We start from the raw sequence: 144,179 nt of genomic DNA, 5'->3' as shown, positions 1-144,179 counted from the left end.
AAGACAAGTATCATATGTTTTTACTCTTATGTGGAATTTGAGAAACGTAATAGAAGACCATGGGGGAAGGGAAGGGGAAAAATAGTTTCAAACAGAGGGAGACAAACCATAAGAGACTCTTATATACAGAGAACAAACTGAGGATTTATGATGGGGGCTCGGGAGAGGGTAGAATGGATGATGGGCATTGAGGAGGGCACTTGTTGGGATGAGCACTGGGTGTTGTAAGAAAGGATGAATCATGGGAATCTACTCCCGAAGCCAAGAGCACACTGTATACATTGTATGTAAGCTAACTTGACAATAAATTATATTATAAAAAAAAGAAAAAGAAACAATTAACCTGCACTTACCTTTGAAAACCTTCATGGCTGGTGTCAGGAAGACAAAAGAGAAGAAGGTTATTGTGTAGGATGACTTTCACTATCGCTAGCAGAATCACTGCTATCTTTTGGCTCAATGGAATCTTTTTCTGCATGGGGGCCATTGTGTACACTTGCATGGATGTTGACTACAGTAAACTAGTAATAAATTATTGTCATATACTGTATTTAATGTAACTGGCAATAAGGCAGCAGAGGAAAGGGTCTATATCTGCAGGCAGCCTGACCTAGAATGAAGCACAGTATTCCTAAGGTTACTCTTGTATGGAAAAGCAAAGGACTGTCCATAGGTGCTTTGAAGTGACAAAAAATACACTAGTGCCAGTTGTGGGCACCTTCCAATGTTCTGAAAAATCACTGATTTCTGCCAAGCACTGTGGCCAGAGACTGAGCATGTGAGAATGGGAGACAATCATCCACAATCCTGCAGTGAATGAGCGAGTGAGAGGAGAGGAGAGGAGAGGAGAGGAGAGGAGAGGAGAGGAGAGGAGAGGAGAGGAGAGGAGAGGAGAGGAGAGAAAAACCACTGGATCAGTTGTGATCATGTGACATTCAGCATCACATATTACTCATATTGCAAAACATTGTTTATCGAGTTAAAATTTATTACAAATGTTTGCTCATCTTGTGGGACACTCATAGAAGAAGTTATTCACAGTTCAAGGCTTTACTGTAATTAGAAATAATTTGATTCAAGTTAGCCATAGGGTAAAAGGAAAGCATTAGCAGTACAATCTCTAAAAATGCAGAGTAACAGAAACCTTCAGGAGAAACATGAAGTGCAAGGCACTTCAAGATGGTCCTTAGAAGATCGAAAAGGGAGAGAACAATCTGAAAGCAGAGTCAAGATACAGTATTTTGCCATAAGTATTTTACTTTTTTGTCAAGAGCTACATTTCATCATAAATATTTTTCTTTGGAGAAGATCCTTGCTATATAATATGCTGTATTTTCAATATCCTGAAATTCCAATATAAATTTTTCTCAGGACCTAATACACGAAGGATACCATGAAGTACTGAAATGCCAATAAAAAGCTGAAGAAATCTTAACTCTGTTTTGTGATAGCATTCTCACAATTAAAGAAAAAAAATAGCAGTCACTCCCTAACCCTCTGAAACATTTACAGTTGACTCATTTCTATATTGGCTCTCCTACTTTGTCACAATATAGTCCTTAGGGAACTTAATGGTCCTGGTAATCTATACATAATAGTTCACTATATTGAAAGCATGTAGTGATAAGACCTGTGAGCAGAAAGTGACATAAAACAAGGGTAAGAGATAATCCCTAACATTTCAGGGATCAGGCAAATCATTCAGGTTTCAAGGGTTCGAATACTCTGGGACATGCTATATAATCCCCTCATGGACATACAAGACATGTAATTTTGCTTTGTACTTCTTACAACTGATAAAGACACACACTGCTTGCAGGCTCAATGTATATTGGAGGCAGCATAAAGTTGCTTTGTAGACACTACTTTGGTACAATTTTAGCTTGACTCACACAGGATTTCCAGTTTTCAATAAATTCTTGTACTAAGTCCAGTTTTGAGTGCAAGCTTCCCTGCTACTCAGACTATATAAACCAGGAAAAGCAGAAAGAGAGGTATGGATGATACATAAGAACATTTTGGGGATGCCTGGGTAGCTCAGTTAAGCATCTGACTTCAGCTCAGGTCATGATCTTGTAACTTGTGGGTTTGAGCCCTGCATCAGGCTCTGTGCTGACAGCTCAGAACCTGGAGCCTGCTTCACACTCTGTGTCTCCCTCTCTCTTTGTCTCTCTCTTTGCTCATACTCTGTCTCTCTCTCTCAAAAATAAATATTAAAAAAATAAAAAAAAGAACATTCGGTAAATCTTTTGGTAAAGTCACTTAGAAGAATGACAATACTAACCCCTAGGATCCTAGAAAAGAAGCCCTGCATCCTGCAGCAGAGAACTACACACTGACTGAAAAGCAAATCCTAGCATGCTACAGGACCTTATCAGAGACTGAGTTCCTAACCACGGGTTCTCAAGTGACTATGACACTAACACTGCTCATCACGAACAAGTATTAACAAGTCACTATTTCTAGCTGTCAAGGCAGCAAGCCATCATGTATTGTAACCAGTACATCTGGGAACGGGCTGAAATAGGTATAAAAGCATAAATAATCAGCACCATGAAATAGTCCAGAATTCTATATTACCTATTTCTGTTTCATCAATGCCTTTACTTCAGATCAATGTTATGGCTTTATAGAAGGGTTTCTATAAGTAGTTTGACTCTATCTTGATGCAAGCCAAAAAAATGGACTACTGTGGCATTCTAGCCCACTCAGATGACTCTAACGGAAACTGCTGAGGGAAAATTCTGTTCCTGGGAAGAGCCAGAAACATTTCATTCAATTATCAAATTTGGGATGGAGAATTGGTCCTAAGTAAAAATAAATATGAATTCCTGGACAGTGAAAAATAGTTTTGCTTGTTTGTTTAGGGGTTTTGAAAGATCAAAATTGGAAAATGTGGGAGAGAAAAATGAGGACAGATCTATGGGAGTAAGCACAAAGTGTGTGGATTTCTGCATTTCATATCAATGCCCATCTGCGACCAAAACCATGGAATCCCTTTTATCAAGGTTAGTTCCCAATACCTGATCAGCAGAAAGGACTGATCCAGAAAACCTGTTAAGGTGTCATTCCTCAGTAAGACCACATCCATTTAGTGGCAAGTCAACTACATTACACCCCTTCCTCCAAGCAGGGCATAGTGATTTGTCCTTATTGGGACTGACTCTTACTCCAGATATAGGTTTTCCTTCTCTGCCTGGGATCCCTCATCTAGGACATTATCCTAGGAGTATGCTTTCATTAGCTTCTTAAACAGATAAAATAAAAAATGATAAATATTTTCTTAAAAATAAATATTTTTTGAAAGAAGTTACTTTATATTATATTTAGATTTGATTTAGAGACACTAATTCTTTGTCAACACTGATTCTCTCTAATCAATAAAAGACCCATGCCTCCCTATATCTTTTATTCCTTTCATATTTTCACTGTTTTAAAATTTTCATCATGTGAGACCTGTGAATTTATGATTAAATTTTTCCAGATACTTTATATTTTATCTTTTGTTTCTGCTCTGAGTGGAAACTGTCCTTCATTGTATTTTATTTGCAATTTTATAAAGTTCTTCTCATTAGGGGCATTTGGTTGGCTAAGTCAGGAGAGCATGCAACTCTCAATCTCGAGGTCATGAGTTCAAGCCCTACATTGGGCATGGAGCCTACTTAAAGTTTTGCTCATTAAAATGCATTTTTAAAATTATTTTGAAAATCATACTTTTACCAAATATTCAAGATATAAATGTATAGAAAGTAAAACTTTAAAATATTTCCTAAACTTACTATTATGTGTATAGTAAATATATTTTGCCAGAGCTTATACTTTTAAAAATATTTACATTAGTAATTCACGTTAACTCCCTTTTATACATTTCTTTACCCATATCATTTTCTTTCCAGTCTAGAATTTGTATTACTAAGACATTTTAAAACTTTTTTTATAAGTTTGTCCATATTTTTGTTTTGGTTTATAAAAATGTACACAAAATTATTTTATCAATATCTGTTTTCTTTTGACATGTTTTATAATCTCACACATATTCAGATACAAAAAGTTAATATACAAAAATAATTGTAATAATTGAATATATTCCATTACATCAAAAAATTATATTGCTTCACTCTCAAATTCATAGATATGTAAGTTTTTTCCAGTATCACCTCTTTCAATCAATGCTGCAATACCACTGTTCATGCATCACTAGGTATGTGAACATTTTACTAGGGTTTACACACACACACACACACACACACACACACACACACAGTGCCTATGTGCTAAGTGATAGGGAAACTTATTTTCAATTTCCTTCTTTAAAGAGGACCACTTGAAACACATCTACATTGCAACTTTTGGAAATCTAGAAAACTTAATATGTAAAATATAGTTGGAAGGACTGGTGACATAGTTTTAGGGAGAAAGAAAAGATTTGTCATGGAAAAGAAATGACATCACCTTCAAATATCTGAAAAACCATCATGTTGAAGTGAGAATATTTTGTTCTATTAAACTACTAATGGTAGAACCACTTGTGCACTTTAACAATAGATGGAACTGTCTTGGGAAGTAGGGAGCTCCTTATGATTAGAGGAAATAACCCTGATTTATTTTATTCTGAGAGAGGGAGAGTGAGCGAGCATTGGGAAGAGAGGCAGAGAGAGAGAATCTTAAGCAGGTTCCATGCTCAGTGTGGAGTCTGACGTGGGGCTTGATCCCACAACCTGGAATCATGACCTGACTGAAATCAAGAGTTGGATTCTCCACTGGCTGAGACACCCAGGCACCCCAAAACTGATTATTTTAACAGAAAGTTCATGGTTGAAAAACCAGTTGCTGGCTGGTTGTCGGTGAAAATCTAATAATATTTTGCTTTCCTAGGTACCAAATAGTTGGTTAAAACAAAACACACCTTTTTTTCTTTTCCCTTTCAGGAAAGGTAATTTTGTAAAACATAATTACTCCCACTGCAGGGTGACAACAGATTTCTAACGAGTAATTTCTCACTTCCCCAGTGAAATGAGTTTCCTAGAATGAGGAAGAAGGCTTTATATCACCTTAACTTAGGAGACTGTAATTGTATGGTCCAGGAGCAGAGGAGGAGCCTCACTACCTCAGGGCACAGCCTGAAGGACTTGCTTCTGCTCAGCTTAGTGCAGAGACCAAGTTAAAATGCCTCAAGAATATATTGCACATATTTTCTGTATGAAGACTCAGAAGAAAGTGGGAAGCTAAGAAACTAACTGTGGGACACAAAATTTGGAGAAAATAAGGAAGAACTAAAGGACTGGGAGAAATCATTAAAGTGTAAATACTTCACATGCATTTGATCATTGTGTTTAGACTAACTGATTTGTAAATTGTCTTCTAGATGCAAAATCAACAACTGGAAGATAGCAAAGGAAAGGTTATTGTGGTCTCAAACTGGAAACTCTACCTAGAAGAGGGAAATGTCTGCTCTCCACTTCTTTGTTAATTTCCCTCTGCATTGGCTTAAAGTAGCTCTGATTAACAGGGTCAGCATCTGATAAACAAAGGGAAGTATGCCATAACCATTATCTGTCCTTTCTCTGATCCTCTCATGCTTTCTATTCAGAGAATATTTAGCCATTTGTTAAGCAATTATTTATTGACCAAAGGAATAGATATACAAAGTAGGTAAGTAAGGGTTAACCCTTATTGCTTTTTGCTGCTAGGCTTACAGGTAATCAACTATTATAAGACAAAATAATGAAAAGAAAAATTTTGCATGTTTAACAGTTTTATAGTTCTACTGAGATACTTTTAGATGAGTACTGATGCAACATCATTTTCTAATTTTTTTTAATGTTTGTTAATTTTTTAGGGAGATAGGGTGCTAATGAGGTAAGGGCAAAGAGAGAGGGAGACACAGAATCTGAAGCAGCCTCCAGACTCTGAGCTGTCAGCACAGACCCCAATGCAGGGCTTGAACTCAGGAACTGCAGGGTCATGACCTAAGCTCAAGTGGCACACTCAATCGACTGAGCTACCCAGGTGCCCCTGATATAATATCATTTTCTATATATCAAACTTTGTATTACATCAGGAATGGGGAATTCTCTGTTTATTTTGTGATCTGAAAACATTTTATCTCTGAAGTATACTAGCAACGAAAAAGTGAATGACTCATTAATGGAGAAGATTCTGGGTGTTCTGTGCATAGTACAAGGAATTCTGGGTGACTTGTATAAACTTCACATTTCCATATTATAACTCTGCACTTAAGAATTTTATAGATGGGAGCGCCTGGGTGGCTGAGTCGGTTGGGCGTCTGACTTCGGTCAGGTCATGATCTCACCGTCTGTAAGTTTGGGCCCCACATCGGGCTCTGTGCTGACAGCTCAGAGCCTGGAGCCTGCTTGAGATTCTGTGGGTCCCTCTCTCTCTCTGCCCCTCCCCCACTCACGCTCTGTCTCTGTCTCTGAAAAGTAAATAAAAAACCTTAAAAAATTTTTAAAAAAGACTTTTATAGATGAAAAAAGCCTTGGAAATAGTCTAGTTCTATCTTCTAAGGTCAGTCACACAACTAGTAAGTGGTGTATATTATTTACCTTTTCTTTTTTAAAATATTTTTTTATGTTTTATTTTGAGAGAGAGAGAGAGAGAAAGAGAGAGCACAAGCAGGGGGAGGCAGACAGAGAGGGAGAGAGAGAATTACAAACAGGCTCCACACTGTCAGCATAGAGCCTGATGTGGGGCTCGAACCCACAAACTGTAAGATCATGAACTGAGCCACTCAGGTGCCCTATTATTTATCTTTTCTAATGAGGATCTACCTTAAGTATCAAGAAGAAAATGAGGTATAACACTGAACCTGGTTTACTCCACTTGGATTAAGAAAATCAGTAAATTAGAGTAGAAAGGATTTTCTAGTTGGTTCCTGTATTTTGGAATTTTGGTATTCGTCTGTTCTTGAGTAATTTAAGTTTTGGCATTCTTCTTAAAACTAGATATCGTAATTCAACTGCAAAGATGGAAACCTGCGAAAGGGTAGGATTTAGTGCTTTAGCAACCGTAATGAAAACTTGTAACAGTTTAAACATTTTTAAATTGATATGTTTACCTGTATAATTATGCTTTTAAAGTTTTAAATATTTATTATATTAGATATATATATCATGGGAAAATGCAGAGTACCAAGCTTCAATCAATATAATGACAAATAAATGTCCACTGTGTGCTGTTGGGTACATAGGACTAAAGCCAAAAATGATTCCTGAACCACTGGAGGTTATGCAAGATTTTCTTCTGGCTACATGGTGTCCAAAAAAACCCCAAGAAACCAAAAAAAAAAAAAAAACCCACAAAAACAAAAACAAAACAAAAACCAAAAAACAAAAAAACCAAAACCCATCCAAGAGGCATTTACATACTAAACTTTACTCTTTTGAAAATCCATCATGCACTCAAAATGCACCATGTATAGTTATATGGAATATTTGAAAAAGGATGGTTTCTGAAAGTTGTCACAAATTTTGCTGAATCCAGGTATGTAAGATGTGTTTAGGAAAAGACAAAAAGCAGGGTCAGAATAAATTGAAAACATACTAGTGGTTCATGCAAAATCGATCTGTGACAGAAGGTAGACTTTGATAAACTATTGTTAAAAGGATGAAAGAAACATTTTAAATCTTTACAGAAACTTTCAGAGTATAAACAGTGCCTCTTCTTTCCATAAATAATATGGCAAACTGCTTTCATTAAGCTTCTGAAAACACTGTCAAGCAATGTTTTGATGTTTATGACTCTCAATTTCAAGCACACTAATCTAGTCCACTTAGCCTTTCTTTCAGGGCTAATTGCATCCACGCTTTGCTCCTGAGGTACCATTCCCACCTTCATTTTTGTTGTTCCTTAGCATACCCTCCTCCAGCCAGGCCATTCAACAGATGGCTTCATGAATATGTCTTTCATACTTTTACCTTTAAATCTTTCTTCCTGTTATTCCTTTTGTATGAAACAGACTTCTTCAGTTTTCGCTGCCAAATTCCAAATTTTTAAGAGGTTTTAGCTTAAATTTTATCTATTTCATGACAGCTTATCTCACCATTCTGGCATAATTTCTTTCATCTTACACTAATATTTGTTATATTATTGTACCATTTGCATTTGTTTGTTTTAGACTTAATATTTTTATTTTTTAATATGTGTATCTTATCTACCAAATCATGATAGGATCCACAACGTACCTTTTTTTTTTTCATACTTTACTTTCCAGAGCCATCACAGATGTTAAATATTAGTCAACTGATTATTAATAGTTTCATTAAACTAAATTGACTTTTAATTGAAATCTTATATTTTTTTGTGTATATACTAGATATAATGCAACAACTGTTATATTTTTCTGATTTTCTTTTACTTAGGTAACAGGAGAGTGGCTATATGGCTCACACAAATGAATCAGTGGTATCTGAGTTTGTGCTTCTGGGACTGTCTAACTCTTGGGAACTTCAGCTTTTCTTTTTTGCCATCTTCTCTTTAGTGTATGTGACATCAGTGCTGGGCAACATCATGATTATTGTCATAATTTCCTCTGACTCACATTTGAACTCTCCTATGTACTTCCTACTCAGCAACCTTTCTTTTATTGATATCTGCCAATCTAATTTTGCCACCCCCAAGATGCTTGTGGACTTCCTTGTTGAGCATAAGACTATCTCCTTTGAGGGCTGCATGGCCCAGATATTCCTTCTTCACAGTTTTGTTGGGAGTGAGATGATGTTGCTTGTAGCTATGGCATATGACAGATTTATAGCCATCTGTAAGCCCCTATATTATAGCACAATTATGAATCGGAGACTATGTATAATTTTCGTATTTATTTCCTGGGCTGTGGGTATTCTTCATTCTGTGAGTCACTTGGCTTTTACAGTGGATTTGCCATTCTGTGGCCCCAATGAGGTAGATAGCTTCTTTTGTGACCTTCCCCTAGTGATAGAGCTGGCTTGTATGGATACTTATGAAATGGAAATTATGACCCTAACTAACAGTGGCCTGATATCATTGGGCTGTTTTCTGGCTTTAATTATTTCCTACACCATCATTTTGATCACTGTTCGTCGCCGGTCCTCCAGTGGGTCATCCAAGGCACTTTCTACATTAACTGCTCACATCACAGTGGTGATTCTTTTCTTTGGGCCTTGCATTTACTTCTATATATGGCCTTTTAGCAGACTTTCTGTGGATAAGTTCCTTTCTGTGTTCTACACTGTTTGCACGCCCCTGTTGAATCCCATCATCTACTCTCTAAGGAATGAAGATGTTAAATCAGCCATGCGAAAGCTGAGAAACCGTCATGTGAACTCCTGGAAAAACTAGGGATGACCATGAAGGAATATAATCCTGAGTGGGAATGAAGAGACTCTACTGGATCACAGCATCATGCCAATTATCTTTGCTAATGATATGGGTTACTGAATTATGGAATTGGAGTTCTGTACTAAATGCAAGGGTATTGCATAAAATCAGTTCCTGGTTTAATATTGAATATAATTTTAACCCATTTGCCATTGCTTATGATTCTAAAGTATAAATTATCTTGAAAATATTTGGTAATCCTTTTAAATATTTATAAACTTAGAGACTCTAATCTACATAAAATGCTACTCATGTTACTAAACTTATGATTCTCTTCAACCCTAACACATGACATTTTTATAGCTTGCAAACTCAAAGTACAGTTTCTGTTGAATGCTTATTGCTTTCACATCATTGTAAAGTAAAAAAAAAAATTGATAGGTCAAATCATCATAAGTTAGGGACTGTCTGTATATTCATTTTCCAAGTTTACTTATTTTTAAGTAGAATAAATTGATTATAATGAATTCTTCATTATTCACAGAAAAGGTTTAAGAATTCCATATGTACTTAAAATATGCCAATGCACAAAGTGACAAAATTATTTGATGACCAACTCTGAAATCTATCCTTTCCTATTTCTTAGAAAGCAGAAATGAAAATGTGAGATTCATGCTCATCACATAGTAAAGTTAAAAAAAATCTATTATTATTGTTTCATTTGCTAGCCAAAGATTTTCTTATATACCTCCCCCTGTGATTTGCATTATGAAAAAGGCCTTGTAACAGAAAGATTAAATGTATTCTAACAATGAAAAAAAAAACAGCCATTTAACAGAAAACAGAAGGCTTGCAACTGTCATCATTCTGGATTCAGTATTTTAATTATAAGACATTAAAGTTAGTGGCTATATGCATAGAAATTAACTCTGCATGCTACATCCTAGTACAAGCTGTTTTTTAGATATAGACACATAACCTTTTAGAACCATATTAATACTTATTAGCTAAGGTTTCTTAGAACTTCAGACTTACTGGTTCATTTGTCCAATGTCAAACATGATAATGATCTTTTAAACTTCACTACTTTTTATATATTTTTATACATTGCCAAAAACTTTTAAAATATGCAATAAATATTAATGCAGTAATTACATTGTTGATAGCATTTTTTTTCCTTTTAACTCTGCCTTGCTGATGAAAATGGAAGTATACTAATTAAGATCTCAGAAGGAAACAGAAAACACATTTGGCAGATATTTTGAATATAAGGAACAACTATTCCTACAAGTCCTGGCAGAATTAAATGGCATATAGGGGGACCATCAGCAGGAACTTTTGCCACCCTTATCCTGAAGGACAAGACAAGGGAATGGAAACCAGTAAGAGTTGAAGGCATAAAGGGTACCACAGGATCAGAGCAGTAAAAGATGTAACTCCTGCCAGAATTTTAGTGATGTGGCAGAGAAGTAGAAGTGGTATCAAACCACCCCCAAATTTATTAACTTAAAGCAACAAGAATTTGGTTGTAAGTCCATTCTGTTCCATTGATCTACCTGTCTGTTTTTGAGCCAGTACCACATTGTCTTGATCACTTTAGCTTTGAAATATAACTTGAAGTCTGGAATTGTGAGGCCTCCAGCTTTGCTTTTCTTTCTCAAGATTGCTTTGGCTATTTGGGGTCTTTTGTGGTTCCAGACAAATTTTAGGATTGTTTAAACTCTGTGAAAAATTCTGTTGGTATTTTGAGAGAGATTGCATTAAATGTGTAGAATGTTTTGGTCAACTTATCTCTGACAAAGCAGGAAAGAATATTCAATGGAAAAAAAGACAGTCCCTTCAACAAATGATGCTGGAAAAACTGGACAGTACCATAGGATTTCACTCATGTGGAATGTAAGAAACAAAATAAATGAATATAGAGGGGGGAAAAAAGGAGAGAGGCAAACCATAAAAGGGACTCTTAACTGTGGAGAACAAACTGAGGGTTACAGGAGGGGAGCTGCATGGTGGGATAATTTAAATGGGTCATGAGTATTAAGAAGAACATTTGACATTTTAGCAATATTTATTCTTCCAATCCATGAGCACAGAATGTTTTCCAATTTCTTTGTATCTTCAATTTCTTTCATAAGCTTTCTATAGTTTTTAGCATACAGATCTTTTAGATCTTTGGTTAGGTTTATTCCTAGGTATTTTATGCTTCTTGGTGCAATTGTGAATGGGATCAGTTTGTCTTTCTGTTGCTTCATTATTAGTGTGTAAGAATGCAACTGATTTCTGTACATTGATTTTGTATCCTGCGACTTTGCTGAGTTCATATATCAGTTCTAGCAGACTTTTGGTGGAGTCTATCGGGTTTTCCATGTATAATATCATGTCTGCAAAAAGTGAAAGCTTGACTTAATCTTTGCCAATTTTGATGCCTTTGATTTCCTTTTGTTGTTTGATTGCTAATGCTAGGATCCAACACTATGCTAAACAACAGCGGTGAGAGTGGACATCCCTGTCGTGTTCCTAATCTCAGGGGGAAAGCTCTCAGTTTTTCCCCATTGAGGATGATATGAGCTGTGGGCTTTTCATAAATGGCTTTTATGATGTTAAGTATGTTCCTTCTATCCTGACTTTCTCGAGGGTTTTTATTAAGAAAGGGTGCTGAATTTTGTCAAAGGCTTTTTCTGCAACGATTGACAGGATCATATGGTTCTTATCTTTTATTAATGTGATGTATCACATTGATTGATTTGTGAATACTGACCAGCTCTGCAGGTCAGGAATGAATCCCACTTGATCATGGTGAATAATTCTCTTTATATGCTGTTGAATTCGATTTGCTAGTATCTTATTGAGAATTTTTGCATCCATATTCATCAGGGATATTGGCCTGTAGTTCTCTTTTTTTACTGGGTCTCTGTCTGGTTTAGGAATCAAAGTAATGCTGGCTTCATAGAATGAGTCTGGAAGTTTCCTTCCCTTTCTATTTTTTGGAACAGCTTGAGAAGGATTGGTATTATCTCTGCTTTAAATGTCTGGTAGAATTCCCCAGGGAAGCCATCTGGTCCTGGACTCTTCTTTGTTGGGAGATTTTTGATAACCGATTCAATTTCTTCGCTGGTTATGGGTCTGTTCAGGTTTTCTATTTCTTTCTGTTTGAGTTTTGGAAGTGTGTGGGTGCTTAGGAATTTGTCCATTTCTTCTAGGTTGTCCAGTGTGTTGGCATATAATTTTTCATAGTATTCCCATAATTGCTTGTATTTCTGACTGGTTGGTTGTAATAATTCCATTTTCATTCATGATTTTATCTATTTGGGTCATCTCCCTTTTCTTTTTGAGAAGCCTGGCTAGAGGTTTATCAATTTTGTTTGTTTTTTCAAAAAACCAACTCTTGGTTTCATTGATATGCTCTACTGTTTTTTTAGATTCTATATTGTTTATTTCTGCTCTGATCTTTATTATTTCTCTTCTTCTGCTGGGTTTGGGGTGTCTTTGTTGTTCTGCTTCTATTTCCTTTAGGTGTGCTGTTAGATTTTGTATTTGGGATTTTTCTTGTTTCTTGAGATAGGCCTGGATTGCAATGTATTTTCCTCTCAGGACTGCCTTCGCTGCATCCCAAAGTGTTTGGATTGTTGTATTTTCATTTTCATTTGTTTCCCTGTATTTTTAAATTTATTCTCTAATTGCTTGGTTGACCAATTGATTCTTTAGTAGCATATTCCTTAACCTCCATGTTTTTGGAGGTCTTCCAGACTTTTTTCCTGTGGTTCATTTCAAGTTTCATAGCATTGGTCTGAAAGTGTGCATGGTATGATCTCAATTCTTGCATACTTATGAAGGGCTGTTTTGTGACCCAGTATGTGATCTATCTTGGACAATATTCAATGTGCACTCGAGAAGAAAGTATATTCTGTTGCTTTGGGATGCAGAATTCTAAATATCTCTCTCAAGTCCACCTGATCCAATGTATCATTCAGGGCCCTTGTGTCCTTATTGATTCTGTGTCTAGATGATCTATCCATTGTTGTAAGTGGAATATTAAAGTCCCCTGCAATTACCACATTCTTAGCAATGATGTTGCTTATATTTGTAATTAACTGCAATCTCCACATTCAATGCAATCCCAATCAAAATTCCACCAGCATTCTTCTCGAAGCTAGAACAAGCAATCCTAAAATTTGTATGGAACCACAAAAGACCCCAAATAGCCAAAGTAATATTGAAGAAGAAGACCAAAGCAGGAGGCATCACAATCCCAGACTTTAGCCTCTACTACAAAGCTGTAATCATCAAGACAGCATGGTAATAGCACAAACACAGACACATAGACCAATGGAATAGAATAGAAACCCCAGAACTAGACCCACAAATGTATGGCCAACTAATCTGTGACAAAGCAGGAAAGAACATCCAATGGAAAAAAGACAGTCTCTTTAACAAATGGTGCTGGGAGAACTGGACAGCAACATGCAGAAGAATGAAACTAGACCACTTTCTGACACCAAACACAAAAATAAACTCAAAATGGATAAAGGACCTGAATGTGAGACAGGAAACCATCAAAACCCTAGAGGAGAAAGCAGGAAAAAACATCTCTGACCTCAGCCGTGGCAATTTCTTACTTGACACGGCTCCAAAGGCAAGGGAATTAAAAGCAAAAATGAACTATTGGGACCTCATAAAGATAAAAAGTTTCTGCACTGCAAAGGAAACAATCAACAAAACTAAAAGGCAACTCACTGAATGTGAAAAGATATTTGCAAATGACATATTGAACAAAGTGCTTGTATCCAAAATCTATAAAGAACTCACCAAACTCCACACCCAAAAAAAAACCAAATAATCCAGTGAAGAAAGGGGCAGAAGACATGAATAGATACTTCTCTGAAGAAGACATCCAGATGGCCAACAGGCACATGAAAAGATGCTCAACGTCACTCCTCATCAAGGAAATACAAATCAAAACCACACTGAGATACCACCTCATGCCAGTCAGAGTGGCTAAAATGAACAAATCAGGAGACTATAGATGCTGGAGAGGATGTGGAGAAAAGGGAACTCTCTCTTGTTTGGTGGGAATGCAAACTAGTGTAGCTTCTCTGGAAAACAGTGTGGAGGTTCCTCAGAAATTAAAAATAGATCTACCCTATGACCCAGCAGTAGGACTGCTAGGAATTTACCCAAGAGATACAGGAGTGCTGATGCATAGGGGCACTTGTACTCCAATGTTTATAGCAGCACTTTCAAAAATAGCCAAATTATGGAAAGAGCCTAAATGTCCATCAACTGATGAATGGATAAAGAAATTGTGGTTTATAGACACAATGGAATACTACTTGGCAGTGAGAAAGAATGAAATCTGTCCTTTTGTAGCAATGTCGATGGAACTGGAGAGTGTTATGCTAAGTGAAATAAATCATACAGAGAAAGACAGATACCATATGTTTTCACTCTTATGTGGATCCTGAGAAACTTAACAGAAGACCATGGGGGAGGGGAAGGGGAAAAATTACAGAGTGGGAAGGAGGCAAACCATAAGAGACTCTTGGACACTGAGAATAAACTGAGGGTTGATGGGGGTGGGAGAGAGGGGAAAGTGGGTGATGGGCATTGAGGAGGGCACAAATTGGAATGAACACTGGGTGTTGTATGGAAACCAATTTGGCAATAAATTTCATATTTAAAAAAATGAGAGCATTTGTTTTGATGAGCACTAGGTGTTGTATATAGGGATTAATCACTAAATCCTACAACAGAAACTATATTATACTGTATGTTAAGTGACTGGAATTTAAATAAAAACTTGAAAGAAAAAAATTCTTTTTTAGTATAAGTATTATTGTGTCTCTGCTGAACCTTATGTATACCTGATTGTAGTATATTATAATTATTGGCTCATAAAACAAACAAACACAAGTACTTAATAAATAAATAAAACAACATGCATTTTATATTTAATCACAAACCCATTGGGTTCTTTTTCTGGTCTGGGCCAACAAGTCTGATCTCTGCTATACTGCCTGGTTAGTCTGGAAACTGGAAGATTAACAATGACCTCACTCACATAGTTGGTGGCTGGCAAGTTGGCCATTGGAGCTTGCTATTAGCCAAGGCACCTCAATTTTCTCCATGTGGCCTCTCATTTGTGGTTAGCTGAAGCTGCTTAAATCAGTCCTTGAGAGCTGATTATTAAGGTGGGGGATAACCTGTTGGTGGCTTGAAATCGACCATGGTATGAGTATTTAGATCACAGACACAAGGAAACACTACAAGTCAGGGCCCTCCTGTGCCCTAACCCAGCTGCACCTAGAACCAATTCTTAAATATTTACCAGCACACTATTGCTTCTTATGCCTTAGAAGACCAGCTTGCACTCATTCACATCGTGGCCTCAAGATTTTAATGGAGACAAGAAAGGGCAGCTGCAATGCAAAATACTTTTGTGCTTTCTATTATCCTTTTGGACAGAACTAGACATACGACCGAGTCCAGAGTTGGAATATAATAGTACTCAGCAAAAAAAGGAAGCAACTATTGATTTATAAATGAATCTCAAAAGCATTATGTCGGGTAAAAAAAAAAATCCAGTATAAAGAGGAAACATATGATCCCATTCATGTGACAGTCTCAAAACAACAAAGCTTTGTAGCATTTCATAAAAATAAGTAACCATTTCAAGGCCAACTACATATTCAATTATTCACTGAAACAATACTATCATTTCAGCATATACCACTGCTCAGTTCTGTGCCAGGTATAATACTTATCTGAGAGACTCAGAAGTAAGCCAACAGTCTTGGGGTATAGAGGTGAGAAGGAAAAACAAACACCAACATGTAAACAAATGTAAATAAAATAAATTGTAATGAGTGTTATGAAGGGAGCAAATAATGTGAGATACAAAAATTAAAAATTGGGAGTATGACAGAGGGAAGGGTGTGCAGATAAAGCTGTTCAGTGAAATGATCTTCCTCTCCTCCCTTCTCCTCTCCTCTCCCTTTCAATTTTTATTTAAATATTAATTAATCGACATAGAGTACAATACTGGTTTCAGGAGAATTCAGTGATTCATCACATATAACTTGCAGTGCTCATCACAACAAGTACTCTCTTTAATACCCATCACCAGTTTAGCCCATCCCCCACCTCCCTCCATCAACCCTCAGTTTGTTCTCTAACATTAAGAGTCTCTTGTGGTTTATTTCCCTCTCTTTTTTTCCATCCTTCCCATCTGTTTGGTTTCTTAAATTCCAAATGAGTGAAATCATGGTGTCTTTCTCTGATTGACTTATTCTTTTAGCATAATGCATTCTAGCTCCATCCACATCCTTGCAAATGGCAAGATTTCATTCTTTTTGATGGGTGATTAATATTCCATCATATATATGCCTCACTCCTTCTTTTTATTTTATTTTATTTTATTTTATTTTTTTATTTTATTTTTTATTTTTTTTTTATGAAATTTATTGACAAATTGGTTTCCATACAACACCCAGTGCTCATCCCAAAAGGTGCCCTCCTCAATACCCATCACCCACCCTCCCCTCCCTCCCACCCCCCATCAACCCTCAGTTTGTTCTCAGTTTTTAACAGTCTCTTATGCTTTGGCTCTCTCCCACTCTAACCTCTTTTTTTTTTTTTCCTTCCCCTCCCCCATGGGTTCCTGTTAAGTTTCTCAGGATCCACATAAGAGTGAAACCATATGGTATCTGTCTTTCTCTGTATGGCTTATTTCACTTAGCATTACACTCTCCAGTTCCATCCACGTTGCTACAAAGGGCCATATTTCATTTTTTCTCATTGCCACATAGTATTCCATTGTGTATATAAACCACAATTTCTTTATCCATTCATCAGTTGATGGACATTTAGGCTCTTTCCATAATTTGGCTATTGTTGAGAGTGCTGCTATGAACATTGGGGTACAAGTGCCCCTATGCATCAGTACTCCTGTATCCCTTGGATAAATTCCTAGCAGTGCTATTGCTGGGTCATAGGGTAGGTCTATTTTTAATTTTCTGAGGAACCTCCACACTGCTTTCCAGAGCGGCTGCACCAATTTGCATTCCCACCAACAGTGCAAGAGGGTTCCCGTTTCTCCACATCCTCTCCAGCATCTATAGTCTCCTGATTTGTTCATTTTGGCCACTCTGACTGGCTGCCTCACTCCTTCTTTATCCATTCATTAATCCATGCATATTTGGGATCTTTCCATAGATTGGCTATTTTTGATAATGCTGCTATAAACATTGGGGTGCATGTATCCTTTTGGATCTGTATTTTTGTATCCTTTGGGTAAATACCTACTAGTGCAATTGCTGAATCACAGGGTAGTTCTATTTGTAGTTTATTTGAGGAACCTCCATACTGTTCTCCAGAGTGGCTGTACCAGTTTGCATTCCCACCAACAATGCAAAAGTGTTCCCCCTTTCTCCACATTCTCACCAATACCTGTTGCTTCTTATGTTGTTAATTTTTGCCATTCTGCAGGTGTGAGGTGGTTTCTCATAGGGGTTTTGATTTGTATTTCCTTGACGATGAGTGATGCTGAACATTTTTCATGTATCTGTTAGCCATCTGGATGTCTTCTTTGGAAAAGCGTCTATTCATGTCTTCTGCCCATTTCTTCTTCTTCTTCTTCTTTTTTTTTTTTTTTGCAGGGGTGGGTGTTGAGATTGATAAGTTCTATATAGATTTTGGATACTAACCCTTTATAGGATATGTCATTTCCAAACATTGTCTCCCATTCCATTGACTGCTTTTAGTTTTGTTGCTTGCTTCTTTTGCAGTGCAGAAGTTTTTATCTTGATGAAGTCCCATTAGTTCATTTTTGCTTTTGTTTCCCTTGCCTCCAGTGATTTGTCTAGTAAGAAGTTGCTATGGCTGAGGTCAAAGAAGTTGCTGCCTGTGTTCTTCTCTAGGACTTTGATGGTTTCTTATTTCACATTTAGGTCTTTCATCCATTTTGGATTTATTTTTATGAGTGGTATAAGAAAATGGTTCAATATTATTCTCCTGCATGTTGCTGTCCAGCTTTCCCAACACCATTTGTTGAAGAGACTGACAAAAGAACTAAAATCTAGTGAAGCTGAAATCAAAATTGCTATAACCAAGATGCAAACCCAGTGGATGCCATAAAAATGAGGATTGACAAAGCAAAGGAAAGAATTAATGATACAGAAAATAACATTTTGGCTGAGTACCTGGGTGGCTCAGTAGACTGATCATCTGACTCTTGATTTCATCTCATGGGTAGTGAGATCAAGCCCCATGTCAGGGTCCATGTTGGCAGCATGAAGCCTGCTTGGGATCTCTTTCTCCCTCTTTCTCTGCCTCTCCCCACTTGTTCTCTCTCTTAAAAATAAATAAACTTAAAAAAAGAAAACTATGGAAAATAAGGAATCTGAAAAGAAAAAGGAAAGAAAGGTAAAGGATTACAAAGGTAGACTTAGGGATCTCAGTGACTTATTAAGACATAATAAAATTTGTATCATAGGAATCCCAGAAGATGAAGAGAGAGAAAAAGGGGCAGAAACTTTACTTAAACAAATTACAGCTGAAAACTTCCCTAATCTGGGGAAGAACCCAGACATTAAAATCCAAGGAGCACAGAGGACTCCCATTATAGTCAACAAAGTTGACCATCGCTAAGGCATATCATAGTCAAATTTATAAAATACACAGACAAGGAAAGAATCCTGAAAGCAGCAAGGGAAAGAAGTCCTTAACCTAAAAGGGAAGACAGGTCAGGTTTGCAGCAGATCTGTGCACAGAAACGTGGCAGGTCAGAAATGGGTGGCAGGATATATTCAATGTGCTGAATCGGAAAAATATGCAGCTAAGAATTCGTTATGCAGCAAGGCTGTCATTCAGAATAGAAGGAGAGAGGAAGATTTTCCCAAACAAAAACTAAAGGATTTTGTGACCACTAAACCATCCCTGCAAGAAATTTTAAGGCAACTCTTTGAGTGGAGAAATAAAAGACTAAAAGCAACAAAGACAGAATGGAGGAGAGAACATCACCAGACACACCAACTCTACAGGTGACACAGCGGCAGTAAACTCATAACTTTCAATAATTGCTGTGAATGTAAATAGACTAAATTCTCCAATCAAAAGACATAGGTTATCAGAATGGATAAAAAACAAAATCCACCTATATGCTGCCTATAAGAGACTAATTTTAGACCTAAAGACACCTGCAGATTGAAAGTAAAGGGACATAAAAATACCTATTATGCTCATGGATGCCAAAAGAAAGCTGGAGTAGCTATACTCACAACAGACAAACTAGATTTTAAACCAAAGACTATAATAAGAGATTACGAATGTCATCATACTATAATTAAGGGGTCTATCCATCAAGAAAAGCTAACAATTATAAATACCTATGCCCCCAAATTGGAGGAACCCAAATATATAAATCAGTTAATAATAAACATAAAGAAACCTAGGCAATAATAGTAGGGGACTTTAACATCCCTCTTACAGCAATGGACAGATCAACTAAACAGAAAATCAATAAGGAAACAATGGCTTTGAATGACACACTTAACAGATAAATTGAGAACATCTCATCCTAAATCAGCAGCATACACATTCTTTGCAAGTGCACATGGAACCTTCTTCTGAATAGATAACATACTGTGTCACAAATCAGCCCTCAACAAGAACAAAAAGATCAGGATCATACCATGCATATTTTCAGACCACAACGTTATGAAACCTGAAGTCAACCACAAGGAAAAATTTGGAAAGCCCTCAAATATACAAAGCTTAACATCCTACTAAACATCCTACTAAAGAATGAATGGGTTAACCAGGAAATTAAAGAATAAACAAAAAAAAAATACATGGAAGCAAATGAAAATGAAAACACGACAGTCCAAAACTTTTGGAATGCAGCAAAGGAAGTCCGCAGAGGGAAGTATATTGCATTACAAGCCTGATTGGAAAACATCAATGGTACAAGGTAGAAACCATTAGAAGGCCTTTGAGACACTTAACGGGAAAGGTAACAAAGGTTTAGCCATGGAGTTAAGAGGGAAGTAAGATAAATCAGGAATATTTGGGGGGAAGGCAAAGCAGGGTTGAAAAGGAATTGAAGAAAAGGAAGGAGCTAAGTTTCTGACCATAATCACAGGAAAGAGAAATGCCATTAGCTGGGATGAGGCAGAGTAAAGGACAAACAGTTTTGGAAACAGAAGAACTGAAGTATCTGTGAAATATTAAAGGGAATATGCCAAGAACGTATGTGGTCTATTAGCTAAGAACTAAGAGAAGTTGGGGCTCCTCCATTAGACTTGCCAAATTTTTGGAGAAGTTCCTCTGTGTCTCAACATTAAGTAGGTTCTCTCTGTAACCTGCTCTTCTCTGTAGACCTTTTTAGCCCCTCTATTGCTCTGAAATATCTTTCCACAATGTTAAAAAGCAAGCTATGTGTACATAAGCAGTTCAGTCCATGTATGCCCAAATAAGCTTTCTTTCTGATTCTAATGTATTGCCAGGTGTTGAGCAATGACAAGTGAAAAAGTTGGAGGGTTTTTTTGGTAGCATATTGTGTAGTATGGAGTTTAAAAACTTAATCATAAATATTTCCATGAAAAGAAAGAAGTGAAGAATTAGAAAAAACAAAATTCCAATTCTCTTAGCCCCATTGTCAGATTTCATTTTTTCTGATTAGATTTCCTTCAGGTTCTGAGCATAAGACCTAGTGCTTATGGGCACAGTCACTCTAAACAATGGAAAAGAAATCACATGAAGGGAAACTGATTATTAAATGAGAGTAAATGTAGCTGTTGTAAGCTTCTGGGTCACTAAATTTCCCCCTTGTGATATATGCCACATTTGTAATTATAGACAATTTAAAAATTCTTACCATCTAGTTTTTGGGTAAACCAACTGAAATTGTGTTAATAACTCCCACAGCAAGATGACTTCACTTCATACAGGAAGTTCGTTAATTGGCTACTGCAATCCATGGTACTGGTTATCTAAGATATATAGCATGTACTATGGTATTTAAATACTTGTTTTATGGGCTTTTGTGACTCAGTCTTTAAAAAGAAAAGTTTGATGATTTATCTTCTTCAACCTGTTATTACTCTCCTGGTATTTTTCTCAAAATTGGTATGTGGAAATTAATCACATCAGGCAAAAAATTAAATATAAAGGTTATCACTTGGAGGGTTAAAGGGATTCTAGGTTAAAGTTATTACTAGAATTAAGATGACTTGGATTTCTTGAGCATGAGAATTTGGAGCTTGTTGATGAGATTCTAAAATCTGAAACAAAGTATCAGACTATGTCTGGTTATTGTCACTGCTAACACAGGTGACAGATTGAGACACCCAGGAAGAAGTAAGCATACTGGTATATAATTTTCAAAGTACAGAGATAATGATAGAGAATAGAATGGGGCACAAAACTGTCATTTTAATAACCAGGTAGACTTCCCCTGATAGATTCTTAGTTATCAGGTAATATATATAATTAAGTAAGTAATATATTAGTAATATAGTAATATATGTAGTGGTTAAATATGTGTTTTTTGGGTACAGAATTCCTACTGACTAGCACTATGCCCTGATGACACTAATTGTACTGCTAAGATTTAGCTGTATAGTTAGGATTATAATAGTACTTCTTTTGTGCCATTGTTGTAAGAATAAATGAGATAATGGATGAAGTGTTTAGCACAGTGCTTTGTCTGAAGTTGACTAAGAAAATGCTGGCTGTTATGATTAGCAGAAGTTCTTTCTTTCCAGTGTTTTACCAATATAGAATACTATAATTTGATCTTTCTTTCTTATTAAGGACCTTTTCCAAATTCTATTCTTTTGCAGTCTCTTGTATCATACATATTTATGTAATTATTAGTCATGTATCAGTGTAAGGCAACTAAATTGAGTCCTTAATATCCAAAAGCCTTTCTCCAATTTATATACACAGGGACAAGAAGCAAATTTCCTTATATAAATATGGTTCTTTACTGTGAGGCTATCTTCTTTCTCTTCCATGTCTTCCATTGACTCTTTTCATTGATTCTTTTCTCTCTAGAACCATCACAAAAAAAAATTATTGTGTTTATGAATCTGAGCCAAAAAACCTAGAGCTTCACCCAAAGAAACTTCAACAATTTGACCTCCTGTTTGTAAACTTCCGTTTTTCTGTTTAACTGGAATACTTTTAAACTTCTGGCTCAGAAAAATAAATTTCTGAGTCCAAAAATTACCACATATAAATTTCACATTTCTTTTTAAATGGAAGTCTGGTTTTGCTTTCAGTGTATTTTCATCTTAGGTAGAAATTTCCAATTGGTTAGTTTCCAAAGTCAGGAACCAAGAAAGATTATTTCTAGGATAGCCTGATGTCCAAGACAGGGCACTATTTAACTCTGTATTCTAAATATGAAATAAATATCATAATGAAACATTAAAAAGTTCCTTTCTCTTTTTCACAAGGATAGCTAGCTTGGTTTACCCTATTTTCACTTATAGGTTAGAGCTTAATAACTCTAAAGGCTAGCGGTGTCTGGGTGGCTCAGTTGGCTAAGCGTCTGACATCGGCTCAGGTCATGATCTCGCAGTTCCTGAGTTTGAGCCCTGCATCAGGTTCTGGGCTGACAGCCAGGAGCCTGGAGCCTGCTTCAGATTCTGTGTCTCCCTCTCTCTCTGCCCTTCCCCCACTCGCACTCTGTCTCTCTCTCTGTCTCTCTCTCTGTCTCAAAAATAAACATAAAAAAAATTAAGAAAAAAAAAGAACTCTAAAGAGTAGAAGTAACTGCAAATGAATACAGACATCTGTAAAGAACACTACCTGGCTCTTTTTAAGTATCTCCTTTTTGTCAAACTTTCATTTCATTGTTATAATAAATTATATAAATTTATTAATGAAAAATTATTTCATTCTAATATTTTATTTTAATCTTATTTTTCATTTTTTAAAATCTCGTAGATTGTTAATCTGCTCAGAAGCAGATATTTTCACATTCAGATTGACTTTACCTGAGTAGAGGTAAAATTTTATTATCTGATTTTTAAACACAATAGTATGCTCACTCAACTAATATTTATCACTTCATAGTTTGCACACCTCTTTCAAATGTATGCTGTAACAAACACAAAGTTCAGAGAATTGCAGTGATTACATGAAGATAAGTATCCTCTCTGTTTTGATTATCATTATATCTGCAGGCCTACAGAGTGCTTGGCATATAATCATAGTAGGTGCTCAATAAGCTGGAACAAATGGATAAACACTAATAAAAAGAGTTAGTAGTGAAGCCAGGAATTGAACTCAGATTTTCTGATCTCAAACTTGTGCTATGTATATTATGGCATACTGTGGAAATTTTCACTATCTGCCCTTCTATGAAGACTGACTGACTACACAAGTGTGAATAAGAATATGATTATCTCAATATGGAAAAAAAATCATTTTAGAATGGTTTTAGAGAAATTCTGCCTGTAATTCTAGAACTAAATGAAGTCACTTCAATAAAACTAACTGTAGACAAAGAGGAATGGTTTAAGATCAGAAAACTTTGGTTAATAGATTTATCACTTGGCAAACTGTCTTCAGGCCTTGTACACACAGAGCTATAATACAAAAAGAGGTTTCAAAAGGCATAAGATTCTATGAGGTATTATTAAAAAAGTAATTAGTAATTTTTATATTTTTAAATGGCCTCAATACGTGAAAGTCATGTCATGAATAAATAAATCATCTCAACTAGTTGTCACCGAGTGTTAATATAGATACACAGGGAACTCTTCCCAGATTCTGAGATCTGACCATAAGCTTCATTTCAAAGGATTCCTTCTGGAAATCACAAATTATTTCATTTTAATTTTGAATGAAAAAATTGGCACATTCGAATGAAAATAAATTGCCATTCAAATCTGTTTATAGGTGTGTATGTATGGAAATGAAAACTTGGAAATAAATTTTTATTATGTCCATATTTCATTCTAGAAAATAAAAAGGAGAGTTTTAAATACAGGTCCTTATTGTAAAGACTGAATTTATAGTTCCTGAAAACTGTGGACATATTTAAGCCTATGAGGTAGAATACTATTCAGAAAAGATAATTATACATTTGTTAATTCCATAATAAGGTAAAAGTCAAATTCTCATTCATTTAATTTCTAACAGATCTGCTAAAATTATAGTATGTTTCCCAAGAGAAAGCTTTTTTCACATGAATAAGTTATTGCCCAAGCTTGCTATTATGCCCTTTGTGTCAAGGCTTGCTCTTAATTTCCCGGTATGGGAGAAAATGTAACCCTTCTAGTGATGGCTTTGTCTGATCACCTGGTCAGTCCATATGCCTTTGCTCTGATTTTTTCCCATAAACCTAGTCACAAACTGACATAAATATATATTTTATTTATTTTTAATCACCTCTGCCAGCCCAGCCACCACCTTTAGAATGTAGGCTACATGCAGGTCAAACACTTCTGTTTTCTTTTTCTTTCATTGCTTTGTCTCCAGAATCTATAAAGTGTATGTTATAGAGCAGTAATCTAGAATATTTGTTGGATGAATTAATTACACCAATTATGATATTCAGTAGGCTTTGGAAAATACTTTTGTTATTGTGATAAGTTCATGAGAGAAACATGCTAATTAAAATTACATTCAGTCTCATCTTTGATGAGCAGACTAAATAGTATTACATTCAATTGTTATAAAAGGGAAATCACTGAAAAAAGTAAATAGTGTAATTGTGATATTAAAAGACTATTTTTTTTGCTTGTTTATTCATTTGTTTTGTTTTTCTCAGTTGGACTTATTTCACGTAGCATAATACCCTCTGGGTCCATGCACGTTGCCACAAATGGCAAGACGTCATCCTATTTTATGGCTGAGTGATATTCCATTAGGTGTGTGTGTGTTTAATATATATATGTATACCTTCCTTATACATTCGTTTATGTTTCTTTTTTCAGTTCTACATATAAGTGAAATCATATGGCATTCACCTTTCAAATCTTATTGACTTATTTTACTTAGAATTATACCTTTTAGATACATCCATGTTGTTGCAAATGTCCACATCTTGTACTTCTTATGGCTAAATAATATTCACTGTGTGTATATGTGTATGTATGCATATCATCTTTGTCAATTCTTCTACTGATGGATATATTTTTTAATTGAAATCTTATTTCTTTAGTTCCCAGTGAGATTGCACATCTCTTAAAATGGCCATCGGCTATTTGTTGTACTCCTTCTGTGATGCTTGCTTGTATCCATTTCCCATCTTTCTAAAAGAATAATTTTTCATTTAAAAAATGTGTGCTTCTCAGGTTCTGGGAAGATACGTTTTCACTGCTTAATAGTATAATTAACTGCTATAAAACTTAATTGTTTTAATATAGAAAAGTGAATGCAATCTGTTGCTCACACTAATTTAGTTTGTCACAATTTCTCTAACTCTCGTTTTAACCGCAGATATTTCAAATACATGGCCACATCTCACTCCATTTCTCTGATATCATTTACCAAATTAACTGGGCTGATTTCCATCTCTTTACATTTGGCCTAAATTTTCTCTCCCTTCAAGATTCTGTATAAAAGGCATCAGGCTCACTTTCTGCTATTCAAAATCTGAATGTGTAAGTATAGCATATGTATCTTTAAAAGTATTATAGGGACCTTGAACTCTTCCTCAAAAACACGTCAGAATCCAGAGGCAAATACTCAACACCTTCCGTCCTCCATACTGACTTCATGTTACATAAATATTTTCTTTTTCTCCTTCTCTCCCTCTCTCTTTCCCTCTCGTGACAACCCATAAATGCAAAAAGTAAAGTACAATTCTTATAATTATGTAAATAATCACAGGGAAAATATCAATTCCTAACAGTAATGTGAATAATTATTTTCCTATAGCCTCACCGTATTATTTTTATAATTATTAGAATTGAAACATCTACTTGCAATATGGTAAAGGGCTTATTATTATCCATTTTTAATTATTTTTCTTTCCTATAGATAACTTCAGCAGCCCAGAGTCAGTTAATGGATGGAGCAATAAATCAGTGGTTACTGAATTCATTTTGTTGGGCCTGTCTAGCTCTCAAGATATTCAACTCTTCCTCTTCTTTTTCTTCTCTGTGTTTTATGGAGCTGCGGTTTTGGGAAACATCCTTATCATCCTCACAGTAATTACAGACTCTCGCTTACATTCCCCAATGTATTTTCTTCTTAGCAATCTCTCCTTTATTGATGTGTGTCAGGCTACATTTGCCACTCCCAAGATGATTGCAGATTTCCTCAATGAACACAAGACCATCACCTTCCAGGGATGCATGTCACAAATCTTTTTCTTGCATGTTTTTGGGGGTAGTGAGATGGTGCTTCTTGTTGCCATGGCCTATGATAGATATATTGCTATTTGCAAACCTCTGCACTACATTACCGTCATGAGCCGAAGGGTGTGCACTATTCTGGTGGGAGTCTCCTGGACCATTGGTATTGTGCATTCAGCCAGCCACCTGGCATTCACAGTCAATCTTCCTTTCTGTGGACCCAATAAGGTAGACAATTTCTTTTGTGATCTTCCCCTTGTGATCAAGCTTGCCTGCTTAGAAACATATGTTTTAGAGATCCTCGTGCTAACCAACAGTGGCCTGCTCTCTCTTATCTGCTTCCTCCTTTTGCTCATTTCTTATACTATCATCCTTGCTACTGTCCATCAGCAAGCCTCTGGTGGGACATCCAAGGCACTTTCCACCCTGTCTGCCCACATCACTGTTGTGGTTTTGTTCTTTGGCCCATTAATCTTCATTTATATTTGGCCTTTTGAAAGCTTCCCAATTGATAAATTTATTTCTGTGTTTTTTACTGTCTTCACTCCTGTCCTTAACCCCATGGTTTACACATTGAGGAATAAAGATGTAAAGGAAGCCATGAAAAAGCTACGGAACCGACATGTGGGTTCTAAGCAAGTCTTTTAGACAATTGTGAGGTAGTAACACAAATCCTTAATTATTGTCCTTTGTAATGCACATAGGTGATTTTATTGTTGTGTTTCTATCACAATTAGTCTTTCACTATTATAGAACCTATCTCTAGTTATCTGAAGTTGTAAATGAAGTGCAGAATCTCATATTATACCAGTTTCAATATTCTGTGGCTCATCTCATCTTCCCTGAAACAATCAATAACATATATTGAAATTCCTAAGTAGTTTTTTCCTCCTTATATAGGCATTGTTTAAAAAAGCATCCTGTAGCATTTTGAAATCACCTCCGTTTTAAAGCAGATTTGTTAACACATCTGACTTGATTGGGGTAGCATTCTTTGAGTTAAAAACAGAATATGCTTTGACATGACAGGCTATATTAAGACTCCGAGGGCACCTTTTGGGATGAACACTGGGTGTTGTATGGAAACCAATTTGACAATAAATTTCAAAAACAAAAAGTCTCCTCTACTTTTATCAGTATATTTTATCAATATTTCACCTATTAACTTGGCCCCTATAAATAGCTGCAAATATCCCACAATCACAAAGAAGCCACTGACAATTATAAATCATGTTTTTATAATAATTAACATTTTGCTAAATTTTAAATACCTAAAATACTACAGTGTCAATTATAGTACTGAGTTTTGCTACTTTGGCTTTGAAACAAACAGCACATCAATAAATATCACCAAGTTCATAGTTCAAATTATAGGAGTACTCTTATACCTTCTGGGAGAAATGTTCTAGCACCTAAATATACAGACTATCATACCACTGGTAATAAACCTACCATCAGCTGAAAAAGACTGCAGGGTATTTGAATAGTGAGTTTGTTCATTAATACTAATTCAGAGTGAATATTTCAAAGTAGTAACAGTAAGAATATATATTAGTGATTACAAAATATATCCCATACTTATTTTTCTCAAATTTTAAGTGAAACTTAAGAAGAATACTACTAAATCATGGAAAGAATAGGAGAAGGAATGTGAACATGATGGATTCAGTCCCTTATTAGTCACAGAATCATCATTCCATCACCAAATCCATGCCAAGAGGAGTTTATTCCATTTATGCCAGCTTTAAGTTCAGATTTGTGGTTTCTGAACCGAAGATATGGCTGTGTTTTTGTTTTTACTACTTAGGATAGTTTGTGAGTCCCTAAGACAATCATTTTCTGTTTCTTACCAAATGTGTCAGTCTGCTAGAAGTTTAACATGCAAGCACATACAGCAAGTGTCATAAGGAGAATGCAAGTACCCAGAGCATTGATTTCTAGGTAACTTCTACTGTTTCATATAAACAAGGTATTTCAGAGTGATGTAATAAGAAGCCAGTGGAAAACTAAATTGTCCACACTTAAGTGTCAGATTTTTATGAGTCCTTGTATTCTGTAGCACTCTGATCTTGTTTTCATATTTGGTTTTTCATGTTTGAGATTACTTCATTGGATGTTACATGAATAAACTAACACTGATTAAAAACAGGCTGTATGAATAATATTAAAATGAGCGATCACAGGTATTACAAAAGAGGCAAAAGTCATAATCCCATGTTCAACGAAGGCTTTCAAACCAATCAAGATAGCTATAAAAATGTTCATTATTGGTTAGGTAATAATGACAAGTAGGATATAATAGATAATAGAAAACAGATACAGAATTAATAATCTCAATGTGGTAATGCTCAGTTTTGTTTAACTTGAAGCAACCTCATGCAATTTTTTACATTAATTTATGCCAGGTATTGTGGATGAATAAAGAAGATTAATGAATATGTCAAGTATCATGGAAATGACTGAATACAAATGAAGCAGATAATCATTAAAGTTTTAAATGAAAAAGGCTTATTCTGTACAAGGATGGCAGAATGGTACAGCTAGAAAGGGCATTTAGCTGGGCCAGCCACCAAAACACCTTATAGTTGGCATTAACTTAATGAATCATCCCAGTTCAATTTTTGGCCTACACACTTACAGACCCACAAATTATAACTTTTTAATAATTGTAAGAAAATTGGATAAATTTGTCAAATAGTATTTTTTAAATTTTTTAATGTTTATTTTGAGAGAGAGAGAGAGACAGCGAGCACATGGGGGAAGGGCAGAGAGCGAGGGAGACAGAATCTGAAGCAGGCTCCAAGTTCTGAGCTGTCATGACAGCATGGAGCCCAATGCGGGGCTCAAACTCATGGACTGCGATATCATGACCTGAGTTGAAGTCAGATGTTAACCACGTGATCCACCCAGGTGTCCCTCAAATGGTATTGAAAATTAATTGTCAAATCAAATAGAGCATTATGATTGAAATAGAAACCAAATTATTAGTAAGTGGTATTGGTGAATCTATGCTAAAATTTAGCTTTGGTTACTTGACTGACATGTGGAAGATGATCAGGCTCTGGTAGCCTGGCAGGGAAACACCCACTTGAACAATGCTGGGGTGGGTACTGTTTGCTTTGTCTCAGTGACTCCTCTTCCTATCTATCCATACATTCAGGGCTATATACTATCCTTCTGGAGGTGTGTTAATGCTTCTCACCAGTTTAAAATTAAGACACACTGGTCGAGGAATTATTCTAACCAAGAGTTGGCATATGCTCTCCTATCCATAATGTGTGCTTATAGAAATCAGCTTTCAGATGACAACCTTATTTAATTATTTACAAAAGTTATGAGTCAAATATAATAAGCAGCAAATCTAAAGAAAAATATACAAATAGTAAAAATAGAAAAATATTCAATTTAACAGGTAATGAAATGTTAATTAAAATAAGAGAGATGTGTCATGCCCCCTATTAGATTGATACAGGATAAAAAAAAGAATAATACTGAATAGGACTGAAAATTTGGAACTGTGGAAGTTCTATTTGGTCAAAATTTACTGAACAGTTTTTAGAAAGCAATTTAGTGTATTTATCAAAATGTGTTTGCATTCATGACCCAGTAATTTTATTTCTGGGGATCTTCTCTCTTGTTCTGAAGCACAAAATTAGATATGCATAATGTTGGGCAGCATGGACTCTAGGAAGTATAGTCCCCATTAAGAACTGGTTAAAGCAAGTCATAAATAAGATAATCTGTAACTTTTTTTATGCAAAAGAGTGCTCTCTGAAAATAGAGACTGCTACTTGTACTATTTATTGGGAGAACATTCCTCCACTCATTTAATGAAGCCACAATAACCTGGATTCCAATTTTACAAGTATCATATCATATAATAAGGATAGTTTTTAGTCCAATATCACTCAAAAAACAAAGTTATAAGGAGGAATGTGGGGAGATGGTGGAGTAAGAAGATCCTACGCTCACTTCCTCCAGGCCACAGATACATTTAGGTAACAGCCACATCTATGTAACTAACCCAGTAAATGAACTGAAGACTGCTAGAACAGACACTCCACAGTTAATCACAGAGAGGAAGTCACATCTAAAAATGGAAGGAAGGGAAGAGCCCTGGTTAGGAACCAAATTAACCAGTGACACTAACCACAAGAGGGAGGGACACCATAAGCATGGAGAAGGGAGAGGAACAGACCCAACACCAAACACTCCAGACATTGGGGACCTGCACTGGGAAGACTAGTCCCCCTACATTTGGCTTTGAAAACCAGAGGCCGAATTCTGCAAGTTATTACAATTAGTAGGCACTTAACACCAGAAACTTTAAAGTGGGCCCTGTTCTGAGAGAGACAGAGGGTGATAGGAAACTGAGTGCTTGTCCTTAAAGACCCAGTATAACAAACAACCCCTCCAAGATACAGCATAGAAGCAGCAGTTTGAAAAGCACCTGGGATATAGGGGAAGGTGATTTATTTACTAATCTCAGAAAATGTGCTGGAGGGGTAGGGATCATTAGAAGACTTCTCCAAGAACAGAAGAACTAAAGGGTGCCATTTATCTCCCCCTTCCCCCAAGCCTAGATACCCAGACACCCTCTGAGACCAGAAAAAACACTCCCCATGAAGCTTGCCACCATGTTCCTTGCCCTTGTTTTTTTTTGCTGATTCACGTCATCCAACCCACCCAAAGGAGCCTCTGCAAAGTGACTCAGGCCAGTCCTCATACTTCAAGCATTGGCACATACACTGCTAATGATGAGCACTAAACCCTCATTTTCTCCTATAAGTGACCCTTCAAATCTACCCACTAAGCAGGAATCCATCCAAAGTGGAAACTTATGGCTCTTTGACTGGCCAATACCACTCCAAAGTGACTCATGCTCTGGGAAGAGGCAAAGATAACCACATACATCAGTTTGACTATAGCCCCAACAGTGGGCTGGGAGCAGATATCTAATATGACTGCCGGTGTCATCCACCAACAAAAACCTCTCAGGTAGCAGCATAAGGAGATAGCTCTATAGTTAGGGTCACTGCAACCTCAACAGACAGAATGGGGGTAGACATCTGTCCTGACTGCAGGCCCTATCTACCAATGAAAGCCTCTCAGGGGTAACATAGGTAGAGTGCCCTGAAGTTCAGTGCTGCCACAGTTCCAGCAAATGGGCTGAGATAAGTCACTTGGTGTGACTCAACTACAAGCCCAACACAGCCTCAGACTGGCCCCTTGATAGTACAGGAATGAAACCTAGGCCACAACAGGCAAACTGGGCCACTGCAGCCAATAGGACTGAGGCTCAACCACAACAGTAAGGCACACACAACATACACAGGAGACAAATATGAAACACCAGGTTCTGATACACAGGGCACTGTACTAGAGGGAACCATTGGACTTCTACACAAGGCCACTATGTTAAAAATTAGGAGATGTAGCTGATTTCCCTAATACATTGAAACAGACACAGAGAGTGAGACAAAATGAGAAGTGAGAAGACAGAGGAAGATGTCCAAAATGAAAGACAAAGACAAAATTACAGCAATAGAGCTAAATGAAACAGAGATAAACAATATGCCTGATAGTAAATTCAAACTAATGATCATAAAGATACTTATTAGACTTGGGAAAAAAAGTAGAGGATCTCAGTGAGACCTTCAACACATATACAAATGTGTGTATATGTATGTTTATGTATATATACACATACATATAAAAGAACCAGCCAGAGATAAAGAACTTAATAACTGAAATTAAAAAGGCACTAGAGGGAATAAACAGTAAACTAGAGGAAGTAGAAGAATGGATCAGTGAGCTAGAGGACAGAGTAATGGCAAGCAACCAAGCTGAACAGAAAAAGGAAACAAGAATAGTAAAAAAAAAAAAAAAAAAAAAAAAAAAAAATGATGTTAGGAAAACTCAGTGATGTCATCAAGCATAATAATCTTCACATTATAGAGATCCCAGAAGGAGATGAGAGACACAGGGGGCATAAAATTTATTTGAATAGCTGAAAACTTCCTTAATCTAGAGAAGGAAAATAGACATCCACCAAAGAGGTACAGAGAGCCCCCCCAACAAAATCAACCTAAAGAGGTCCACATCAAGACACATAATACTTAAAACAGCAAGAAGTACTGATAAAAAGAGAAGTTTAAAAGCAGCAAAATAAAAGAAAACAGTTATATATAAGGGAAATCCCATAAAGCTATCAGCTTATTTTTCAGCAGAAACCTTGAAGATTCAAAGAGCTGTAAAGAAAAAACCTGCAACCAAGAATATTCTATCCAGCAAGGCTATCACTCAGAATAGGAGAGATGGAGTTTCCCAGACAAACATAAGTTAAAGGAGTTCAGCAGCCTTATGAGAAACATTAAATGGAATTCTATGAGAGGAAAGGAAAGGCCATTAATTTGAGTAAGAATATGAGGAAAAGAAAATAATTTCACAGGTATAAACAAAATAAAAGTGGTACATTAATTACTAAAAACTAGTACAGGGGTTGCAGCAGAAGAGGTATAAAAGGTACATACCTATCAACAGTAACTTGGAATGTAATGGAATAAATGCTCCAATGAAAAGGCAACTGAAGAGCTAAAAAAGCAAAATCTATATATATATGCGGCCTACAAAAGATTCATATCCAACTTAAAGACATATACACACAGAAAGTGAAGGGATGGAAAAACACTTATGCAAATGGAGCCAAAAAAATGGGATAGCAAAATTTATACTGAACAAAGTATACTAAAACAAACACTGTAAAAAGAGACAAAGAAGAACACTACATAATCATAAAGGGAACAATCCAACAAGAAGACATAATTGTAAATATTTATGCACTAAACATGGAGACACCCAAATACAAAAAGCAACAAGTAACAAATTTTAAGGAGGAAATCAATAGTAATACAATAATAGCAGGGCACTTTAACACCCCACTTACATCTATGGATAGATCATCCAGGCAGAAAATCAATAAGGAAGCAGTGGGCTTTGAATGACACATTGGACCAAATGGATCTAATAGATATATTCAGAACATTCCATCCAAAAAGAGTGAAACACATATTCTTTTCAGATGCACATAATACATTCTCCAGAACAGATCACATAGCAGGCCACAAAACAAGTCTCAAAAAATGCAAAACAACTGAAATCATATGCATGTTTTCTGACAACAACCTTTGAAACTAGAAATCAACCACAAGAAAAAATCTGGAAAGAATACAAATACACAAAGGTTAAATAACATGATACTAAACAATGAAGAGTCAACCAAAAAATCAAAGAGGATATCAAAAAATACATAGAGACAAATCAAAATTAAAGCACAATGGTCCAAAATCTTTGGAATGCAGTAAAAGCTGTTCTAAAAGGGAAGATTAGAGCAATAAAAGCCTACATCAAGAAGAAAAATCTCAAATAAACAACTTAACCATACATCTAGAGGAGTTAGAAAAAGAAGAAAAAAGCCCAAAGACAGTAGAAGGAAGCAAGTAATAAAGATTAAAGCAGAAATAAATGAAATAGATATTAAAAACAATAGCAACATCAGAACTGCTCAGTGAAACCAAGAGTTGGTTCTCTAAAGAGATAAACAAAATTGGCAAATTGTTAGCCAGACTTATTCTGAAGAAAGACAGAGGCAGAGAGAGAGGGAGGGAGAGAGAGGGAGAACCTACATAAATAAAATCAGAAGTGACAGAGGAGAAATAATATTCAACACCACACACATATAAAGGATTATAAAAGAATATTATGAAAAAAATTATATGACAACAAACTGGTACAATCCAGAAAAAGCAAGTAAATTCCTAGAAACATATAACCTCTCAAAACTGAGTCAGGAAGAAATACAAATTTTGAACAGACCAATTACTAACAATGAAATTGAATCAGTAAATAAAAAACTACCAACAATCAAAAGTCCAGAACCAGAGGAATACAGAGGTGAATTCTACCACATATTTAAAGAGAAGTTAATAACTACTCTCAAGATATTCCAAAAAATAGAAGAGAAAGGAAACCTTCCAAATTCATTCTATGAGGTCAGAATTACCCTGGTACCCAAATCAGATAAAGTCCTCCCACCAGAAAAACAACTAAAGACCTGTATCTTTTATGAACTTATATGCAGAAATTCTCCATAAAATATTAACAAACCAAATGCAATGATATATTAAAAAAATCATTCAACACAATCAAGTGGGGTTTATTAAAATATTAACAACCAAAAATAAAATATTAACAAACCAAATGCAATGATATATTAAAAAAATCATTCAACACAATCAAGTGGGGTTTATTCCTGGGACACAAGGGTGGTTCAATATTCATAAATCAATCAACAAAAGGATAAAAACTGTATGATCCTTTCAACAGATGCAGAAAAAAAAGCATTTGACAAAGTGCAACATCCATTCATTATAAAAACACTCAACAAAGTAGTGTTAGAGGAAACATACCTCGACATCATAAAGGCCATATACAAAAAACTAAAAACAAAAAACAAAAAACAAAACAAAGCTAATATCATCCTTAATGGGGAAAAACTGAGAGCTTTTCTTCTATAGTCAGGAACAAGACAGGGATGTCCGCTATCACTGCTTTTATTCAACATGTTACAGAAAGTCCTAGCCACAGTAAGCAGACAAGAAAAAGAAATATAAGGCACCCAAATTGGCAAGGATGGAGTAAAACTTTCACTATTTGCAGACGAACTGATAATTATATAAGGAAAACATGAATGACTCTACCAAGAAACTACTAAAACTGAGAAATAAATTCAGTAATGTTCAAGGATACAAAATCAACGTATGGAAATTTGTTGCATTCCTATATATTAATAATGAAACAACAGAAAGTGAAATTAAGAAAACAACCCCATTTACAAGTACACCAAAACCAATAAAATATCTAGGAATAAACTTAACCAAAGAGGTGAAAGACATGTACTCTGAAAGCTATAAAACAGTGATGAAAAAAATTGAAGACAACACAAAGAAATGGAAAGACATTCTGTGCTCATGGATTAGAAGAACAAATATTGTTAAAATGTCTATAATACCCAAAGCAATTTACACACTTAATGCAATTCCTATCAAAATATCACCAGCATTTTTCAGAGCTAGAACAAACAATCCTAAAATTTCTATGGAGCCACAAACAACCCCAAATAGCCAAAGCAATCTTGAAAAAGAAGAATGAAACTGGCAGTCTCATGAGCCCAGATTTCAAGATATATTACAAAGCTGTAGTAATCAAAACAATACGGAACTGGCAGAGAGGGAGGGAGGGAGGGAGGGAGGGAGGGAGGGAGAGAGAGAGAGAGAGAGACACCAATATAACAAAATATAGGGCCTGGAAATAAACTCACACTTATAAGGTCAATTAATCTTTGACAAAGGAGAAGAAGGTGCAATGGGAAAAAGACAGGCTCTTCAATAAATAGTATTGGGGAAAACTGAACAGCTACAAGCAAAAGAATGAAGCTGGACCACTTTCTTAAACCGTATACAAAAATACTGAACAGGAGAAGATATTTGCAAATGATATATCTGATAAGGGGTTGATATTGAAGATATAAAGAACTTGGAGGCAGAGAAAATGGTGAAGACCCTAGGCTCAGCTTGGCCTATGAACACAATCAGATGACTATCAAATCATTCTAAATACACCACAAATCAACCCGAAGACTGACAGAACAAACTCCACAACTGAAAGGAGAAAAGAAGCCACATGAAAGAAAAGATAGGGAGTGTAGACGCTTGGTTTGGGGAAGAAATGGGTCACAGTTGCTGTGGAGGGGAGCCCTGGTTGCTGAGAAAGGTGAGAAAGGAGTACAGAGAGGAAAGTACAAGGAGAACATTTTTCCAAAGCCTTTGGCTGTAAAATGAGAGGGGCTGAAATTTAGTGAGTTCTTGCAACCAGCAGGGCTTGAGGACTGGAGATTTAAAGGTCTGTGGGCTTGGTTGGGAAGAGCCCTGAAGGTACTTCCCTAATCCTGGACAGAAGGCAGGGAAATGACCCAGGGGCAAATGGTGTGAAAAAGGGGATCTGAAGAACACCTGGGGCACACAGGGAGAGATTATTTGCTCTTATTGGAGTGCATCCCTGAGAGGCAGCATGCATGGAGACAGCTCTCTGGGGCCAAAGGAGCTTGCAGGCACCATTTTCCTCCCCTGCCCCTCAGCTGAAACAGCAGAGCCACCTGCAAAGGGCAGCTCAGACCCATAACTGACTGCCTAGCCTGCTTGTACCAAGTCTTATGCCCCTGCACTCTGTCAAAAATTCTCTTTTCAGTGAAGTTTATTTAACTCCCAGTGTGGCAGGGCCCTCTGCCAGAACAGCACAGGCCCCTTCCCAATCACGTGTCTCTAAAGACTGGAATTTTAAGTCAGCAGGCTGGGCTGTGATAGAGTCCAGAAGGCATGTGTTGCTCCTGGAGAGAAAACAGGAAAACAATCTAGGGGCCAACAGTGTGGAAACCACAAAATGAAGAGCACCTCAGGCACATAGAAAGGAGATTATTTGCTCTTGTCAGAGAGTGTCCCTGAAAGGCAGCATTTACAGGAGACACCTCTCTGGGAACAAAGGAACTGTCCAGTGTCATTTCGCCTCCTCTGCCTCTCGGCGTAAACAGAGCCAGCTGCAGTAAGCAGCACAAAGCCCATACTGGTCTCCTAACCTGTGTACTTCAGGTCCCACACCCTCGCACTCTAGCAGTACTGCCCTTCTTGGTCAAGCTTGCCTCAGTGTCAGTGCAGCAGGTCCCTTCCCCATAGGACGAGCAGAAACCTCTGCCCATACCATGTCTTCTGACTAGAGAGTTCTGCAGGGCTTCAGTTCTAGTGGAAGTAGCATCAGGCCAGAGCAGACCAGAGCACACCTACCTAAAACTCGACACATTCTGAAAAAAAACAAACATTGCTCACAGCAGGCAAGGAATGCCTCTGCAGACTACTGTCCTGAAGGACAGAGAAGCCAAGATAGAGACACTCACTAAAGCACCAGGACCTGGACACTATATGACCTCTTCTTGATAAGCCCATTACTCTCAGGAGCAGGAAATATAATGGGCTTGTCTAACACAGAGAAGAAGTCAGAGACTTGGACAAAATGCCAAGTGGGAGGAATTCATCCCAGATGTAAAAACAAGATAAGGTGACAGCCAGAAACCTAGGCGAAACAGATACAAGTAACATGCCTGATGGAGAATTTAAAGCAATAATCCTAAGGATACTCACTGGGATTGAGAAAAGGATGGAAGACTTCAGGGAAGGTCTTACTGCAGAAGTAAAAGAGTTAAAAACCAATCAGTCAGAAATGAAAAATGCAATAAATGAGACTGGAAACAGACAATGCAATGAACACAAGCCTGGAAGAAGCAGAGGAACAAATAAATGGTATTTCTATAGAAGATAAAACAACGCAAAGCAATGAAGCTAAACAAAATAAAGAAGAATTATGGAACTTGAAAATAGGGAATTCAGTGACTCCATGAAACAAAATAGCATTCATATTATAGGAGTCCCAGAGTAAAAAAAAAGAGAGAAAAGGGGAAGAAAATTTACTGAGGAAATAATACCTGAAAGCTTCCCTAATCTGGGGAAGGAAACAGACATCCAATTCCAGAAGGCACAGAGAACTTCTATTAAAAATCAACCAAAGCAGGTCAACACCAAGACATACTGTAATTAAATTTGCAAAATATAGTGATAGCAAAAAAATTTGAAAAGCAGCAAGAAAAAAGAAGTCCCTAAGTCACAAGGGAAGACCCATAAGGCTAGAGATTTTTCAACAGAAACTTGGCAAGCCAGAGGGAGTGGCATGACATATTCAAAGTAGTGAATGGGAAAAATCTGCAGCCAAGAATAATCTATCTAACAAGGTTATCATTCAGATAAAACGAGAGATAGTTTCCCAAACAAAAACTAAAGGAGTTCATGACCACTAAACCAGCCCTACAAGAAATATTAAAGGCAACTCTCTGAGTGGAAGGAAGAGACCAAAAGTGGTAAAGACCAGAAAACAAACAAACAAACCCAACAAAACAAAAAACAGAGAACATCTTCAGAAACAATGGCAGAACAGGTAATAAAATGGCACTAAATACATATCTTTCAATAATTTCTCTGAATGTAAATGGACTAAATTATTTCAAGAAAATACACAAGGCGTCAGAGTGGATATAAAAACAACACCCATCTATATGCTGCCTATAAAAGCCTCATTTTATTTATTTTTATTTTTATTTTTTTTTAATTTTTTTTTCAACGTTTATTTATTTTTTGAGACAGAGAGAGACAGAGCATGAACGGGGGAGGGGCAGAGAGAGAGGGAGACACAGAATCCGAAACAGGCTCCAGGCTCGGAGCCATCAGCCCAGAGCCCGACGCGGGGCTCGAACTCACGGACCGCGAGATCGTGACCTGGCTGAAGTCGGACACTTATCCGACTGCGCCACCCAGGCGCCCCTAAAAGCCTCATTTTAGACCTAAAGATACCTGAAGATTGAAAGTGAGGGGACGGAGAAACATTTATCATGCAAAATAAAGCCAGAGAAACAATACTTATATCAGAGAAACTAGACTTCTTTAAAAAGTTTTTTGAATGTTTATTTATTTTTGAAGGAGAGAGAGAAAGAACATGAGCAGGGGAGGAGCAGAGAGAAAGGGAGACACAGAATCCAAAGTGGGCTCAGGTTCAGAGCTCTCAGCACAGAGCCTGAAGCAGGGCTTGAACTCACAAACCATGAAATTATGACCTGAGCCAAAGTTGGACACTTAACCAACTGAACCACCCAGGCACCCCCAGATTTTTTTTAAGTTTATTTATTTATTTTGAGAGAGAGAGAGAGAGAGAGAGAGCGAGCGCACAAGTGTGGGAGGGGCAGAGATGGAGAGAGAGAATGCCAAGCAGGATCTGTGCTGTTAGCACAGTACCCGATGTGGGGTTTGATCCCACAAACCATAATAACATGACTTGAGCTAAGTTCAAGAGTCATACTTTTAACTGACTGAAACACCCAAATATATAAAACAATTAATAACAAACATAAAGGAACTCAGTGATAATAATACAATAATAGTAGGGAATTTTAACATCACACTTCCATCAACTGAAAGATCATGTAAGCAGATAATCAACAAGGAAACAATGGATATGAATGACTCACTGGACCAGATGGACTTAATGGACATATTCAGAAGATTCTATCCTAAAGCAACAGAATACACATTCTTTTAAGTGCATATGGGACACTCTCCACCATAGTACAAATACTAGTTCACAAATCAAATCTGAATTAGTACAAAAAGCCTGAGATCATACCATGCATATTTTCAGTCCATAATGCTATGAAACTTGAATTCAACCATAAGAAAAAAATTGGAAAGACCACAAATACATGGGGGTTAAAAAACATGTTACTAAACAGTGAATGGTTCAACAAGGAAATCAAAGAAATTAAAAAAACAAACAAACACGAACACAACTGGAAATGAAAACACAATGGTCCAGAGAAAACCGCCAGAGGATTAGCAGAACGGAGTCGCCGGAGCCAAGCGCAGACGAGAGGCCCACGGAAGAGGGGCCCCTCCTGAAGTGGATCACCTAAGGAGAAGCGAGCTAAGCCTGCCCCTCCTGCCCCTGTGCACCTTGCCGACCCACCCCAGCTAATACGCCAGATCCCCAGCATCACAAGCCTGGCAGTGTGCAAGTAGCCCAGACAGGCCACGCCACCCCACAGTGAATCCCGCCCCTAGGAGAGGGGAAGAGAAGGCACACACCAGTCTGACTGTGGCCCCAGCGGTAGGCTGGGAGCAGACATCAGGTCTGACTGCGGCCCCACCCACCAACTCCAATTATACACCACAGCACAGGGGAAGTGCCCTGCAGGTCCTCACCACACCAGGGACTATCCAAAATGACCAAGCGGAAGAATTCCCCTCAGAAGAATCTCCAGGAAATAACAACAGCTAATGAGCTGATCAAAAAGGATTTAAATAATATAACAGAAAGTGAATTTAGAATAATAGTCATAAAATTAATCGCTGGGCTGGAAAACAGTATACAGGACAGCAGAGAATCTCTTGCTACAGAGATCAAGGGACTAAGGAACAGTCACGAGGAGCTGGAAAACGCTTTAAACGAAATGCATAACAAAATGGAAACCACCAAGGCTCGGATGGAAGAGGCAGAGGAGAGAATAGGTGAACTAGAAGATAAAGTTATGGAAAAAGAGGAAGCTGAGAAAAAGAGAGATTAAAAAATCCAGGAGTATGAGGGGAAAATTAGAGAACTAAGTGATACACTAAAAAGAAATAATATATGCATAATTGGTATCCCAGAGGAGGAAGAGAGAGGGAAAGGTGCTGAAGGGGTACTTGAAGAAATAATAGCTGAGAACTTCCCTGAACTGGGGAAGGAAAAAGGCATTGAAATCCAAGAGGCACAGAGAACTCCCTTCAGACGTAACTTGAATCGCTCTTCTGCACGACATATCATAGTGAAACTGGCAAAATACAAGGATAAAGAGAAAATTCTGAAAGCAGCAAGGGGTAAACGTGCCCTCACATATAAAGGGAGACCTATAAGACTCGGGACTGATCTCTCTTTTGAAACTTGGCAGGCCAGAAAGAATTGGCACGAGATTTTCAGTGTGCTAGACAGAAAAAATATGCAGCCGAGAATCCTTTATCCAGCAAGTCTGTCATTTAGAATAGAAGGAGAGATAAAGGTCTTCCCAAACAAACAAAAACTGAAGGAATTTGTCACCACTAAACCAGCCCTACAAGAGATCCTAAGGGGGACCCTGTGAGACAAAGTACCAGAGACATCACTACAAGCATAAAACATACAGACATCACAATGACTCTAAACCCGTATCTTTCTATAATAGCACTGAATGTAAATGGATTAAATGCGCCCACCAAAAGACATAGGGTATCAGAATGGATAAAAAAACAAGACCCATCTATTTGCTGTCTACAAGAGACTCATTTTAGACCTGAGGACACCTTTAGATTGAGAGTGAGGGGATGGAGAACTATTTATCACGCTACTGGAAGCCAAAAGAAAGCTGGAGTAGCCATACTTATATCAGACAAACTAGACTTTAAATTAAAGGCTGTAACAAGAGATGAAGAAGGACATTATATAATAGTTACAGGGTCTATCCATCAGGAAGAGCTAACAATTATAAATGTCTATGCGCCGAATACCGGAGCCCCCAAATATATAAAACAATTACTCATAAACAGAAGCAACCTTACTGAGAAGAATGTGGTAATTGCAGGGGACTTTAACACCCCACTTACAGAAATGGATAGATCATCTAGACACACGGTCAATAAAGAAACAAGGGCCCTGAATGATATATTGGATCAGATGGACTTGACAGATCTATTTAGAACTCTGCATCCCAAAGCAACAGAATATACTTTCTTCTCGAGTGCACATGGAACATTCTCCAAGATAGATCATATACTGGGTCACAAAACAGCCCTTCATAAGTTTACAGAATTGAAATTATACCATGCATACTTTCAGACCACAATGCTATGAAGCTTGAAATCAACCACAGGAAAAAGTCTGGAAAACCTCCAAAAGCATGGAGGTTAAAGAACACCCTACGAACGAATGAGTGGGTCAACCAGGCAATAAGAGAAGAAATTAAACAATATATGGAAACAAATGAAAATGAAAATACAACAATCCAAACGCTTTGGGATGCAGCGAAGGCAGTCCTGAGAAGAAAATACATTGCAATCCAGGCCTATCTCAAGAAACAAGAAAAATCCCAAATACAAAATCTAACAGCACACCTAAAGGAAATAGAAGCAGAACAGCAAAGGCAGCCTAAACCCAGCAGAAGAAGAGAAATAATAAAGATCAGAGCAGAAATAAACAATATAGAATCTAAAAAAACTGTAGAGCAGATCAACGAAACCAAGAGTTGGTTTTTTGAAAAAATAAACAAAATTGACAAACCTCTAGCCAGGCTTCTCAAAAAGAAAAGGGAGATGACCCAAATAGATAAAATCATGAATGAAAATGGAATTATTACAACCAATCCCTCAGAGATACAAACAATTATCAGGGAATACTATGAAAAATTATATGCCAACAAATTGGACAACCTGGAAGAAATGGACAAATTCCTGAACACCCACACTCTTCCAAAACTCAATCAGGAGGAAATAGAAAGCTTGAACAGACCCATAACCAGCAAAGAAATTGAATCGGTTATCAAAAATCTCCCAACAAATAAGAGTCCAGGACCAGATGGCTTCCCAGGGGAGTTCTACCAGACGTTTAAAGCAGAGATAATACCTATCCTTCTCAAGCTATTCCAAGAAATAGAAAGGGAAGGAAAACTTCCAGACTCATTCTATGAAGCCAGTATTACTTTGATTCCTAAACCAGACAGAGACCCAGTAAAAAAAGAGAACTACAGGCCAATATCCCTGATGAATATGGATGCAAAAATTCTCAATAAGATACTAGCAAATCAAATTCAACGGCATATAAAAAGAATTATTCACCATGATCAAGTGGGATTCATTCCTGGGATGCAGGGCTGGTTCAACATTCGCAAACCAATCAACGTGATACATCACATTAACAAAAAAAAAGAGAAGAACCATATGATCCTGTCAATCGATGCAGAAAAGGCCTTTGACAAAATCCAGCACCCTTTCTTAATAAAAACCCTTGAGAAAGTCGGGATAGAAGGACATACTTAAAGATCATAAAAGCCATTTATGAAAAGCCCACAGCTAACATCATCCTCAATGGGGAAAAACTGAGAGCTTTCTCCCTGAGATCAGGAACACGACAGGGATGCCCACTCTCACCGCTGTTGTTTAACATAGTGCTGGAAGTTCTAGCATCAGCAATCAGACAACAAAAGGAAATCAAAGGCATCAAAATTGGCAAAGATGAAGCCAAGCTTTCACTTTTTGCAGATGACATGATATTATACATGGAAAATCCGATAGACTCCACCAAAAGTCTGCTAGAACTGATACATGAATTCAGCAAAGTTGCAGGATACAAAATCAATGTACAGAAATCAGTTGCATTCTTATACACTAACAATGAAGCAACAGAAAGACAAATAAAGAAACTGATCCCATTCACAACTGCACCAAGAAGCATAAAATACCTAGGAATAAATCTAACCAAAGATGTAAAGGATCTGTATGCTGAAAACTACAGAAAGCTTATGAAGGTAATTGAAGAAGATTTAAAGAAATGGAAAGACATTCCCTGCTCATGGATTGGAAAAATAAATATTGTCAAAATGTCAATTCTACCCAAAGCTATCTACACATTCAATGCAATCCCAATCAAAATTGCACCAGCATTCTTCTCGAAACTAGAACAAGCAATCCTAAAATTCATCTGGAACCACAAAAGGCCCCGAATAGCCAAAGGAATTTTGAAGAAGAAGACCAAAGCAGGAGGCATCACAATCCCAGACTTTAGCCTCTACTACAAAGCTGTAATCATCAAGACAGCATGGTATTGGCACAAAAACAGACACATAGACCAATGGAATAGAATAGAAACCCCAGAACTAGACCCACAAACGTATGGCCAACTCATCTTTGACAAAGCAGGAAAGAGCATCCAATGGAAAAAAGACAGTCTCTCTAACAAATGGTGCTGGGAGAACTGGACAGCAACATGCAGAAGGTTGAAACTAGACCACTTTCTCACACCATTCACAAAAATAAACTCAAAATGGATAAAGGACCTGTATGTGAGACAGGAAACCATCAAAACGCTAGAGGAGAAAGCAGGAAAAGACCTCTCTGACCTCAGCCATAGCAATCTCTTACTCGACACATCCCCAAAGGCAAGGGAATTAAAAGCAAAAGTGAACTACTGGGACCTTATGAAGATAAAAAGCTTCTGCACAGCAAAGGAAACAACCAACAAAACTAAAAGGCAACCAACGGAATGGGAAAAGATATTTGCAAGTGACATATCGGACAAAGGGCTAGTATCCAAAATCTATAAAGAGCTCACCAAACTCCACACCCAAAAAACAAATAACCCAGTGAAGAAATGGGCAGAGGACATGAATAGACACTTCTCTAAAGACATCCGGATGGCCAACAGGCACATGAAAAGATGTTCAGCATCGCTCCTTATCAGGGAAATACAAATCAAAACCACACTCAGGTATCACCTCACGCCAGTCAGAGTGGCCAAAATGAACCAATCAGGAGACTATAGATGCTGGAGAGGATGTGGAGAAACGGGAACCCTCTTGCACTGTTGGTGGGAATGCAAATTGGTGCAGCCGCTCTGGAAAGCAGTGTGGAGGTTCCTCAGAAAATTAAAAATAGACCTACCCTATGACCCAGCAATAGCACTGCTAGGAATTTACCCAAGGGATACAGGAGTACTGATGCATAGGGGCACTTGTACCCCAATGTTCATAGCAGCACTCTCAACAATAGCCAAATTATGGAAAGAGCCTAAATGTCCATCAACTGATGAATGGATAAAGAAATTGTGGTTTATATACACAATGGAATACTACGTGGCAATGAGAAAAAATGAAATATGGCCTTTTGTAGCAACGTGGATGGAACTGGAGAGTGTCATGCTAAGTGAAATAAGCCATACAGAGAAAGACAGATACCATATGGTTTCACTCTTATGTGGATCCTGGGAAACTTAACAGGAACCCATGGGGGAGGGGAAGGAACAAAAAAAAAGAGGTTAGAGTGGGAGAGAGCCAAAGCATAAGAGACTGTTAAAAACTGAGAACAAACTGATGGTTGATGGGGGGTGGGAGGGAGGGGAGGGTGGGTGATGGGTATTGAAGAGGGCACCTTTTGGGATGAGCACTGGGTGTTGTATGGAAACCAATTTGTCAATAAATTTCATATATAAAATTTAAAAAAAAATAAATAAAAAAATAAAAAAATAAAACACAATGGTCCAAAACCTTTAGGATGCAGCAAAAGGGGTCCTAAGAAGGAATTATTTAACAATACAAACCTACCTCAGAAAGCAAGAAAATTCCAAAAAACAGCTTAATCTTACACCTAAAAGAGGTAGAAATAGAACAAATGAAGCCTAAAGCTAGCAGAAGGAGGGAAATAATAAAGATTACAGCAGAAATAAATTACATAGAAACTAAAAAAAAAACAATGAGACCAATGAAATCAGGAGATGGTTCTTTGAAAAGAAATTATTAAAAGTGATAAACACCTAGTCAGATTTGTCAAAAAAAGAAAGGACCCAAATAAATAAAATCACAAATGAAAGATGAGAAATCACAGCCAACACCACAGAAATACAAACAACTATAAGAAAATATGATGGAAAGCTATATGCCAACAAATTGGACAACCTGGAAGAAATGGCATGGCTACTCTGCCTTTCTTTTCTTTTTTAATTTTTTCCAACATTTATTTATTTTTGAGAGAACGAGACAGAGTAGGAGTGGGAAGGGAGCAGAGAGAGGGAGGCACAGAATCCAAAGTAGGTTCCAGGCTCCAAGCTGTCAACACAGAGCCCGACGTGGGGCTCGAACCCACAAACCATGAGATCATGACCTGAGCCAAAGTCAGACATTTAACCGACTGAGCCACCCAGGCGCCCCTACTCTGCCTTTCTTTTGAAGTCCATTACCATGACAGAGTTTCTCTATCCTGTCACTTTCTATATGTGGATGTATTTAGGTTTAAAGTGAGTCTCCTGTAGGCATCATATAGATGGGTCTTGGGTTTTTTTATCCATTCTGATACCCATTGTCTTTTGATTAGATGGTTTAGTCCATTTGCATTCAGGGTGATTACTGGAAAATACATTAGTGCCATTGTGTTACCTGTAGAGTTGGTGTGTCTGGTGATGTTCTCTAGTCCTTTGTAGTCTTTGCTGCTTTGGGTCTTTTTTTTCCCTCACCACTCAAAGGGTCCCCCTTAATATTTCTTGCAGGGCTGGTTTAGTAGTCATGAATTCTTTTAGTTTTTGTTTGTCTGGGAAACTCTTTATCTCTCCTTCTATTCTGAATGACAGCCTTGCTGCATAAAGAATTCTTGGCTGCATATTCTTCCCATTCAGCATGTTGAATATATCTTGCCACTACTGGCCTGCCAAGTTTCTGTGGACAGATCTGCTGTGAACCTGATCTGTCTTCCTGTGTATGTTAAGGACTTTTTTCCTTTGCTGCTTTCAGGATTTGTTCCTTGTCTGTGTATTTTGTGAATTTAACTATGATATGTGTTGATGATGGCCAGCTTTTGTTGAATTTAATGGGAGTTCTATGTGCTTGTTGGATTTTGATGTCTGTGTCCTTCCTCAGATTAGGGGAATTTTTAGCTATAGTTTGTTCACATAAACCTGCCCCTTCTCTCTCTTCATCTTCTGGTATTCCTATAAGGATGTTATTTTTTTTCATATGTTGCTGAGTTCCTTAAATCTACCTTAATTTTCAGTTATCTTTATCTTCTTTTCAGCTTATTTTCAATAATTTTATCTTCTAGGTCACTGATTTTTCTCCTCTGCTTCATCATTCCTTTTTTTTTTTTTTTTTTAATGGCATCCATTTGGGTTTGCATCTTGGTTACAACATTTTTAATTTCAGCCTAACTAGATTTTAGGTCTTTTATCTCTGCAATAAAGGATTCTCTAGTGTCTTCTTTTTTGTTTTTTTAAAACCCAGATAGAATTCTTATAATTGCTATTTTAAAATCTGGTTCAGACATCTTATTTATAAATGTATTGATTAAATCCCTGGCCATTTTTTTTCTCCTTTCTCTTCCCTCCTTTGGGATGAATTCCTCATTTTTGTCATTTTGGAGGAGAAAATAACAAAATAAAAATTAAAAATAAAAAAAATCAAATAAGGAAGCTGGATCCTAGTTGTGTTTTGGTCTGCTTGTTAAGAGAAATAAAAGAGAAAAGAAATTTAATAAAAAAAAAAATAAGGGTGCCTGGGCAGCTTAGCTGATTAAGTGTCTGAGTCTTGATCTTGGCTCAGATCATGATCTCACAGTTCGTGGGATCAAGCTCTGTGTCAGGCTCTGCTACAATAGCATGGAGCCTGCTTGGGATTCTCTCTCACTGTATCGCTGCCCCTCCCCCACTTGCACTCTCTTAGTGTCTCAAAATAAATAAACTTTTAAAAAATTTTAAAAATAGAAAAAATTTTGCTCTGTATCCACAAAACCCCAACAAAAGAGCAAAATAGCAGCAACAAACAAACAAATGAAGAAAGAAAGTAAAAACCCAAATGAAGCTAGATTCTATTTCCCCTAGACCTGGAGTTTTGTAGCACTCTATGATCAGTTGCCTTAGTGCATGGAGGGAATTTTTGATGGTCTTTTGGGGGAGGAGCATGCAGCTCTGATTCTCAGGCTTACTTGCCCTAGTGGAGATGTGCCTGAAGGGCACAGGGGGCTGGGCTTGTTTTAATGGCTCAGTTCTTCACTTGGTGGTACTGTTTATCTCACTGGGGTCATCAGTGTTGATCGCCTAATGGTTAAAATGGCTTCACCTTCCTCTCTAGTCTCTAATGCAGGAAGTTCTTGCCCTCACAGATGCACATACACTTCCTGTATCTCTGGTTTATGTCAGCCACCAACCCCTCACCCACCACCTCCCCCTGCCCTGCCCCATATGTGCCTGAGCTGTCTGCTAGGGTGTTATCTCAGGCATGGCTGTGTTTCAAAACCCAATACTTCAGAGACCTCCCATGGCTCAGATCTATGTTGATCCTCTGGAGGAGGGTCTCCCTGCATTGTGGCCAGTACTGGCTTGTCCCAGTAAATGTTTGCACAATCGCACAGTGGCAGCACCTCAGTTTATGGTAAATTGCAATACATAGCTGGCACCAGCATTTGCTACCCTCAGTCAGCATCTTTGTTCCTAAACCAGTGACTGGAGCAGCTATATGGTGTCTGCCAGTCTTTTGCCTAAGGAGAGGCCAAATCACCTCCACTGAATGTACTCTAAGCAGGGGAACTGCTTCTTCTCAGGAGATCCAGGGGATCCTCAGACCACACTGCCCACTCCTAGGGCTCTGCCCTTTTTCCTTCCCAGAGCACTGCCAGGCACTGAGCTTGGAAACTTTAGACTGTGCTCTGTTTATAAAAAACTGTTGATATTGAAACCCTCTACTTTTTTTGCCATCAATGGTTTTGGAGAATAGTTTTCTTGTGCAGTCCCCTGAGTGTGCTTTCACTCTTCCTCTTTTTTTTTTTTCCTCTCTAGTCATTTTCAGTGGGAATGCTTTTCTTGCATGAACACAAGGCACTGCTCGATGTCCCTGCTCTCTTTCTCCTCTCCATGAAAAGGGCTCCTATCCCTCGCTGGCACCACGGCTCTTCTGTCCCCAATTCACCTCTTTTCACTGTGTATCTGCCACATTCTCTCCCTCAAATTATGTAGATTGTTCTGTTAATCCTCACTCAGATCAATTTCTTAGGTGTTCAAAATGGTTTGATATAGATCTAGTTGTGTTTGAGGGATGAAACAAGCCCAGGGTCCCTTACTACTCTGTCATCTTAACTCCAAAAGTAAATTTGGTTAAGAAAATTTATTTTAGTTATTTTCTAAAAAATGATACATTTAACAAATATTTTGAATAAAAAGTTTAAATATAAAAAGGAATACTATTTATATTGTCAAATGTTACAATATAGATTAATAAAATGGAAAATAAAGGTTATAGAATAATTTTAAAAAATAAAATAGAATGAAGAATGGAAATGAAATGAGATACTGTGGGAAAAAACCCAACAGAGAGCAGGAAAAGTGGGAAAAGGAGCAAAAATAGGTAAAATAGAAAAAACAATAGCAAGATGGTAGATGTAGAACAATTTAAATTATTAAATTACCTGTAAGTGATCTAAGGACTCTACTAAAAGTCCGATATTGACAGAATGAAGGAGGAAGACCCAACTTTTTGCTGTCTATAAGGAATCAACTTTAAAGACATAGACAGCTTCAAAGTAAACAAATGTATGAAAGATAATGCAAACAGTAATTAATAAGTGAACTGAGGCAGTTATTACATCAATATTTGATTCTGAAGACTTTGGGTCAATGAATATTACCAAGACTACAGATATTAGGACAGACAGATATGTCCTAATGTTAAAGAGCTCAATACATCAAGAAGATGTAACAATCCTAATCTATTTGTGCCAATATCCAAGCTTTATAATTTATGGAGGCAAACATTTCTTGTTACCAAGTTAGATTTCCCAACTGATTGAAAAACTATACACACATAAACCTGCACGTGAATGTTTCCAGAAATGTAAATATTATTCATCATCACCAAAACACACAAAAAATAAGATGCCTTCTAATAGATAAATGGAAAAATGAGCTGAGGCACATACATACAATGGAATACTATACCATAATATAAAAGAATGATTTTCTAATGCATTCAACAAAATAGACAAATCTTAAATGCATATCACTAAATGAAAGAAAATAGTTGAAAAGGCTACATACTGTATACACTAAACATATGATGCTCTGGAAAAGGAACATTTATAGACCCAGAGAACATGTTAATGGTTGCTAGGGGTTTTTGGAAGGGGTATGTGATCAAATACCAGGGGACCTTCTTGTGGTGATAAACTGTATAGTTCATCTGGAGTTTTGGGTATTAATTGAGACTCATAAGTGTTCAAAGTCTTGATTCCAGTATTTTTACCTTCAAGAACTTGTCCTGAGATGCAATTAGGATTTTTCAAGATGACTTTTATATAAGTTATATTAAATCACACTTCCATTTGGGTCATCTGGGTGGCTCAGTCGGTTGAGTGTTCAACTCTTGGTTTCAGCTCAAGTCATGATCTTGTAGTTCATGAGTTCAAGTCCTGTGTTGGGCTCAGTCGGATGAGTGTTCAACTCTTGGTTTCAGCTCAAGTCATGATCTTGTAGTTCATGAGTTCAAGTCCTGTGTTGGGCTCTGCACCAGCAGTGTAGAGCCTGCTTGAGATTCTCTCTCATTCCCTCTCTTTCAGCCCCTCTCCTGCCTGCATGTGCTCTTTCTCTCTCTCACAAAATGAATAAACTTTAAATCCATGAATCAATCAATCACACTTATTGTCAACTGGGAAAAAATACTTTATATTTTCTACAATGTAGGAATAATTATTTTATTTATAAATTGGAACATAATGCAACCATTTAAAATCAAGTTTACCAGTTATATATAACAACGAGCTAAAATGTTCATGATTCATGTTCAGAGAAAATAAGTATTAAAAAAAACTATATAAACAGTATGATCCCATATACAATAAACTTTGGAATTAAATATAGGAATATGAAAGAAGTAGACATCATCTATCATATTGATGATTTAAGCCTCATATTTCAGAATATAATGATCACATAAGCAGAGTTGGAATTTATTGTGAAAGAAAACAAGTTAATTTTGCAGATATTAAATTTGTGGTACATACTAAATCTTAGAATTAGAGGTGGTTTACTCTTAGGCTTTTTCTTATAAAGATGTAAAGTTATTTCAATGTATTAAATCTCCCAGCAGGACATCCTAAGGAGAAAAGAAAATCCAAAAAACAGATTTTTAGAGGTTATATACATGAAAAGAGTAGTGGAAAGAACAGGTATCCAGGAAGGGTACTGGAAGTTCTGGTCAAAGAGACATTTAGGAGTACTCTAAATTCATGTATATGGGAAGAGATGAACCTTCAGCTTGGCTCTAATCATAAATTTAAAATGTTCCAACCTGTGGAAAATGAATCAAGGTAGAGCAGGAAAGGTGTTAGACAAATGATTAGAAGATATGTCTCCAAACTGGGCAGTACAATCTCGGTCAAATAACTAACTCCTCAATAATTCATTCAACCCATCTAGCTCATTTCTAGTGTTCATGTTAGCATCAAGATTCTATGTGAGAGTAAGAAGAAAACTCTTTCTTTATTCTTTTATATTGTCCTTGAATATAAACTAACTTCATGGAAAGAGAAAATCAGAGCTTAACTCAACAGCATTTTTTTCTAAAAATTTCAACTAAAAAAATTCAAATTTTTGTGAGATTACTTTAATCTCACAAGGGGATTTAAGTCCCTTCACTTACTTCTTCCTAATCTGTAGGATGTAGTGTTTATACTGTAAAACAGCTCTCGGTGCTCTACCCTAGAATGCTTGCTCTGGAAACCAAGCATGTGGCTCTTCTAGAACTATTAAAATACCAAGACCTTGCACTGCTATGTACCATGCAAAGGCACAAATATCTTTTCATCAATTTTTGAGACTCCTGGAAGCCCTTGTTCTAAAGTTCTCCTGAATCAGAAAGGAATAACCAATAAAATTATTCATTGCTTTTCTTTCCACCATGTTACATTTTCTCCAACAGGACAAAGTATTTCCAGCAGTCCTGCAACTTTCTCCATTTCTCCATTTGCAAAATTCTCAAGGTGATGCAGTGTAACTCTTGTGTGCAAACAAATTCTCTTAAGTAATTAGTCCTAATGAAGGTGATTTCTATTATTACATCTCTCTTCTGGGTCTCTTGATCACTGCAATCCAGTGACATTAAATTGCTAGTTAGCTTCTAACTATTTTGATGGCTTTTCTTATATCTATGTGCTGAGGATACTTCAAAGTATAAATGATAGAGATTAAAGTATGGAAAGACATGGGTTCCTTACATTCACACCCCATCCAGTGGATCCTGAAGAATGTTGTTTTCCCAGTTGGTGCAATATAAGGATAAGAAGAGCACTGTTGTTCGGTAGCCTCCTAATTCCAGTCACAACAGAGAACAGAGAAAACTAGCCCTCACCCTTTCAATTAATCTTTGGATATTCTATGTCCACTTTGCCTATTAACTGTCCACATATCCTAACTCTGAGTAGTGACTGATGGCCATATCACTTTCCTGAAACCAGAATGGGTTTACCCTTTTAATTTAACATACTTTTATTTCAACACAACCGTTTGTAATTTTATCATTGAATTAGCTTTTGGAGGGGTGCCATGCTTTCAAAACCCAGAGAATTAGAGAATATTAGAATTATGAGGGAGATTTTTTCCCTCCTTTTTTGAAGAGAAATGGAGCACCGTGAAGGGTAGGTGATTTGCCTCAAGTCGTGAAGTTACTCACTGAGAGTTAAAATTTGAACACTTTCTATAACTCAGGTTAATATTTCTCTTATAGTCTACAGTATCTTTGGACATAATCTATAAATTTGGACTTTAGGCTATTTGAAATATTATAATTTAGAATGTTCTTTGTTAATTCATGACTAGAACATACAAATATAAGTAACATGAAAATTAAAATATCCTGCTTGATATATATCCTACTTGTGAAAAAAAAAGGAGGAGAGCCCATATGTGATTACTATCTTTTAAAACATTATTAATACTATGGTAAATCCATTATATTGCTATTATACAAAATGTTTGATTCAATTACTTCATGATCATTTATAACACATCCCTGAGAAACAGGGAAAAAACTTATCTACACTTTTTTTTTTTTAATTTTTTTTTTCAATGTTTATTTTTGGGACAGAGAGAGACAGAGCATGAACGGGGGAGGGGCAGAGTGAGAGGGAGACACAGAATCGGAAACAGGCTCCAGGCTCCAGGCTCCGAGCCATCAGCCCAGAGCCTGATGCGGGGCTCGAACTCACGGACCGCGAGATCGTGACCTGGCTGAAGTCGGACGCTTAACCGACTGCGCCACCCAGGCGCCCCAAAACTTATCTACACTTTGAATGAAGGAGAATTAAGACAAAGGGAAGAAAAAGCCTAAATATTCCCTAAACATGGTTTTGATAAAATGATGCAATATTTCCACTACCTCTGTTTACAGACCCCAAATCATATAATAAATACTGTATCGTAAGTGATACTTTGTAAAAATATTCTTGCTGATATTTAAAAGAAAACTTAAATGAAATGTTGTAGATTAAGTTGTTGAAACTTCCATTTATGAACAATGTTTAAATCTCTGAAGAATTTCATCCATACTTATGGACCTGATGTGCTTAAGTTGAAAAAAAAAAGCATTTTCCTAGTATATGTGGGTAAATATTCTATACTTGAAGTGCAATGGAGACTAAGAAATAATACTTTTCATGTGATTTTTAGTTACATATAATTGGTATTGATTTCTACAGGTCTCTATTTGTAATCATCTAGTGTACTGTACTGAAAATGTAAGCAAGATAGCTAAAGTTAGGTTAAATTATTTGCAAAACTGTGAACCAGAAGATTTTGTTTTAGCCTTTCTTCCTTTTTGTCTACTTCTTTGCCTCTTAGATTCCTGACTGCTCCAAGTACTCTTCCAGCTACTCTGGACATAAATTCAAATACTACTGCATCTAGCCCTCTCTCACTTCTTTGAAGACAGTCTATCCTGGCTACGGACATCCTGAGTCTATTTCCTTCTTATTTAAAATGAAACTTTATGATTCATTTCTTCAGAGCCAGGTATACTTTCTTAGGATATATGGAAGTAACAATTAAATTCTTACCAACCATTACTGACTATAAATTACAGGCTATATCCACACTTCCCATTTCATCTTAGGTAAGTGAAAGCACTTTGTCAGTATCTTTACAAACACCACGCACCAGCATTTGTCTCCACAGTGACTGTTATATCTCTGAGCTGGATTTAGAGAGGGAGGGGAAAGGGAGTAATAATGCTGGAGAGCTTGTGAAAGATGTATTTTTATCCGAGAAAACTTGCTGGCCTCTGTAAACAATACTCCTACTTACTTCACTTAATCCACCAGTCATATTATCCAAGATGGAAGTAGTAGGAAAAGATTTATTTGACAGAATTTCAGAAAGGAGGGACTTGAGGGTCACCCAGTACAACCTAGCACACCTAGTACAACTCTGTATGCATGTATTAATTTACTTTCAAATAGTACAAGAAATGAAAGATCGGTCTTTACAGTAACACATCTACTAATTAGAAACTCAATCTTGGATGAATCAATCTTGGATGAATGCTATCTTTGAGTATGTAAAATTATCAGAAAATACTTAGTCTGATCTGAAACAATACATTATTAAGAATATTTACGTATTTTTAGTCATTACAATTGATTGAAGATTTCTCCATACACTTGTTCAGAGTATTTTTAAATTGAGAAATTGATAAAAACTACTCTTGCAAACATTTGATAGCCACATGAAGTTGTAATTTCTCAAGATTGTTGAACATTCTCAGAAGAGCCATCCAATAAAATGGAAAAGCTCAATTAGATGTTGTCAACTATATCTGCAACTGATAAAAAACTTACACACTCATGCTCATATATAATTGGTATTTATGACACAGTCCATTGATTACTTTACTGTGAATATTTATTGAACGCAAAATATATGGCAAGCGTTGTGATAACTTTTGAGGAAGAAATAGGCACCTTTCTCAAAAAATTGAGTTTGATGTTAATTCTTGCTCATAAGTTTCTATTTCAGTAGGAAAAAGTCCTACTTCATATTTTAAGCAACTATTTGAAAGTTAAAAAACTTTTCACATAATGCCCTTGGTTGTCACCTTGTGCACTTAAACCAAGTCGATCCATTTTTAAGAGCATATTTATTGCTTTACAAAATGTCTTTGCTGGTGTAAGGTGTACCTACCTGCTTTTTTCCCAGCTGGATTTTCTGCTCCCTTCCACTACGATATCAATTCTATGAAATCAGAAATGTTTGTTGTGCATGTCAATATATTTTAATGCTTAAACACTGCATGGTGCATACATGATGTGGGGCCATGTAGCAAATGCTCAAGAAAGAATTCTTTAGACTTTTTTGGTGCAAAAGGTGTTTTTATTAAAGGACAGACAGGACCAGTGGGCACAAAGAGCTTCATGGTGATTGTGAGGAGCAATTAATTATATATTTTTAAGTTGGGGGAAAGAGAAAAAAAAGAAAAAAAAAGATTTATCATTTGTGTAATTAAGAAACATTTTCAGTGTCTCTTTAGAATAATAATGTTCCCATATTTAATATTTGAGGATAATGAGCCCTGAAAGGCTAAATAATCTGCTCAGTTATACAGCTTTAAATTTAAGTTTTTTTTAAATAGCTTTACATTTTCACCACATTACAGCCATTTTATTTGGTGTAAAAGACAGTCCATTTCATCTAAAAAGAAATGTGTAGTGAGTGAAGGAAAATGAGGACTCACCAACTTCTCTAAATAAACAAGGGATAAATATTGGTAAATGATCTCAGAAGAGGCACCTTACAAACCTAACTGCTCTATCACTAGTGCAAAGCACAGTGCCCTGAGCAAAGGGGCATTTACATACTTACATAGCAAATGAACTAAAAAAGAATTCATTTTCTTTGTATTTTGTTAAAGTTTATTTTGAGAGAGAGAGAGAGAGACAGCAGGGGAGGGGCAGAGAGGAGGGAGAGAGAGAGAATCCCAAGCAGGCTCTGCACTGTCAGCACAGAGCCCAAAGTAGGGCTGGAACTTACAAAATCATGAGATCAAGACCTGAGCTGAAACCAAGAGTCAGACACTTCACTGAGCACCCAGGTGCCCCTAGAATGCATTTATATCAGAAGAATTTATGTTGAAAGTACATTTATTTAGAGTTTTTGTTGCTCATCATTTTGTTTTTTTTTTTTTATATTAAGAAACCCAGTTCTTGACTGAATCAATTTGCCTAGTATTTTCCTCCATGGAAAACAGGGTCTTCTCTTTTTCTGGGCCCCTAAGAAGCCATTGCTGATGAAACAACAGTGCTTTGCTGAAGATTTATTGGTATGATTCCTGTGATTTTTTCACATAAATGGATTATGTGTTTTATTTCTAAGGATCTAGAAAGTCTTCTCTGTTACCTGTTTCTGCTGTATCTCTAGAAGGTCTCCCTGGGAGAATCATTTCCTGTGCTTAATTTGAGGCTTTGTTGCTCCTGACAGGACACATATGAACCCCTAATTAGTTGGTCTTGTTGGATATCATTTCCTTTCCTTCTTCTAGGCATTCAATACAGTATTTGGGTCAAGAAATCTGTGGGTCAGGGTGTTTCCCAGGGACAACAAGCCATGGTGTGTGCCTGAAGTTAAGTTAAAAACAGGCTACCAAGAAATGATGAGGAAGGGAGAAATGTACTGAGGAGAATGTATTGGCTTCTCAAAGACAAACTTATTCCATTGTATAATTTTACTTCCAGCTTGCTCTGACTTCAGACTGCTGTTAATCTCTTCTGAAATTCTTAAAGTTGTAGTCTTATATAATCAGTGATGATACGTGACTTAATTACTTGGGGGAATTTTCTAGAAAACTGGAGATTTGAAATATAGGAGTGAGTCCCTGAATGTAGTTTTTGGGAGTTAAAATTATTCATCACAGGCTCTGTCCTTATGTGTAAATCCTCCATGAAACTCAAGGAAACACTAGGCAATTTGCAAATTAGGTCTAAGAAGATATTAATATCAAAAATGCAGATAATTAGAAATCAATAAAATAAAAGACACTTTCTTCCAAAGGCCTGATTTAGATGTAGAGGGAGATACTTCTTTAAATTTCACCTTTTATTTTTCTTATTCACTATATAATGTTTCCAAGTTCTAGGTAGTTTGCTTTCAGGTAGGTAGTTCCAAGTTTGCTTTTCTTATAAAAGCAAAAATAAAAAGTAAAAAAAGAGCAATAGGGAAAAGTGCTGATAAAACAAAGTAGATTAACTGAGTGGAAAATAAACTTTTTTTTCATGGTCTAAATTTCTTACTATGAATACTATTATGCAATATAACTGTAATTTTTAAAAGCCCCACCAAATCAAATGAAATGTCAACCATACTTCAAAAATATGCCTATAGTCATTAACAGCAATATCTGAGCTTAGTGAAATAATATCAGGGAATAATTGAGAACAAATGTACTAGTTTCCTTCATATAAGAGAACTCCAGGAAGAGCTAAGTCACAGCTCTAGACCTTTGGATTTTAACTAGGTTTTGTACTGTCATGTAATTTGTAAATGAATAGAGGGGGGAGTAAGAGGCAATGGGTCTGCCTATTGAGCTCTTACACAAATGTAATGGTGTCTCTTTATCTCCTGTTTTATTTTTTATTAATAAAATAAGCACAAAAGTACACCAAAGAGAATTTCATATCTTGTAAGTTTTCACAAAGCAAACATTTTCACCTCAAGACAGAACATTACCAGCACTTCAGAAGCCCTTCCCGTCATCTTCCTGTCCCTATTCCCTTCCAGGATAATGACCACAGGAGCTTTTTTAATACCATAGATAAGTTTAGCCTATTTTTTAACTTTATTTAAATAGGTTCATACAGTACACGGGCTTTGTGTCTAACTTTTGGGGTCAACATTGTGAAATTATCTTCCTCTGTGTCAGTCATTTAAAAAATGGTTATATCATTTATTGTAGGAAAAAAAAAGATTCAGATTTTGTTTCTGTAGTTTCCTAGATTGGATTTCTATAATATCAAGAAAAGCATTTCAGATTTCCAATTTCATTTGTAAAGTAAACTACATTCCTCAAATTCATGTAACTGAATATACCAATTGTCAAACATCCCCTCAATGACTCTCTCCTCCATCCCTCTTTAGTATTGCTGTTATTCTATCTATATAATTTTTAATTATGAAATGATATATGAAAATTCAGATATATAAACATAAGTAGAAATTTGAATCCCTAAGGAAGGGAGAACTGGGAAATGAAACCCACTGATTGATCTCTGTCTCTCTTCTATTCAGGTAGCAAGATAAGTTCCTGCCAAGTCAATGAATGAGACAAATCATTCCCGGGTGACCGAGTTTGTGTTGCTGGGACTCTCTAATTCCCAGGAGCTCCAACCCTTCTTGTTTGTCATATTTTCACTACTTTACCTAGCAATACTGCTGGGAAACTTTCTTATCATCCTCACTGTAACCTCAGATTCTCACCTTCACACCCCCATGTACTTCCTGCTTGCAAACCTCTCTTTTGTAGATATATGTGTTGCCTCTTTTGCTACACCCAAAATGATTGCAGACTTTCTGGTTGAGCAGAAGACTATTTCTTTTGATGCCTGTTTGGCCCAGATTTTCTTTGTTCACCTTTTCACTGGCAGTGAAATGGTGCTCCTTGTATCCATGGCTTATGACCGTTATGTTGCTATATGCAAACCTCTCCACTACATGACAATCATGAGTCGCCGTGTGTGTATTATTCTTGTTCTCATCTCCTGGCTTGTGGGTTTTATCCATACTACTAGCCAGTTGGCATTTACAATTAACTTACCTTTTTGTGGCCCTAATCAGGTAGATAGTTTTTTCTGTGACCTCCCTTTAGTGACCAAGCTGGCATGCATTGACACTTATGTTGTCAGCCTACTTATAGTTGCAGACAGTGGCTTTCTTTCTATGAGTTCTTTTCTCCTCTTGGTTGTCTCCTACACTGTGATACTTATCACAGTCAGGAAACGCTCCTCTGCTAGCATGGCAAAGGCCCGTTCCACGTTGACTGCCCATATCACTGTGGTCACCCTATTCTTTGGACCATGCATCTTCATCTATGTGTGGCCCTTCAGCAGTTATTCTGTTGACAAAGTCCTTGCTGTGTTCTACACAATCTTTACTCCTATTTTAAACCCAATTATCTACACTCTAAGGAACAAAGAAGTGAAGGCAGCCATGTTAAAACTGAAGAGTCGGTATCTGAAGTCTGGCCAGGTTTCTGCAGCCATAAGAAATGTTCTTTTTCTGGAAACAAAGTAAACTTCACAACTGTATCTACTGTAGCCTCCTCTCTTGACAATTACAAACGGAATCCCTATGATGTTCAAGCAGATCATTTCGACCAGGGGAAGGGTTAACTTGAATGAAAAAATAATGATAAGAACAAAAAGCCAGATAATGGACCTTACTGATATTTAAATTCTCTTCCTTTATTGTGTGATTTTTTGTTTCTATTTCCTAGTTTTTAATTAAAACTTTTTAATTTAATATATAGCCTTCGAATACATTGAGAAATGGCATTTACTCATATAGGATAAATAAGCTGTACTCCCTCTCAAAACAGTACTGCTCAGATGCCAATTTTGGAGTTATACTAGATATATACCTCTGTACAACAGAGATAATAGATTTATTTATTTATTTATTTATTTATTTATTTATTTATTTATGAATAAACCTAGATAAGAATGCATTTCACACAGTACTATGTAAGTAACAGCACAGGAAGACAATTCTATGATTGGTGTTAATGGAACAGTAACATGTAAAATAGCAAGGCTATCCAGCAAAGGCATTTATAGTCAACACTTTGACAAATCTTTCTTCAATGGTGCTGTTTAATATATATTAGTCATAGAAAGCAACTCACTGAATAAATTTATTCATGAGAGTGTTTTGTATTGTGTTAATTTCTGTTTAATAGTGATAAAATATCAGAGATGAGTTAAAATTCTCTACCACTTGTCATCATGATGATGGGAGCCTGAAACTTCATGATTCTTTTCTTCTCAGATAAAGTAGTTTTATATATTAAGAGCTGGTAGGAATAATCATTTTTCTATGTGGACTTAATTAAAATTTTATTTTTATATTGTGTAATTCAGGTCTAGAAAATGACAGAACCCTATTTCAAGAACTTCAGGGTAGCCATGAACTTATTCTTCCATGACCACTTATGAAAATAAGATTTTCTATGATTGCTCATTATAGGTTATTTTAGGCTTTTACTCTTATTGCATTGAGGTTTTTCCTATTTTTTCTACTGTGTTCTCACAATCTGTTATAATGTTACCTGTTTTCTAGATTCCAATCCTTAGAATCTCCTAAAGGGATTTTATAATTGCTATTACTGAGAGAAAACAATAAGTTCTAACTTTTGAGTCAGAGGGTGTTAATTTATTGTGGACATAAAGGCTTAAAAGCAATTCTAAAAGGTATACTTACAGAGATACAGGGCTATATCTAGAAATAAGAAAAATGCCAAATAATCTAACTTTATACCTAAGAGAAGAGAAAAACAACAAACAAAAACCAAAGTTAGGGATGCCTGGGTGGCTCAGTCAGTTAAGCGTCTGACTTCAGCTCAGGTCATGATTTCACAGTTTGCAGATTCGAGCCCCGCATTGGGCTCTGTGTTGGCAGCTAAGAGCCTGGAGCTTGCTTCAAATTCTGTGTCTCCCTCTCTCTCTGCCCCTCCCCCACTCATATTCTGTCTCAAAAATAAACAAACATTAAAGAAATTTTAAAAAAAGACCAAAGTTAGCAGAATAAAGGAAATAAGAAAGATTAGAATGGAAATAAATGAAAGAGACTAAAAAAATTAGAAAATTTCAATGAAACTAAGAGTTAGTTCTTTGAAAAGATAAACAAAATTGCTAACTGTATAGCCAGACTCATCAGGAAAAAACACAGGACACATATAAATAAAATCAGAAATAAAGAGTAGTATCAACTGATACTATACAAATCAAAGGATTATATGAGAATACTATCAAAAATCATATGCCAGTGAATTGGACAAACTAGAATGAATGGATACATTCCTAAAAACATAATCCAACATCTTAAAAATATCTTCCAAAACCGAGTCAGGAAGAAATTGAAAACCTGAACATACCAATTACTACTACAAAATGAAATCCACAATCAAAAGATTACCAACAAATAAAAGCCCAGGACTGGATGGATTCACAGGTAAATTCTATCAAATATTCAAAGAATAGTTAATACATAATACGTCATATCAACAAGAAAAAGAATTAAAACCATATGATCATTTCAAGAGATGCAGAAAAAGCACTGGATAAGTACAACATCCATTCATGATAGAAAAAAACCCTCAACAAAGTAGGTTTAGTGGGAACATACTTCAACATAATAAAGACCATATATGAAAAACCCACAGACCATATATGAAAAACATCATACTCAATGGTGAAAAACTGAGAGCCCTTCCTCTAAGATCAGGAACAAGACAAGAATGCTTGCTTTCACCACTTTTATTCAACACATTACTGAAAGTCCTGGCCACAGCAATCAGACAAGAAAAAGAAAGAAAAGGCACCCAAAGAGGCAAGGAAGAAGGTAAACTGTCACTACTTGACATGACATGACACTATCTATAACAAACCTAAAGACTCCACCAGAATTCTACTAGAACTGATAAATGAACTCAGTAAGGTTGCAGGATACAAAACCAATATGCAGAAATCCATTGCATTTCTATACACTAATAATGAAGTAGCAGAAAAAGGTACCCTCATGTACTGTTGCTGGGAATGCAAATTGGTGCAGGCACTGTAAACAATAATATGCAGGTTTCTCAAAAAATTAAAAATAGAATTACCGTATGATCCAGTAATTCTACTACTGGGTATTTATCCAAAGAAAATAAAAACACTAATTCAAAAGGACATATGCACCCCCACCTTTATTGCAGCATTATTTACAACAGACAAATTATAGAACCAACCCAAGTGTCCATCTATCGATAAATGAATAAAGAAGATGTGGTACGTATATATACACAATGGAATATTATTCAGCTATAAAAAATGAAATCTTGTCATTTGCAGCAACATAGATGGATCTACAGTGTATATATTAAGTGAAATAAGTCAGCCAAAGAAAGACAAATACCATATGATTTCACTCATATGTGGAATTTAGGAAACAAATGATCAAAGAAAAAAAAAGAGACAAAAAAACCCTCAGACTCTTAAATATAGAAAACAAACCAATGATTACCAGAGGATAGGTGGGGGGAGGGGGCGGTAATTGGTGAAACAGGTGAAAAAGATTAAGAGTACACTAATCACAGAAATGTATAGAATGTTGAATCACTATATTGTAGACCTGAAACGAATATAACACTGTTAATTATACCGGAATTAAAAAATAATAATAAAAAAATAAGAGTTAACACCTATTCTCCTCAAACTATTCCAAAAAAAACATAAGGAGGAGAGCTTTCAATTACAACACATCCTACAAGGACAAACTAGACATAGACACCACAAAAAAAATGAAAACTACAAGCCAAAACCCTCATTAATACAGATGCAAAAATCCTCAACAAAATATTAGCAAACCAAATCCAACAATACATTAAAAAAATAATTCACCATTATCAGGCAGGATTTATTCTGGGGATGCAAGAAGAATTTGGATTGTATTATAAATAAATGTAATACACTGTATCATAAAAGGAAGGATATGAATCATATGATCATCTCAATAGAGGCAGAAAAAACATATGACTAAGTAGAACATCCATTCATAATAAAAACACTCAATAAAGTGGATTTAGAGGGAATATACCTCAACATAATAAAGGCCATAATGAAAAACCCATAGCTATTATCATACTCAATACTGAACTGAGAGTTTTCCTCTAAGATCAGGAACAAGACAAGGACATTTTCTTTCACCACTTTTATTCATCATAGTACTGGAAGCCCTATTTCACAGCAAACAGACAAGAAAAAAAAAGAGGCAACCATATTGGTAAGAAAGCTAAACTGTCACTATCTGCAAATGAAAGGATGTTATACGTAGAAAACACTAAAGACTACACCAAAAAACTATGAGAAGTATTTAATTCAATAAAGTTTCAGGATACAAAATTATACACAAAATTGGTTGCATTTCTATACAGTAGTAACAAAGTAGCAGAAAATTAAGAAAACAATTCCATTTACAACTGCATTAAAAAGAATAAAATACCTAGAAATAAACTTAACCAAGGAAGTGAAATACCTGTACTCCAAAAACTATAAAACACTGATGAAATAAATTGAAGATGACACAAACAAATGGAAAGACATTCTATGTTCATGGATTTGGAGAATACTGTTAAAATGTCCATACTACCCAAAGCAATCTACAGATTCAATGCAATCCCTATCAGCATTTTTCATAGAAATAGAAAAATACTAAAGTTTGCATGGAACTAAAAAAGACCTTGAATAACCAAAGCAATTTCAAGAAAGAAGATAAAAGCTGGAGGTATCACAACTCCAGATTTCAAGATATACTACAAAGCTGTATTAATCAAACCAGTATGGTATTGGCACATGCACGCACGCGTGCGCGTGCGCACACACACACACACACACACGACACATAGATCAAGGAAACAGGGTAGAGAGCTCAGAAAAAAATCCATGCTTGTATAGTAAATTAATCTATGACCAAGGAGGCAAGAATATACTGGGGAGAAACAGTCTCTTCAATAAATGGTTCTGGGAAAACTGGACAGCTGCTTGCAAAAGAATGAAATTAGATGCCTTTCTTATACACAAAAATAAACTTCAAACGGATTTAAGACCTACATATGAGACCTGAAAGCATAAAAATCCTAGAAGAAAACACTGGCACTAATCTCTCTCCCACTTGCCATAGCAGTATTTTTCTAGATAGATACCCTCAGGCAAAGGAAACAAAAGAAAAAATACACCTAAATAAAAAAGCTTTTCTCAGCAAAGGAAACAATCAACAATGCAAAAATGCAACCTACTAAATGGGAGAAGACATTTGCAAATGATAGAGCTGATAAGGAGTTAATATCCAAAGTATATGAAAATTTATACAACTGACCACCCAAAAAACCCCCAAATAATCCCACTAAAAATGGAGGGTCAGAATACATATTTTTCCAAAGAATATGTACAGATGGTCAACAGAAACATGAAAAGATTCCCACATCACCAATCATCAGGGAAATGCAAATCAAAGCCACAATGAGATATCACCTCAGATCACATTACTGCCAGAACTGCTAGAATCAGAAAGAAAATAACAAGTGTTGGTGAGGTTGTAGAGAAAAAGGAACACTTGGGCACTGCTGGTAGGGATGTACGTTGGTGTAGTCAATGTGGAAAAAGTATGGAGTATCCTCAGAAATTAACAAAATAAATACCATAGGATTATAGGATCCAGTAATTCCATTACTGGATATTCACACCCCCTTACTGCCGCACCAAAAAACCCTGAAAACACTAATTGAAAAAGATACGTGCAACCCTATGTTTATTGCAGCATTATTTACAATAGCCAAGATATGGAAGCAACCTAAGTGTTCATGGCTAGATGGATAAAAAAGGGTGATATACACATGTACAAACACATACATACAGTGGTAATATATATAAAACAGTATAATGGAATATTAAACATCCATAAAAAATAATGGGATCTTACCATTTGTGGCAACTGAATGGACTAGAGGGTGTTACACTGAATGACATAAGTTAGATGGAGAAAGTCAAGTACCTTATTGTACAGCTGAAACTAATGCAATACTGTGTACCAATTATATTTCAGGAAAAAATAAAGATTCTATGAAGTAATGTGGAATAAGAAATTAGCATAATGTCACAGCCTAAAAATGTTAGAGATACCCTTTTCAGGATGCTATGTGTGCACAATCTTATTTTCCTTTGTCTTCTTTTTTCAAAAACAGTTTTACTGAGGTATGGCTGTCATACAAAAGTTGATGGGGGGAGCACCCGGGTGGCTCAGTTGGTTGAGTGTCTGACTCTTGATTATGGCTCAAGCCATGATTTGAGGGGCATGCGCTGAAGTCCTGCGTTGGACTCCATGCTGAGTGTGGGCCCTGCTTAAGATTCTCTCTCCCACTCTGCCCCTCTCCCCCGCTCACGAACTCTCTCTAAAATTAAAGAAAAAAAAAGTCTAAGTCTATGCAGTCATTATCTCTTTATCCCAAGGAATGGTGTCTGAGTGAATAGCTGCTTTAATTCCTTCTCTTCAAACAGTAATAAGCATGTGATATTCTGCAAGATGGCCACCATCAAATGCTCCTATTACAACATTTAATTATACAAATATATCACAATTTTAAAAAAGCTTTCTAATACTAATGCTAAAAAATAAAGGATGACAAATTGTATCAAATCATTAGAACATGGTTTTCAAACAGTTATATCTGAAAGTGTGAAAATTATTCATCATTTGGCAATGGAAGCAAAAAAATGAAAACTTTTAAAACATTACCAATAGTTTAAACACAATAGGCCTTTTTAAAACTCATCTCTTATTTTCTTTATATTTAAAGAACAAAATTATCAGTATATCTCACTATAATTATTATAATAATTCTATCAATTCTATCTTTCCTATCATGCTGTATTCCACAACTGGCCTATTTTTCCATTTCTTTTTTTCAGCAATTTATTTCTCATCCTTTACTCTTATCCTGAATCAATGCTTCATATGTCTCTGAGAAGTATTGACAATAAATTATGAAAATAATTTAGTTTTAAAAGATATCAAGATTTTACAAACTGAAAGATATAATCAAATAGGTTTCACTTGAAAATGTGTGATATGACATTATCTATTCAAGAATACCAAGATTGCAAAACAAGGAATAAATGATTATGCAGTGACTTCTATGGCTGTGTAAACTGTGAAACACACCTGAACATGCCCAGAAGTGTCTGGGGAGCTTTTACTTCAAAGTAGTTATTTAGGACTGACATGTGATTTCAGTCTTAAAACTTTCCTATTAAAATGTCCAAATAAATTCAAAAGTCATAAAAATAATCTGCATTGAAAAATAATACTATAAATATCCAGAGGAGTAATTTTTGTGACCATAGATTAGACAAAGGTTTCTTATGTTTGAAACCAAAAGCACAAGTGACAGATGAAAAAAGTAGATAAACAGGACTTACTTAAAAGTCAAAACGTCAAAAGACACATTCAAAAAAGTAAAAAAGACAGCCTACAGATTGGGAGAAATTAATTTTAAATTATATATCTGAATAGGGACTTATATCCAAAATATATTAATACCTTCTACAAATCAAGAATAAAAAGAAAACCCAATTTAAAAATGTTCAGAGGACTTGAATATATATTTCTCTAAAGACAAACAGATGGCCAAAATAAGCACATAAAAAATGACCAATATCATTAGGGAAAACACTAATTAAAACAAAAAGGTACATACCACTTCACACCTACCAGGATCACTAAAGTCAAAAAAGTAAAAATAACAAATACTGGTGAGAATACATAGAAAGCTAAAATCTACATTACACACATTGCTAGTGTCATATAAAACTGTTGTAGCTGTGGGAGGCCGGACCCCGGTGCCAGGCTGAGACCGGGTAGAGCAAGGCTCCCTGTTGACTCAGCCAGCCCGGTGGTTCCCCCTCCCATTCCCCCACTTGCAAAGGCATACGAAAGCCTTGTCAAGGCTGAGAAAGCTAATTCCTGAAGCCTGTGGTCTGTGGGTGTTGGCAGTAATGTTACCCTCCTTTTTCTACCCCGGGTCAAATAGAAACAAACATGGGAACTGTGTTTTGCTAGCCATCTATCAACAAGGTCTTGTTGTGACCCATTTAGAAAGTTCACAAGGTACACAGAACTAAATGTTTTGGCTGGCAGTGATCATGTGAAGCCTGTTTATTCTTAGAATGACCTGATCCATAAGAGTTTTGATATAAAAGATTGTGTATAGCAACAATAAAGCCGTCACTTGGGCCATCAGCCCAGGGGACCCTCCTGTTCCCAAACTGGCTTCTCTTCTTTTTTTCTTACATTCCCCTACCCTCAGGACCCTGATCTCGGTGTTTGTTGCGCCGGTCACAACATGTAGCCTCTTTGGAAAATAGTCTGACAGTTCCTCAAAATGTTAAATTTAGAGTTAACTTATGACCCAGCAATTCAACCTATGGGGATATACCCTAGGGAAGTGAAAACAGGTTCACATAAAGATCATGACTGTTGGGGCACCTGGGTGGCTCACTCAGTTAAGCCTCTGACTTCAGCTCAGGTCATGATCTCATGGTTTGTGGGTTTGAGCCCCATGTCAACGCTCTGTGCTGACAGCTCAGAGCCTGGAACCTGCTTCTGATTCTGTGTCTCCCTCTCTCTCTGCCCTTCCCCCACTCGCGCTCTGTCTCTCTCTCAAAAAAGATGACTGTTACAGCAGCATTACTAACAATACCACAAACCAGAAACAATTTAAATGTCCAACTGTTGAATGGACAAAGCAAATGTTTTACATCCAAATGATGGAATGCTATTCAGCCCTAAAAAGGAATGAAGTACTGATATTCTCTATAACATAAATGAACCTTGTAAACATCATCCTAAGTGAAAGGAGCCAGACGTATTGTATGATTTTTTTTAAATTAAATTAATTTATTTATTTTTTGAGAGACAAAGAAAGAAGTGGGGGCTTACCTGAAGCAGGGCTCATGCTCACCCAAAGCAGGACTCATGCTCACTAGATGCAGTGCTGGAACTCACGTGATGTGGGGCTCGAGGTCACCTGATGCGGGACTTGAACTTACCAACCATGAGATCATGACATGAGCCAAAGTCAGATGCTTAACCCACTGAGCCACCCATTTATATGATGTCCGGAATAGGTAAATACATAGAAATGGTGTTGCCAGAACTTGAGAGAAGGAAAAGTAGGATACTGGGAGAGTTACACAGTATAGGATTTGTGGGATAATGAAAATTCTAGTTGAGAATATGAGATACAGTATTCTTGAGACAGTGAGTAGAGGCAAATCTAAGCACTCCAGCAACTGCATCAGTACCTCACAGTTCCTAGCCATTACACCCTAACCTAGAGAGGGCAAAAATGGCAAATCAGGAAAAGGCAAAGCATGGTTCATCCCAAATATAGCTCTTTTCAAAAACAATTCTTAGGGGCTTAAGGGGAAGATGGCGGCGTAGGAGGACACTGGGCTCACCGCGCGTCCTGCTGATCACTTAGACTCCACCTACACCTGCCTAAATAACCCAGAAAACCGCCAGAGGATTAGCAGAACGGAGTCGCCAGACCCAAGCGCAGACGAGAGGCCCACGAAGCGGGTAGGAAGGGCGGCGAGGCGGTGCGTGCTCCACAGACTGGCGGGAGGGAGCAGGGGCGGAGGGGCGGCTCGCCGGCCAGGCAGAGTCCCTGAGTCTGGCTTACAAAAGAGGAGGGGCCTGACGGACTGTGTTCCGACAGCAAGCGCGACTTAGCGTCTGGGAGGTCCTAAGTTAACAGCTCTGCTCCGAAAGCGGGAAGGCTGGAGGACAAAGGGAGGGAGAGCTGCAGAGCCCCCCTGACGACAGAGCTCAGTTTGGTGGGGAACAAAGGCACTCGCCAGCGCCATCTCCCCTGCCCATCCCCCAGCCAAAATCCCAAAGGGAACCGGTTCCTGCCAGGGAAATTGCTCGCTCCCTGCAAACACCCAACTCTGTGCTTCTGCGGAGCCAAACCTCTGGCAGCGGATCTGACTCCCTCCGGCTGCCACAGGGCCCCTCCTGAAGTGGATCACCTAAGGAGAAGCGAGCTAAGCCTGCCCCCCCGCCCCCCGCCGCCGTGCACCTTGCCTACCCACCCCAGCTAATATGCCAGATCCCCAGCACCACAAGCCTGGCAGTGTGCAAGTAGCCCAGATGGGCCACGCCACCCCACAGTGAATCCCGCCCCTAGGAGAGGGGAAGAGAAGGCACACACTAGTCTGACTGTGGCCCCAGCGGTGGGCTGGGGGCAGACATCAGGTCGGACTGCGGCCCCGCCCACCAACTCCAGTTATACACCACAGCACAGGGGAAGTGCCCTGCAGGTCCTCACCACACCAGGGACTATCCAAAATGACCAAGCGGAAGAATTCCCCTCAGAAGAATCTCCAGGAAATAACAACAGCTAATGAGCTGATCAAAAAGGATTTAAATAATATAACAGAAAGTGAATTTAGAATAATAGTCATAAAATTAATCGCTGGGCTGGAAAACAGTATACAGGACAGCAGAGAATCTCTTGCTACAGAGATCAAGGGACTAAGGAACAGTCACGAGGAGCTGGAAAACGCTTTAAATGAAATGCAAAACAAAATGGAAACCACCACAGCTCGGATGGAAGAGGCAGAGGAGAGAATAGGTGAACTAGAAGATAAAGTTATGGAAAAAGAGGAAGCTGAGAAAAAGAGAGATAAAAAAATCCAGGAGTATGAGGGGAAAATTAGAGAACTAAGTGATACACTAAAAAGAAATAATATATGCATAATTGGTATCCCAGAGGAGGAAGAGAGAGGGAAAGGTGCTGAAGGGGTACTTGAAGAAATAATAGCTGAGAACTTCCCTGAACTGGGGAAGGAAAAAGGCATTGAAATCCAAGAGGCACAGAGAACTCCCTTCAGACGTAACTTGAATCGCTCTTCTGCACGACATATCATAGTGAAACTGGCAAAATACAAGGATAAAGAGAAAATTCTGAAAGCAGCAAGGGGTAAACGTGCCCTCACATATAAAGGGAGACCTATAAGACTCGTGACTGATCTCTCTTTTGAAACTTGGAAGGCCAGAAAGAATTGGCACGAGATTTTCAGTGTGCTAGACAGAAAAAATATGCAGCCGAGAATCCTTTATCTAGCAAGTCTGTCATTTAGAATAGAAGGAGAGATAAAGGTCTTCCCAAACAAACAAAAACTGAAGGAATTTGTCACCACTAAACCAGCCCTACAAGAGATCCTAAGGGGGACCCTGTGAGACAAAGTACCAGAGACATCACTACAAGCATAAAGCATACAGACATCACAATGACTCTAAACCCGTATCTTTCTATAATAACACTGAATGTAAACGGATTAAATGTGCCCACCAAAAGACATAGGGTATCAGAATGGATAAAAAAACAAGACCCATCTATTTACAGTCTACAAGAGACTCATTTTAGACCTGAGGACACCTTTAGATTCAGAGTGAGGGGATGGAGAACTATTTATCATGCTACTGGAAGCCAAAAGAAAGCTGGAGTAGCCATACTTATATCAGACAAACTAGACTTTAAATTAAAGGCTGTAACAAGAGATGAAGAAGGACAATATATAATAGTTACAGGGTCTATCCATCAGGAAGAGCTAACAATTATAAATGTCTATGCGCCAAATACCGGAGCCCCCAAATATATAAAACAATTACTCATAAACAGAAGCAACCTTATTGATAAGAATGTGGTAATTGCTGGGGACTTTAACACCCCACTTACAGAAATGGATAGATCATCTAGACACACGGTCAATAAAGAAACAAGGGCCCTGAATGAGACATTGGATCAGATGGACTTGACTGATCTATTTAGAACTCTGCATCCCAAAGCAACAGAATATACTTTCTTCTCGAGTGCACATGGAACATTCTCCAAGATAGATCATATACTGGGTCACAAAACAGCCCTTCATAAGTTTACAAGAATTGAAATTATACCATGCATACTTTCAGACCACAATGCTATGAAGCTTGAAATCAACCACAGGAAAAAGTCTGGAAAACTTCCAAAAGCATGGAGGTTAAAGAACACCCTACTAACGAATGAGTGGGTCAACCAGGCAATTAGAGAAGAAATCAAAAAATATATGGAAACAAACGAAAATGAAAATACAACAATCCAAACGCTTTGGGATGCAACGAAGGCAGTCCTGAGAGGAAAATACATTGCAATCCAGGCCTATCTCAAGAAACAAGAAAAATCCCAAATACAAAATCTAACAGCACACCTAAAGGAAATAGAAGCAGAACAGCAAAGGCAGCCTAAACCCAGCAGAAGAAGAGAAATAATAAAGATCAGAGCAGAAATAAACAATATAGAATCTAAAAAAACTGTAGAGCAGATCAACGAAACCAAGAGTTGGTTTTTTGAAAAAATAAACAAAATTGACAAACCTCTACCAGGCTTCTCAAAAAGAAAAGGGAGATGACCCAAATAGATAAAATCATGAATGAAAATGGAATTATTACAACCAATCCCTCAGAGATACAATTATCAGGGAATACTATGAAAAATTATATGCCAACAAATTGGACAACCTGGAAGAAATGGACAAATTCCTGAACACCCACACTCTTCCAAAACTCAATCAGGAGGAAATAGAAAGCTTGAACAGACCCATAACCAGCAAAGAAATTGAATCGGTTATCAAAAATCTCCCAACAAATAAGAGTCCAGGACCAGATGGCTTCCCAGGGGAGTTCTACCAGACATTTAAAGCAGAGATAATACCTATCCTTCTCAAGCTATTCCAAGAAATAGAAAGGGAAGGAAGACTTCCAGACTCATTCTATGAAGCCAGTATTACTTTGATTCCTAAACCAGACAGAGACCCAGTAAAAAAAGAGAACTACAGGCCAATATCCCTGATGAATATGGATGCCAAAATTCTCAATAAGATACTAGCAAATCGAATTCAACAGCATATGAAAGGAATTATTCACCATGATCAAGTGGGATTCATTCCTGGGATGCAGGGCTGGTTCAACATTCGCAATCAACGTGATACATCACATTAACAAAAAAAAAAGAGAAGAACCATATGATCCTGTCAATCGATGCAGAAAAGGCCTTTGACAAAATCCAGCACCCTTTCTTAATTAAAAACCCTTGAGAAAGTCGGGATAGAAGGAACATACTTAAAGATCATAAAAGCCATTTATGAAAAGCCCACAGCTAACATCATCCTCAGTGGGGAAAAACTGAGAGCTTTTTCCCTGAGATCAGGAACATGTCAGGGATGCCCACTCTCACCACTGTTGTTTAACATAGTGCTGGAAGTTCTAGCATCAGCAATCAGACAACAAAAGGAAATCAAAGCCATCAAAATTGGCAAAGATGAAGTCAAGCTTTCGCTTTTTGCAGATGACATGATATTATACATGGAAAATCTGATAGACTCCACCAAAAGTCTGCTAGAACTGATACATGAATTCAGCAAAGTTGCAGGATACAAAATCAATGTACAGAAATCAGTTGCATTCTTATACACTAACAATGAAGCAACAGAAAGACAAATAAAGAAACTGATCCCATTCACAATTGCACCAAGAAGCATAAAATACCTAGGAATAAATCTAACCAAAGATGTAAAGTATCTGTATGCTGAAAACTATAGAAAGCTTATGAAGGTAATTGAAGAAGATTTAAAGAAATGGAAAGACATTCCCTGCTCATGGATTGGAAAAATAAATATTGTCAAAATGTCAATACTACCCAAAGCTATCTACACATTCAACGCAATCCCAATCAAAATTGCACCAGCATTCTTCTCGAAACTAGAACAAGCAATCCTAAAATTCATCTGGAACCACAAAAGTCCCCGAATAGCCAAAGGAATTTTGAAGAAGAAGACCAAAGCAGGAGGCATCACAATCCCAGACTTTAGCCTCTACTCCAAAGCTGTAATCATCAAGACAGCATGGTATTGGCACAAAACCAGACACATAGACCAACAGAATAGAATAGAAACCCCAGAACTAGACCCACAAACGTATGGCCAACTCATCTTTGACAAAGCAGGAAAGAACATCCAATGGAAAAACGACAGCCTCTTTAACAAATGGTGCTGGGAGAACTGGACAGCAACATGCAGAAGGTTGAAACTAGACCACTTTCTCACACCATTCACAAAAATAAACTCAAAATGGATAAAGGACCTAAATGTGAGACAGGAAACCATCAAAACCTTAGAGGAGAAAGCAGGAAAAGACCTCTCTGACCTCAGCCGCAGCAATCTCTTACTTGACACATCCCCAAAGGCAAGGGAATTAAAAGCAAAAGTGAATTACTGGGACCTTATGAAGATAAAAAGCTTCTGCACAGCAAAGGAAACAACCAACAAAACTAAAAGGCAACCAACGGAATGGGAAAAGATATTTGCAAATGACATATCGGACAAAGGGCTAGTATCTAAAATCTATAAAGAGCTCACCAAACTCCACACCCGAAAAACAAATAACCCAGTGAAGAAATGGGCAGAAAACATGAATAGACACTTCTCTAAAGAAGACAGCCAGATGGCCAACAGGCACATGAAAAGATGTTCAGCATCGCTCCTTATCAGGGAAATACAAATCAAAACCACACTCAGGTATCACCTCACGCCAGTCAGAGTGGCCAAAATGAACAAATCAGGAGACTATAGATGCTGGAGAGGATGTGGAGAAACGGGAACCCTCTTGCACTGTTGGTGGGAATGTAAATTGGTGCAGCCGCTCTGGAAAGCAGTGTGGAGGTTCCTCAGAAAATTAAAAATAGACCTACCCTATGACCCAGCAATAGCACTGCTAGGAATTTACCCAAGGGATACAGGAGTACTGATGCATAGGGGCACTTGTACCCCAATGTTCATAGCAGCACTCTCAACAATAGCCAAATTATGGAAAGAGCCTAAATGTCCATCAACTGATGAATGGATAAAGAAATTGTGGTATATATACACAATGGAATACTACGTGGCAATGAGAAAAAATGAAATATGGCCTTTTGTAGCAACGTGGATGGAACTGGAGAGTGTAATGCTAAGTGAAATAAGCCATACAGAGAAAGACAGATACCATATGGTTTCACTCTTATGTGGATCCTGGGAAACTTAACAGGAACCCATGGGGGAGGGGAAGGAAAAAAAAAAAAAAGAGGTTAGAGTGGGAGAGAGCCAAAGCATAAGAGACTGTTAAAAACTGAGAACTGAGGGTTGATGGGGGGTGGGAGGGAGGGGAGGGTGGGTGATGGGTATTGAGGAGGGCACCTTTTGGGATGAGCACTGGGTGTTGTATGGAAACCAATTTGTCAATAAATTTCATATATATATATAAATAAAACAAAAAAAAACCCAATTCTTAGAATATATAATGGAAAAAATTAATGGCAGCCATATGGATCTAAATATTAAGAGTATTTTCACTAAAATTTGGTGAGGAAGTAGGAGGAAATACAAATATGATAAATAATGAATCACCTTTCCTAAGAATGTATCTTGCCCTGTTTTTAATATTGACACAAGAATTAACACCTAAATGTTGTCTTCTGAACTTAGCATACATAACTTTAGACTGAGAAAATTTTAGTAATAACTGTAAACTATAGGACCGATTATGTGTATGCATGTGTATATGATATTAGCAGCAAAATTTTAACTAGTATTAAATCAAAATGTCTGAAATATTAGTGATTATTTGTCCCTTATTTTAATTTGAATTTGAAATATTTCACTATTATTAATTTTCCCTAATGAAAATGAAGAGATGGATACAGTTAGCTTTAGAAAAATCTATTACGATGGCTGTTCCTCCTCCCCCCAAAATATTTTTCTAATTCAGTTAATACAATTGAATATCAAACTTTTAACTATTTATTTCACATAAATCATTTCAATTGTGAAAAAAATTCTTCAAAGATTTCTTCCACACCTCTGACTAAATCTCACAATCTTCTAATTTTCTCAGAGCTGCCTTCATCTCCTTACTTCAGAGATGATAGAGCAAGGAATTACTTCAGCTAGATTGTCTGCTGTTGGACTTACATATACAACCATGATAGAGCCATAAAACAGGGATACCACAGCCAGATGGGAGCCACACATGGAGAAGGGACCCTGAGCACAGTTCTACTCACCAGGACGTAGGAGCTGGCAATAAAAAGAAAGGTGGGGAAAATGAAGACTGAGTTAAAGATGGCACAGATGATCTCAGTGGCAGGAAATGGCATACGGGACAGATTTATGAGGATATCTAGGTCACACAGGAAGCGATCAATCTTACTGGAACAACAAAATGGGAGCTGAGAGATCAGGTAAATAGGCAACAGGAAATACAGGAAGCCACATACCCAGCACCCAGCTCCTGTTCTGATGCAGTGCTGAACTGACATGACAGTGGGGTAATGCAGGGGCCTGAAGATAGCAAGGTACCTGTCAAAGGCCATGGCAGACAAGAAGGTCTCAGTGGTGCCCAGGGAGAAGAAGAAGTAGGATTGGAGGAAGCAGCCAGAGACAGAAATGGTGTTGGCCTCAGAGAGAAAGTTGGCTAGCATATTAGGGACAGTGGAGGTGATAAACCAGATCTCCAGGAAGGAAAAATTGGCCAGCAGGATGTACATTGGCATTTGTAGTTGATGGTCCCACATCACAGCACAGATAACAGATTTCCAGTTAGTGTCAACATATATATTCCAGATTAGACTGAAAAGATTTTCCTCTTTCCTCTGAATTTCCCAGGTATAAGGGAAACCCAAAGGATGAATTTACTCCTAGAACTAGAGCAATTACTTATGTTGGAATATTCATTTGTCTGTAATGCTGCAAAAATAACAAATTTCCATATGAGAAATGGCCTTTTAGTATTGCACATTAAGGAAAATACCTTGATTAGGGTTACATCACTCTGCATGTCAGTAAATAAAATATCTCTCATGCAGAAATATTTTCATCGCTTTTAGATCTTCAGAGTCCTATTCTATATATAACAAATACAAAGTGAACAGATACTTGCCTGTCATCCTGAGGTTTACTGTCAGAGTCAGTTGGTATTGACAGTAAACAATTCTATACAAAAATCTACAATGCTAGGTCAAGCAGTGGATGAATACAGACTGAATTATTATAGCCAAGAGATAACTCAGTGTTTTTGACATATAAAATATATTAAAGAGAATAATAGTTAATAATCTTTGCTCTATTTGTGAGAGTAATATGTCAAGCTGATTTGAAGACAATATCCAATAGTTTTAAGTACTGTATGCAAGATAATTAATTGCTGTTTTATTGTTATGGGAAATACTCCTATATCTATTTTAGAATAGATTATAAGTCAATAGTAAAATGAGAAATTATTATAAGATTTCAACTTTCAACTCCTCCCTTCAGTAAAAATACACTCTTAAAAATACTACATGTAGGGGTGGCCAACTCTTGACTTCGGCTCAGGTCATGGTCTCATGGTTTGTAAGTTCAAGCCCTGCATAGGGCTCTGTGCTTACAGCATGGAACCTGTTTTGGATCCTCTGTCTCCCTCTCTCTGCCCCTCCTCACTCTCTCTCGGTTTCTCCCTCAAAAATAAATAAATGTTAAAAAATGCTACATGTATGCAATTTTTTAAATGTTCAGTATTTGGCATGCTGCACAGAGTCAGAGATCTTGATCATTGCATTTGTATCAACAAAGACAGCCCAGGAAAATGGGTATGTTTCCTATTCATAATCCTACAGGGAGGAAATTCCCCTTTTAAAATTTCAGATCTAATGACAAATATTACTTTATGATAGTTTCTCTAAGTTGGTTTTCTAACACTTAGTTATCATCATCATTAATTTAAATATAAGACAGAAAGGACAGTATTTAATGAGGCTCTTCAATACCATAAGATTAGTATGGAGGGCGAGTCTTCAACTCCCAGGTATTTTATGTGGAAAAGGACACAGACTCAAAGGTGGTGTTCTAAAAAACGGTGGTTCTCAAAGTGTTGTTGGGGACCCCTGAAGGTCTCTGAAGATTTATCAGGCATTTAGGCCAAAATTGTTTTCATACCAATACTATTATTTGCTTTATAGACTCTAATTGTTTCTTGATTACTGAATGGAGTTTGCCAGGCTGCATGATCTCATACCAAATTGTTTGATCTCACAATAAAAGTTTGGTTATCTCACACTAAAGAACATCCTACTGACCTCTCTTAAAGTAAACATTAAAGAGATTTATTAAAAATATTAAAAACACAAATCTTCATTAAGTTTTATTATTTTGACAAAGCAAAAAAAAGTTTTTTTAAATTGGCATTTATGGTATTTTGATTAGTTTATGATCTCTACTAATGAATTTATGTATAAACATTATTTTTTTAAATTTCTAAATGGTAAATACAAATAGCTGTAACTCATACAAACAAAACTACTCTGGGGTCCTTGATGAGTTTTAAGATTATGAAAGGGTCCTGAAATCAACAAGTTTGAAAGCCACATGTTCTAGATAAACCTTGGCCTCTGCAGAAGAATTAAATCCTTTTCAACACTCACACATTACAGAATGATGAAGCCTTAGTTTGCAAAAATTACATCAATCTACAAATAAAATGGAGAGATTATAGTTTTGGTTTTGGTTTGGTTTTGGCTTGATATTGCAGAGCATAGATATTTGCATGCTAAACTGTAAATAAAATGTGAGAACACAGCATATTTCAAGTATACAAATTTTTATTATTAACTATTGCCACCAAGCTGTACATTAGATCTCCAGAGTTTATTCACCTTATAACTGAAACAAAATTAAAGTATGGGAGGTTATGAATATATTAATCAGTTTGATGGTAGCCATCATTTTACAATGTATATCAAATCATGTAATTGTATACTTAAATACGTAAAATATTTATTTGTCTATTATACTTCAATAAAGTTGGAAAAAAATAAACTATAAAATAGGATGGTTTGGAAATTAAGAGCAAATAAAGAAAGAAGAAAAAGAATCCACAGCGCTAAGGTCTGAATCATGAATTCACATATATTTATACCTTTAAATTAATAGAATTATGTACCTTTTTTAAGGTTATTTTTAAAAATAAGCTTTGAAATTTGAAAAGTAATGGACTCATACTTAGGAAGAACTTTTCCAAGCCAGTAATTTCAATGCAATTCCAAAGTAATCACAGATAATAACCCAGACTAATGCCTTAGATTTAGTGTGTGGCAAAGTGTTACACAATTGCAGCCCACATAAACCCTCCATAATCTCCTACTGTTTTTGCCAGTGACTTTGGGTTTTTCTTCATTTATTCCATTATTTCTATATGTGTGTGGAAATGTCTCTAAATACCTTTGTGTCCATATATCTCTCCCTGTTTCCTTTGGGTTCTTTCTGTTAAGAGTATATGAGTGAGTGAGAGAGAGAGAGAGAGAGAGAGAGAGGAAGATTTTGTTACATTTTGTTAATTCTTTCAATCTCTATAATTCACTCACATGTGATTAGGTCTTTTCCAGATATCATATAATACATGCCTGGAGTCTAGCCTTCTATCCAATCAAGTTCATTCTTTTGCTTCCTCCCCCAACTTTATATTTACCATTTAATTTCTTACTCTGTTTCCCAACTGTAACTGAATACATATGAAAGTAAAACTCACATTTCATTATACACACACACACACACACAACAAATATACACATATATATGGAAAAAGAATGTGTTTAATATTTTCAATTTCAAAAACTAATGTGTGAAATACTGTCTTTCTTCAAAAGAAAATAAATTTTAAAAAGCTACTCATAAATAATGGACCCACAAACATATGGCCAACTCATCTCTGACAAAGCAGGAAAGAGTATCCAATGGAAAAAAGACTCTTTTTAGCAAATGCTGCTGGGAGAACTGGACAGCAATATGCAGAAGAATGAAACTGAACTACTTTCTTACACCATACACAAAAATAAATTCAAAATGGGTAAAATACCTAAATGTGAGACAGGAAATCATCAAAATCCCATAGGAGAAAACAGGCAGCCACCTCTTCAACCTCTGGAGGCAAGGGAAATAAAAGCACAAATGAACCACTAGGACTTAATCGATATAAAAACAAAACAAAACTTCTACACGGCAAAGGAAGCAATCAACAAAACTAAAAGGCAACTGATGGAATGGTAAAAGCTTTTTGTTAATGACATATCAGACAAAGGATTGGTATCCAAAATCTATAAAGAATTTACCAAACTCAACACCTAAAAAACAATCCGGTGAATAAATGGGCAGAAGACATGATAGACACTTTTCCAAAGAAGACATCCAGATAGCTAACAGACACATGAAAATATGCTCAATGTCACTCATCATCATGGAAATACAAATCAAAACCACAATGAGATACCACCTCATACCTGTCAAAATGGCTAAAATGAACAACTCATGCAACAAGAGATGTTGGTGAGGATGAGGAGAAAGGGGAACCCTTTTGCAGTGTTGGTGGGAATGCAAACTGGTGCAGCCACTCTGCAAAACAGAATGGAGGTTCCTCAAAAAATTAAAAATAGAACTACCCTACCACCCAGCAATTGCACTACTAGGAATTTATCCAAAGGATACAAAAATGCTGATTTGAATGGGCACATGCACCCCAATGGTTATAGCAGTGCTAAGGACAATAGCCAAATTATGGAAAGAGTCCAAATGTCCATCAACTGATGAATGGATAAAGAAGATGTGGTATGTGTAATACTACCTGGCAATGAAAAAGAATGAAATCTTGCCATTTGCAACAATCTGGAACTAGAGGGTATCATGCTAAGTGAGATAAGTTAGTCAGAGAAACAGATAATCATATGATTTCACTCATATGTGGAATTTGAGAAACTCAACAAATGAACATAGGGGAAGGAAAGGAAAAGTAAAAACAGAGAGGGAGGCAAGCCATAAGGGATGCTTAAATACAGAGAACAAACTGAGCGTTGCTGGAGGGGTGGTGATGGGGGATGAGTTCAATGGGTGATGGGTATTAAGGAGGGCACTTGTCAGGATGAGCACTGAGTGTTATATGTAAGAGATGAATCACTGGGTTCTACTCCTGAAGTCAAGACTACACTATATGTTATCTAACTTGAATTTAAATTAAAATAAAAAGCTACTCATAAACAATCTTCATCTTTGAAATATAAAAAATATTTTCCAGAATGAATTAAAGACTGGAATGTGAGTGCCAGTACTTAAAAATACAGAAAGAATATAGAAATGTTTAATAGAATATTGTGCTACCAATTAGAAAACTTCATTAAACCAAGCTAGAAAAAACAGATCTTGAAGGGCTTAACATAATTTTACTGGTATTTTTAAAAAGTTCTGAAAAGCAAAGGATGCCATGAATAATGAAAAAAGAAATGCCAAAATAATTTCAAATAAATAAATAACATCCACTATACAAAGAAATGCTACAAATCAATAAAAGACAAGTAGCATGTTAGAAAAGGGGGTAATGTTAATATTGTCTCTGAATACAAAAGAGTCATTGACAATGTGCCATATTTTCCCAAGAAAATTAAGGAACCAAGTTCCTTAATAATATTGCCCTTCAAATCAATCTAATATTGACCTTTATAACACACTCAGTGCTTGTGTGATATTGTTCTTCATTAAGATTACAGTCGATACCTTAATAGGCATTGAAGTCAAGTATGTAACATTTATAAACACATGTCAAATGGCTGTGCTCACAAAGGCTGTTTCTCAAATTTTGCAAAGTATGAATAAAATTTCCTCATTTCCTATCCTCTAAAAATAACAGAAATTAGCAGGTGATAGGCAATATATCACTTGAAGTTTCACTGAAGAAATACATATTCACATTCACTTACTGGAATTTTCCCTTACATAGGCCCAGCTCCTACATAGAGCTATGCAAAGGGAGACTGGCAAACTACTTTACAACTTCTAATGCATTTTTGAAGTAACATTTGTTTATAAGCTCTAAAAGAATGCTTGGCTTTGATTCTGGAGAAGGACTATGTTCATAATTCATATATTAAGGGGTATAATATAAAGCTAGAGAATATTGGAGCCATAATGACCTTTACCTTATCTGAAGACACATGATGGTTATCATAGAAACCCGTATGGATGAACATCATCTTCTATATCAGAGTGAAATCTCTAATCTCAGATCTTGGAAAAGCCAAATATAGCAGTGTTCCATGCATTATTGTGGTGATTCATATGAACTGCTGACCATTTTAGGAGCAAGAACATTATGAAATCAGTCATGGACCTCTCTGGACTTGCTCTCTTACAGTTCTCTTGGTTATTTATATAAACTAATAAAGCAACAGGAAACCTGACCGTTGAAAAGAATCATAGTCTCATGATCTACACAGAACTAAATGAACATCTGAAATATTAAGCCTTTTTACTTTCTGCAAAGATCATCTATGGGGAGTGGCTCTCTAGAGAGGGAATTTATAACACAATAGTCCCACTGAACATATTTCCTATTCTCCTCCTTACTTAGCACGCTGGAATTTGTTTCAAATTCTAATACATTTCCTACTTTAATTCAAGGATTTTTATTTGGAATAACAGGAGAAATAGAAACAAAATTATTTGGGCAGGTATAAATTTGCTATTTAACTGTAATCAGAAGCAATATTCTCTCTGACGATAAAGGAAAATTGTGACAGTAAATGAGCCCTGGTTCCAAGCTTAGAGAAAAGTCTGAGGAATACAGGCCAACACAGAGGTTAGGAGCCTAGGTATTTAAACATATTAAAGACTCCATATTAAAGACTCCCTTCTTTTGTTTCAGACTCTTCATCATCTTAACTCTAACTTGTTTGCCCCAGTCCAAGCTCACCACTACACTGAGATATGCATTCTTTAGCTATGAGTAAATTTCTTTTTTTTTTTTTTTTTTTTTTTTTTTTTTTTTTTTTTTTTTTTTTTTATATGAAGTTTATTGACAAATTGGTTTCCATACAACACCCAGTGCTCATCCCAAAAGGTGCCCTCCTCATCCATCAACTGATGAATGGATAAAGAAATTGTGGTTTATATACACAATGGAATACTACGTGGCAATGAGAAAAAATGAAATATGGCCTTTTGTAGCAACGTGGATGGAACTGGAGAGTGTGATGCTAAGTGAAATAAATTTCTTTAAATAAGAAAGACATTTACAGGGGCGCCTGGGTGGCGCAGTCGGTTAGGCGTCCGACTTCAGCCAGGTCACGATCTCGCGGTCCGTGGGTTCGAGCCCCGCGTCAGGCTCTGAGCTGATGGCTCAGAGCCTGGAGCCTGTTTCCGATTCTGTGTCTCCCTCTCTCTCTGCCCCTCCCCCGTTCATGCTCTGTCTCTCTCTGTCCCAAAAATAAATAAACGTTGAAAAAAAATTAAAAAAAAAAAAAGAAAAAAGAAAGACATTTACAGAAATTCCTCATGCAGTTAACCACTTTGATAATATTCTTTAATGGCTCCATATGATAGCATTAACATTTTATGAATAAACAAAAATGTAAATAATGATCCCCAGGTTTTGATACCCAGGTACAATAACCTGAGCGACAAAATTTTTATTTTGTTAATTTTTTTAAATTTTTATTTATTTTTAAGGCAGGGGGAGAGGGCAGAGAAAGAGAGCGAATACCAAGCAAAGCAGGCTCCACACCAGAAGTGCAGAGCCCAATACATGGCTTGAACCCACGAACCAGGAGATAATGACCTGAACTAAAATCAAGGGTCAGATACTTAACCACATGAACCACCCAGGCACCCGCAAAGATTTTTATTTTCCCCCCAAAGATTTTAAATCTAATAAGTCATATCTCAAGCAGAATATTTCCAAATAATAGAATATGATCAAGTAGGGTTTATTTCCTTAAGAGGTATCCAATACTGTATCATATGTGAATATATAACTTTTTATATTCATTAATTGATAGAAAAATACAGGAATACATAACTAAATACAGAAATAATAATAGATAAAATTGAGCGTCCATGCTTGATAAAATTTATAATAAGCCAGAAATAGAAGGAAATTTCTCTACTTGGCAAAGAATCTCCACCAGAAGTAATTGGCTAAAAAAATATACAATAGTAAAATGAAAAGCACTCTAATTAAAATCAAGTACAAACAAGAATGGCCACCATGGTAAACAGAGTTACTGTTCCATGTGATTCAATGGCCTTCCTCTAAAAGATTATATATCCACGTCTTCAGATGTTACATTAGGCAATGTGACTTGATTTGCCCCATGTAGTGTAAGGCAAATTTAAATGTGCCATTTCTAAAGAAAACCTTTAACAATAATTATGAAAATACACCAAAACTCTTTTTCCTGTGCAATGAAGAAAGTTATTTTCTTTTGTCCTGGATCCAAGAATGAAAGTAACATATAGAACCAGTCATGGGTCAACAAGTAATATGATTAAGGAAGAAAAAGGAAGTTGTTATAAATCATTGATATTTACAGGTAATTTTTATGACAACATAATTTGGGGAAAGCAATTGATACAATAATAACTTCCAATCCACAAAAATGAAATGAGACAAAAACAATTTATGGTATGAATATTACAAGAGAGAAATTTTAATTGCTGGCTGGATAAATGATGTATACCATGAACAAGAGAATTAACTAAAATATAAGACAATTCAATAAATTGGCTAGTTATAAAATATGTAGAAAATACAGTCTATCTTTTATGGATGCAATAATTTGTAAACTAATGTGGGGAAATTATTTCATTTTCAATAGCAACACAGATTCAAAATAACTTAGAAATAAACTTTGCAAGATAACTGAGAATCATGAAAAAAATAACAAATCTTTACATTAGTATATAAAAGAAAACCTGATTAATAGGAGAGACATACCATGTTCCTCAATGGACTGACTACTTAGTGCTAAGGGTAAATATTTAACTACAAGTCAAAATACAAATTCAGTGCAATTTGTGACAAATCCCAGTCAGACTGTGGGAGGATTGTTATAGGTGTTACAGGTGTTTGAAACTTGACAGATATTTTAAAATCTTGTTTGAAATAAATTCTCAAGATTTGACATGTATTTTGAAAAAGAATAATGAGATAAAATTTGGTCTATCATATACTAAAACTATATTTAAACTAAATTAATTAAAACTGTCATAGGAACTGCTGCAATTAATTGACCAAGTAGACAGCATATAGTACTATCTATAAATACTCAATTTCAGAGAGTTCAGATTCTGATAAAGGTTATATTCAATTAAAATGTGGAGAAAAGATAAATGATTAAATACAAAGTGTTGAAAAATTAAATTCTGACTCCATATCTTACTATATATAGATAAAACCTAGATCAATGGATGTGATTGACTTCAAAAGTAGATCAAAACACCAGAAAACATACATACTTTTATAATGTAGTATATAAGAAAGACATTGTATAGGGGCACCTGGGCAGCTCAGTTGGTTGGTTAAGTGTCTGACTTAAGCTCAGGGCATGATCTCAAGGTATGTGGGTTTGAGGCCCACCTTGTGCTCTGTGCTGACAGCTGGTGCTGACAGCTAGAGCTTGGAGCCTGCTTTGGATTCTGTGTCTCCCTCTCTCTCTGTCCCTCCCCTGCTTGTGAGCTCTTTCTCTCTCAAAAATAAAAAACAAAAACATTAAAAATTAAAAAAAGAAAGAGCTTTTGTATAAAAAACTTATATTTATAATAGAACAAATTAACTTTCATTGACTTCATAAAAGTTAAATGTTTGAATGTAAAACAGTGCCACTAAGTGTTAAGTGGCAAAGATGGAATTTTTGAGTAGTACACATGGAACAGAAACCACTATCAGATTTTCACTGCCACCATAAATTACTATAAAATTTTAACAAGTATATACAAATTTGCTTGAGTTAGATAGTTTTCAAGGAAAGTCTATAATATTTGATAAAAAGGGAAGGTTACAAGTTCCAAATTGACTCCCAGCATATTCTTTGAGGGCATTTTCTTAACAAAAGTCACAGGAAAAGAAATCCATGGAAACAGTGAAGGTCTCTGGGCAAGGAGCCAGCTAGAGTTTGAAGTTGTCAAAGTAGCATATTTTGGGGAAAATGGTTCTGAAAAGAAGGAAACTGAAAAACAGAAGCTCAAAAATCTATGGAAAATTTACATCAAGTCCTTGATTGATTTATAAACCATGGATACATAGGGCAATATTCTAGAATGTCTAGTAGAAAATAAATGCTAGCAAGCTCAAGAATAGGCAGACATATCAAAGGGAGCACCATATTTCCAGCCTGAATGGAGACACACTGTCTTTCATTTCAGTGATCAGAAAGACGATTTTTAAGAATAAGGCCCGAGTGCTTAGGTGGCTTAAGCAATTGACTTTGGCTCAAGTAATGATCTCGTGGTTTGTAAGTTTGAGCCCGGCTTCAGACTCTGGGCTGACAGCTCACAGCCTGGAGTGTGCTTTTAGGATTCTGTTTCCCTCCCTGTCTGTGCCTGCCTCTCTCTCTCTCTCTATGCTACAGCAACTATTCAATAGGAATAACTGAGTCCAGTAATAGATATTTAAAAAGTGAAGAAAGAAAAGAAAAATTAACCAACCTAAACCTTTGTATACAATAAAAGGTCCTCATAAGTGGAAAAATAAAGATTTTTCAGGAAAAAAAGCTGAAAGAATTTGTTGCCATAAGAATTCTCACACTACAAATAATAACAGTAGTTAATTATGCTGAAGAAATGATCCCAGAAGGAAACACAGGACATCAGGAAGAATTGAAGGGAAAAGAAAATATAAATATTGGGTGAAAATTGCTCAAAATCATAAAACAATTGTATGACTTATAATAAATGTAAAAGTAAACTATTAGAAAATAAAAGCATGTGTGAGTAAATAAAATCAAAATGTTCTTGTTTTTTCCATTGTTTAGGAAGTCTTAAGTAATATTTTAGGTGAAGTATAATATATTCAATATATATATTAAGAAAAGAAGTCACTGCTTAATGCAAAAGCAAAAAAAAAGAAATAAAGGAATAAAGAACAGATGGAAATATAAAATCAGCAAAATGATAAACTGAATTACATTGGTAATTACATTAAATATAAAAAGATTAAATAGTCCAATTAAAAGTAAACATTTTGAGACTCCATTTTTTAAAAAGACAAGGCAAATTCTGTTTAAGTTACACACTTTAAACATAAGGACACATCCTTGAACACAAGAATTTCACCCTTGAAATAAAAGGATGGAAAAGAAATAAAATATAAGACTTAGCAAAAATAAATAGATATTTCTTAATGATACAAGGGTCAATTAATGAGCAAGAAATAATCTCAAATTTGTATACAGCCTATAATTTCAAAATACATAAAAGTTAGCAGGATAGACAAGTTATAATCACTTCAGATTTTAACACACAACTCTAGGTAACCAAGAAGACAGATAAAAAAAATATCAGTAATATTTTAGAGATCTTAGCATGGTAACTAACTTTAATGGGGATACATAAAAAGTAAAATCATACTTGGGCAATAACCCCAGAATGCACATTCTTTTGCAAGGACACATAGCATATTTACCAAAATAGGCACTATTCTGGTCCAAAATACAAGTCTTAAGGATTAAAACCATAGATTGTATGTTCTTAGACCACTGTGAAAATAAGTTGGAAATCAATAACATAAAGTTAACCAGAATATATCCAAACGTTTGTAGAATATATATTTGACACTTAAAAATCTTATAGGCTAAGGGAAGAATCCTAATAGAAGAAAATACTGTCATCTGAATGCTAATAAAAAGCATGGTATAGCAAACCTTCTGGAATGCAACTGAAGTAGTGCTTTAAGGGGAATTTTACTGTAAATTCGTATAATAAAAAAGGTTAGGTCAAAAGTCAATCATCTAAACTTTAAAGTCAGACTATTAAATCCTAAGAAACTAAAGAATAAAAATTAGGATGAAAGCACAAATACACAAATTAGCAGACAGACATGCAAAACAGTTTGGTTCTTTGGGAAAAATAAAATCAAAATGGATAAACTCTAACAGTACTAAAAAAAGAAAAGGAAACCCCAGATATTAAGGATAATAGACAAATTTAAAGTGTATAACTACAAATCCTACACACATTAAATGATTAATAAGAGAATATTATGAACCACTTGATTACATTTTAACTTTCAATGAATAAAAAAAAATTGAAATGCAGAGTACAGCCAAACTACAACCATTAAATACAGTAAATTTTAACAATGTCAAGCATATTAATGCTATTGAATCTTTAACTTAAAGCCATCTAAAAAATTCCAGGCCCAAATGGTTCCATTGATGAATACTTTCAAATATCATGGAAAATATTTACAAGATTATTCCACCCAACACTAGCAGAATACAATTCTTCTCAAGCACACACAGAACATTCTCCAGAGCACGTTAAATCGCAAAACAAGCCTTAAAACATGTAAGAAAATTGAAATAATAGCATCTTCTCCAACCATAATGAATGAAACTAGAAATGACTAACAGGAAGAAAACTGGAAAATTCATAAATGTCTGGAAATTAAATAACACACTCCTGAAAAACTAATGGATCAAACCAAATGGGTCAAAAACCAATGGGAAATAAAAATATCTTAAAACATGTGAAAAATGTTAATGCAACATATTAAAACTTATGGGAAGCAGCAAAAGCACTTCTAAGAGGTAAGTTTATAGTGGTAAAGGCATTCATTAAGAAGGAAGAAAGGGGCACCTGGGTGGCTTAATTGGTTAAGCGTCTGACTTCAGCTCAGGTCATGATCTTGCAGTTCATGAGTTTGAGGCCTGCGTCAGGCTCTGTGCTGACAGCTCAGAGTCTGGAGCCTGCTTCAGATTCTGTGTCTCCCTCTCTCTCTGCCCCTCCCCTGCTCGCACCATGTGATCTCTCTCTCTTTTAAAAATAAACATTAAACAATCTTAATAAAAAAAGGAAGATCTCAAATAAACATAATTTTATACTTCAAGGAACTAGAAAAAAGAATAATCTAAGCTCGACAGAAGGAGGAAATAACAATCAAAGCAGATACAAGTGAAATGGACAACAGAAACACAATAGAAATGATCACCAAAACTAAAAGGTATTTTTTAAAAAGATAAAGAAAATTGATAAAACCTTAGCTAGACTAAGAAAAAGAGAGAGAAGACTCGAATAAGTAAAGTCTAAAATAAAAGGGGAGAAATTATAAATGGTACAACAGGAATATAAAAGAATCATAAGAGATTACTATGATTAATTATATGCCAACAAATTGGTTAACTTAGAAGAAATGGATAAATTCCTGGAAAAACTACAACTTATCAACACTGAATCATGAAGAAATGGCAAACCTGAATATACCAATAACAAATGAAGAGACTACATTAGCAACCAAACAAGTTCCAACAAAGGAAAGCCCAGGATGAGATGGTTTCAATGGTAAATACTGCCAAATATTAAAGAGGAATTGATAGACTTCTAGGGAAGATGGTGGAGTAGAAAGATATTAAGCTCACCTCATCCTATGGATGCAACTAGATAACACTCACATCAGAGTAAAAATAACCAAGGGTAAAATGACCTGAAGACTGGCAGAATAGACTCTCCACAGCTAAATGTGAAAAAGAGGCCTCACAGAAGAGGGTAGAAAGGGCAGTGGTAAGTCTGGGCACCAAAATGACCCATTGGACTGTCTGCAGGAGGGATCATCTGGCAGACATGGAGAGTGGGGAAAGGACCAGACTCCCACACTGGGAACCCCAGGCAAAGAGGACCCACACAGGGAAGATGAATCCCCAGAACATCTGACTTTGAAAACCAGAGAGTCCAGGTTTTCTTGGACCCTCTTGCTCTAGGACAGCCAGGAGGATGGGGTCCCATGCTTAAAGAGACAGCACAACAAACAGACCCACAGAGATACCGCACAGAAGCAGTGATTCGAAAAACACCTAGGGTATATAGAAATATTTATTTACTAATCTCAGAGTATGAATTGGAGGGGCAAGGAACTTTGCGAGACTTCAAGAACAAGAGTGGGCTGGCACCATTTACTTCCCCTACCCCCTAGCTTAGATACATGGACACCTGCAGAAACCAGCACAGTGCCAACACTCTCCACCTAGCTTGCTAACAGCATGCCCCTCCCTGCCCAGCTCTCTTCTGCAGATCTGCCCCCTCCAACCCTGTTGGCCTTGGTAGGAGTTTTCCCAAGATTGCATGTCTCCTCACACAGCCAATCAGTATGGACCTTGCTGGCATCATGTGTCCCACCTCTGCATTCTCCTGTGGACCTGCCCCTTCCAATATGCCTTTGGCGAGACCCCATTCAAAGCAGTGTCACAAACCCAGCAATTTGCAAGTATCCTTGACAGGCACCAGGACCACTCCAAACTGACTCCTGCCCCATGGACAGGAAGATGGGGGGAGAGGGAGGGAAGGAGGGAGAGAAAGAGAGAGAGATAACCACACACCAGTCTAACTGTGGCCCCAGCACTGGACTCGAGGCAGATATAGGGTCTGACATTAGGCCTCATGCATTAATGAAAGCTTCTCGGGGGACAACACAAGGGAAGTGCACTGCAGTTCTAAGTTACTGCATCTCTGGCAAATGCCTAGTCTGACTCATTGAAGCCCAAGGCAGCCCACTAACAGCACAGGGACCAAACCCTGCCCACAACAGGCAAAAAGAATCACAGTAGACAATTGGACTGAAGGCAAAAGTGACACAATCACAATAGCAGGTCACATGCAACTCACATAGGAACACTCCAGAAGCACCAGGTTCTGGTGAATAGGGGACAATGCATTGCAGGCCACAACAGGAACTCTTATTCATAAGGCCACTACTTTCAACAGCAGGAGATGAAACTGTCTTTACTAACATATAGAAACAGATACAGAGAGTTAGACAAAATGAGGAGGCAGAGGAATATTTCCCAAATGAAAGAACAAGACAAAATCACAGAAAGAGTCCTAAGTGAAATGGATATAACTAATATGTCTGATAGACAATTTAAAGTAATGGTCATAAAGATACTCACTGCACTTAAGAAAGAGAGAAGGACCTCTGTGAGACTCTCAACAGAGAGAAAACATAAAAAATAAATCAGAGATGGATAACTCAATAAGTGAAATTAAAAATATACTAGGGGGAATAAGTAGTAGACTAGAAGAAGCAGAAGAATGGATCAGTTACCTGGAGGACAGGTAATGGAAAGCAATCAAGCTGAAGAGGAGAGAGAAAAAATAATAATAATAAACAAAAATAGACTAAAGGAATTCAATGACACAATCAAGCATAATAACGTTCACATTGTAGAGATCCTAAAAAAAGAGAGAGAAAGGGGCAGAAAACTTATTTGAAGAAACAGCTGAAAAATTTCCAAATTTGGTGAAGGAAACAGACATCCAGATCCAGCAACCACAGTCCCCAACAAAATCAACCCAAGGAGGTCCATGCCAAGCCACACAGTAATTAACTGGCAAGATATGATGATAAAGAGATAATTTTAAAAGCAACAAGAGAAAACAGCTACATACAGGGAACTTCCATAAGGCTATTAGTTGATTTTGGCAGAAATTTTGCAGGTCAGAAAGGAGTCTCATGGCATTTTCAAAGTTCTGAAAGAAAAAAAAAATGCAACCAAGAATATACTTTGTCCAGCAAAGCTATCATTTAGAATAGAAAGAGAAATAAAGAGTTTCCCAGACAAACAAAAATTAGAGGGAATTAATCACAACTGAACCAACCCTACAAGAAATATCAAAGAGGACTCTTTGAGTGCAAAGACCATAAGTAAGAGTAGGAAAAGTAGAAAGTACAAAAGCAGTAAAAATAAGTATATCTGTAAAAATAAGCCAAGGGATTCACAAAATCAAAGGATGTAAAGTACAACACCAAATACTTCAAATTTGGGAGAGAAGGAGTAAAGAAGTGTACAAAGTTAAGCAATTATCAACTTAATATAGACTGCTATACTCATAAGATGTTATATATGAATCTAATGGTAACCACACATCAAAAACCAATAATAGATACACAAAAAAAATAAAGAGAAAGGAATCCAAGTATATCACTAAAGAAAGCCAGTGAGGTGTAAGAGAGCAAGAGATTAAAGGAACAGAGAATAATTGCAAAAACAATCATAAAATGAGTAACAAAATAGCAATAAGTACATATCTATCAATAACAATGTTAAATGTAAATGGACTAACTGATCTAATTAAAAGACACAGGGTAGTGGAATGGATAAAAAAACAACCCCATCTATATGCTGCCTAAGAGACTCATTTCAAACCTAAGGATACATGCAGATTGAAAGTGAAGGGATGGAAAACCATTTGTCAAACAAATGGAAGTGACTAGCTGGGATAGCAATGCTTATACCAGACAAAATAGACTTTAAAACAAAGACTGTAACAAGAGGCATAGAGGGATACTAAATAATCATAAGGGGAACAATCCAACAAGAAGATATAACAATTGTAAATATTCATGCACCCAACATGAAAGCATGCAAATACTTAAGGCTAGAAACACACATAAATGAAGTAGTGGATAGTAACACAATAATAGTAGGGGATTTTAATAGCCCACTTACATCAATGGATAAATCATCCAGGCAGAAAATCAACAAGGAAACATTAGCTTTTAATGACACACTGGACCAAATGGATCTAAGAAATATATTCAGAGCATCCCAGCCTAAAACAGCAGAGTATATATTCTCTTCAAATGTACATGGAACATTCTCCAGAATAGAATACAAATTAGGCTACAAAACAATTCTTAAAAAACTAAAAAAGACTGAATTTATGCCACGTATCTTTTTGAACACAACATTATGAAACTAGAAAGAAAAGATCTGGGAAGGAAAACCTATTGAATGGGAGAAGATATTTGCAAACAACATATCTGATAAAGGGTTAGTATCAAAATATATAAAGAACTCCTACTCAGTACCTAAACCCCCACCAATAGCCCAGTTAAAAAAATGGGCACAAGATATGAAAAGACATTTCTGCAAAGAAGACATACAGATGGGCAAAAGACGAATGAAAAGATGTTCAAAATCACTCATCATCAGGAAAATGCAAATCAGCATTGCAATGAGATATCCCCTCACACTTAAGAATGGCTTAAAAAAAATGGGGCGCCTGGGTGGCGCAGTCGGTTAAGCGTCCGACTTCAGCCAGGTCACGATCTCGCAGTCCGGGAGTTCGAGCCCCGCGTCAGGCTCTGGGCTGATGGCTCGGAGCCTGGAGCCTGTTTCCGATTCTGTGTCTCCCTCTCTCTCTGCCCCTCCCCCGTTCATGCTCTGTCTCTCTCTGTCCCAAAAATAAATAAAAACGTTGGAAAAAAAAATTAAAAAAAAAAAAAACAAGAACAACAAATGTGGGTAAGGATGTGGAGAAAAAACAACCATCTTGCACTACGGGTGGGAATGAAAACTGGTGCAACCACTGTGGAAAACAGTATAAAGTTTCCTCAAAAACTAAAAATAGAACTACAATGCATTTCATTAATTCCACTAATGAGTATTTACACAAAGAATACAAAAACATTAATTCAAAAAGATATATGCACCATTATGGTTATTGCAGCATTATTTATAATATCCAAGATATGGTAGTAATCTGTGTCCATAGTTGGGTGGATAAAGAAGATGTGGTATATATATTTAATGCAATATTACTCAGTCATAAAAAATAATGAAATCTTGCCATTGCAACAACATTAATGGACCTAGAGGGTATAACACTAAGTGAAAAAAGTCAGAGAAATACAAATACCATATGATTCCATTCATATGTGGAATTTAAGAAACAAAACAAATGAACAAAAAAAAAGTGAAAAAAAAACCAGACTCTTAACTATATGGAACAAACTAATGGTTACCAGATGGGAGATGAGTGGGGGGATGGATGAAATAAATGAAGGGAATTAAGAATATACTTATCATGATGAGCACTGAGTAATCAAATGGACAGAACTGTTGAATCACTATACTGTACACCTGAAACTAATATAACATGATATTTTAACTATACTGGAATTCAAATAGATAAAAAAGAATTGACACCAATTCTTCTCAAACTCTTCTAAAAATCTCAAGAGGAAGGTACATTCCAAATCCATTTTACAAAACCAGCATTACCCTGATATCATATAAGTACACCACAAGAACACAAAACAAAACAAAAAACTACAGGCCAATGTCTCTGATGAATATAGGTACAAATATTCTAACAAAACACTAGCCCACCAAATACAACAGTACAAAAAAGCAATTGTACACCAAGATAAAGGATTTATCACTGAGATGAAAGGATTTATCAACATACACGTTCAATAAATATGATACACATTAATAAAATGACTGATAAGTCATATGACCATCTCAAAAACCATTTGACAAAAGACAACATCCTTTCAAGCTAAAATCTCAGCAATTTGTCTATTGAAGGAATGAATATATCAGAATCTAATAAAGGTCATAAATGACAAACCCACAGCAAACATCATACTCAATGGTGAAAGATTGAAAGCTTCTCTAAGATCAAGAACAAGACAAGAATGCCTACTATCATCACTACTGTTCAATACAGTACTGGGAATCCTATCCAGAGCAATTAGAAAGGAAAAAGAAATAAAGGCATCCAAATAGGAAAGGAACAAGTATATGTCATGTGTGTGTGCGTGTGTGTGTGTGTGTGTGTGTGTGTGTGTGTGTGTATAAAGTTTCAGGATACAAGATCAACAAACAAAACTTAGCTGTGTTTCTATACGCTACTAATGAACTCTTTGAAAGAGATAAAAGAAATCTATCCCAATTACAACAACATTGAAAAATAGAAAATAGCAATAAATTTAATAAAGGAGGTGAAAAACATATATATTTAAATCTAAGACATTGAGTAAAAAGACTGAAGAAGATACATAAATGAAAAGATATAGTGCCATAAGACTGAAAGAATATTGTGAAATACTGTCAATTAATACTGTGAAAACAATACTGAAACTATACACAATAAATGAAATCTATATATTCAATGCAATCTAGATCAAAATTCTAACATTTTTCAAAAAAACAGAAAAAAAATTTCCTAAAATTTGTATGGAATCACAAAAGACTCTGAATGATCAAAGCATTCGTGAGAAAGAAACCAACATAGAGCTGTCACAGTACTTGATTTCAAGTTATGTTACAAAGCTATACTAATCAAAACAATATGGTACTAACATTAAAACAGGCACATAGATCAGTGGAATAGAATGACATGAATGAATCCAGAGGACATTATGCTAAAAAATAAGCCATAAATGGAAGGACAGATTGTGTATGGTATCATTAATACATGAAATTTTATTAAGCTAATTTTATAGAATGAGAATAGAATGTTGGTTACCAGGGGATGGTGGGGGGAGTGGATATGAGGTGATTAGATCAAAGGGAACAAATTTCCAGTTTTAAGAACAGTAAGTTCTAAGGATATAATGTATAGCATGGTGACTACAGTTAATAAATATGTTGAGAGTAGGTCCTAAGCATTCTTCATACATACACAAAAATAGTTACCTTTGTTAACTATGACAAGTAATGGATGTGCTAATTATCTGCATCTTGGTAGTCATTCTGCAATATGTAAGCGCAACAAAACATTCCACATTGTACACTTCAAACATATAAGACACACGCCCAAAATTTCTTAAGTCCAAGGAATTAGGGGGAGGGGAAATATCATGTTATGTTTAAGCATTTGGTTCCAGGTTGAAATCCTTGCATGTCATCTCTATTCAGCCAGATAGTATCTGTATTGCCTTGAGGTTACTGGGTATCTCTAACCTCACTAAAACCACAAAGGGGTGTAAAGATTCAAAGAAGTAATGTGAAACAAGCAATTGCATATTGCTTGCTCAGAGTCACAACCTAAAACATTGGACATACTCTTTTCAATATGCTATGTACACCCAATCCCTTTTTCTTTTTCCTTTAAACAAAACACAATTTATTGAGGTATGACTGGCAAACAAAAGCTTTGCATGTTTAATGTATACAACTTGATATTTGGAGACAAGTCTATATCCATGAAATCATCACCACAGTCTATTGCCTAATCATATTCATTACCTTTCAAAATTTCCTCCCACTCTATTATTTTTTTTTGTGCGGTGTGTGTGTGATAAGTTAACATGAGATCCACTCTTAGCAATTTTTAAGTATTCACAGTACTATTAAGTACAGACACCATGATGTACAGTAGTTCTCTAGGAAATATTCACCTTATATAACTGAAACTTTGTGCCCATTAATTCCCTGTTTCCTGGAAACAGCTGTTATACTGTCTGTTTCTATGAGTTTGACTATTTTTAAATTCCTCATCTAAGTGGTATCACATAGCATTAGTCCTTCTGTATTTGGATTATTTCATTTAGCATTATTTCTTCCACATACCACACACACATACCATATTTTATATATCCATTCATCCATTGATGGAGATTTAGCTTGTTTCCATGTCTTGGCTTTTACGACTAATGCTGCAATAAACAATGATGTTCACATAGCTTTTTGAGATCTCTTTGGTATCCTGATTTCAACTCTTGGATACATACCCAGAAGCTGGATTGTTGGATTATATGGTAGTTCTCTTTTAAATTTTTTGAAGACCCTCAGTACTGTTTTCCATAGTGGCTATACCAATTTACATTCCAATCAGTGGTGTACAAGGGATGACTTTTCCTCACCAATACTTGTTATATTTTGGTTTTTGGGATAGTAGCCATCCCAGCAGGTATGCAGTGATATCTCACTGTGGCTGTGATGTTCATTTCCCAGATGATTAGTGATGTTGAGCATCTCATCACATACTCACTCACCACTTGTATAACTTTTTGGGGAAATGTCTATTCAATCCCTTGCTCTTTTAAAAAAAATGTTTGCTTATTTATTTATTTATTTATTTATTTATTTATTTATTTGAGAGAGAGAGAGAGAGAGAGACAGAGAGAGAGAGAGAATGCAAGCATAAGCAGTGTATGGGTAGAAACAGAGGGACAGAGAGAATCCCAACCAGGTTCCACACACCCTGGGAGCTCAAACTCATCAACCATGAGATCATGACCTAGGCTGAAATGAAGAGTTGAACACTTAAGCAACTGAGACACCCAGGTGCCCCTAATCTTTTGCTCATTTCTTAAAAATGTTTATTTTTTTGAGAGAGAGAGAAAGAGACAGAGAGCAGGGAAGGGGCAGAGAGATGGGGAGACACAGAATCCAAAACAGGCTCCAGGCTCTGAGCTGTCAGCACAGAGCCTGACAGAGGGCTTGAACCCATGAACCATGAGATCATGACCTGAGCTGAAGTTGGACGCTTAACTGACTGAGCCACTCAGGTGCCGTTCCTTTGCTCATTTTTTAATAGATTGTTTCATGTTACTGAGTTATAAGAGTTACTTATATATTTCAGACATTAACCCTTATCACATACATGGTTTGTAAATCTTTTCTTCCATTCTGCAGGTTGATTTTTCATGTTGTTGATTGTTTCCTTTGCTATGTAGAAGCTTTTTAGTTTGATGTAGTCCTTTTCTATTTTTTTCTTTTGTTGCCTGTGCTTTTGGTGTCATATCCAAGACATTACTGCCAAGAACATTTTCTTGGAAAGATTTTCTCCAATGTTTTCTTCCAGGAGTCCTACAGTTTCGGTTTCAGGTATTATATCCAAGTCATTAATCCATTTTGAGTTGATTTTTCTGTGTGATGTTAGATAAGGGTCCAGTTCCATTCTTTTGCATGTGGATATCCAAATTGCCAACACCATTGTTGGAGATACAATATTTTCCCATTGTGTACTCTTGGACCCTTGTCAAAGATTAGTTGACTATAGCATGTATTTATTTCTATGCTCTCTATTCTGTTCCATTGGTGTTTAAGTCTGTCTTTATTTCAAGAAAAATAGAGGGGTATTTAAATATGATTAAAAATGAGGGTTGGTGTATTTCTCCTTATACTTCCCCAAACTTTGTTTTATGAATTTGAAACTGTACTTTTCAGGATAGGAATGTTTAAGGTTTTTAATCTTCCCTGATTGAACTTATATTTTACTCTAAATGTTAGTATATTGATAATTTTTTAAGACTATGTATTCCATCTCATAATCTGTATCACATCTATCTTGTTGACCAAGTTTTTCTCTTATTTGTGAGTCTTATTTTCCTGCCTATATATGTATATAGTAATTTGTATTGGATGCTTCACATTATTATACATAGATTATTAATATTTTGTTGTCTCTCTCTGAGTAGTGTTTAAGATGTTTTTCACAGTTTTTAAGATATTTTAAGTTTTCTTATTCAAATAGCTAAAGTGCAATGAAATTATTTCACAAAAGTCTGCACAGTATTTGGATACTTTCTTAAATGTATCACAGTATTTCCCATTTTACCTCTACTCTTTTTTTTCTAAATTGTTTTTAACATTTATTTTTTTTTTTTGAGATACAGAGTATGAGTGGTAGAGGGGCAGACAGAGAGGGAGTCACAGATTTGGAAGCAAGCTCCAGGCTCTGAGCTGTCAGCACACAGCCTGAAGCGGGTCTCAAACTCACAAATGTGAAATCATGACCTGAGCCGAAGTCGGATGCTTAACCAACTGAGCCACCCAGGAGTCCCAATTTCATCTCTACTCTTAATGTCATTCATTCTTTGTCTTTCATAGTGAGCTAAAATTCAGGATTCTATTGTCAAATCATACTTACATGAATCAGTCATCTTACCCATTATAATTTTTTTATTAAATAATTATGGGTTATAGATGATTAAGGGGCTCACACACACACACACACACACACACACACACACACACACACACACACAAAAAAAAAAAACAGTTAAGTTTCTGGTATATTGTGGCCAGTTCCCCAGGTCCTTCATTAGTGGAAAACTAATTCCTCTGGCCCAAACTCAGACAACCTCATCCAGATTGGTACAGATTATATTTCTAAGTGAATTTCACAGAGGTCTTCATACAACTAGAAGCATTTCCATTCTACATTACCATTCTACGTTATGCAACTTACATGACATTTCCTAGAGAGCCATGCCTCATGAATTCTGGATTCTATTTATAATGGGCAATCCTTTATCAGCAACATTCTGATAAAGGAATTTAAGAAATAAAGGCTCTTTCTTTTAGTAAATAGCTTTGGTTGATTTTCTTGGAGTCCAGTCAACAAGCAATTCAGTGTGGTTCCCCTGTCTTCTTTCCTTTACCCCAAGGGATTTCTTCATCATGAAAAGAATGAATGGATAGCACATAAGCTGCTTTAATTCCATTCTCTCACACACTGATAAGTACGTTACTTGCATCAATGTGCCCATCATCTAAGTTACCTCTATTGTAACATTTTAATTGTACCATTATATCACAAATTTTGATGTGAAAAAATAAAAACAATGGCCAATTAAATCAATTCACTAAAATGGTGTTCACACAGTTATACCTGACAATATAAAAATTTTCCATTATGTAGAAACAGAAGCAAAGAAAAACTTTGAACATTTTTTTAAGTTTATTTGCTATTTTCAAAGAGAGAGAGTGAATGGGGGAGGAGCAGAGAGAGAGGGAGAGAGAATCCCAAGCAGGCACCCCTGAATATAATTTTTGAAGATACCAATAGCTTAAGCATACTCAGTCTTTTTCTATAGACCTCTTGTTTTCCTTATAATGTATTTAAAGAAAAATAACTTCATTATGTATTGTTATAATAATTTCATTAATTCCATCCTTGCTTTTACTCCATCTATTTACCTATTTCTTGTTTCCTGTAATCAACAATTTATTTCTCATTCTTTACTCCTACCCTGTATCAATGCTTTATTAAAATGAGTCTAAGAGATATCATTTGGTCATAAATTATGTCGATAATTTATTTTAAAAAGATTAGATCAAGATTTGACAGTCAAGGACATAAACACATTTTCTCTTAAAAAAATGTGTGATAAGTTGGGTCACCTTAGTGGCTCAGTCGGCTAAGGTCTGACTTTGGCTCAGGTCATGATCTCACGGTTTGTGCGTTCAAGCCCTGCGTCGGGCTCTGTGCTGACAGCTCAGAGCCTGGAGCCATTTCAGATTCTGTGTCTCCCTCTCTCTCTGCCCCTCCCCCACTCACAGTCTGTCTCTGTCTCTCAAAAGTGAATAAACGTTAAAAAAAAATTTTAAATGTGTTATATGAGATAACATATTCAGGGATATCAAACTATTCAATAAAAAAAAGATTATGCTTTGACTCATATGACCCTATAAGTTTGTGACACATCTGACTATGCCATCAAATGCTTCAAGAGCTTTTATTTCAAAGTAGTCATTTGGAGCTTGCACTTGATTCCTCTCTTAATGAATTCCTATAAAATAACCAAGTGAATACAAAAGTTGGAAAAATCATTTACAAGAAAACATTAAAATATAAATAAATAGAACAGTAATTTTTGTGACCATGGATTATGCAACAACATAGCATCATATGAATGTAACATCAATATCACAAGTAACAAAACCAAAGGGGATAAACTGGACTACATCAAGTGGAAATTCAAAAGGAGACAATTAATAAAGTAAAAAGATAGCTCATAGATTGAAAGAAATATTTGCAAATTATACATCTGATAAGGGGCCTGTATCCAGAATATATAAAGATCTTCTAAAACTGTAAAGACAGAGCCATGCCTCATAGCAACTAAAAAATGATCAAGGATCAGAATATACATATTTTTTAAGACATACAAATGGCCAATAAGTACATGGAAACATACTCATATCATTAGAAAAATGCAAATGAAAACCACAATAAGATACAACTTCATACCTAAAAGGATGGCTAGAAAGAAAGAAAGAAAGAAAGAAAGAAAGAAAGAAAGAAAGGAAAAGAAAAGAAAAGAAAAAGAAAAAGAAACAAAAGAAAAGAAAAAAAAGAAAAGTGTTGTTGAGAATACAGAGAAATTGAAATCCCCATACATTTCATCCTGGGCTCATATGATAGTAAGATGGTGCAACCACTTTGGGAAATAGTCAGCAGTTCCTCAAAATATTAAATACAGAGTCTACATAAGAGCCAGAAATTCGACTTCCAGGGATGTACCCTAGGAAAGTGAAAACATATGTTCACACAAAAACTTGTTAATTAATAACTCATAGTAAGCAAAAAATGGAAACAACTCATGTATTCAACAACTACTCAATGGATAAATATAAGATGGTATATCCATAAAAGGAATGTTATTCAGCCATAAAAATAAATGAAATACTGATACATATTACAACATAAATGACCCTTGTACACATTATGCTAAGTGAAAGAAGCCAGTCATAAAAGGCTACATATCCTGTGATTCCATTTATATGAAATGTCCAGAATAGGTCAGTCTGCAGAAACAAAAAGTAGATTAATAGTTTCCAGGGTCTAGAAACTGAGAGGTGACCCTGGAGAGTGATGGGTCCAGCATCTCTTTGTGGGATAAAGAGAATTCTGTTTGAAAGGATGAGATACTAGTGTCCTTGAGATAACTGGAAGAAGAAAATCTAACAATGTCTTTAATTGTAACAGTACTGGGGAGTCACTGGTGATTGTCTCCTAAACTGTGTAAGGCACAAGTGGTGTATAAGAAAACACAATGCATGGTTCATTCAAAATAGAGCTATTAAAAATAATTCTTGAAAGTGTATATATAATGGAAAAATTGGCAGCCATCTGGATCTACATATTAGGAGAATTTTAACTGGATCTTGGTGAGAAAGTGGGAAGAAATACATTTATGATAAGTCAACATTCAAAAGTCAGTGCATCTTATGTTTTTTTTAATATTGACACAAGAATTAAAAAGTTTTGTAAATGTAGCATGTTACTTCGACTTATAAATGTAAAATATGATACAGATTGATATTTATGTATATGACTATAATATGGACAGAAAAATTTTAACTAGTGTTAAGTCTAAATGTCAAAAAGATGCATGATAGTTTTTTCTCTGCTTTGAAACATTTTAAGTTCAATGTACATTTTTCTCTAATAATAACAAAATGGATAGATGGCCAGTTAACTTAGTAACATTTAATTATACTTGAATATGTTCTTTTCTCCCCCAAAAACATGCATTCCTAATTTAGTTAATACAACTGAATGCCAATTTTTAATTACTTATTTCTCATACGTTATTTCAGTTGTAAACAAAAGTCCTTCAAAGATTTCTTCCATGCCTACGACTAAATCTCACCATTCTAAATAACTTTCTCAGAGCCACCTTCATCTCTTTATTTCGAAGACTATAGATCAAGGGGTTGAAGAGTGGAGTTAACACAGAATAGGACAAAGTCACATATTTCTGAATCCCTGCTGGATTGCCTGCTGTTGGGCTCACATATACAACCATGATAGAGCCATAGAACAGGGACACCACAGCCAAATGGGAGCCACATGTGGAGAAAGCCTTATGCCGACCTTCTGCTGAGGGGACCTTCAGCACAGCTCTGATCACCAAGGTATAGGAGCTGATAATGAAGACTAAGGTGGTGAAAATGAGGACTGAGTTATAGATAGCACAGATGATCTCAGTGGCAGGAGCTGGCACACAGGACAGCTTTATAAGAGGTCCTGGGTCGCACAGGAAATGATCAATTGTATTGGAACAACAAAATGGGAGCTGAGAGATGAGGTAAATAGGCAAGAGGAAGTACAGGAAGCCACACACCCAACACCCAGCTCCTGTTCTGATGCAGCGTTGAACTGTCATGACAGTGGGGTAATGCAGGGGCCTGCAGATAGCAAGGTACCTGTCAAAGGCCATGGCAGACAAGAAGAAGGTCTCAGTGGTGCCCAGGGAGAAGAAGAAGTAGAACTGGAGGAAGCATCCAGAGACAGAAATGGTGTTGGTCTCAGAGAGAAAGTTGGCTAGCATATTAGGGACAGTGGAGGTGATAAACCAGATCTCCAGGAAGGAAAAATTGGCCAGTAGGATGTACATTGGAGTTTGTAGTTGATGGTCCCACATCACAGCACAGATAATACAAAGATTTCCAGTTAGTGTCAGAATATATGTCCCAGAGAAGACTGAAAAGAGGAAAATCTGAATTTCCCAGGTATAAGAAAAGCCTAAAAGGATGAATTTACTCACAGAGCTAGAGCAATTATTTATGTTGGAATATTCATTTGTTTGTAGTGCTGCAAAAATAACAGATTTCCAAATTACAAGTATAGAAATAAGGGCAGATCCCTTGCTTAGGGTAAAATCATTCTGTGTGTCAATAAATAACAAAATGCCATATTCCATGCAGTGATAGTTCCATGATTTTCATATATTCGTGACTCTATTCTGAATACAGTAAATAAAAGTGAAAAGTCTTCTGTCACCCTAAGGTTTACCATCAAAGTTACTTGGTATTATCAAGAGTCAAGTGTGCCCAAGGATCTACAATTTTAGAATAAGCAGTGAATGAGAGGAATGAATAAACACAGCTAAATAATTAAGTGGTTGCAACCTACAAAGATATCGATGACACTGATATTTAATATTCTTTGATCTATTTGGGAGAGAAATAGGTCAAGCTGATGAGGACAATATAAATAGATTTAAATAACATTTGAAACTTAACTGATTTTAGTTTTACTGTGTTAGATTATGTGAAATATTCCTATGTTAATTTTAGAATATATCATAAACTAATGTTAAAATAAAAATCTATCAGAAGTTTTCACATTTCAATTCCTCTCTTTACTAAAATTACACTCAAAAAGAGTTACTGGCAATCTTCCTTATTTTACAAAGAAACTTAAGGAACAAAGCTCTGTAATATAGTCCTACATTGCCCTATACATCACAATCAATACTTGATATATATGATGTTTTTCATTAATATTGCAGTTGATATCAGATACTTTAGTAGATATTAAAGTCAAGTATGTATCATTTATAAAGATATGCCAAAGTTGGCTGTGCTCACAAAAGCTGTTGCTCAAAGTTTGCAATCTCAAACAGGAATAAAATTTTGTCTTCTATGCTGTAAATGTAACAGAAAGTAACATAGAAGGTAGTCACTTGAAACTTCCTTGAAGGAAGGTCTATTCCCATTCACTTACTGGAATTCTCCCTGACCTAGGGCCCTAACTCCCACAGAGAGCAATATAAATGGGAAACTGGCAAACCACTATAAGAGTTCTAGTAAGTTTTGAAGTAACACTTTTTTTATAAGCTCTTAGAAAAAAATTTAGCTTTGATTCTGGAGAAGGAATACTTTCATAATTCACATATTAAGTGGTATTTAATACAAAACTAGAGAGGCATGGAAGGAGAAAATAGAGAAGCTTTGAGTCCTGTGAGCTTTACCTTACCTGAAGATACAAGATGGGTATCATAGAAATCTGTATGGCTTAACACCATCTTCTATATCAGAGTGAAAACTCTAATCTCAGATCTCAGAGAAGCCAAATATAATAGTTCCACGCATTACTGTGGGGATTATATGGAATGCTGACCCTTTTAAGAGCAAGAACATTATGAAATCTGTCATGGACCTCTTTAGGCTTGCCCTCTTACAGTTCTCTTGTTTATATAAACTGACAAAGCAACAGGAAACCTGACAGTTGAAAAGAGAATCATAGTCTCATGACCTACACAGAACCAAATGAACAACTGAATATTAAGCCCTTTTACTTTCTGCAAAGATCGTCTTTGGGGAGTGGCTCTCTAGAGAGGGAATTTATAACACACTAGTCACATTGAACCTGATTTCCTATTCTGTTCCTTACTCAGCATACTGGAATTTGTTTCAAATTCTAACACATTTCCCAATTTAGTTCAAGGAGTTTTATTTGCAATAACAAGAGAAATAGAAACACAAAATGATTTGGGCAGGTTTAAGTTTGCTACTTAACTGTAATCAGAAGTAATTTTCTCTCTGATGATAAAGGAAAAATTGTGACTCTGGCCATTTGCCTTGGCTCTAAGCTTACAGAAAAGTCTAAGGAATATAGGTTAACACAAAGATTAGGAGCCTGTGCATTTAAACATATTAAATATTCCCTCCTTTTGTTTCAGACTATTCATCATCTTAACTCCAACTTGTTTGCCCCAGCCCAAGCTCACTACCACACTGAGATATGCATTCTTTAGCTATGAGTAAAATTTTTAAAATAAGAAAGACATGAAAATATCCTATTCAGTTAATTAACACTTTGGTAATATCTTTTAACTGTTCCATACTACAACATTAGCATTAAGTGGCTATACAATATTTTACATAATTAGTCCCTAATTGTTGAACCTTTAGGTATGATAAACAGAGTTACAAAGATTCTTAATACAAATTAAACCATACCCTATAATAAAAAATTCCAAATGATAGAATATGATCAAGTAAAAGTTATTTAAGAGTGGTCCAACATTATGTGTATTTGAAAGCATATATTAAAATAAATATTCACTAATTAATAGAGAAAAATATAGGAACATGTTATAAATCCAGTGATGGCAATAGATAAAACTGAACTTCATTCTTCACAAAATTATCCAGAAATAAAAGGAATTCCTTAACTTGGTGAAGAATCTCTTTACCAGATATGATTGGCGAAATCATTGTCTAATAGTAAAACACAAAAAGCATTATAATTAATCAAAGACAAAAAGGAAATGAAAGTCTCTGAGCAAGGAGACACCTAAGAGTTTGATGCTAAGTGGAAGCTATTTGAGGAGAATGGTACTAAATGAGAGGAAACTGAAAAGAAAAAGCCCAAAATCTATGTAAAAGTTTAAAAAAAAACAGGAAACAAAAATAATGGATACAAAATTTTCAAAAGCAAAATAAATCATAGGACTTATAATACCAAATATTAAAATATTTGAAAAAGTTAGTGCAAGGTGGAAATAGAATCAAAAGATCTTTTTTTTCAATTGTTTAGGAAGATTTAAAAAATTTTTAAGTAATCTGAATAAATTAAATATGTGGAATGCATTAAAATAAAATTCAGAAAAACCAAACATAGGGAAAATTACATTTAAACTGATAAAGGAGCCCCAATGAGAAAAATGCCAGTTTTGAAATAATCAAAACCAGAGGCAAGTGGCACAGTAAAGGTGCAGTTCCACATACCAATACCAGGGGATGGAAGATAACAGAAAAGGTTTGAGAAGACCTAGAACCCCTCGTCATGTTGATTGGTGATCTCCTTTTGAAAAAAGAATCAACCTTAAAACTTAGAATACTAGGGGCGCCTGGGTGGCGCAGTCGGTTAAGCGTCCGACTTCAGCCAGGTCACGATCTCGCGGTCCGTGAGTTCGAGCCCCGCGTCGGGCTCTGGGCTGACAGCCCGGAGCCTGGAGCCTGTTTCTGATTCTGTGTCTCCCTCTCTCTCTGCCCCTCGCCCGTTCATGCTCTGTCTCTCTCTGTCCCAAAAATAAATAAACGTTGAAAAAAAAAAAAAAACTTAGAATACTAAAAAAAAGGCATATCTATGAACTGCCTGACAGAGAATTTTTAAATAACTGTTATAAAGATGCCCAATGAACTAAAAGACAGATACACAATTAAATAAAATCAGGAAAATGATGAACAAAATGAGAATATCAACAAAGAGAAAGAATTTTTAAAAAACAAACAAAAATTCTGGAGTTGAAAACTGTAAAAACTGAAGTGAAAAATTTCATTAGAGGGGTTGAACATCAGATTTGACAGGTAGGAGAAAGAGTCTGGAACTGGAAGATGGGTCATCTGAAATCATGGAACCAAAGGTACAAAAGGCCTTATAAAACACCAGCAAGAGGATGAATATATGTCTATGGGGTCATGGAAGAAGAAGAGAGAGACAAAGGGGCTTAGCTTATTTGATGAAATAATGGCCAAAATTTTCCAAAACTCTGAGGAGAGTGATGGACATACAGAAGTTTAAATAACTTGAACTGAAGTAAATCTGAACAGAACCACATTGAGACACATTATAACCAAACTGTCTAAAGTCAAAAATAAAGAAAGAAATCTTCAAAGAAGAAAGAGAAAAGCAATTCATCACATACATGGGAGCTTCCATAACAATATCAGCAGACTTCTCATCATTTACTTTTCAGAACCCAGGAAAGTGATGGGATATATTCAAAGTGCTTAAAAAAAGGAAGCAATAAAACCCCCACTATCAAATTATCAACCACGAATACTGTATCAGTCAAAACTGTCATTCAAAACTGAAGGAGAGAGAGAGAAAGGTATTAAAAATGGTGGAATAGGAAGATCCTTTATACACCTCATCCCACAGGCACAACAAATTTACAACTACACACAGAGAATAATTTTCCTTTGAAAAAGGCCTGAGAATTAGATGAATAGTGCCTTCACAACAAAAGACAAAAGAGAGGCATCCAGAAGAGTAGGAGAGGAGAGTCACAGCCTCCCCAGGACTACACCCCAGATACAGTAATCCCACAATTAAGAAAAATAAAAAAATTAGGAAACTCTCCCTCAAGGAGTAAAGGGATTGTGCCCCATATCAGGCATTCCAGTGGATGGGTCCAACAGTGGAAATGTAAGATGACTAAATGTCCAGTTTTGGAAATCTATGGTGATGAAAACCAGGAGAATTATAGAACCATAAAGAATGGATACCCAGTATTAAAGAGCTTGCATGCAAACCCATCCACTCTCCAATCCAGTTCAAAAGCACCAAAGTGAAAAGCACCTAGTCCATAAGCAAGGGAGACCCACTTTCTAACTTTAAACAGCTACTGGAGAGGCAAGAACCTGAAGGGATTTATCCAGGATGCAAGCCCTGGTTGACATCATTTTTGCAACCTCATTGTAAATTACTACGGTAGGAGCACCCAACAGGTGGCAGTTTTGGTGCCTTCTCTCTAGCCTACTAGTTAGCAATGGATATCCTTTGTCCACCCTACACAGAGAGCTAGCTGTAACCAGTATAGGTAAGCATTTGGTATGTTCAATCCTTGTTCAGCATTTGATATGATATGTAAAGCAAGGCAGGGAGAGTGCCCTGAGCCCTGCCCATTATATTCAGCAGCCAGGCTGCAATTGGGAAAAGCAAATGACATAAATTCTACTTCCCATCTGCAGTGGCACTTTTGAAAATTGCCAGGTGGGTGCCCCAAGCCCTGACTTCCCTGTGCAGTATTGTGTCTCAATGTGGTCCTATCATAGCTGGCAGGAACACATAGCCCACACAGAGTACCTGGCTCTGGTGATCAAGGGAGACTGCACTTCTGGCACATGTGGCTCATGCATAAGTTAAGTCCCTAAAGGGGTTCTTGGGTGGCTCAGTCAGTTAAGCATCTGACTTGGTTTCAGCTCAGGTCATGATCTCATGGTTTTGTGGGTTTGAGCCATGCATCAGGTTCTGTGCTGGTAGCACAAAGCCTAGTTGGGATTCTTTCCCTCTCCCTCTCTCACTCTGTCCCTCCCCCATTTGTGCTGCCTCTGTCTCTCTCAAAACAAATAAATAAACTTTAAAAAAGATAATTCTTTCAAGACTAAGAGAGGTAGCCACTTCACCTAATACATATAGACCAGCAGAGTGACAAGCAAAATGAGGAGACAGAGGAATATGTTCCAAAATAAAAAACAAGGCAAATCCCAGAAAAATACCTTAAGAAAACAGAGTTAACCTACTTGATAATGAGTTCAAAGTAATGGCTATAAAGATGTTCACCAATCTCAGAAGAATTAAAGAACACAGGGAGAACTTCAATAAGAGAGAAGATACAATAAAGTACCAAATGGAAGTTATAACTGAACTGAAAAATACACTAGAAGGTTTCAACAGCAGAATCGATGAAAGAGAAGCAAAAATCAGTGAGCTGGAAGACAAAGCAATGGAAAACACCTAGACAGCATCCAAAAAAAAAAAAAAAGAGAATTCAAAGAAATGAGAATAACTTAATGGACCTCTGGAATAACATCAAGCAGAATAACATTAACATCATAGTGGTCCCAGTGGGAGAAGGGAAATAATGGATTAAAATTTCTCTAATCTGAAGAAAACAGACATCCAATTCCAGGAAGCCCAGAGAGTTCAACACAAGATGAACCCAAAGAGAAAAACATTGAGCCACATTATAATTAAAATGATAAAAGTTAAGGGCAAAGAAAGAATCTTGAAAGCAGCAAGACAAAAGCAACATACTACATACAAGGAAAACTACATAAGGCCATGAGCAGATTTTTCAGCAGAAGCTTTACATGCCCGAGGGGAAACCCATGACACATTCAAAGTGCTGAAAGGAAAAAATTGCTGACCAAGAATTCTCTAACCATCAAGATTATCATTTAGAATTAAAGGAGAGATTAACAGTTTTCCAGATATCCAAAAGCTAAAGGAGTCCATTACCAATAAACCAGCCTCACAAGAAATGTTAAAGAAACTTCTCTAAGCTAAAAATACAAATACTAATTAATAATGAGAAAACATGAAAGTAAAAATCTGACTGGAAAAGGTAAATAACAAATGTGTGGATCAACCACTTACAAAGCTAGTATGAAGGGTAAAAACAGAAGTAGGAGAATTTATTAAAAACACAATTAGTTAAAATACATATAAAACAAAGTGATAAATGCATCATCAACAAAATAAAATATGCGAAGGGAGTAAAATATAAACCTTTGAGATGTGTTCAAAATTAATTTACAAGAGACTTATATACATAAGATATCATATATGAACCTTACAGCAACTACAAAGAAAAACATATAGTTAATACAGAAAATAAAAAGGATTAAATACTAAAAACAATAATCAAAATACAAGGGAAGAGAGAAAGAGAAGAAAAAAGGACCAGAGAAGAACTACAAAAACAGCGAGTACACAATTAACAAAATGGCAATAAATAGATACCTATCAATAATTACATGGAAATGTACTAAATTCTCCAATCAAAAGACATGGATGACTAAATGGATACAAAAACAAGACCCCTGTATATGCTGCCTACAAGAGACTCACTTTAAGCCTTAAGGTCATTCATAGATGGAAAGGGAAGAGATAGAAAAAGATTACCATGCAAATGGGAATAAGAAGAAAGTAGGATAGCAAAACTTATATCAGATAAAACAGACTTTAAAACAAAGAGTATAAAAAGAGACAAAGAAAGACATTGCATAATGACAAAAGAATCTTTCTAACAAGAGGATGTAACAGCTAGCTGTAAACCAACACAGTAGGACCTAAATATATAAAGCAAATATCAACAGCCATAACAGGAGAAATAGATAGCAAACAACTATAGAGGGCTTTACTCTACTCATGTGAGTGGAGAGATTATCCAGACATAATATCAATAAGAAACAATAGCCTTAAAGGACACATTAGGCTAGATGGACCTAATAGATACATATACAGATAATTCCACCCCAAAACAGAAGAATGCAGGTTCTTTTCAAATGCACATGAGACATTCTAAAGAACTGATCATATATTAGACCACAAAATAAGTCTCAATTTAAGAAAACTGAAATTCTATCAAGCCTCTTTTCTGACCACAAAAGTATGCAAATAAAAATTAATTACAAGAAAACTGGAAAACAAAACAAAACAAAACATGGAGATTAAACATGTTACATAACAACCAATAGAACAATGAGAAATCAAAAAGGAAATTAAATAAAAATGGAAATACAACAATCCAAAATGTTTGGGACACAGCAAAAGCTGTTTTAAGAGGGAAGTTCATAGTGATACAGACCTACTTCAAGAAATAAGAAAAATCTGGGGCGCCTGGGTGGCTCAGTCTGTTAAGTGTCTGACTTCAGCTCAGGTCATGATCTCGCAGTCTGTGGGTTCAGGCCTCGCGTTGGGCTCTGTGCTGCCAGCTCAGAGCTTGGAGCGGGCTTCAGATTCTGTATCTCCCTCTCTCTCTGCTCTTACCCTGCTCATGCTCTCTCTCTCTCTCTCTCTCAAAAATAAATAATAAAACATTTTTTAAAAAAAGAAATGAGAAAAATCTCAGATAAACAATATAACTGTTTTTTTTTTTTTTGAGAGAGAGAGAGAGAGAGAGAACACGAGGAGGAGAGGGGCAGAGATAGAGGGAGACACAGAATATGAAGCAGGCTCCAGGCTCTGAGCTATGAGCACAGAGCCCAATACAGGGCTCAAACTCACCACCCATGAGATCATGACCCGAGCCAAAGACAGTTGCTTAACCAACCGAGCCCCCCAGGCACCCAACAATCTAGCTCTACAATTAAAAAAAAAAACTAGGAAAAGAACAGACAATGCCCCAAGTCAATAAAAGGAAGAAAATAATAAATATCAGAGCAGAAATAAATGGAGATTTAAAAACAATAAAAAGATCAGTGAAACTGTAAGCTGGATTTTTGAAAAAAAAAAAACCCAAATCAATAAAATTTTAGCCAGGCTAATCAAGAAAAAACAATCAGAAATGAAAGATAAAAAGTTATAAATGATTCCACAAAAATATATTCCACAAATATAAATTGTATTTCTTAATCATCAGAGAATATTGTAAACAACTATACACCAACAAATTAGAGAATCTGTAAGTGAATACATTCTTAGAAACACATAATCTTTCAAGAGTTAATTATGAAGAAATAGAAAATCTGGATAGTCTAATTACTAGTAGTGAAATTGAATCAATCAAAAAACTCCCAACAGACAAAAGTTCAGGTTGATATGGCTTCACAAGTGAATTCTACCAAACATTTAAAGAAGAGTTACTATTTATCCTCCTCACATTATTCCTAAAAACCAAAGAGGAATGAACACTTCCAAACCCATTTTACAAAGCCAACATTTACAAGTGATCATTTACAGCTGATACCAAAAATAAACAAACACACTTCAAAAAAGAAAAGAAAAATACAGGCCATTATCACTGATGAACATAGATGCAAAAATTCTCAACAAAATACCAGCAAATCACATTCAACAATACATTAAAAGCATCATATACCAGGACAAACCATCCTTCATTCCAAGGATACAAAGATGGCTTAATATCGGCAAATCAGTCATTGTGATACATCACATTAACAAAATGAAGGATAAAAATCATATGATCATCTCAATGGATGCAGAAAAGCATCTGACAAAATTGGATATCCATTTATGATAAAAACTCACAACAAGTGGGTACAGTGGGAGCATACCTTAACATATAAAGGCCACATATGACAAACCTACAGCTATCATCATACACAATAGTTCAGCTTTTCCTATAAGATCAGGAATAAGATAAGGAGAGCCACTCTCGCCACTCCATTCAACAGAGTACTGAAAATCCTAGACACAGAAATTAGACAAGAAAAAGAAATAAAGGACATCCAAATTGGAAAGGAAGTAAAACTGTCACTGTTTGTAAATGGCATAATACTATATAGAGAGAATCCTAACGACTGCACCAAAAATTTATCACAATAAATGAATGCAGTAGGGCTGCAGGATACAAGATTAATATACAGAAGTCTGTTGTGTTTATGTACACTAATAACAACCTATCAGAAAAAAAGAAAAATACTACCGCATTTACTACTTCATCAATAATAATAAAATATTTAGGAATAATTTTATTCAAGGAGGTTAAAGACCTGTATTCTGAAAACTATAAGACACTGATGAAATATTGAAGATGACACAAATAAATGGAAAGCTATGTTGTGCTAACAATAAGAATAATACTGTTAAAATGTCCATACTTTCCAATGCAGTCTACACATTTAAAGCAATCCCTATCAAAATACCAGTGGAATTTTTCATAGAACTAGAACAAACAATAATAAAATTTGTAAGGCATCAAGAAAGACTCTTAAAAGTCAAACAATCTTGATAAAGAACCAAGCTGGAGGTATCAGAATCCCAAATTTCAAGATATACTCCCAGAGATGCCATAATTAGATAGTATGGCATTGGCACAAAAATAGATACATAGATCAAGGGAACAGAATAGAGAGCCCCACACCTTTTGGGAAGAGCACTGGGTGTTGTATGGAAACCAATTTGTCAATAAATTTCATATATATATATGAATATGTGAACAGAATAGAGAGCCCCAAAATAAACCCATGCTTATCTAGTCAATCAATCTATGACAAAGGAGGCAAGAACATACAATAAGGAAAAGATAGTCTTCAATAAATCATGTTAAGAAAATTAGATGGAATGAAATTGAACCACCTATAGCATATATACAAATAAATTCAAATACATTAAAGATTTAAATGAAAGCCTTAAAACCATAAAACTGAACAAAACATAGGCAGTAAGCTCTTTGAGATTAGTCTTAGCAAAATTTGTTTAGATCTGTCTCTTCAAGCAAGAGCAACAAAAGCAAAAATAAATGGGACTACATCAAATTAAAAAGATTTTGTACAGTGAAGGAAACCACCAAGAAAATGACCAAGCAAGCTCCAGAATAGAAGAAGATATTTATAAACAATATATCTAATAAAGGGTTGATATCAAAAATATATAAAGAACACATAACACTCCACAGCAAACAACAACAACAAAATAATACAGGAGAAGATTTGAAAAAGCAGGTCTCCAGAAAAGACATACAGATGTCCAAAAGACACAGGAAGAGATGCTCAACATCACTAATCATCAGGGAAATGCAAATCAAAACCACAATGAGATACCACTACATACTCGCTGGAATGGCTAGCATCAAAAAGACAAGAATATGGTCTAGTTTCAACCTTCTGCATGTTGCTGTCCAGTTCTCCCAGCACCATTTGTTAAAGAGGCTGTCTTTTTTCCATTGGATGTTCTTTCCTGCTTTGTCAAAGATGAGTTGGCCATACGTTTGTGGGTCTAGTTCTGGGGTTTCTATTCTATTCCATTGGTCTGTGTGTCTGTTTTTGTGCCAATACCATGCTGTCTTGATGATGACAGCTTTGTAGTAGAGGCTAAAGTCTGGGATTGTGATACCTCCTGCTTTGGTCTTCTTCAAAATTCCTTTGGCTATTCGGGGCCTTTTGTGGTTCCATATGAATTTTAGGATTGCTTGTTCTAATTTCGAGAAGAATGCTGGTGCAATTTTGATTGGGATTGCATTGAATGTGTAGATAGCTTTGGGTAGTATTGACATTTTGACAATATTTATTTTTCCAATCCATGAGCAGGGAATGTCTTTCCATTTCTTTAAGTCTTCTTCAATTACCTTCATAAGCTTTCTATAGTTTTCAGCATACAGATCCTTTACATCTTTGGTTAGATTTATTCCTAGGTATTTTATGCTTCTTGGTGCAATTGTGAATGGGATCATTTTCTTTATTTGTCTTTCTGTTGCTTCATTGTTAGTGTATAAGAATGCAACTGATTTCTGGACATTGATTTTGTATCCTGCAACTTTGCTGAATTCATGTATCAGTTCTAGCAGACTTTTGGGGGGTGGGAGGGAGGGGAGGGTGGGTGATGGGTATTGAGGAGGGCACCTTTTGGGATGAGCACTGGGTGTTGTATGGAAACCAATTTGTCAATAAATTTCATAAAAAAAAAAAGAAATGATAAAATACAAAAAAAAAAAATAAAGATCGTTAAGATGGCCAAAAAAAAAAAAAAGACAAGAATAGTAAGTGTTGGAGAGGATATGGAGAAAAGGGAATCCTCATGCACTGTTGCTGGGAATGTAAATTGGTGCAGCCACTATGGAAAACAGCATGGCGTTTCCTCACAAAATTAAACATAGAACTATCACATGATCTAGTAATTTCACTTCTGGGTATTTATCCAAAGAAAACAAAAACACTAACTTGAAAAGATACAGGTATCCCTATATTCACTTCAGTATTCTTTACAATAGCCAAGACATGGAAGCAACCCAAGTGTCTATCAATAGATGAACGTGTGTGTGTGTGTGTGTGTGTGTGTGTGTGTGTGTGTGTGTTTGTATTGGCCATAAAAATGAAATGATTCATAAAAATGAAAGATTGCCATTTGTGACAACATGGATGGACCCAGGGGGTACCGTGCTAAGTAAAATAAGTTAGACAAGGACAAATACCATATGATTCCACTTATATGTGAAAACTTAAAAACCACAGAAATAGACAAAAAAACAGACTCTTAAATACTCAGAACTAGTGGCTGCCAGGAGAGAAGTGGGTGGTGGATAGGTAAAACAGATGAAGGAGATTAAGAAGTAGAAACTTCCAGTTATAAAATAATTGTGATGCGGATGAAAGGTATAGCTTAAGGAATATAATCAATAATATTATAATTGTGACAGATGGTGACTACACTTATTCTGGTAAACAGTGAGTAATGTACAGAATTGTTGAATCAAGATGTTGAAATCTCACAGTAATACAATAGTGTATGTCAATTATACATCAATAATAAAAATACATAAAAATTAAAAACAAAAACAAGGAATAGGAATAGAAGAAGTACCTCAATACAACATTTATGAAAAGCCACAGCTAACATTACAATAGTGAAACACTAAAAGCTTCTTCTCTAGATCAGAAATAAGCAAGAATGCCCATTCCCATCACTTCTATTCAACATAATGTTGGAAGTACTACCCAGAGCAATTATGCAAGAAGGAGAGATAAAAGGTATCCATACATAAAGGAAGAAATAAAATTATCTGCTTGTAGACTACATGATCTTATATGCAGAAAATCATAAAGATTTCATCAAAACAAATGTTAGAACTAACAAATTCAGCACAGTTGCATGACACAAAATCAACACAAAAAAATGTGTTGCACTTGTGGTGAGCACAGAATGGTGTGAGTGTTGAATCACTAAATTGTAGACCTGAAACCAATATTACACTGTATAACTAACTGAAATTTAAATACAAACTAAGACATCAGTTGCATTTCTATATACTAACAATAAAGAGTCCAAGAAGGAAATTTTAAAATTAATTTCATTTACAATAGCATCAAAAAATACTTTGGAATAAATATAACCAAGGAGATAAACGACTTGTACACTTAAAAATACAAAAATTTATTAAAGAAATTATAGGCACAAATAAATGTAAATATATCCTACATTAATGGATTGGAAGACAATATTGTTAAGATGTCCACACTACTCACAGTGATCTACAGATTTAATGTAACATCTATGCTATGTGAATTTAGTGAAGTTGCTACAACCAATCTATAAAAGAAAAAATTGACAGTAGTTCAAAAATGTCATAAAGATGAAAAAAATCTAACAAAAAATGATACAAGACGTTTACGCTGAATACTGAAACACTCAACTGAGGGAAATTAAATGAAGAGATTTATCATGTTCATGTATCACAACACTCAATGCTGTTATATGGCAATTGTTATGAAACTGGTGTATGGATATATTAAAACCCCAATCAATATCCTTATTAGTATGTTTTAAAATATTGAGATGTTGATTCTCAAATGTAGGTGAAAATGCATAGGACCTAGAATACACTAAGACACATGATAGAACAAAGAGGTATGATTTATACTATCAGTTATCAAGATTTAATATAAAGCCTAGCATGATTAGGACAGTACTCTATTACCAAAGAGCAGAAATATAATGCAGCAGATTAAAATGGAGGCCCATACATACACAGTCATGTTATTTATCACATAGCCTCCATTGCAATCCAATGGGATATTAATGGTCTTTTTAACAAATGTTTTAGGTCAACTGAACGACTACATGGAAGAAAAGAAAACTTGATGCCCTACCTCATACCACCCACAAAAAACTAATTTAAAATAGATCATATTCCTAAATGTGAAAGCTAAAATATTTAAGCATCTAGTTTATAAAAAAGAGAATATTTTTATGACTTTAAGAGAGACAATTTCTTAAAACAGAAATGTTTTTAACCATATAAAAAAAAAACCTTAAAATCATTAAAGAACTTTTGCTAACTAAAATACACCAAGAAATGATTATATCACTGAAAAACATATATCCAACAAAGGATTTGATTATACATTATACAAAAAAATTTGTGTAAGGCAATAAAATAATGCACATGATCCATTAACAACTGAGCAAAAAAACTTCAATGGAGACTTCATGAAAAAGATTTCCAAACAAAAGGCAGAAACAGACTCCTAAATACAGACAGCAAACTGTTGTCAGAGGGTAGAAGGATGGGATGATAGGCAAAATGGGTGAATGAAGAATGGGAGGCACACACTTCCAGTTATGGAATGAACAAGTCATGAAGATGGAAGGTACAGCATAGGGAATATAGTCAATGGTATTGTAATAGCCTTGTATGGTGATAGCAGCTACACTTGTGAGCATAGCATACCATACTGACTAGCTGAATCACTATGCTATACACCTGAAACTAATGTAACATTGTACGTAAATTATACTCAAAATAATTTTATTTTTTTAATTTTTTAAATGTTTATTTATTTATTTATTTATTTATTTTTTTAATTTTTTTTCAACGTTTATTTATTTTTGGGACAGAGAGAGACAGAGCATGAACGGGGGAGGGTCAGAGAGAGAGGGAGACACAGAATCGGAAGCAGGCTCCAGGCTCTGAGCCATCAGCCCAGAGCCTGACGCGGGGCTCGAACTCACGGACCGCGAGATCGTGACCTGGCTGAAGTCGGACGCTTAACCGACTGCGCCACCCAGGCGCCCTAAATGTTTATTTATTTTGAGAGACAGAGCACAAGCGGGGAAGAACAGAGAGAGAAGGAGACACAGAATCGGAGGCAGGATCCAGGCTCTGAGCTGTCAGCATAGAGCCTAATGCAGGGCTTAAACTCACAAACTGCGAGATCATGAACTGAGCAGAAGTCGGACACTTAACTGACTGAGCTACCCAGGTGCCCCTCAAAACAATTTTAGATAAAAATTTTGAGCAAAAAATTTTTCCACATGAAAAATGTGTTCCCTATCATTACTTATCAAGAATGTGCAAGTTAAGCTACAATTAGATACCACCCCACACCCAGCAGAATGGCTACAATATATATTTTTTAAAGATGGATAATAACAAGTGTTGAAGAGGCTGTGGAGCTACAGAAACTCACTTACAATGCTGGTGAGATTATACATCAGAACAATCACATATGAAGAATGTTTCACAGTTTCTTATATTAAACCAGTATCTACTCTAAGATTAAAAAGTTCTACTTAATATAACATCCAACAGAAATGAGTGTTATGTCCTTTAAAAAACATGTACAGGAAGGGTCATAACAATTGTATTTTTATCTTACAAAAATGAGAAACCATCCAAATGTCCAACAACAGAGTCATGTGTAAATAAATTACGGGTATGTTCATGCAATGGAAGCAATAATGCAACTCATTGACAACAAAAATGTACAAATGCTGATAAACGTAATAGTTTGGATAAACTTCACATAGTATAAGTAATCAAATACACAGAGATCATGTATCATATAATCCCATTTAGGTGAAGTGCAAAATTTAAGATGATAGAAGTTAAAACAAAAAAAAAAAGCTAACTGCAGGGGTTACCACCTGAGAAGGTAGAATAAGGATGTATATTTGAAGAACTGTTAACATTCTATTTTTCCATTTGGTTGTAAGTTTACATAAGTATAAATTTGATTAATTGTAAATTTATACAAAAGTAAATATTTCAAGCATTTGCATCATGTAATATCTTTGAAATCTAGAGAACCTCTGTATATTAGTAATGAAAACATAATAAACAGTAAGCAAAGTGACAACACGAACATGGAATCTTCAGAAGAAAAATATGTAACTGAAAAAATCCTTAAAAAATGATCATTCACACTGCTAAGGCAAATACAAATTAAGATAACAAGGTATCATTTTTACTCATCACATTTGCAAAATTAAAGTTAAATAACAGTAATGGCTGATATTATCCAGGGTTGAATAGTGTGAAATTAACACCATGTATGTTCTTCAGGGGAGTATATAGTAGTACAGAAATGTGGGGAGAAAAAAAATTCTGTCAATAACTGCCTCAGAAACTTCACTTTCAGGCCTCTGTCCCTTACAAATAATAAATGTCTATGGATCAACATTGTTTATTGCAGCATTATTTGTAATAGTAATAAAATGATTCATGATCTACATGCTATCAAGAGTATTTTATCACTGCATACACTTTTAAAAAATATCATGTATCAGTTAAAAAAGGAGTTAGAGCTACATATATTACATGTAAGCATATCCAAGAATTTCTTCTCTCTTCTGTCTCTTGCTCTCTCTCTTTCCCACCCCACACAGTGGTAGAGAAGTGGAAGTGAAAGAAAGGGGGATGTTTATTACTTGACATATTTCTGTAATTTAGAAAAATAAGATAAAATCTAAAGTCAAAAATTCTGATTAGAGAATATTTTCTAATTTCTCTGATTTCTCCATATGGAGGAAGTCATGAAAGCAAAGGTGTACTGTTTTTGGCAAGGCACCTGCAGCCGAACTTGCTTAATGTTCCATTATCCTTCCCATCAACTGGAATATTCAGGGCTGGGAACACTTACTTCCCAACATAACCCAGCTGACAGTATTCTAACTATCATATCTTTGTTTTATATTTTTATTATTTTTTTATATGAAATTTATTGACAAATTGGTTTCCATACAACATATCTTTGTTTTAAATTCTCTTTCCTATCCATTGGCTTTTCCCTTCACACCCTATTATCATCCCCCAACAACATATTTCTGAGTTACATAATTTCTGGCAGAAGGTTGTGATTCAAATTTTTTAATGATTCCCTTTGTGCTTTGACTGCAAGTATCCGAATCCCTAAATCCCTAAACATCAAAATTTCCTAATGATGGTCCGTGAAACCAGGGAGTTCCATCTAATTTATTTATCATCTTGGTTCTATCATGTCTAGGATGGCTCTGTAGTGTAGCATGCCAGATGTGTGCGACTGCAGGACCTAAGAATCTACACGTTACAGACAGAGGTGTGTAACACTAAAGTCCATTATACTGAAAGCTTTTTCATGCTCCTGTCATCTGTAGCACTTGCAAAACCAGTATTTAATAATAATTATGTTATTTTAAAGTAACACATCACATTGAATATATAGTAATACATCAATTATATAAATTAAGTAATGCATTTAAAAAAGGTTTTAAGAATATATGACTAGTTAAAGTTAATAGTGCTTCCCTTTTGGTGTTGAATGATTGTTTTCTTCATGTTTTTCATGTTTCTAAATTTCAGCAATAAGCATTATTTTTGTAATCAGAAAAAATTTTTAAACATGAAAAATTAAATAGTAAAACACTTCTTGCAAACCAACTCCATTATTGAAAACCTATTTTTCATAAATCTGAGGTTGTACATGTAAGCAACAACTATTACTCTCAAAAAAAGTTACATGAATTATAATCAAGAGGAATTTTTATCTGAAATTTAGTAATTATAAATTAATAATAACTAAGTTGTAGAAAAAGAACAAACTCCAAACATCAGAATTTTCATATAAAAATAAAATAGTAAGTCCTAAGACCTGTGGATATGCACAACCACACAAATTCACAGAAAGTTTATGTATTTATCATAATACATAATAAACTAGTATTTATACATAAATATTATAGCAAATTTGAAACTACTAATAAGTAAAAAGAAAAGCCCAGCTATAAAAGTCAACATTTATAAAGATTTTGTTGCCTTTACCTTTAATCTAGTTGCTTATAGCTTTACTTTTCTGTATATATAGATTTTGTCATATTTTGAATGTACTTTGGTGTCTTTTTCCCTTTTTAATGTAATCATTTTCTCAGGTTAATGTATCTTTTTGCAAACAGCATTTTAACAAAATAATATTTACATTTCTGGATTTTTCTTCATATTATTTTTTGATATTTATAATTGTTAGAGAGTACATTTCTACTGACATATGTAAATTTTGTTTAAACTAAACTTTATATAGTTTGAAATTAATTTTTCAAAACTATTCTTATTGAATTGCCTATATATATTTAGTTTATAGAGGATACATAAACTATGATGAGATAAAGAAAATTCACCAATATCCAAACTTTAAATTATTATGTCCCTTATTTGATAAAAATAGTTCTCTGTGTTGTAGAACTGTAGAATTTGAGTCAACAGCAGCTATCATGAGCCCCCACATTCCTCATAGGACTATCACCTATTTCATCTCATGCGGTAGCACCTTACAGCCATTGCTCACATAAATGCATAAAAAACACAAACACATATATACTCCCTGAAATGCTAATTCTTTTATTGCAGGGAAGTAATTTCCTTGTACTCAAGTTGATAGGACAAAAGAGGGAGTCACCTGAACGTATAAATTACCCTTTTATCATTCTATTTATATAATGAAGGGCATAACTTGTGCCCACAGCTATGACTTAATATGAGAAATGAATTATACACAATAATAAGCTGAACAGAAATGTATTACATACAGGCAGATATCCAGGAAACTTAGGCAATGGTCAATGAACTAGCAATAAGCCCAAACTGGAACCTGATCCTTCCTACACTCGTTTGCACAGAGTAGAGCCCCATAAGAGTTATGCTGACAGAAAAGGGTACAGGGTTATTATAGTAGCCTAACCATCTACATAGTCAACTTCCCATCCTAAATTAAAACCTCTACAAATCCTAATGCCTGTTCACCAGAATCTTAAATTCTACCTTCAAGGTTTTTTCCTGAAGATTTTTATTAAAAATTAATATTTCAGGGAAATGTTAACTTACATCTTGTGACTGAATGTAAAAATGAAAAGAGAAGGAAAATACTGATTAATGGGAGACAGAGATGCATCAAGTTAAAGTTAAAGGCTGTAGACCTTCATGCTCCAAGATATCTTGGACACTGCATCATTGTCTTAAAGTTGGAACTATTTGAGAATATATATTCAATATCAGCTCAGGAGAAACAAATTTCTTCTAATCAACCAGGATATATCCTAGATAAAAATATCTCCTTTGAAATGAGAAGATTCTTGTATTTTGTGTGAAATATCTCACCCACTTTCAATGTTACTAATGCGTCTTGTTTAATTTATTTGATCAGGGAGCCAGGTCAAATGGATGAAAATCAAACAGAGGTGGTGACAGACTTTGTCCTGGCAGGCTTCTCGCAGACACCATCTACTGAGGCAGGACTATTTGTACTATTTCTTTTCTTCTATGTGTCCACTTGGGTAGGCAATGTCCTCATCATGGTCACAGTGGCCTCTGATAACTATTTGAATTCATCACCTATGTATTTCCTTCTTGGCAACCTCTCTTTCCTGGACTTATGTTATTCAACAGTAACTACTCCGAAGCTTCTGGCTGACTTTCTTGATAATGACAAGCTCATTCACTATGACCAATGCATTGCACAGCTCTTCTTTCTGCATTTTGTAGGGGCAGCTGAGATGTTCCTGCTCACAGTGATGGCCTATGATCGCTATGTTGCAATTTGTCGCCCCCTGCATTATACCACTATCATGAGTCGAGGATTATGCTGTGTGTTGGTAGCTGCCTCCTGGATGGGAGGATTTGTGCACTCTACTGTCCAGACGATTCTCACTATCCGTCTGCCCTTTTGTGGACCAAACCATGTGGACAACTTCTTTTGTGATGTTCCCCCTGTCATCAAACTTGCCTGTACAGACACCTTTGTCATTGAATTGCTAATGGTATCTAACAGTGGGTTGATCTCTACCAGCTCCTTTGTGGTACTGGTTTCTTCCTACTCCACTATCCTGGTCAAGATTCGCTCCAAGGAGGGAAGGCGAAAGGCACTCTCCACCTGTGGCTCCCACCTCATGGTGGTAACACTCTTCTTTGGACCCTGTATTTTCATCTATGCCCGTCCCTTCTCCACTTTTTCTGTGGACAAGATGGTGTCTGTACTCTACAATGTTATTACCCCCATGATGAATCCCCTCATTTATACGCTTCGGAACAAAGAGGTCAAGTCAGCCATGCAGAAACTGTGGGACAGGAGTGGACTTACTTGGAAAAAGTAGGAGACATAAGCAGTTAAAGTGAGTTTTTGAGAGCAAAAAACCTGAAATTAAAATACTTTTTCACTAAGGAATTAAGAGTAGGTAGCCTAGTTGTTTGGTTTTCTTCCATTAAACCATAATACTAGATAGGGCACTATAATTATACTCAGAAAAACTCCTTTCATGGTGAATTGTTCTGTCTTCTGCTTCCTTTTTCTTCCCTGAAGCATCCATTTTGTTTTTCTGTCAACTGTGTTCTTCTATTCTATCCATTCATCTGATCAAACCTTATTCCATTCGTTCTTTCCATTTAGTTTGCTGCCACACACTGGTACAAACTACCCTTTCCAAACTCTCACCACTTTCTTCACCTTGTCTTTGATTTTCTTCTCAATTTTCACATTCTAGCCAGATGTCTGAACTGGATAAGGAATATATATGTGGTTATCACTCTCACAAAATATTTATATGGTTATCAGTTAGATGAAGTAGAGTAAATCTGATTTATACGACTGTGTAACAACACACTAATGGGATATATCAGTTGGTTTCATCACATTACCACACCACTAACTACCACCTCGTAGTGCAATTAAGAAAGCAATCGCCTAGGGGCTCCTGGGTGGCTCAGTCAGTTAAGCATCCAATTTCAGCTCAGATCATGATCTCAAGGTTCTTGAGGCTCAGGTCATGATCTTATTGTCCTTGAGTTCAAGCCCTGTGTCAGGATCTGTACTGACAGTTCAGAGCCTGGAGACTGCTTTGGATTCTGTCTCCCTCTCTCTCTGCCCTTCCCCTGCCCATACTCTTTCTTTCAAAAATAAATAAACATAAAAAAAGCAATTGTCTAATAGTGTGGGTGCAACTAAATTTCTTTGAATTACAAGCCAAGTGAATCTAGACAAGTCATTTAATTAACTGAAACTAATTTCCTCAACTGTAACATGCACAGAATGATGCCTACTTCTCATTATCCTTGTGAGGGCTAAAAATGTCAATAGATGTGAATGTATCTAGTTTGGTGCTTGGTTCATAACAGGAGTTCACCATTATTTATTCATTAAATTTGATTTTTCAATGACAAAATACAGATGGTAAAAATTTAAACTGGCTGATATGCCTTATGTAAACAATATTATCTACTGTAACTGGTTTAGGGAGGATGCTAGAAAGTATACAGAAATGAGCCACGACATTTTCATTATTAATGTGAGGCACAATTTATATTACTAAAACCATTATCATAAAAAAACCCTTATTGGCATTGGTTATCCTCAGAATTATATTAAGACTAATTCATAGGCTTATGTACTCCTTACTAAAATTTTATAATCAAAGATGGGAAAATTGATTGACATTCAAGTTAAAAACAAACTAGACACAAAATACAAATCTAAAATACAAATTTACTATAAAGCAGTTTTTATTTCTACAGCCTTTTAAAGCAAGAAAATTATAGAAGCATTTTCAGCAACTTATTTGTGCAACAGAGACAGAAGCCAGGAATGTTAGGTAAATTCATTGGGGACTGAAGTTTTGTCTTTATTATCTTTATATCCCTGAAGCTTACTTTCTAAAATATCTAAAATAAAAGATATTCAATAAAAACATGTTCAATAAATGAAGGAGGTTTTTATATGCTCTCTGATCAATGTGGTAAGGATTAAGGAAGAGATATTTCAGAGTTGTTTTCTTTTCCCGTACTTGGAAAGATAATTTGTAAATTTTCATTGAGAAGTAGGAAACACTGAGAGATATTACAGAAGGAGGACTTAATGAAAAAAAAAATTATAACATTATTATTGTTAGAGAAGTCAGATATCTAAATATTAATTAATCAAATTCACAATACAAACAACTTTAAATCATGTGATTTTCATCTATGAAATCAGAGAAGTGTGTATTTGAATTCTTAGTACTTTAATAACAGTATTACAAAAGGAGGAGATATTTGAGGGTCAAAATTCAGCAAAATTGAGGCAATCATGATACAATCCAGTTTAGTTTTCACTACAAATTAATACAGCACTCTAGTGCTGTAGGATTTTCCCACTAATCAATGATATATGGAAAAAAGTGAAATGGGAATTTAAAAAACAGTTCAATATTTTGGAGAAGGAAAAGATAAAAAATTAGGTAAAATCAATGTTCTGAGGAAATATAAAGAAACATATAATAGAAAATCCTATAGGATAAATGTATCTAAATATAGATAAAGGACACCTGGGTGGCTTAGTAGGTTGAGCATCCTACTTCAGCTCAGGTCATGATCTCGTGGGTTGTGAGTTCTAGCCCCACATCGGATTCTCTGCGATCAGCACAGAGCCCACTTTGGATCCTCTGTCCCCCTCTCTCTCTGCCCCCCGCCCCCCGCTCATGTTCTCTCTCTCTCTCTGAAAATGAATAAACATTAAAATAATAATAATAAATATAAATAAAGATCTCTAGAAATTCTCAAAAAAAGACAAAAAAAGGAATTGCTTCTTTATATTTAAATACTCAGAAATTGTTCACCATACAATTAATTTTAAAATTGCTTTTTTTCTTATCCTTTTCAAAGGTTGCTTTCATTTCAACATAAAATTCTATAGGAAAGGTTTATTATAATAAGATACTGAGACACAAAGTTAAAGTTGATTGGTGCATTTAAATCTCAACTTCAGTATGTAATGCTTTTATTCAAATAATATGAAACCTCAGATTCTAAACAAAAATTCTTACCTAGTAGTGGAAATTCTGGATAATATGGTATTTTTATTTATTTGTTTTTTTTAGGAACCTCCATACTGTTTTCCACAGTGGATGCACCAATTTGCATTCACATCAACAATGCATCCTTATCAATACTTGTTATTTCTTATCTCTTGATTTTAGCCATTCTGACAGGTGTGAAGTGACATTTCATTGTGGTTTTGATTTTCATTTCCCTGATTATGAGTGATGTTGAGCATCTTTTCATGTGTCTCCTGGCTATCTGTATATATTCTTTGGAAAAACTGTCCTTTGCCCATTTTAATTGGATTATTTGGGGAATTTTTGGTGTTGGATTGTGTAAGTTCTTTATATATTTTGGATGTTAATCCCTTATCAGATATATCATTCACAAATATCTTCTCCAATTGAGTAGGTTGCCTTTTTGTTTTGTTGACGGTCTCCTTCATGGTACAAATACTTTATTTTGGTAAAGTCCCAATAGGTTAATTTTGCTTTTGTTTTCCTTGTGTTTGGAGACATACACAGAAAAATATTGCTATAGACAATGTCAAAGAAATTACTGCCTGTGCTCTCTTCTGGGAATTTTATGGTTTCATGTCTCACGTTTATGTCTTTAATCCATTCTAAGGTGGGTTTTTTTGTGTGTGTGTAGTGTGAGAAAGTGGTCCAGTTTCATTCTTTGGCATGTAGCTGTTCAGTTTTCTCAGTACCATTTTTTGAAAGAGACTGTCTTTTTCCCATTGTATATTCTTGTTTCCTGTCATAGATTAATTGACCATAAATGCGTAGGTTTATTTCTCAATTCTTTATTCTGTTGCATTGATGCATCTGTCTATTTTTGTGCCACTACCATACTGTTCTGATTACTACAGCTTTGTAGTATTTCTTGAAATCTGGGATTATAATACCTCCAGCTTTGCTCTTCTCTTTCAAAATTGCTTTGTCTAAAGCAGGAAAGAATATCCAATGGAAAAAAGACAGTCTCTTTAACAAATGGTGCTGGGAGAACTGGACAGCAACATGCAGAAGAATGAAACTAGACCACTTTCTCACACCATTCACAAAAATAAACTCAAAATGGATAAAGGACCTGAATGTGAGACAGGAAACCATCAAAACCCTAGAGGAGAAAGCAGGAAAAGACCTCTCTGACTTCAGCCGCAGCAATTTCTTACTTGACACATCCCCAAAGGCAAGGGAATTAAAAGCAAAAATGATCTATTGGGACCTCATGAAGATAAAAAGCTTCTGCACAGCAAAGGAAACAATCAACACAACTAAAAGGCAACCAATGGAATGGGAAAAGATATTTGCCAATGACATATCGGACAAAGGGCTAGTATCCAAAATCTATAAAGAGCTCACCAAACTCCACACCCGAAAAACAAATAATCCAGTGAAGAAATGGGCAGAAAACATGAATAGACACTTCTCTAAAGAAGACAGCCAGATGGCCAACAGGCACATGAAAAGATGCTCAATGTCGCTCCTCATCAGGGAAATACAAATCAAAACCACACTCAGATATCACCTCATGCCAGTCAGAGTGGCCAAAATGAACAAATCAGGAGACTATAGATGCTGGAGAGGATGTGGAGAAATGGGAACCCTCTTGCACTGTTGGTGGGAATGCAAACTGGTGCAGCCGCTCTGGAAAGCAGTGTGCAAGTTGCTCAAAAAGTTAAAAATAGACCTACCCTATGACCCAGCAGTAGCACTGCTAGGAATTTACCCAAGGGATACAGGAGTATTGATGCATAGGGCCACTTGTACCCCAGTGTTTATATCAGCACTCTCAACAACAGCCAAATTGTGGAAAAAGCCTAAATGTCCATCAACTGATGAATGGATAAAGAAATTGTGGTTTATAGACACAATGGAGTACTACGTGGCAATGAGAAAGAATGAAATATGGCCCTTTGTAGCAACATGGATGGAACTGGAGAGTGTGATGCTAAGTGAAATAAGCCATACAGAGAAAGACAGATACCATATGGTTTCACTCTTATGTGGATCCTGAGACACTTAACAGAAACCCATGGGGGAGGGGAAGGAAAAAAAAAAGAGGTTAGAGTGAGAAAGAGAGTCAAAGCATAAGAGACTGTTAAAAACTGAGAACAAACTGAGGGTTGATGGGGGGTGGGAGGGAGGGTAGGGTAGGTGATGGGCATTGAAGAGGGCATCTTTTGGGATGAGCACTGGGTGTTGTATGGAAACTAATTTGACAATAAATTTCATATAATAAAAAACAAAAAAAAATTGCTTTGTCTAGTCAGGGTCTTTTCAGGTTACTCAAAGAAAACAAAAACACAAATTTGAAAAGATACATGCACCCCTATGTTTATTGCAGCATTATTTACAAGAGTGAAGATACTGAAGCAACCTAAATATGTCCATCCACAAATGAATGGATAAAGATGTGGGGTGTGTGTGTGTATGTGCCCACGTGTGTGTGTGTGTATACACGAAATGGAATATTACTCAGCCATAAAAAATAATGAGATTTTGCCATTTACAACAACATGGGTAGACCTAGAGGGTATAATGCTAAGTGAAATAAGTGAGTCACAGAAAGACAAATACAACACTTCACTCATATGTGGAATTTAAAAAATAGATCATAGAAAAACATAGACAAAAAACCAGACTCTTAAACACAGAGAATAAACAGGTGGTTGCCAGAGGAGAGATGGGTGGGGGTGGGGGGGGGTGGATGAAACAGATGAAGTGGATTAAGAGTATATTTACTGTGATGAGCACTGAGTAATGCATAGAATTGTTGAATTATTATATTTAAAACTGAAACCAACATATAACACTGTATGTTAATTATATGTCAATAAAAATAATTCTAACCAATGCTGCCAGTATGGTTCAGTTTATGATTAAATCACAAATGATCCCTAAAATTTCATTCTCTTAACACAACTAGTATTTATTCTTCATTCCTACCACATTACTAATATAGGGTGCAGAACAACAGTTGGTCTCTGCTCCACCTCTACTTGGGATTCTATTATCATTAAAGCAGGGGAAAAGGCATGTGGTGAATCTCACACTACCTCTTGAATATCCTCCACCCATTGCAATGGCCAAGTGAATTATACCAAGAAGTTCAATAATTTGAATAAAATTTCCTGAACACTACAACTATTCGAGGCAGTAAGCTGAGATATATTAAAAATATTAAATCTATTCTTAAAATCATTCCCACAAAGAAAATCCACTAGTGAATTCTTCAAACATATAAGGAGGTAACTCTTCCTGTGAAAAATGGAAAACAAATTTTAAATCTTTTTATGCTACCAGCTTATCTTTAATTCTAAAACATGACTTGAGGTTTAAAAGAAAATTTAATTTCACCTTTGAACATGAATGTAATAATCCTTAGTAAAATGTTAGCAAAATGAATCTGACATAAAAAAAGATAATATAACTTGTATTATTTCAGGTAAGGCTGATTTAACATTCAAAAATTAATTTATGTAATTAACCATGTTTACATCCTGATAGATATAGTAAAACATTTGAAAAAGTTCACACCAATTCATTAAAAAACTTATAAACTTAGAACAACATAGAATCTTATACCAGAAAACATTTAATCTGATAAAGAGTATTTATACAAATACCTAAAATAAATATTGTGTTCACTATTGAACATTAAATACTTTCACCTTGACAATGGAAAACAGGTAAGAACACTTGGAATTATAACTTTAATTCAGCACTGTTTTCAAGGGTCTAATGGTGTAATGAGGCAGGAAAAAGAAAACGGAAGAAGAATTGGAAAAGAAAAAAACTACTCACTATTCACAAATGACACAATATATGTATATGGGAAATTGAAATGAACCTACAAAAAGTCAAATCTATAAATGAGTTTAGCACAATCACTGGAAACAGAGTCAGTATTTTATTTTAATCAACTGTGGACTCCTAGATCTGAGACAAGATGGAATAAATGTGCTTTTCTGTGTTCCTTCTACTAAGAGCTGTTTTTTTTTTAAACATAACAAAACTGATAACCTTTCAGCTAGACTAAGAAAGATTCAAAATAAGAAACGAAAGCACAGACATTACAACAGATGCCACAAAAATACAAAGAATCGTGAAAGATTATTAACAATTATACACCAACAAACTGGATAACCGAGAAGAAATGGATAAATTCCTAGGAACATACAGCCTACCAAGATTGAGTCATGAAGTTTGGCACTAGGTGGTGTTACTGGCAAATTTTACCAAACCCAAAAAAATAAGTGACATCAATTCTTAAAATTGTCAAAAGGATAAAAAATGCACATGAAGGAAAAATTCCACCTTACTTTACAATGCCAGAATTACCTTGGTACCATAGCTAAATAAGTACACTATAATATGAATATAGGCAAATATCCCTGAGAAACATATATGCAAAAATTATCAGCAAAATATTAACAAATCCAATTCAATTCCATATTAAAAGTATCATATACTGTGGACAAGCAGGATTTATCCCCGGGATGTAATGTTTCAACATATGCAAATCAACAAATATGATACACCATTTATACAAAATGATAGATAAAAATCATATGATCATCTCCATAGGTGCAGAAATAGCATTTGACAAAATACCTTACCATGATTAAAAAAAAACAAAAAAACAAACTCAAGTTGGTATAGAAGGAACAAATCTCAACATAATAAAGGCTATATATGACAAGCCCACAATTAACATCACACTCAACAATGAAAGGTTGAAAGCTTATTATCTAAGATCAGGAACAAGGCAAGAGTGCCCTATCTCACCACTCCTACTCAACATAGTACTGGAAGACCTAGCCAGAGCAACCAGCAAGAACAAGAAATAAAAGGCATCTAAATCAGAAAAGAAAAAATAAAATTGTTTTTGTTTGCACGTGATATCATCCTAGATACAAATCAACAAATTCAGAAATGTTTCAGGGTACAAAATCAACACAGATACATCAGTTACATTTCTATACACTAACAACCAGACATCTAAAAAAGAAATGAAACAATCCCATTCACAATAGCATAAAAAGCAATACATTACTTAAGAATAAATTCGATCAAGGAGGTGAAAGATCTGCACACTGAAAACTACAAGACTTTGATGAAAGAAATTGAAAAAAGATATAAATAGGAAGACATCTTGTGTTCATAGAATGGAAAAAATAATATTGTTAAAATGTCCATACTATCCAAAGAGTTCTATATATTTAATGTAATTCCTATCAATATTACAATAGTAATTTTTCAAAGAATTAAAAAAAACAATCATGAAATTTGTATGAAACCACAAAAGATTCCGAATACCCACAAAAAATCCTGAGAAAGGAAACCAACACTGGAGTAATTATACTTCTTGACTACAAAGCTATAATATAATCAAAACAGAATGGTCATTGGCATAAAAACAGACATACAGACCACTGGAATAGAGTTGAGAGGCAAGTCACATACAGTCAACTAGTATTTGACAAGGGAGTAAAGAATAGTCAATGAGGAAAGTGTAGTCCCTTCAATAAATAGTGCTGGAAAACTGGATAACCCAGACAGAAAAATGACATTAGACCCCTGTCCTACAAAACTGACAAAAAATTAACTTGAAATGGATTAAAGACAAAAATAATACCTGAATCCATAAAACTCCTAGAAGAATACATAGGGAAAATCCCTTGACATTAGACTTAGCAATGAGTTTTTGGATCTGATACCAAAAGCAATAAGCAACAAAAGCAAAAATCAAAATGTGGGACATCAAATAGCTTTTTCATAACAAAAGAAACAACAAAATGAAAAGGCATCCTACAGGATAGGACAAAATACTTGCAAATCATATATATGTTAAGAAGTTGATATCCAAAATATATAAGGAAATTCTACAACTGAATAGCAACCAATTAATCAATAAACAATCTGACTTAAAAATAGGCAGAGAGAGAGGCACATGGGTGGCTCAGTTGGTTAAGTGACTTAATTTTGGTTCAGGTCATGATCCTACAGTTGTGAGATAGAGCCCCATGTTGGACTCTGCACTGCTTAAGATTCTCCTTCTCTGCCTCTCCCCCAGTTCACGCTCTTGTTCTCTCTCAAAACAAACAAACAAGCAAACAAAAAATAGGGAGAGAAACTGAATAGAATTTTTCCAAAGATGACATTCAACTAGCCAACAGGTACATGAAAAGGTACCCTAGGTCACTAATCATCAGGGAAATGTAAATTAAAATCACAATGAGATATCACCTCATACATGTTAGAATTACCGTCATCAAAAAAGACAAGAGGTAAGTATTGGTGAGGATGTGAAGAAAAGGAATCTGTGCACTGTTGGTGTGAATATGAACTTGTGCAGCCACTACAGAAAAGAATTTAAAAACTTAAAAATGGAACTACCATATGATCCAGCAATCCCACTTCTTGGTATACATCTAAAGAAAATGAAAAAAGGATCTCAAAAGCACTCCCATGTTCATTGCAGCATTGCCCACAATTGCCAAGATATGGAAACAACCTACATAACTGTCAACAGGTAAGTCGGTAAAGAAAATCTGAGATATAGACACTCACACACACACACACACACACACACACACACACACACACACACATGAATATTATTCAGCCATGAGAATAAATGAAATCTTGCTATTTGTGGCAATATGGATGGACCCTGAAGGCACTATGCTAAGTAAAATAAATCAGAGAAAGACAAATACTGTATGATATCACTTATACATGGAATCTAAAAACATAAGCTTAAAGCAGGTGAAAATATAATGTTATTTACCAGAGGCATGGGTTTGAGAGAACTCAGAAAAGTTAGCAAAGTGTACAACTTCCAGGTATAAGACAAGTTTTCGGGACCTAATGTACAGCCCGAGATTATACTGAATAATAATGTATTATATATTTTAAGATTGCTGAGATTGTATATATTAAATTTCTAACCACAAAAAGAAAGGTAATTATGTAATGTGAAGAATGTGTTGACTAACACTATAGTGGTAATCATTTTGGAAAACATGTGTATGAATCAATAAATTTTATACCTAAAACTTACATAACATACACAACATTTTGTGTCAATTATGTCTCCACAAAGCTAGAACAAAAGAGATACATTTAAGACTCTACAGATAGATCAAAATAAAATTGTAAATTTTCAAGTAAGCCCCAGGACAGAAGAAAAAAAGAAGAGAGAGAAATGAAAAATGAGGGAGCATAAAATTAAAAAATAACTTGGGAGACTCAGACCTAACATCAACATTTCATCAAATATAAATAGTTTAAATTCACCAATTTAGGGAGAGAAGTTGGCAAAGTGGGAAAAAAGACAGTTTAATGCCATCTATAAGAAACTTAATTCAAATATAATGATACAGTAGTTGAAAATTAATAAGTTAGACCATGTAAACACCTGTAAAATCTGGAATAACTATTAATATCAGATACATTCAGAACAAAGAAAATTATCAGAGGCATTGAAGGACATTACACAATGACAAAAGGGACAGTCCAACAAGAAGAAATAGCAATCCTAAATGTGTATATACACCAAACAAGAGAACTGCAAAATATGTGAGGCAAAACCTGATAAGGCTGAAAGGAAAAATAGGCAAATTCACAATAATAGAGACTTCAGCACCCCTCTCTCAACAACTGATAGAACTAGATGGAAATTCATTAAGTATATAGAATGTGACTATACCATCAACTGACAGAACTTTATCAAACTTTATTAGAATACTCCATCCAGCTACAGCAGAATATACATTCTTTTCAAATACAAAACAATTAGCACAACAGACCATATCTTGGGCCATTAAAATAACCTCAAAAAATTTAAGACAATTAAAATTATAGAAAGGTTGTTCTCTAACTATGGTTCACTCAAACTGGAAAGCAAGAATAGAAAGATAATTGGATAATTTTCAAATACCTAGAAACTAAAGAAAACACTTTTAAATAATTCATGAGTCATAGCAGAAATTTCAAGTACAATAAAAAATATATTGGACTGAACAAAGATGAAAATACAAATCAGAATCCATGAGACAAAGTTAAATGAACACTGAAAGGGAAATTTATACCATGAAGTGCTTATATTAGAGAAAAGGAAAAGTCTCAAATCAGTTATATCAGTTCCCACATCAAGAACCTGGAAAAACAAGAGCAAAATAAATCCAAAGCAAGCAAAAAGTACATAATAAAGAGAAGAGCAGGAATCAATGAAGTTGAAAGAAGAAAAATAATAAAGTCATGAAATAGAAACCTGGTTCTTTGAAAAGAGCAATAAAATAAATAAACCTCTAGCAAGACTGAAGAAAAGAGATAATACATAAATCACCAATGTCAGGAATAAAACAGGGAATAACACCACACAGCTTGCAGATATCAATAACATAATATGAGAATATGACACATGTAAATTTGACAACTTAGACAAAATGGTCCTCATTTTCAAAAACTAGCCCAACTCACCCAACATAAAACAGGTAATTTATATAGTTCCATATTCTTAAGGAAACTCCAAGCCACATATCTGAAAAATCACCTTCATTGGAATATGCAAAGAATTCTCACAGCTCCACAGGAAAAAAAAAATCCAATTAGAAACTGGATAGAAATATCTCACTAAAACATATATGTGTGTAGCAATACTTGAAAAGATGTTCAGATCACTAGTTTTGAGGAAAGTTCATACTAAGACCACAATGGTATATGACTACATGTCTATTAAATCAGTTGAAATTTTAAAAATAGTGAGAATACTAAATACTGGTGAGGATGTGCATGAACCGGATCTCTACATGAACCGATCCAGGTCCTCTACAAAATAATTTGACAGTTTCACAAAGACTATGCACACAGTTGTTATATGTCCTAGCAATAGCACCCCTGGATGTATATCACAGAGAAATGATGATTTATATCCACAAATGAGACACAAATTTTCAGCACCTTTATTTGCAATAATCAAAAACTGCAAACAACCAAAACATCCCTCAGTAAGTGTGTGAATAAACAAATTATACAATATTCAAACCAGGGAGTATTACTCAGCAATAAAAAGGAATGGGCCACTGACACTTCAACAACTTGATTATGTCTCAACATTATTCTAAGTGAGAAAATCTCAACCTCAAAGACACCATACTGTTTGACTTCCTTTACGTAACATTTTACAAATGACAAAACTACAGAGTTGGAAAACAGATGAGCTGTTGCCAGGGGTTTAAAGATGATGGGGAGAATGGGCACAAGGGAGAGAGTTTTGGTGATGGAATAATTCTGTATCTTAACCGGGTTGGTGGTTACATGAATCTAACAAGTGACATATGTCTATGATAAAATGACAAAGAATAATGCATATTGTTCCAATGTCAATTTCCTGGATTTGATCCTCTATGACAGTTATATAAAATAAAGGACTGAGAGAAATTAGATAAAAAGCACAAAGGAACTTTCCACACTATTATTGTAATACCCATAAATCTGTATTTTAAAATATGAAGTTTTAAAAGTCCATTATATTTCTATACACCAGCAATACAAAAATTGAAAGTGTTATTAAAAGCATAGCACTAAAACTATGATGCATGGAATAGCACCAAAACAAAAGAATAATAAAATATAAAAATAATTGTTTACTTAATTCAATAAATGTTGAAAATTGGATGAAATTCATCACCCACTCATAAAACTCCCTAAAAATAAAAATAGCAGGGAATTACTTAATCTTACAGAGGATATCAACAAAGATCTACTGGAAAAATCCTACTTCATGTGAATTTTTAAAAGATTTTCCCATGATATAGGAAATGAGCCCACGATTCCCAATATGATAGCTTTTGTCTAACATTTTGCTAGAGATCCTCTCTAGGAACAAGGAAAAGAAACCAAAAACCGTACATTTTGAAAACAAAAAGACAAAACAGTCATTTATAGATGTTTGTGGCATAAGTACACATATGATATAATTTGATTTCTGTAAGTTCAAGAAAAAAAATGCATGCATGAAAAGTTGTAACTGTGCCCTCGGTGGTAAAGAATGGAAGGGGGAGTGAAGGAATTTTGGGTGTACTGGCAATGTTTCTCCATGTGGGTGGTTACGGAAGTGTGTTCACTTTTTGAAAGTTTGGGTTATCAAATTATTATTTGTGTACTCCTCTGCATGTATGTAATTCTTCAGTAAAAATGCTTACATATAAATGGTAGAAAGATAAAGTGTTATTTATTTATTTTTTATTTTTTATTAAATGAAATTTATTGTCAAATTAGTCTCCATATAACACCCAGTGCTCATCCCAAAAGATGTCCTCTTCAATGCCCATCACATACCCTCCCTTCTCTCCCACCCCCCATCAACCCTCAGTTTGTTTTCAGTTTTTTTTATTTTTATTTTTTAAATTTTTTTGATGTTTTTATTTATATTTGAGACAGAGAGAGACGAACCATGAGCAGGGGAGGGGCAGAGAGAGAGAGGGAGACACAGAATCTGAAGCAGGCTCCAGGCTCTGAGTTGTTGGCACAGAGCCCAACGCGGGGTTTGAACTGAAAAGCTGTGAGATCATGACCTGAGCTGGATGCCCAACCGACTGAACTAACCAGGTGCCCCTGTTCTCAGTTTTTAAGAGTCTCTTATGCTTTGGCTCTCTCTCCCACTCTAACCTCTTTTTTTTTTTCCTTCCCCTCCCTCATGGGTTTCTGTTAAGTGTCTCAGGATCCACATAAGAGTGAACATATATGGTATCTGTCTTTCTCTGTATGGCTTATTTCACTTAGCATCACACTCTCCAGTTCCATCCACGTTGCTACAAAGGGCCATATTTCATTCTTTCTCATTGCCATGTAGTACTCCATTGTGTCTATAAACCACAATTTCTTTATCCATTCATCAGTTGATGGACATTTAGGCTTTTTCCACAATTGGCTATTGTTGAGAGTGCTGCTATAAACATTGGGGTACAAGTGCCCCCATCCATCAGTATTCCTGTATCCCTTGGGTAAATTCCTAGCAGTGCTACTGCTGGGTCATAGGGTAGGTCTATTTTTAACTTTTTGAGCAACTTCCACACTGTTTTCCAGAGCGGCTGCACCAGTTTGCATTCCCACCAACAGTGCAAGAGGGTTCCCGTTTCTCCACATCCTCTCCAGCATCTATAGTCTCCTGATTTGTTCATTTTGGCCACTCTGACTGGCGTGAGGTGATATCTGAGTCTGGTTTTGATTAGTGTTCCCCTGATGAGGAGCGAGGTTGAGCATCTTTTCATATGCCTGTTGGCCATCTGGCTGTCTTCTTTAGAGAAGTGTCTATTCATGTTTTCTGCCCATTTCTTCACTGGATTATTTGTTTTTCGGGTGTGGAGTTTGGTGAGCTCTTGATAGATTTTGGATACTAGCCCTTTGTCTGAAACGTCATTTGCAAATATCTTTTCCCATTCCGTTGGTTGCCTTTTAGTTTTGTTGTTTCCTTGGCTGTGCAGAAGCTTTTTATCTTCATAAGGTCCCAATAGTTCATTTTTGCTTTTAATTCTCTTGCCTTTGGGGATGTGTCAAGTAAGAAATTGCTGCGGCTGAGGTCAGAGAGGTCTTTTCCTGCTTTCTCCTCTAGGGTTTTGATGGTTTCCTGTCTCACATTCAGGTCCTTTATCCATTTTGAGTTTATTCTTGTGAATGGTGTGAGAAAGTGGTCTAGTTTCATTCTTCTGCATGTTGCTGTCCAGTTCTCCCAGCACCATTTGTTAAAGAGACTGTCTTGTTTCCATTGGATGTTCTTTCCTGCTTTGTCAAAGATGAGTTGGCCATACGTTTGTGGGTCTAGTTCTGGGGTTTCTATTCTATTCCATTGGTATGTGTCTGTGTTTGTGCCAATACCACGCTGTCTTGATGATGACAGCTTTGTAGTAGAGGCTAAAGTCTGGGATTGCGATGCCTCCGGCTTTGGTCTTCTTCTTCAAAATTACTTTGGCTATTCGAGGCCTTTTGTGGTTCCATACAAATTTTAGGATTGCTTGTTCTAGCTTCGAGAAGAATGCTGGTGCATTTTAATTGGGATTGCATTGAATGTGTAGATAGCTTTGGGTAGTATTGACATTTTGACAATATTTATTCTTCCAATCGATAAGCACAGAATATTTTTCCATTTCTTTATATCTTCTTCAAATTCCTTCATAAGCTTTCTATAGTTTTCAGCATACAGATCTTGCACATCTTTGGTTAAATTTATTCCTAGGTATTTTATGCTTCTTGCTGCAATTGTGAATGGGATCAGTTTCTTTATTTGTCTTTCTGTTGCTTCATTGTTAGTGTATAAGAATGCAACTGATTTCTGTACATTGATTTTGTATCCTGCAACTTTGCTGAATTCATGTATCAGTTCTAGCAGACTTTTGGTGGAGTCTATCAGATTTTCATGTATAATATCATGTCATCTGCAAAAAGCGAAAGCTTGACTTCATCTTTGCCAATTTTGATGGCTTTGATTTCCCTTTGCTAATTTCTGATGCTAGCACTTCCAATGCTATGTTAAACAACAGCAGTGAGAGTGGACATCCCTGTCGTGTTCCTGATCCAGGGGGAAAGCTCTCAGTTTTTCCCCATTGAGGTTGATGTTAGCTGTGGGCTTTTCATAAATGGCTTTTATGATCTTTAAGTATGTTCCTTCTATTCCGACTTTCTCAAGGGTTTTTATTTATTTTTTTTTAATTTTTTTTTCAATGTTTTTTATTTATTTTTGGGACAGAGAGAGACAGAGCATGAACGGGGGAGGGGCAGAGAGAGAGGGAGACACAGAAGCAGAAACAGGCTCCAGGCTCCGAGCCATCAGCCCAGAGCCTGACGCGGGGCTCGAACTCCCAGACCGCGAGATCGTGACCTGGCTGAAGTCGGACGCTTAACCGACTGCGCCACCCAGGCGCCCCTCAAGGGTTTTTATTAAGAAACGTTGCTGAATTTTGTCAAATGCTTTTTCTGCATTGATTGACAGGATCATATGGTTCTTATCTTTTCTTTTATTAATGTGATGTATCATGTTGATTGATTTGCGAATGTTGAACCAGCCCTGCATCCCAGGAATGAATCCCACTTGATCATGGTGAATAATTCTTTTTACATGCTGTTGAATTCGATTTGCTAGTATCTTCTTGAGAATTTTTGCATCCATATTCATCAGGGATATTGGCCTGTAGTTCTCTTTTTTTGCTGGGTCTCTGTCTGGTTTAGGAATCAAAGTAATGCTGGCTTCACAGAATGAGTCTGGAAGTTTCCTTCCCTTTCTCTTTTTTGGAACAGCTTGAGAAGGATAGGTATTATCTCTGCTTCAAACGTCTGGTAGAATTCCCCAGGGAAACCATCTGGTCCTGGACTCTTACTTGTTGGAAGAGTTTTGATAGCTGATTCAATTTCTTTGCTGGTTATGGGTCTGTTCAAGCTTTCTATTTCCTCCTGATTGAGTTTTGGAAGAGTGTAGGTGTTTAGGAATTTGTCCATTTCTTACAGGTTGTCCAATGTGTTGGCATATAATTTTTCATAGTATTCCCTGATAATTGCTTGTATTTCTGACGGATTCGTTGTAAGAATTACATTTTCATTCATGATTTTATGTATTTGGGTCCTCTCCCTTTTCTTTTTGAGAAGCCTGGCTAGAGGTTTATCAAATTTGTTTATTTTTTCAAAAAACCAACTCTTGGTTTCGTTGATCTGCTCTACTGTTGTTTTAGATTCTATATTGTTTATTTCTGCTCTGATCTTTGTTGTTTCTCTTCTTCTGCTTTTTTTGGGGTGTCTTTGCTGCTCTGCTTCTATTTCCTTTAGGTGTGCTGTTAGATTGTGTATTTGGGATTTTTCTTGTTTCTTGAGATAGGCCTGGATTGCAATGTATTTTCCTCTCAGGACTGCCTTTGCTGCATCCAAAGCTTTTGGATTGTTGTATTTTCATTTTCATTTGTTTCCATATATTTTTAAATTTCTTCTCTAATTGCCTGGTTGACCCATTCATTCTTTTGTAAGGTATTCTTTAACCTCCATGCTTTTGGAGGTTTTCCAGACTCTTTCCTGTGGTTGATTTCAAGCTTCATAGCATTGTTGTCTGAAAGTGTGCATGGTATGATATCAATTCTTGTATACTTATGAAGAGCTGTTTTATGACCCAGTATGTGATCTATCTTGGAGAATGTTCCATGGGCACTCGAGAAGAAAGTATATTCTGTTGCTTTGGGATGCAGAGTTCTAAATAGATCTGTCAAGTCCATCTGATCCAATGTGTCATTCAGGGCCCTTGTTTCTTTATTGACCATGTGTCTAGATGATCTATCCATTGTTGTGAGTGGGGTGTTAAAGTCCCCTGCAATGACCACATTCTTATCAATAAGGTTGCTTATGTTTGTGAGTAATTGTTTTATATATTTGGGGGCTCCCGTATTCGGCGCATAGACATTTATAGTTGGTAGTTCTTCTTGATGGATAGACCCTGTAATTATTATATAATGCCCTTCTTCATCTCTTGTTACAGCCTTTAATTTAAAGTCTAGTTTCTAGTCTGATATAAGTATGGCTACTCCAGCTTTCTTTTGACTTCCAGTAGCATGATAAATAGTTCTCCGTACCCTCACTTTCAATCTGAAGGTGTCCTCAGGTCTAAAATGAGCCTCTGGTAGACAGCAAATAGATGGGTCTTGTTTTTTTATCCATTCTGATACCCTATGTCTTTTGGTTGGTGCATTTAATCCATTTACATTCAGTGTTATTATAGAAAGATATGGGTTTAGAGTCATTGTGATGTCTGTAGGTTTCATGCTTGTAGCGATATCTCTGGTACTTTGTCTCACAGGATCCCCCTTAGGATCTCTTGTAGGGCTGGTTTAGTGGTGACGAATTCCTTCAGTTTTTGTTTGTTTGGGAAGACCTTTATCTCTCCTTCTATTCTAAATGACAGACTTGCTAGATAAAGGATTCTCGGCTGCATATTTTTTCTGTTCATCACATTGAAGATCCTGCTATTCTTTTCTGCCCTGCCAAGTTTCAGTAGAGAGATCAGTCACGAGTCCTATAGGTCTCCCTTTATATGTTAGAGCCTGTTTATCCCTAGCTGCTTTCAGAATTTTCTCTTTATCCTTTTATTTTGCTAGTTTCACTATAATATGTCATGCAGAAGATTGATTCAGGTTACAACTGAAGGGAGTTCTCTGTGCCTCTTATATTTCAATGCCTTTTTCCGTCCCCAGATCCGGGAAGTTCTTAGCTATTATTTCTTCAAGAACACCTTCAGCACTTTTCCCTCTCTCTTCCTCCTCTCAAATACCAATTATGTGTATATTATTTCTCTTTAGTGCATCACTTAGTTCTCTAATTTTCCCCTCATATTCCTGGATTTTTTTCTCTTTTTTTCAGCTTCTTTTTCCATAATTTTATCTTCCAGTTCACCTATTCTCTCCTCTGCCTCTTCAATCCGAGCTGTGGTCGTCTCCATTTTATTTTGCAGCTCATTAAGAGCATTTTTTAGCTCCTCCTGGCTGTTCCTTAGTCCCTTGATCTCTGTAGCAAGAGATTCTCTGCTGTCCTCTATACTGTTTTCAAGCCCACCGATTAATTTTATGACTATTATTCTAAATTCACTTTCTGTTGTATTGTTGAAATCCTTTTTGATCAGTTTGTTAGCTGTCGTTATTTCCTGGAGGTTTTTTTGAGGGGAATTCTTCCGTTTCATCATTTTGGATAGTCCCTGGAGTGGTGCGGGACTATGGGGCACTTCCCCTGTGCTGTCTTGAATAACTCCAGTTGGTGGGCGGGGCTGCAGTCAGACCTGATGTCTGCCCCCAACCCACCGCTGGGGCCACAGTCAGACTGGTGTGTGCCTTCTCTTCCCCTCTCCTAGCGGCGGGATTCACTGTGGGGTGGCGTGGCGTGGCCCATCTGAGCTACTTTCACACTGCCAGGATTGTGGTGCTGGGGATCTAGTGTATTAGCTGGTGTGGATCGGCAAGGTGCACTGGGGCGGGAGGGGCAGGCACAGCTTGCTTTTCCTTTGGTGATCGGCTTTGGGAGCGGCCCTGCAGCACCAGGAGGGAGTCAGACCCGCTAGAGGAATGGATCCGCAGAAGCAGAGCGTTAGGTGTTTGCATGGTGCAAGCAAGTTCCCTGGCAGGAACTGGTTCCCTTTGGGATTTTGGCTGGGGGATGGGTGAAGGAGATGGTACTGGCGAGTGCCTTTGTTCCCCAACAAGCTGCGCTCTGTTGTCCAGGGCTCAACAAGTCTCCCTCCCGTTTTCCTCCAGCCCTCCCACTCTCTGAGCAGAGCTGTTAGCTTATAACCTTCCAGACGTTAAGTCCTGCTTGCTGTCTGAACCCACTCCGTGGGGCACCTTCACTTTTGCAAGCCGGACTCAGGGGCTCTACTTTGCCGGTGGGCTGCCCCTCCCCCCCCACCCCCCTACCCTCCTGCCAGTCCGTGTAGCGCGCGCACAGCCTCTCTGTCCTTCCTACCCTCTTCCGTGGACCTCTCTTCTACGCTTGGCTCCGGAGAATCCGTTCTGCTAGTCTTGTGGTGATTTTCTGGGTTTAGGCAGGTGTGGGTGGAATCTAAGTGATCCGCAGGACGCGGTGAGCTCAGTGTCCTCCTACACCGCCATCTTCCCAGAATCCCAAATAAAGTGTTATTTAAATAGCAATAAAATATACTTCTGACGGGATCAAAATAAAAATAAAGCCAAAAAGAAATTGAGTTTTGTTATCAATGCTTTCCCTGTTTAATTCTTCTTCCAACATACCAGGCAGTAAAAGCTTTATAATTGATTTTGCTAAATTTTTTGGGAAATAAATGTCTTCCCCTACATAAGTGTTCCAGAAAAAATAAGTTGTCAAACTTATTTTATAAGGCTAGTATAAATTTGATGCCAAAGGAAGAAAAGAACAGCAAAATAAAATTATAAAAAAACCTTACTAATTATTAAAACAAATACAAAAAAATGAATACTTTTACAAACTCAAACCAATATTTTATTTAAGTGTTATTTAACCAAGTGGGTTTTATCCTGGGATGATTTATCAAAGATGGTCCAATTTTACAAAACTTCTCAGTGTAATACTAAGTTAACAGAGTAAAGAAAAAATATATTATTATTTTAATACATGCAGAAAAAAAATCATTTGACAGAATGTAAAGAAATTATCATTCTGTTGATATATCTCAGAGTTTGGCAATAGAGCTACTCTCCACTATTTAGAGTCACTGTTTTCAATTTCTAATTGAGCAAAATTGTGCATTTGACAGTGTAACCTTTGAGTTTTCTTCTTCTTTAAACTTTTTCATGTTGAGCCTCTACTTTTCACCCAGTACCTCCAATGGCAATGCTATAATCTTATACTCCATTTATCTCACTCATATCAAGGCTTATTTTCAGGAAAAATTTTATGTCAGTCACACAGACCATGTCTTCCGCTTCTAAGATGGAGTAGCAGGGACTGGATTTGCTCTCCCTTCTGAAACAACTTAGAAACATGAAATAACAGTTCTCAGAATCGTGGACACCAGGCAGTGAAGGACAGGACAGTCCCTAAGGGACAGGAAACAAATTAAGTGAATCCTGCAATTGCCCAGTTCTTTGCTGTGAGAGTTTGCAGGCGGCATCACAGAGAAGAGAAACCCAGATAGAGTCTGATGAACTCCGTGAGTTGAGATAAAGCTGAGAAATTGATGAGCCTAAGGAAGCTAGCCTTCACATGACTGAGTATCAAAGGAGAGAGTTGCATACAGAGAGAATTGTTATGGTCTTTAAATTAATTTTCAAATTACCTGCATTTGAAGAATCTAAATGGAAATAAAAATGGACTGAATTTAATAAAGACAGCCTGAAAACTTCAGATTTAATGGTTCATTGAAAACAGATGTAGTATCAAAATTATATAACACAAGCACTTTTCTCGTAGAGAGAAAGTCTGGTTCTAGATATGTCAACACAAAATCAACAAACCTTTCAGAATCTCTAAAAAAGAGGAAGAGAGTTTTATTGGAGCCCAAGTTAGGACAGCTGCCTAGAATACACAATCTTTACAAATAAGAGAGTGCTTAGGAGAAGGAATGTTTAATGCAGGGTTATATATATTTTTTTGTTACATCAATAGTTACAAATCATCATGAGGAAATACACTGCAGAAAATTATAAACTTCATGTTATGCTTGTAGTATGTGCAAGGCTGCAGGCTTTGGAGGTATGGGAATGGAACTTAGGGACGTTTTTACTCTTACCTTTAGTTTGAAATGTTTCTTCTATGTTACTTGCTAAAGAAGCAGATGTAAAATATATGCTGGGGCAGAAACTGAGCCCATGTTTTGAAGTCTGGCTAAGCCATTCGTATCTTGGTAAATGTTAAAGTATAGCTTTCCTAGGAGCCCCAGAGCAGGACACAAGAGCATTGAAAGTCGAAGAGTTCCTTTATCAGAAAAACTGGAGAGGAGTGTTTGTTAAACAGAACCATAGAATTGCAAAAGTGTCACTTCCTTGGGCAAGATCCTCAGGGCCCTCCTAGTGGAGGAAGGAGGCAATACCAGGAAACCCAATGTTTGGACATACATTTTTATGAAAGTCTACGGAATCTTTTCTTCAAACTGCATCTAAGATCAAGGAGGAAGAGTTAGGAATGAAAAAAATTGTTCCCCATGTATAGGAACGGAATTTTACTTCAAATGGAAATCCTTTTTTATTTTTATTTTTATTTTTTAAAGACAGAGAGACAGGGAGGGGTGGAGAGAGGGAGAGAGGGAGAGAAAGAGAATCTCTCAGTGCAGGCTCTGCACTGACAGCACAGATCCCAATGTGGGGCTTTAACTCATGAACTGTGAGATCATGACCTGAGCTAAAACCAAGAGTTGGATGCTTAACTGACTGAGCCACCCAGGTGCCCTCAAATGGAAATCCTCAACTTTGGGGGCCCCCATGTGAGAATTTAGAAATTACTCACATTAGAAGATGTTGGGATTTGAATCCCATCTGAGTACCTGGGAGGTGCAGGAGACTGTGGAGCTGGACAAACCGCCCTGCTCGTGCCCTCATGGTACTGTGAGGAGCCCGAAGCCCTTTGTTGGCTGGCTGGGCAGAATGGCACTACCCTGAAACTGGTGTGCATGGAGTGGGATCCTTTAAGACATGGGGATTCGAATCACAGCCCAGTGCCTGGGAGGCACAGGAGACAGTGGGGTGGAAAAAACTGGCCCACTCTTGCCCACACAACAATGTGAAGATGGCCTGAACAGAGTGGCTTGGGACACCTGGTCCGGGGAGGAGAGACTCGGTGCCCCCATTTTTCTCCCCATCACCAACAAGGTGGGGCTTCAGGAAACCCACAAGGGGCTGACAGTGGAGGCAGGACCGACCTACATCAAACCACACCACGCAGTACCTGGTAACTCGGTATCTACCAGAGCAAGATTGCAACTGACCAAACCAGACGGTCCCTCCTCCAAATCAGCACAGCCACCAGTTCCAAGGCACCCAGAAGTTTTGCATTTTCTGTTTTAATTCTTGGTCAATTCTCATTATGTGTGTGTGTGTATGTATTTTCTTCCTTTATTTTTTTTCTTTTCCTTTTCTTCCTCTTATTTCTTCCCTTCTCTAGTCTGGTTATTCTGGTTGTTAGTTTGCTTAAGAAGACATATTTAATCTATTCTTTTTACACC

General features: G+C 36.1%; 6 protein-coding genes across 6 annotated transcripts; 4 read left to right on the top strand and 2 right to left on the bottom strand.

The window, feature by feature from the left end:
- The first annotated feature begins 8,400 nt into the window (after nucleotides 1-8,400).
- On the top strand, nucleotides 8,401-9,336 carry LOC115517179 (olfactory receptor 4K1). The gene has a single exon (XM_030320298.1). It carries the CDS (start codon nucleotides 8,401-8,403, stop codon nucleotides 9,334-9,336), a length of 936 nt encoding a protein of 311 aa, XP_030176158.1.
- A 12,652-nt stretch (nucleotides 9,337-21,988) lies between these two features.
- On the top strand, nucleotides 21,989-27,275 carry LOC115517178 (olfactory receptor 4K1-like). The gene is made up of 2 exons (XM_030320296.1): nucleotides 21,989-21,999; nucleotides 26,348-27,275. The coding sequence occupies exons 1-2, from the start codon at nucleotides 21,989-21,991 to the stop codon at nucleotides 27,273-27,275; spliced, it is 939 nt and encodes a 312-aa protein (XP_030176156.1).
- A 31,062-nt stretch (nucleotides 27,276-58,337) lies between these two features.
- LOC115517177 (olfactory receptor 4K15) lies at nucleotides 58,338-59,357 on the top strand. The gene has a single exon (XM_030320295.1). The coding sequence runs from the start codon at nucleotides 58,383-58,385 to the stop codon at nucleotides 59,355-59,357; it is 975 nt and encodes a 324-aa protein (XP_030176155.1). The 5' UTR covers nucleotides 58,338-58,382.
- A 15,497-nt stretch (nucleotides 59,358-74,854) lies between these two features.
- LOC115517026 (olfactory receptor 11H6-like) lies at nucleotides 74,855-81,000 on the bottom strand. Its single transcript, XM_030320201.1, is given in 3 exon segments — nucleotides 74,855-74,991; nucleotides 74,994-75,603; nucleotides 80,947-81,000. Coding segments are annotated over 3 exon segments (801 nt in total).
- Nucleotides 81,001-101,164: 20,164 nt separating this feature from the next.
- On the bottom strand, nucleotides 101,165-103,295 carry LOC115517025 (olfactory receptor 11H6-like). The gene is given in 3 exon segments (XM_030320200.1): nucleotides 101,165-101,191; nucleotides 101,193-102,079; nucleotides 103,247-103,295. Coding segments are annotated over 3 exon segments (963 nt in total).
- Nucleotides 103,296-120,868: 17,573 nt separating this feature from the next.
- Nucleotides 120,869-121,801, top strand: LOC115517176 (olfactory receptor 4Q2). Its single transcript, XM_030320294.1, has one exon. It carries the CDS (start codon nucleotides 120,869-120,871, stop codon nucleotides 121,799-121,801), a length of 933 nt encoding a protein of 310 aa, XP_030176154.1.
- Nucleotides 121,802-144,179: the final 22,378 nt, after the last annotated feature.

Source organism: Lynx canadensis, chromosome B3 (assembly GCF_007474595.2).
Source record: "Lynx canadensis isolate LIC74 chromosome B3, mLynCan4.pri.v2, whole genome shotgun sequence".
In the NCBI taxonomy this organism is placed as follows: Eukaryota; Metazoa; Chordata; class Mammalia; order Carnivora; family Felidae; genus Lynx; species Lynx canadensis.
Note: the sequence above shows the minus strand (reverse complement) of the source record. Positions and strands in the feature narration are given on the sequence as shown.

Coding starts and splice junctions, on each gene's coding strand:
- LOC115517179 (XM_030320298.1), top strand. CDS start 8,401: ATGGCTCACACAAATGAATCAGTGGTATCTGAGTTTGTGCTTCTGGGA.
- LOC115517177 (XM_030320295.1), top strand. CDS start 58,383: ATGAATGAGACAAATCATTCCCGGGTGACCGAGTTTGTGTTGCTGGGA.
- LOC115517176 (XM_030320294.1), top strand. CDS start 120,869: ATGGATGAAAATCAAACAGAGGTGGTGACAGACTTTGTCCTGGCAGGC.